At 40.6% G+C, this 144,179-nt stretch overlaps 2 long non-coding RNA genes across 2 annotated transcripts; one reads left to right on the top strand and one right to left on the bottom strand.

Moving 5' to 3' along the window:
• Positions 1-53,840: 53,840 nt before the first annotated feature.
• LOC125103054 (uncharacterized) lies at positions 53,841-142,394 on the bottom strand. Its single transcript, XR_007128274.1, has 3 exons — positions 142,228-142,394; positions 81,553-81,629; positions 53,841-53,891 (listed from the first exon to the last, which is right to left on the bottom strand). It is a non-coding gene; the product is annotated as an uncharacterized LOC125103054 (long non-coding RNA).
• LOC125103053 (uncharacterized) lies at positions 57,294-60,711 on the top strand. The gene is made up of 3 exons (XR_007128273.1): positions 57,294-58,875; positions 59,988-60,120; positions 60,472-60,711. It is a non-coding gene; the product is annotated as an uncharacterized LOC125103053 (long non-coding RNA).
• Positions 142,395-144,179: the final 1,785 nt, after the last annotated feature.

Raw genomic sequence — 144,179 nt, 5'->3', positions numbered from 1 at the left:
ACTTCTCACCCCAGAGCCCAAGTACATGCTCTTTTCTTTCACTTGGAAAATGTTCCCTGCCTTGACCATGGTCCATATTACTCATTCTTCAAGTGCCATAATTAACACTGTTTTCTCAGGGAAGCCATCCCTAACTCCCCATTAAATCACCTCAAAGCTCTGAGATTTTTCCTTTACAGCACATAGCATAGTCAATAACCATGTATTAGTAGAAATATTTGATCTATGTCTATCATCCACTTGTCAACATCAAATGTTCTTGGTTGCTTACCATGTGCCATGCACTGTGTTGGCAACTTAAGTGTGTTGGGACTCTGTGTTAGGAAACAAGACAGAGTCTCTATCCTAATGGAATATTCATCAAATAAAAATAATAAATACTATGAAAGAAATAAATAAGGTTTTATAATTGATAAAAGCCTATTTGATATAATGGAGTCATGGACACTGAGGCACCAGAGATGAGATGGTGCTAACAGAAAATTCAGGTGCAGGGAAAAGCCAGTGAGAAAGGCCTTAAAGCCAGAAGATCTTCCTCCAGTGAAAACCATCAGACAAGGCAGGCAGGGCTGGGACTTAGTGAGCAGCGGGGAGAGGACCATGAGATCAGGACACAGTAGTCAATTAGGTAATAAATCCCAGAGTCAAAGAAGGGTTTTTTTTGGTTTTTTTTTTTTTTTTTAATTCTGAACCAATTGAAAGAATGAAATTTTAGTACAATTGGGTAAGTAGTGGCACAAAAAGACAGCAAGTCATTCTGCTGAAGGAGAAGGATCATGAAGTACAAAGAGCATGGAAGGCATAATGCACAGGTCTTAAAGGGACTTGCCAAGAGGAAAAGGAGAGATCATTAAGTCTACACATGGTGCCTTGTTATTCAGCTCTAAGACAACTGCTCTTTAGACAACCTTCAGGAATAAAGAGGACATGGCATTTACCCTTGAAACACTGCTTACTGTCTCAGTCTAACCATCTGAAAATAAAGAACTTCCTTTATTAACTGGTATTAAAAAAAAAAAAAAAAGACTACCTTTGGGGCAGAACCACAATCTTCCAGTTATTCCCCAGAATGACCAACTGAAAGGAAAAGAGGAAAGGTACCTGCTATGTATATGTTCTCTAGCCTTTTAGAAAACATGGGGCCATTCCCTTGGTCACATACATGTGAATCTACAAAAAAAAGGTGATATTGGGGAGATCAAGGGAATGGGCACTGTTCACAAAGGAATGTCCCCACAAATATTACCACGGCAAAATTGGAAGTCTACAATGCTACCCAGCATACCGTTGGCATTGTTGCCAACAAACAAGTGAAGGACAAGATTTTTTTTTTTTTAAGTCACAGGATTTTTAATATTAAACCAGAAAACATCAGGCTTTTGGCACTTGTGAGAAGCTCACAGATAACCCTTTTCCTTTTGAACTGCTTTTTTTTTTTTAATTTTATTTTTTATAAACATATATTTTTATCCCCAGGGGTACAGGTCTGCGAATCACCAGGTTTACACACTTCACAGCACTCACCATAGCACATACCCTCCCCAATATCCATAACCCCACCCCCCTTCTCCCAACCCCCCTCCCCCCATCAACCCTCAGTTTGTTTTGTGAGATTAAGAGTCACTTATGGTTTGTCTCCCTCCCAATCCCATCTTGTTTCATTTATTCTTCTCCTACCCCCTTAACCCCCCATGTTGCATCTCCTCTCCCTCATATCAGGGAGATCATATGATAGTTGTCTTTCTCTGATTGACTTATTTCGCTAAGCATGATACCCTCTAGTTCCATCCACGTCGTTGCAAATGGCAAGATTTCATTTCTTTTGATGGCTGCATAGTATTCCATTGTGTATATGAAGGACAAGATTTTTGCCAAGAGAATTTGTGTATGTATTGAGTATAGTAAACACTCAAAGAGCTGAGAGAGCTTCCTGAAATGTGTGAAGGAAAATGACCAGAAAAAGAAGGAAGCCAAACAGAAGGGTACTTAGGTTCAACTGAAACATCAACCTACACCACCCAGAGAAGCACACTTTGTGAGAGTCAATGGAAAGGAGCCTGAGCTTCTGGAACCCATTCCTTATGAATTCATGGCATGATAAATGTAAAAAAATAAATAGATAAATAAAAGACCACAAGACTGTAAAAATAATAAGTCTACACACATTGTCTTTGCAACTGGACATTTCATCAAAAAAACATAGTGAGGGGCTAAGGTCCTCTTACAAACACACGTATCTTCTTCATGTCCCAGTAAAACAACTCTACTGAAATCAAAGACTGCAGGGAGCAGAAATAATGACAGCCCAACTCAAAGGTATATTCAATGGTCTATATCTGGAATGACCAGCCATGTGCTCAAGATCTTGGACTATTGCATGCAATGGCCATAGAACCAAGGATAGAACCACAAGGCCTCTGTATATATTGGTACTAGGGTGTGTGGGTGGGGGTGTGTGTATAATACAACTATTACCCAATGTTACAGATCTATGGCACTAGAAAGAGCTTTCTCCATGGAAAGCCCAGGCAGTATAGTTTTCAGCTGTCAGGATCCTACAGCACTAGATGGTTGATCCACAACTGAAGAAAAATGCTCAGACAGCATCTTTCTACTACCATCTTTGATTTAGTGACTGTAAAAAAACTGAAGCTAGCGGGGGCACCTGGGTGGCTCAGTGGGTTAAAGCCTCTGCCTTCAGCTCGGGTCATGATCCCAGGGCCCTGGGATCGAGCCCCACATTGGGCTCTCTGCTCAGCAGGGAGCCTGCTTCCCTTCCTCTCTCTCTCTCTCTCTGCCTGCCTCTCTGCCTACTTGTGATCTCTGTCTCTGTCTGTCAAATAAATAAATAAAATCTTAAAAAAAAAAAAACTGAAGCTAACATAAACATTTTCTGTATCATGATGTTCTAGCCTAATATATCCCAAAAGACATAGAAGGGAAGGTGGGGAGAGTCAAGAAATTTCCCTAGAAGAACAGGTCTGGGGGCACCTCGGTGGCTCAGTCGGTTAAGCATCCAACTCTTGGTTTCAGTTCAGGTCATGACCTCATGGGTCAAGAGTTCGAGCCCCACTCTGGGCTGCACTCAGCAGTGAGTCTGCCTGAAGATTTTCTCTCTTCCTCTCCTTCTGCCCCTCCCCCTACTTGTGCATGCACATGCTCTGGCTATCTCTCTAATAAATAAATGAATCTTTTTTAAAACAAGAGAGAGGAGAACAGATATGGATGTGGGATGCTAATTTTTTTCCCCTGGGGCTGCCATAACAAATGACCCCAAACTTGGTAATCATCCTCTCACATTTCAGGAGTCCAGAAGTCCAAAATCAAGGGCTTGGCTCCTTCTGGAGGCTCTGAGGAAGAAAGTCCTTCACTTCTTACTCTGCTGCCTGCCAAAGGTCACCAGCAATCCCTGACTTTCCTGGGTCTGTCACAGCATCACTGCACTCTCTGCCTCCTTCTCCACACCGCCTTCTCTGTGCCTCCTGCGTCCTCTCTTCCTACAGAGACACCGGTGTTCGCATAAGGACTTTCTAGATACAGAACGGTTTCTTCTCGAGGTCCTTAACGGATTACATCTGCCAACGACCCCATTTCCAAATACACTCCTATTCTGAGTTTCTGTGCAGCCGTGAACCTTGGTAGAAAACTATTTATGCCCACGACTTCCAAGCACAGAGCTATTCTAGGCTCCAAACGGCAACAGAGGCGGTCCCTTGAGGTCCAGAAAGGTAACTGAACACTTCCTACCGTAAGGCCAACAGCAACTATGCAAACATCTCTCTCGCTGTCTCCTGCATAATGGCTTTTGAAACGCTTCTTTGAAAGAGAACCTCCTGTGCTAATATAGTGCTTCATATAGTTTATCTTCATCAAAAAAACCTCAGGAGAAGTAAAGCACAAAGAAATTGCCCCCAAAGCACTATCAAATTGAATGAAATCCACAAAAGTTCCAAAGCAGAGATAAGGCCTGGGGTCTGTGCCCTCGCCATTCCTGAGGCTTTTCAGCCTTTCAAAAAAAAAAAAGGGGGGGGGGTGCCAGCACAAATGCACTGGGGGCCTAGATGTGGACGCACTTGAACGTAAATAGCTATTGGCTGAGAATAGTGGAAATTACAAATGCTTATCGCTGCTTCTGTTCAGGTGGGCTTTTTTTTTTTTTTTTTAATGTGGCTTAGTTTTTTCTATCATTAGTGATGAGAGAAATACCTTTTGTTTAGCTGAGCCCAGGAAGAAGGGCCCCAGCCTCCCATCAGAATAGAGAGGGAACAGATGCAACCCCAGGTAGCACAGACCTGAAAGTCCTTTCCGAATATAAAACTTAGGGCATTCGTGGGACAAAATATCAGAGAAGGCCAAGTGTTGGCTTCAAAAAAGGAAGGTCAACTTCCGCAGCTCTTTCTCAGGCAACAATCCCTGAGGTTCCATTATTCTCTTTGTTCCTTACAGTGGATGGCGGGCTTCACTTAGAAACCATTACAGGAGAATGAAGTAAATGATACCAAAAGTGCCTGCATTACGCTTCAAAATCTGATGGGCCTCTGGAAACCTTCTTCCTGTCTCATTGTATAGCTTTCAGCACAAGGAAACCCGGGGAAGATGTCACTAAAATAGAGATTAAGGAAGCAAATGTTACCTTTGTTTAGTTACACCTCTCTTTGTGTGTGTGTGTGTGTGTGTGTGTGTGTTTCATTCAGTTGGATTAAAGCGTATGATCCCTATCACAGAGTCAGGGCTCTCAAGTCCTGTTGATCCCTCTCTCTACATTACCAATATCCTTGAACACATCTTGCCCAGGAGTAGTCACCATGTTTATTTCAGAAGTGCAAAAAATGAGAGTTCTTCACTTTGCTGTCCGTGCACAGTGTTCTGCACAACTAGGCAAGCTATAAAAATTGATTGAAATAAAATGACACAGAGACAGAAAGCACCCTTCAGAAATACACCATGCAGATATTAGAATAGAATGGACCAAAAGAAGGACCATGATGCATTCGGGATGGCAGGAGTTCGTGCTCTTGATGCATGCAAGAATGTATTGCTCTCCTGGGGCTCTGATTACTACACTGTTGTATCCTTTGAAGTGAGAAAGGGAGAATTGTTCAAACTCTGGAATTATATAAATTACAGCCCATAAAAAAAAAAAAGCAGCAGCAGCCATCACTGGTCTATTTCACTTCAAAGCTGCACACTTTCAAGGTACCTCACATGTGTCAAATTTCTCAATGTTATGATATGTCATTCTTTGGCCTCACAGGAAATTTGAACCACCACATTGAGCAATCAATAAAAATCCTCTTCCTTTTCACAACACCCGAGCAATATTTTCTAACTTTGTTTTGAGTCACTCAAAGCAAGCTTTTTACAGTTCCTTTGATATGTACTTCCATAAAGGAACACCCTTGTGTTTCTGTTTCAAAAATCTAATGTTCTTTTGAAATATATTTCTAAAATTATGTCTTTGCGATCCTGGATTATAAGAAAAAGCATGCTGAGGTAACAGGCAGGCTTCAGAAGAGATGGCATTGGAAAGATCACTAGAGCTGCTCTCCAGTTAAGATAACAGGACACTGGTTTGGGGGAACCAACAGAGGAGTGTTGAACATGGAAATCTCATCACCGTCTCTAGACTGGTAATAACTGCACTCCCAGCTTTGAAAGACCCAGATGCTAACATGCACTGAAACTGTGATGGATAGTGGAGCAGTGGAAAATGATATTTTATAAAAAATAATAATAATAAAGGCTCAGCATTATCAGCTGTGTAACTGAGCTGATAATGTGAATGTGTCCCCTTTGTAATTTTTTTGAAAGGATTTTCCAGAATACTGCCAAAGCTGATACAAGAAATGGATGTGTACCAATCACTCAGAGTTAATATGAGCATTCAAACTCCTATCATATTTAATTCAGACCTTCTTTTTTCAAAGATCACAAATCCTCCAGATAAAACTGATGCCTTCTCTGACCCCTCCCCCATCCTACCCCTCTCCCTCTATCCCTGGCATCAGTCACTACCCTATATTTGTCGAGTATGCAATCCATATTTGTATGTATTTGTAACGAACGCTATTTGAAAAAATGTGTAAGTCATACATTAGGTGTAGCATTTTTAAATTTGCATAAATGTTATCACACTCTACGGAACATTTATAATTTGCTTTTGTTTTTACTCAACCTTAGGTATTCTAAAACCCATCCATAGTTATGCATTCATATCATTTATTCACTTTGTTGTATAATATCCTGAGTAAACAATTTGTTTATCCCCTTCCCTACTTACGAGAATCTGAGGGGTTTTTTTTTCCTTTTATAAATGATGCTATCATTTACACAGCTATGTATCCTAGAATTTTCTAGAACATATATCCAGAAATGGAATAGTTAGTTGAGTCACGGTATCTGTGCATTTTCAACTACAACAGATGTTGCCATGGGACTGTACAATGTGCTTGTTCCAAGTTACCCAATCGCCAGATTTGTATAAAACGTTCCACATTTTCCCTAGCACTTGACTTTCTGTACCTTTTAATGTGTTGTTCTGATTGAGTTTAAAATAAAATCTCATTGTTTCATTTTGCTTTCATACATTATTAACGAAGTCAACCATCTTTTCATGTTTGTTCTCTCTTTCCATTTTCTCTTCAATGGTTACCTGTTCATATATTCTGTTCATCTCTCTACTGAGTTGTCTATCTTTTCCTGTCATATTTGTAGCACACATTCACACTTTTTGTAATTTATGATTATCGATCTGTTGGGTATAAAGCGCGTATCTTCTGTCGCTCATCTCTTAATGGTGTACTTTTTGAACAAAAGTTTTTAATCTTTATAAAATGTATCAAAATTTGTCTTTCTTCATAACTTCTTAAGGTATCTGGTTTAAAGAACTCCTTCCTACCATTTGGTTGTAAATGGAGTTGCCATGTTTTATTCTAACATTTTAATATTTAGGACTTTAATATATATATTTAGGACTTTCATAAATCTTATGAAGTATCAATTTATGTAAATTAAATTTAAAACATAAATATTTTAATAATTAAATAGTATATATTAATATATTTTATATTCTAATATTAATATATTTTCAGTGTTTGGGATTTTTATGTGTATTAAATAATTTAATGTATATTTACTACACAAAGTTTTTAGATTTTCTTCTTTCTTTTTAACTTCTTGAAGGTATCTGGTTAAATAAACTCTTTCCTAGCCTGTGATCATATTTTACTACACTTTATTCTAACATTTTAAAAATGTCTTCATTTGAATAGGGTTGATGCACAATGTTACATTAGTTTCAGGTGTAAACATAGTGATTCAACTTCTCTAAGCTCCCATCTCTCACCACACACTATTATAATACCATTGACTATATTCCCGATGCTGCACTTTTAGTCCCATGATATACTCATTCCATCACAGGAATCCTGTATCTTTCTCTTCCCTTCACCCATTTTGCCCATCCCCTAACCACCTCTCCCATTTGGAAACCATGAGCTTGTTCTCTATTTATGTATGTGTTTTTGCTTTTTATTTCCTTATTCGTTTTGTTTTGTTTTAGATTCCATATATGAGTGAAATCATATGGTATTTGCCTTCCTCAATCTGATATATTTCATTTAGCATAATACCCTCTAGGTTCATCCATAATTAAAAAATTAAAAATAGAAATACCGTATGATCTAATAATTCCATGACTGGGTATTTACCCAAAGAAAATAAAAAACACTAATTCAAAAAGATGGAAGCACCTTATGTGTATTGCAGCATTATTCTAACATTTTAAAGTGATTTTATTTCTATTTTTATCATGGAGAATCTAGTAGCTCAAATCCATTTACTGAAATGACTCTGATCCCATGTAGGCTTTAGTCTCTCAGAAGACACTCCATCTGCTCTGTTATTCTTGAACGATCATGTTAATGTAGATTTACTCACACTCTTGTCCTACCACAATATTATGGCACAAACACTTAACTGTGCTCCTGAATTTAACAGGAATGCTTCTAAAGTTTTCTCGTTAAACACAGAGCCATGGTTTTCTGAACATCCCCTCCTAATCCTAATTTACACGAAATATTAATGTAAACATGCTGACTGCTGTTTATTCTGTAGCTTTAGAAAACTGCTATATGGCACTTTCTTTTAACCTATAAATTGGGTGGATTAGATTAATAAATATTTTTGGAAGTTAATTAGCCTTCAATTCCTAGTATAAATCCTATTTTACTTTTTGCTCATTTCTTTTAAACCTATATATTTTCTTGCTGATATTTTATTTAGGATTTCTGTATCTATTCATAAATAATACACTATAATAATTTTATTTCATGTATTGTCCTTAGTCAACTTTGTTATTAAATTCATAATAATCTAAAAAATACATAAGTAGGTGTCTCTTCACTTCTTTTCCCTTTTCCAACACAGGAAATATCTATTTCTTAAAATTTCTTGGGTTTGTTTTGGTAAGTATATATTTCATTTATAAATGCCTATTTATGGGGTACCTGGGTGGCTCAGTGGGTTAAGCCTCTCCCTTTGGCTCGGGTCATGATCCCAGGGTCCTGGGATCAAGCCCCACATTGGGCTCTCTGCTCAGTGGGGAGCCTGCTTCCTCCTCTCTCTCTCTGCCTGCCTCTCTGCCTACTTGTGATCTCTGTCAAATAAATAAATAAAATCTTTTTTAAAAATGCCTATTTATCCAAATTTTCAAATTTGGATTTTTTCAAATTATATATATTATATTATATAATTTATATATAATATAATATATATTATATTATATAATTATATATTATATTATATAATTTTCAAATTATATACTAATAGTACCCTCTTACAATTTGTATATTCTCTTTTCCAGTCTAATTGACCTCTTTTCAACCAGGCAAGACAGATTCAGGCTAGATTTCTTTTGAAGTTAGCATTTCCATCCAGTCAACCACTATTTCATCAAATATGCATGGATTAGGAAGGGTCCCAAAAAACAGCTAATCCAACTACTTAAGCCCAGAAATCAAAATCAGAGTTAAAGTAGAGTTTAATTTTTTAAATTTTCATAATGAAAAATACTCGATAGTTGTTGGTCTTTAATGACATCATAATCTATGTATTATCTATTTGCATATTTACAACACTATAAGCTTTTATAGGCAAACATATTTCAATAAGATATTCTTATTTATAGGAAAAACAATCACAGGGTAGAAATATGTAATATTTAATTTTCTCTCCCAATATTAACATCAGTCATGAAGAAATAACCAAACCACCACCTCCATCTGGAGGAAGTTTATGATAATTCCGGAACATAAGAAGCAACAGCTTTGGAACAGCAATATGTAAAACCTAAGCCTATACCACAATGCATATAAAATCAACAGTAATTTTTTTTTCAAATGTAAAGAAAACAAGCTAGTTTTTCTACAAAATTAAACAGAGCACCCCAAACTGGAATTATTCAGCTGACTTTTGTTTTACAGCAACACTCCCTTTTGAGATGACTCACAGACAATCAGTGGTAAAAAAATCTTTTAGGGGTACAGCTGATAGATTGCTTAGGTCAAAAAGTATTTTTTAAAAACTGCATATAATGTTCTACTCTTGGAAAATTAAAATGTGAATAAACATAAAAATATGTTTGAATAATTTTGCAATAAAGATATCTGTTCAATTTTGTTAATCCAGTTTTTCGAAAGTATTTCATCACAGACCCCTTTCTTCCCACATGGCATCTATTTTGAGTCATGGAATATGCTTTTGAAAACACTATTGTGGTAGCATTTACAGAGTGTAACTTTAGAAGGGAAGATAGAAAACACACATACAAACCAATGTGACCTATAGAAAGGTTCATAATTTGTATATAGAATACAACTAAAGCCCAAAGCACTAGCCCTTAAGTAGCATAAGTTAAGCTAATTTAACTACCTAAGTTAGCAGGACTCTCTTTCAAAAAACACAGAGTTAAAATTCTTACCTGTCTGCATTTCCAAAATGCTTTTCCCCCAAAATACAGTGTGGCTAGTGCCCTATTCATGTACGAGAAGATACAAATACAAACTTTTTTCTCTCTCTTTACACACACACATACACACATACACATACACACATACCCACCTACACACTTTGGGGAAGGGTATGAGGAGTATAGCATTACTTTTCTTTTAGAACATGAAAAGGCAATAGTATTAAGCCATCCCTAACACTGGCCACATATAGGTACCCATTAATATAACCAAATCCTGTATTAGGACCTGTCAATGTGACTCTCCTTCTTTATTGAATTTACTCAGAAAACTAAATAGACTTTTATTTATTTAAGTACTGCTGGAAATATGAGAAAAAAAGGAAAAACCACACTCTTGCCAGGATCTAGGGAATGCTGACCTGTTTGAATGTCTCTTTCCTTTCTCTTGATCATCTATCTTTACACTCCAGAGGACCAAAAGTAACTGAATAAACATTATCTTGTCCTTGGCCTTCACCAAGCAAAATTGTTTATATCTGAGACCATTTCCCTTTAGAGTCTGAGATCATTATTTTAAAGTAAATTGTCAAATGCTCCACAGTTGATCTCAGTTCAGTTCTGCCATTTGCTGCTCTATGAACCAAGTCCAGGGCATGACATTAAGCCTGTGACTACATAACATGAGAAAAATGTTTTAAGGCAGAATAAAATATCACATACAGTTCCTGGCAGTGAATCTCAACAATTGAAATATCCCTGTCTAAGCAAACACTTCAAAACACTGTTTGGAAACATGACAATCATGCCTACCACACTCATAGAGGTAAGAACTTAATGAGATATGGATGCGAAAGAGCACAATGCTGTAACATGTACAGTGGATTTTCAATAAACAGTATTTGAATCAGAATTTATTGAAATGTATTATTACCCCTGATTGAAGAAGGTAAAATTTAACCAAATTAAGAAGCATTCATTTTAGGAAATATTTTGGCCCTATAATTATGGGAGCAGAATATGTGACCTCTCAGGCATGTGAATTACTTTAAGCTGAAGGCAGTTAAGACCCAGCAGACAAAACAAACAAACAAACAACAACAACAAAAAAAAAAACCCACAAAAAACACATACATACACATACACACAAAAAACATACAAAACAACAACAACATCAAACACCTTTCTTTTAACTACCTAAAATAATTTAGATTGGAGAGCGAGCGGATGGCTCAGAGAAAGAGCTTTTACCAGAGATAACTTTTATCTAAATGACCTATAGTTATGGCAGGGCAAACCTCTAATTACCAAACATCTGCTCTTCTTATCTTCCTGTGATTTTCCCTCATCCTCTTTCAAGCCCCAGGCCCCTAGTCCATTCCCTAGCTCAGGATGACATATAAGCCTCAAGTGCCCAACTTGTCCACAGATCCTACAGCCATACATACGTAATTAACTTTTTCTTCTCCTGTCAATCTGTTTTATATTAATCTATCAGCCACAGCATCTAGAATGGTAGAGAGAACTTTTTCTTCCCCAACAGCTATCAGGATGCTTGTTTCCTCTTTTATTTTTTTTAAAGATAGATAGATAGATTTATTTATTTTTTTTTTAATTTATTTGAGAGAGAGAGTACATACAGAGGGAGAAAGCACAAAGAGGGAGAGGGTAAAAACAGACTCCCCACTGAGTAGGGAGCCCAATGCAGGGCTCAATTCCAGGACCCTGGGATCATGACCTGAGCCACAGGCTGATGTTTAATCAACTGAGCAACCCAGGCACCCCTTGTTTCCTCCTTTAACCACCAAACAGACCCTCAAAATATCAAAATGGTGGCATGAAAAAGGTTGACCTCGCACACGGTCTGCATTTAGTCTTTGGTTCAGAACTGTTCTCCCCTGCTATTTCTCTCACCTGATGACACCCTGTTTCTGACACTTCAGCTGCTAATAGGCTCCTCACTTCTTCATTTTTATTCTCTTGAAAATCTCAGCATTTCTGAATCTTTACTCAAAATACATGCCCTTATTTACTCTTATTTCCCCTAGGGTCCAGAATACATTTGGCCTCCCTGCCCTAAACCTCACCTTCCTTAGAAGACAGAGTTTTCACTAGGCTTTCAGACACTGAGGAGGGAATAAGTAGGTGGTAGACTGACAGTCTTGCCCCAAATTACAGGTATTTTTTGCAGCAAGGTTGGGATTGAGAACTGAAACCAACACAGTTTCCTGTGCTAACCAATTCTGAGACAAAGCATAATTTTCCATCCCTGTGTGAAATAATCCTGGGACCAAATAGTCTTTCCAATTTCCTAAGTGTCCTAATTTCTTAAACAAAGTCCTATTTCCAGTTCTCTAAACAGTAACAGGGCTCAGGCAAAAATAACAGCTATTTGGTCTAGGATATACTTATTCCTGGGTGGTAAGACTTTAAACCAACTAAAATAGTTAACTTGTCAAAACTAACAGCTCACACATTAATTCTCACTTCAAGACCCTTACTTTACTGTGCCTACCAAAAACGTCATTAATTCTGTCCAATCTCAACTATTAAAAGTACCCAGCTCAGGTCCCTAAAGCCCTTTAAATATCCCTCACTGACTCACTCCTATTACAATATGGCTAAGACACAATGTTACATAGGGTCCTCCTTATTGCAGTAAGTCTAATAAACTTAGCTTTGGTTGATCAACAGGTTTTTCTGGTGGCTTTTCCATAGCCAACAAAGTGACCCCAAATTCAGTGTTTGTCTTCTCTGCTACCCTAATTCCTCATCATATGGTCTTCTGTATTCAAAGATAAAAGTTTCCCTTTAAAATGTGAACCTAATGTATTGCTGTTAACATTTAACCTAAGCCTGTTTATATATAGTATATATTTCACTGAATGACACGTGATACAGATTTTATTAATAATAGCGCTAACAACAAAAGCCACTATCTTTTATGCATCTTCCAAGTTCCAGACACTTTATACACATTATCTCATTTATTCCTAACACCCTGTCAGCAAGGCAAGTTATTTTCCCCAATTTACGTGATAGAATTGAGTTTCAAAGAGGTGAATAACTATCCTAAGCCACACAGGAAGTTAAGTACTGGAACTTGGATTCAAATCCACACTACTGGCCCCCAGAGCACAGGTTCGTAAATGTGTTATACTGTTTCAGATTTTAAAATAGTTCTGATTTGAAAAACCATTCCTTTTCTACTACATGAAAATATATTCAAGGGGTGAAAATATCAGAAAACACATAGAACTTCTGGAACAAAGACCTGGGTAAAATTTGCTGTGTAAGGATCAGGTGGGGGCTTGCAAGGGAGGGAAAAACAAAGGCAGAATTCTATCCTGGCAGCTGAGGAGTAATATAAATTTGGCAACTGAGGTGGAGAAAGAGCTATTTTCATACTTTGCTGGTGGTATTATAAATTGGTAAAAAAAAAAAAAAAACTTAATGGCACGTGCTTTGGCAATGTCTAACAAAATCACACACATAAATACACATGTTCTTATATACACAGAAAACAGAGCTGAAAGATACATAAGAAAGGACAAGGAAGCCTGGGAAAAAGGAATTATGAGGAAATCTCTTTGCTGTCTAATTGTTACATGTTTTGAATTTTAAACCATGTGAGTGTTTTCCTATCATTATATAAATACAGTTTTAACAAACAAGCAAAACTACTGTCTGTTTCAAAAGAGCTCTACTCTGACCAGTTTAGATTCAAAAGTAACGAGTGGTATTCTACCTACACTTCCAACCTGCTCAGTCCTGTTCCCTGTACTGCCTGGTACATATGTGATCGCTAGATTTCTTATAAATATAAAAATAATATAATTTCCTTAATCTGAAAATGTCAGCAAACCCCATTGGAACTTTAATCCATATATATATTATACCTACACAGCCTTTCCATTTTTATTTTAGTATCAGTATTTTTTTTAACTTTAAAATTTTTTTTTATTTTTTATAAACATATATTTTTATCCCCAGGGGTACAGGTCTGCGAATCGCCAGGTTTACACACTTCACAGCACTCACCATAGCACATACCCTCCCCAATATCCATAACCCCCCTCCCCCCATAAACCCTCAGTTTGGTTTGTGAGATTAAGAGTCACTTATGGTTTGTCTCCCTCCCAATCCCATCTTGTTTCATTTATTCTTCTCCTACCCCCTTAAACCCCCATGTTGCATGTCCTCTCCCTCATATCAGGGAGATCATATGATAGTTGTCTTTCTCTGATTGACTTATTTCGCTAAGCATGATACCCTCTAGTTCCATCCACGTCGTCGCAAATAGCAAGATTTCATTTCTTTTGATGGCTGCATAGTATTCCATTGTGTATATATACCACATCTTCTTTATCCATTCGTCTGTAGATGGACATCTAGGTTCTTTCCATAGTTTGGCTATTGTAGACATTGCTGCTTTAAACATTCGGGTGCACGTGCCCCTTCGGATCACTACGTTTATATCTTTAGGGTAAATACCCAGCAGTGCAATTGCTGGGTCATAAGGTAGTTCTATTTTCAACATTTTGAGGAACCTCCATGCTGTTTTCCAGAGTGGTTGCACCAGCTTGCATTCCCACCAACAGTGTAGGAGGGTTCCCCTTTCTCCGCATCCTCGCCAGCATCTGTCATTTCCTGACTTGTTCATTTTAGCCATTCTGACTGGTGTGAGGTGATATCTCATGGTGGTTTTGATTTATATTTCCCTGATGCCGAGTGATATGAAGCACTTTTTCATGTGTCTGTTGGCCATCTGGATGTCTCCTTTGCAGAAATGTCTGTTCATGTCCTCTGCCCATTTCTTGATTGGATTATTTGTTCTTTGGGTGTTGAGTTTGCTAAGTTCTTTATAGATTTTGGACACTAGCCCTTTATCTGATATGTCATTTGCAAATATCTTCTCCCATTCTGTCAGTTGTCTTTTGGTTTTGTTCACTGTTTCCTTTGCTGTGCAAAAGCTTTTGATCTTGATAAAATCCCAATAGTTCATTTTTGCCCTTGCTTCCCTTGCCTTTGGCGATGTTCCTAGGAAGATGTTGCTGCAGCTGAGGTCGAAGAGGTTGCTGCCTGTGTTCTCCTCAAGGATTTTGATGGATTCCTTTCTCACATTGAGATCCTTCATCCATTTTGAGTTTATTTTCGTGTGTGGTATAAGGAAATGATCCAATTTCATTTTTCTGCATGTGGCTGTCCAATTTTCCCAACACCATTTATTGAAGAGGCTGTCTTTTTTCCATTGGACATTCTTTCCTGCTTTGTCGAAGATGAGTTGACCATAGAGTCAAGGGTCTATTTCTGGGCTCTCTTTTCTGTTCCATTGATCTATGTGTCTGTTTTTGTGCCAGTACCATGCTGTCTTGATGATAACAGCTTTGTAATAGAGCTTGAAGTCCGGAATTGTGATGCCACCAACTTTGGCTTTCTTTTTCAATATTCCTTTGGCTATTCGAGGTCTTTTCTGGTTCCATATGAATTTTAGGATTATTTGTTCCATTTCTTTGAAAAAAAATGGATGGTACTTTGATAGGAATTGCATTAAATGTGTAGATTGCTTTAGGTAGCATAGACATTTTCACAATATTTATTCTTCCAATCCAGGAGCATGGAACATTTTTCCATTTCTTTGTGTCTTACTTAATTTCTTTCATGAGTACTTTATAGTTTTCTGTGTATAGATTCTTAGTCTCTTTGGTTAGGTTTATTCCTAGGTATCTTATAGTTTTGGGTGCAATTGTAAATGGGATGGACTCCTTAATTTCTCTTTCTTCTGTCTTGTTGTTGGTGTAGAGAAATGCAACTGATTTCTGTGCATTGATTTTATATCCTGACACTTTACTGAATTCCTGTACAAGTTCTAGCAGTTTTGGAGTGGAGTCTTTTGGGTTTTCCACATATAGTATCATATCATCTGCAAAGAGTGATAGTTTGACTTCTTCTTTGCCGATTTGGATGCCTTTAATTTCCTTTTGTTGTCTGATTGCTGAGGCTAGGACTTCTAGTACTATGTTGAATAGCAGTGGTGATAACGGACATCCCTGCCGTGTTCCTGACCTTAGCGGAAAAGCTTTCAGTTTTTCTCCATTGAGAATGATATTTGCGGTGGGTTTTTCATAGATGGCTTTGATAATATTGAGGTATGTGCCCTCTATCCCTACACTTTGAAGAGTTTTGATCAGGAAGGGATGCTGTACTTTGTCAAATGCTTTTTCAGCACCTATGGAGAGTATCATATGATTCTTGTTCTTTCTTTTATTAATGTGTTGTATCACATTGATTGATTTGTGGATGTTGAACCAACCTTGCAGCCCTGGAATAAATCCCACTTGGTCGTGGTGAATAATCCTTTTAATGTACTGTTGAATCCTATTGGCTAGTATTTTGGCGATAATTTTTGCATCTGTGTTCATCAAGGATATTGGTCTGTAGTTCTCTTTTTTGATGGGATCCTTGTCTGGTTTTGGGATCAAGGTGATGCTGGCTTCATAAAATGAGTTTGGAAGTTTTCCTTCTATTTCTATTTTTTGGAACAGTTTCAGGAGAATAGGAATTAGTTCTTCTTTAAATGTTTGGTAGAATTCCACCGGGAAGCCATCTGGCCCTGGGCTTTTGTTTGTTTGGAGATTTTTGATGACTGTTTCAATCTCCTTACTGGTTATGGGTCTGTTCAGGCTTTCCATTTCTTCCTGGTTCAGTTGTGGTAGTTTATATGTCTCTAGGAATGCATCCATTTCTTCCAGATTGTCAAATTTGTTGGCGTAGAGTTGCCTCATAGTATGTTCTTATAATTGTCTGTATTTCTTTGGTGTTCGCTGTGATCTCTCCTCTTTCATTCATGATTTTATTTATTTGGGTCCTTTCTCTTTTCTTTTTGATAAGTCTGGCCAGGGGTTTATCAATCTTATTAATTCTTTCAAAGAACCAGCTCCTAGTTTCGTTGATTTGTTCTATTGTTTTTTTGGTTTCTATTTCATTGATTTCTGCTCTGATCTTTATGATTTCTCTTCTCCTGCTGGGTTTAGGGTTTCTTTCTTGTTCTTTCTCCAGCTCCTTTAGGTGTAGGGTTAGGTTGTGTACCTGAGACCTTTCTTGTTTCTTGAGAAAGGCTTGTACCGCTATATATTTTCCTCTCAGGACTGCCTTTGTTGTGTCCCACAGATTCTGAACCGTTGTGTTTTCATTATCATTTGTTTCCATAAATTTTTTCAATTCTTCTTTAATTTCCTGGTTGACCCATTCATTCTTTAGAAGGATGCTGTTTAGTCTCCATGTATTTGGGTTCTTTCCAAATTTCCTCTTGTTATTGAGTTCTAGCTTTAGAGCATTGTGGTCTGAAAATATGCAGGGAATGATCCCAATCTTTTGATACCGGTTGAGACTTGATTTAGGACCAAGAATGTGATCTATTCTGGAGAATGTTCCATGTGCACTAGAGAAGAATGTGTATTCTGTTGCTTTGGGATGAAATGTTCTGAATATATCTGTGATGTCCATCTGGTCCAGTGTGTCATTTAAGGCCTTGATTTCCTTGTTGATCTTTTGCTTGGATGATCTGTCCATTTCAGTGAGGGGAGTGTTAAAGTCCCCTACTATTATTGTATTCTTGTCGACGTGTTTCTTTGATTTTGTTATTAATTGGTTTATATAGTTGGCTGCTCCCACGTTAGGGGCATAGATATTTAAAATTGTTAGATCTTCCTGTTGGACAGTTCCTTTGAGTATGATATAGCGTCCTTCCTCATCTCTTATTATAGTCTTTGGCTTAAAATCTAATTGATCTGATATAAGGATTGCCAGTCCTGCTTTCTTCTGATGTCCATTAGCATGGTAAATTCTTTTCCACCCCCTCACTTTAACTTGGAGGTGTCTTCGGGTTTAAGATGAGTTTCTTGTAGGCAACATATAGATGGGTTTTGTTTTTTTATCCATTCTGATACCCTGTGTCTTTTGATTGGGGCATTTAGCCCATTAACATTCAGGGTAAGTATTGAGAGATATGAATTTAGTGCCATTGTATTGCCTGTAAGGTGACTGTTATTGTATATTGTCTCTGTTTCTTTCTGATCTCCTACTTTTAGGGTCTCTCTTTGCTTAGAGGACCCCTTTCAATATTTCCTGTAGAGCTGGTTTGGTATTTGCAAATTCTTTCAGTTTTTGTTTGTCCTGGAAGCTTTTAATCTCTCCGTCTATTTTCAATGATAGCCTAGCTGGATATAGTATTCTTGGCTGCATGTTTTTCTCATTTAGTACTCTGAATATATCATGCCAGCTCTTTCTGGCCTGCCAGGTCTCTGTGGATAAGTCTGCTGCCAATCTAATATTTTTACCATTGTACGTTACAGACTTCTTTTCCCAGGCTGCTTTCAGGATCTTTTCTTTGTCTCTAAGACTTGTAAATTTTACTATTAGGTGACGGGGTGTGGACCTATTCTTATTGATTTTGAGGGGGGTTCTCTGAACCTCCTGGATTTTGATACTTGTTCCCTTTGCCATATTGGGGAAATTCTCTCCAATAATTCTCTCCAACATACCTTCTGCTCCCCTCTCTGTTTCCTCTTCTTCTGGAATCCCAATTATTCTAATGTTGTTTCGTCTTATGGTGTCACTTATCTCTCGAATTCTCCCCTCGTGGTCCAGTAGCTGTTTGTCCCTCTTTTGCTCAGCTTCTTTATTCTCTGTCATTTGGTCTTCTATATCGCTAATTCTTTCTTCTGCCCCTTTATCCTTGCAGTGAGAGCCTCCATTTTTTATTGCACCTCATTAATAGCTTTTTTGATTTCAACTTGGTTAGATTTTAGTTCTTTTATTTCTCCAGAAAGGGCTTTTATATCTCCCGAGAGGGTTGCTTTAATATCTTCCATGCCTTTTTCAAGCCCGGCTAGAACCTTGAGAATCATCATTCTGAACTCTATATCTGACATATTACCAATGTCTGTATTGATTAGGTCCCTAGCCTTTGGTACTGCTTCTTGTTTTTTTTTGTTGTTGTTGTGAATTTTTCTGCCTTGTCATTTTGTCCAGATAAGAGTATATGAAGGAGCAAGTAAAATACTAAAAGGGTGGCAACAACCCCAGGAAAATATGCTTTAGCCAAATCAGAAGAGATCCCAAATCGTGAGAGGGGAGAAAGGGGATAAAAAGGGTTCAGAAAGAGAAAAAAAAAGAAACTATTAAAAATAGAAAGCCGATAAAAAATATAAAAAGGAAAAAAATATATATATATATATTAGATAAACTATTTAAAAAACGTTAATAAAGAAAGTGGTAAAAGTTAAAAAAATTTAGCAGAAGAAGAGAAAAAAATTGAAAAAGGAAAAAAAAATTAAATTAACCTCAAGGCTAAAGAATCATAGGGAGAAAGCCATGAGTTCCGTGCTTTGCTTTCTTCTCCTATGGAATTCCGCCGCTCTCCTTGGTATTGAAACTGCCCTCCTTGGTAGGTGAACTTGGTCCTGGCTGGGTTTCCCGTTGATCTTCTGGGGGAGGGGCCTGTTGTAGTGATTCTCAAGTGTCTTTACCCCAGGCGGAGTTGCACCGCCCTTACCCGGGGCCGGGCTGAGTAATCCGCTCGGGTTAGCTGGGTTTTCTGGGTTTGCTTTCGGGAGCTTTTGTTCCCTGAGTGCTTTCCGTAGAGTTCTGGAAGACGGGAATGAAGATGGCGGCCTCCCGGTCTCCAGCCCAGAGGAGCCGAGAGCCCGGGGCCCCACTCCTCAGTGCGCCCTCAGAGAACAGCGCCCAATGACTCCTGTCACCCTGGCCTCCGGCCGCGCTCCGAGCTGACCAAGCCTGCAACCGGTTCAAGGTAACCCCGAGTTTAGAGCTCACTCCTCGGCTTGTCTCTGCAGCCGGCTTCCCTGTTCTTTTTTTTTTTTTTTTCTTTAATTTTATTTATTTATTTGTCAGAGAGAGAGAGGGAGAGAGAGCAAGCACAGGCAGACAGAATGGCAGGCAGAGGCAGAGGGAGAAGCAGGCTCCCTGATGAGCAAAGAGCCCGATGTGGGACTCGATCCCAGGACGCTGGGATCATGACCTGAGCCGAAGGCAGCTGCTTAACCAACTGAGCCACCCAGGCGTCCCCGGCTTCCCTGTTCTAATACCGGTAAGCTCTGCGACACTCAGACACCCCCGATCCTTCTGTGACCCTGTGGGACCTGAGGCCGCGCTGACCCCGCCTGGGCTTCACCCCAGTTAAGCCTCTGGAGCGATGTCCCTCAGCGGAACAGACTTTTAAAAGTCCTGATTTTGTGCTCCGTTGCTCCGCCGCTCGCCGGGAGCCGGCCCCTCCCCCGGTGGTCTATCTTCCCGTCGCTTTGGATTCACTTCTCCGCCAGTCCTACCTTTCAGATAGTGGTTGATTTTCTGTTTCTAGAATTGCTGTTCTTCTTCTCTTCAATCTCCTGTTGGATTTGTAGGTGTTTGCAATCTTTAGATAAGCTATTTAGCTGATCTCCCGCTACCTGAAGTAGTCTCAGCCTGCTACTTCTCCGCCATCTTGACTCCTCCCCAGTATCAGTATTTTTAAGAAATAGTTTAAACTATTTCCTTACCAGATGCCCTCAACATTTGCAAAGATCACGAGGTGGTGAAGGCATATCTATTGTCAGCCGTTGAGCGCTGTCTTATTTAAGAAGTGGACTTTTAATAGATCTGAAATTCAAAATGTTTTTTTGATATGAAGGGAAATAATTTGCGAAGCCTGTGGAGACTCTGAATGTGTAAGAGTGAATGAAAGTATGATGACTCAACTTCATCGATAGATGAGGTAGGATCTCCTTCAGAGCTGGACTCTGTGTGTGGGAGGCAGCCACCCACGGAACAGCCTCCTATGACTACCTGTTCCTCAATGTGGGAGATGCTGTGCAGAAGTTAGACAAATGTGAGAACACTTTTGTATTTCTTCTCAGCCACGTGTATGTGCCCTCTCAACAGGTGAACAAGAACTTCAGTTAGAAAGAGGCAGGAGAGTGCCAACAGGCAACCCCAGAATGCCCACCACAGTTTTGCCATTCAGAGGCCACAGGCCCACCATGTGTCACGGGAGAGGAAGAACATGTGGGACTCTAGTACCGAGAGGCATGTGACACACAGGAGCTGAGATTCTTTGTGGGAGAGCACATTTCATATTAACTCAGAGTCCACAGCCCCAGAAAAATAGACCATCATCGAGAGCCTAATATTACCCACCTAATGGCATTATTATTATCTTCACTGTCATCGTTCTTTATCATTGACTGTGTGCTTCTATGTGCCAACCACAACAGTAGGAATTGTGCATACATTTTCTCTGACCATCACAGTGACCCTAGATGGCAAATACAATCTCTTCTTTTTAATGAGGAGAAACTGGGGCTCAGAAAGTTGGAGTGAGCCACCAAGATTACCTGGTAGAGCCAAATGGAAAGTCAGGCCATCCTGACTCCTCATACTACAAGATCTCCTTGTAACTAGTTAGATGTAATCACATACAAAAAGATTAGCAAACCAAAGTAGCATGAAACATACTTGAGGTCTACAAATGGTGTCGGTGGGTCTTACAATCTCTCAGTCTCCCACAGTGTATATCATCCTAGTTCACTCAGAATCACCTGGAAAATGACAAGCATTCTGTGTCTCATCCACCACCCTCCTCCCTGTGGCTACAAAAATTCACCACTCCCCATTCTCAGAGGAGGATGAAGAGCTCTCTTCTAGCCAACCGCCTTTCTGTGTCATTCATACCCCCTCAGCTCCTCTGAAGCACAACCTCTTTTAAAGCAGGATTCCTTTCTGATGGAGGCATAATACTCCATAGTATATAGTTGCAACTTTTATAGCAACATGGATGGGACTGGAAGAGATTATGCTGAGTGAAATAAGTCAAGCAGAGAGAGTCAATTATCAAATGGTTTCACTTATTTGTGGAGCATAACAAATAGCATGGAGGACATGGGGAGTTAGGAGAAGGGAGCTGGGGGAAATTGGAAGAAGAGGTGAACAATGAGAGACTATGGACTCTGAAAAACAATCTGAAGGGTTTGAAGAGGTGGGGGGTGGGAGGTTGGGGGAACCAGGTGGTGGGTATTAGAGAGGGCACGGATTGCATGGAGCACTGGGTGTGGAACAAAAACAATGAATGCTGTTATGCTGAAAATAAATTTAAAAAAATGATTAAAAAAAAAAAATAAAGCAGGATTCCTCCCTAGCGGGAATCATCTTGAGGATCTTTATTATAGGGAAGCAGGAAGGGAAAAGAGTCTACTACCCAGAACATTTATTTTCTCCTGAGGTGGTCTTTTTCTTGGTGACAAGTCCATCTCAAGTAGAACTGCTCTACACAGCATTTCAAGTTTGTAGGTCTTGGGTATCTGCCTCTCTTTCTTTTCACAACACATGGTCCAAAGATCAGGCTTTTTCTAAGGAAGATGAAATGTCTCACAACTCATTAGGAATTCCCCTTCTTCATCACTATGGATTATAATGGCTTAGCAATAACAGATAGGAAGAACATGCATGTGACAATAAAGGAACTGGAGTCCTCCCTCTTGTTCAGCCATGAACAACAACAGGGCAGCCACCTGAACCATGGTACGGAGCAGTTCAGCTCCCTCATGATCCAGAAAGACACATGGCTTCTGCTCTCTATGGCCAAAAGAAGAATTACCATTATACACACACACACACACACACACACACACACACACACACACACACACACCAACTCTTACCCATTCTATACACTTTAGGAGCCAGATTTTACTTTTTTTTTTTTTTTTTTTTGAGAAACTTTCTCTGACTTACTTCTCCCTAAGCTGAATTTTCTATCCTCTAAACAAATGACAGTATTTATTATCTATTCTTGTTGGCACTTGACATGTACAATATTATTTTCACACAAATAATTATTCGCTTCTTAAACTACACTCTAAGTTCCTTGGCGATAGGAATTAAATTTTGTCCATGACACCCAGAATGATGGTTTGCCCAGAGCAGACATTCATGAAGAAAATGTTTAAACATAAAATAATATTTTTAAACTAAAGTTTTAAAATGTAACTATTATGGATATTGTATCCCTTCAAGGTTATACTTTAGTGTTATACACTTATTCAGATATTTTTATTATATATGCATGATAACCCTTTTGTTTCATTAGCCTCATATTATTTTAAATTTGTTCCAAAAGTGTCATAAATTACCATGAGCTAAGAACTTGAAAGATACTAAAGATGAAAAGTAGAACAAAGCGCCAGACAATGAGAAATGTATATATTATATGAAGAATGAAGTCATACCTGAAAATGCACTATAAGAGATATGTGGGGAAACTGAGGTGTGAACCACAGTCTGCAACCCAGAGAAGGTCTAGAGAGTTCTTGCCAGGAGGTTGTTGGACAAGTACGACTTTATATGGAGAGATAAAGGGAGAGGTGTTTCAGAAAAGACAAGAGCCTATCCAAAGTCACAAACATTGGGAGCAGGCACCACACACAGTGTACCTGAGAAAAGCAAGAGGCTGGAGATAATCTTCATCCCTTGAGGACAGATGTGATTCTGTTTTAGAACCTGTCAACACCCTTTCAAAGCCATGTGTGATGGACAAAACAGTAGATAAACTCTTGGTAAGATCATTTGGGCTAATGGGTCATGAACTTGCTCTAGGGGAGGTGTGTGAGATAGAACTAACATATTTGAACAACAACACAAATAATTACTGAAGGGTATAAAGCTCTCCTTAATGCATACATTTTGGTAAGTCTGTTTGAAGATTAATCTTAACTTCTTTCAATCCAAACTTCCTATTTATCACTCAGCTGAACAATTAGTGATTTACAAAGAATAGAAGTTAATAATATCCTGACTTCAAATTATGTGTGATGTTTTGGGGCCGATTATTATAAGGAGATAATTCTTGGTGTTGGGTTAAAGAATTAGAAACTATTAGAACACTTTTTTTTCCTTTTGGTCTCAAACTATATATTACTTATAGTTTACAGGCAAAGAAATAAAATGTTTTCAACTTTTTCTAGGATCATTTATAAGGCTTTATCCCATGCTATATTTTTAGTGATTTTATTAGATCTTGCAAAAGAATAAGCACATTATTGTCAAAAGGTTGACCAAAAGCCAAATTAACCTTTTAGTCTTTTGATCATCAGTAACTAAATGTTTATAGTGGAAGGTATGGAAAATACTGGAAAGCCCAAAGGAAAGGGATAAAAATTACCTATGACTCTTACTACATTCATTATTTTGATAAATCTCTCTCCTGGTTATTTTTCTACTCTTTTTTTTTCTATTCTACTCCATTTTATTCAAAATTATAATTATTACATAGATGTTTTATATCATAACTATTTTGCTTAATAATATATTATGAAGATTGACTAATAGAAATTTAAATTTAGTTTTTTCTAAATCAGAAAGCAACAGAAAAAAGTGATCAGTCTGGCACAGAGTATTGTTTTTTTTCAATATCACAGAATAAACAACATGGCTTCCCTAAGCATGATGCCCTGCTTGGCAAGCATGTTCTGTGGGGGCAGTTTATTTGGCAAGACCCACCACAGACTAAAGATAACTAACTCCAAATGGATTTTGTTTTATTCCATAAAAATAAAAGTTTCTTACTTTTAATGGCACGCAGATTTAATTTCTTTCATCCTGCCTTTCACTGGAATGCCAGCCAATGGTCACCAAGACCACCAGCACACATTTGGCCCTCCTTTAGGCAAGGCCTACTTTGTTGCTGAAAGGTAATTTTCCCTATAAATTCTGTTTTATATCATTAAGGGGAAATGCAAACAGATACAGAAGCATTTAATGGGTAAAAAAAAATGATTTCCATGGAATTAGCCAACACTTGAAGAATTTCAAGGAAGAAAGAAAATCAGGAATAGAGTTTGAACTCACTGAAGGAAATAAGAAAACTAATTGACACACTGAATGAAGTACACTGATGTTAAATCGTGGTTTATGTTAGAAGATATGGAGGATACTGGAAGGCCCAAATAAAAAGAATGAAACTCAACCCTGACTCTTGCAGCTATGACTCTGGTAAATGGTGCTCCTGATCTGAGATGCCTCCCATCTATCCAAACTATCACATAGGGTAGCATCCATCTTCCATGACAGGTTTAGGGCCATGATTTTCATAGCACAGATCACACCCCTTGGGTAGATGGCAAAATCAATTTAGTAGATCACAGTTAGTATTTTAAAACTTGAAACAGAATAAAATAGAGGAGTACCCGAAGGTGCCTCAGTCGGTTGAGCATCTGACTCTTGATTTCAGCTCAGGTCTTGATGTTGGGTAATGAGGTTGAGCGCCAAGTCGGGTTCTGCACTCAGTGGGACATCTGTGTGTCCCTCTCCCTCTGCTTTCCACTCCCCTTGCCCCCCACTCATGCACACTCTCTTTCTCAAATAAAAAATAAATATTTTTAAATGTTTAGAATAAAATAGAAAATATTAGAGTGAATTGCACAATGTAAGAGTAAATCTAATTTCTAAAACATTTGTTTCAGGCTTGTATGCCAGTGGCATAGGTAGGTCCTGAGTAGGTCTGATTTTAAATGTTTAAAATTCCCTGCTCAGAACAGAGATTTCCAAGGGCCAACCTACTGATGGGCTCACAATGGATTACATTTAAAGGGGAGATAGTGATTTTGCCAGCTCTCAGAGTAGCTGACCAGGGCCAGAGTTTGCAGGAACCCCAGAACAGTTCCATGAAGGGGTGTAGCGTTATCTGGGATTCTCAGAAGACACTGCGAGTACAGAAAGGACTGTTGGTCATGCAGCAGTCCTTGCTGGCAGCACGCACAGGAGGACCGTCCAGAACATGCTGCTCACCCACAATGTTCTGGCTCTGGCCAAGACGTCCATCTGGACATCTAGTTCTGCAACCAGCTGAGATCACACTGTTGCCATTGAACATGGGAAGCACTAAAGGAGTTAATTTTCTAGGTTCCCAAGAATCAGAAAATGTGGATCAGAATAAGGTAGGTGTGCAATTAGGGCAGGATACCCCTGCAGTTCCAGAAAAGATCCCCAAATCTCTGTGTTCATATATCTTAAGCTTATCTATCCTCTTGCAATAGATGTGACCTTTAGTGACATCCAAACCAGCTGCAAAGTGACTGCTTTAACAATCACATGGGTCATCTGAAAATTAAGTTTGATCTTTATTTTGGAAAACTTATTATAAAAATTCTATGATAAAATTCAAAGTTCATTCACATTAGCATAAGATAGTTCATCCTTACATTTCATAATGAAACAGGAAGAATGTTGGAGTCTACATAAAATGTCAAATGATACACATTTTTGAATAGTTGTAAAAATGGCTTTAAATTTTATATCACCAACTTGTGTAAAATAATTCTCATAAGAATGCAGAAAGGATTCTTAAGAACTCAGGAAGATTATTGTTAAAGACTTAATCAAAAGCTTCATTAGCCATTGCAAACTGATATGAAATGGTAATATTCACAGAAGCGAGCTCAAATTTATCATTAAAATTTTGAGCAGAAATTATGTGGAAATTTTATATAAATTCACTAATTAGCATTTTTGCTTTTGTTTTTACAGAATAATAACATACAATAGAAAGGAAATGCAATGAACTTTTCAAACCAAACCGCATCAACCATCAAACCAAAATTTTAAATATTATAAAATTATATATATAAGGTGATTTCTTTTTGGAGAATGATATCATCTAACTAAAGAAAAACTGGAACAAGTCTCTGCGCCCAGTTTCTCCTCTTCTTCCTATCATGTTTAAGATCAGTGCTGGTTAACTTGAAAAAGGCTCAGAACATGTCACCCAACCATACAGGCACTGCAGAGGGGGAAAAGATAAAACTGAAAGGGACTGGTTTTTCACAAAGCACTGTAAATGGGCATCATCACCACCCATCCATGCAATGGTCTTAATGATTTCTGTAGTTTATTCAGAATCAACTTTTACGGCAAAGTTTTTGTGATGGTTAATTTTACATGTCAACTTGCCTGGGCCAATGGATGCCCAGAAAGCAAAATATGGCAAAATATCATTTCTGGGTGTGTCTGTGGGTGAGTCAAGAAGAGATGAACATTTGAATCCATAGACCAGGCACAGAAGACCACCCTCACCATGTGGGTGAGACATCACCTCACTTGTTAATGGCCTAAAACAGAATTAAGAAGATGGAGGAGGTCTAATTCACTGGCTCTGCTTGAGCTGGGATATCCACCTTGTCCTGCCCCCATGGGGATCCTGATTCTTGGGTTTTCAGACTCAGACTAGGGCTTACACCATTGGCTCCCCTGGTTCTTAACCTTCAGATATTGGCTAGAAACGTATCACCGGGTTTTCTGAACCTCCAGCTTGCAGATGGCAGACTGCGGGACTTCTCAGCCTCAGTAACTCATGAGCTAGTCCCTCGTAATAAATATATCTCTATATGTCTATATACGTTGTATTGGCTCTGTTTTTCTAGTATGGATAAACAAATTAATGGGACAATAGACTTCATCCATTCTAGTAAAGAGTAACTCCCTAACTGGCATCCCAGCTGGAAATGAATTCCCCACCACCACCAATATTTGGCAGAAACGTGAAAACTTTGACAAATTCTTGTGTAATACCCAAGGAATGTGAAGCTGCCTTAAGGTGTTGCAGGTGTTTCTAACTCGTCCATGCACACATTATGTGGTAGGCATCCCGGCAAGCATTCTTTTCATGGGCAGCAAATGACAGATACAGAGGAGACAGGTTCTGCCCTTCAGTTCACCTTGACTGCAGACCCTGAACTCCCAACACGCCTTCTCTTCTCCACCGACCATAGTTCTGGGTAAACTACAATACAGCGCATAAGGAAAACATGCAGTATAATTTGGAGACTATGGGCCTCAGTCTTTCCTGACTAAGAGAATGGCAACCTAAGTTCTCTGGAGACTGCCATTGTTTTAATGGCTTCTATTTTTTTCATTTCTCCCCCTGTCCCATTAGTATTTAATACAATATAAAGAAAAGACACTCCCAATACACGACAGAGTCATGCTATCCACCTAAAACAAAAAGTGCGGGAACCCAATATTGGTTGAATCAGCAGGGAATTCCAGGAGGCTGTCCTTGCAGCTCTGATGAGTGGAGAAAGGTAGCCCCATGCTCTCAGGAGGACTCCGGACTGGACATGCTTCAAAACGAGCTCCCAAAACTCAGTCTCACATGGTAATGTCTTTTAAAGGAGATAAAAGTCACCCCCCCTTCTCTCTCTCTCTGCTCTTTATACCTTTTGACAGTATTTTGGAAACAGCGCAGGAAGTGACTCGCAGCTGAAAAGCCATTTGCAGCATCACTGAGCCACTAATGGCAGCCCACTCCCAGCAGGCTTATTTGTAAAAATACGACTTCACGTTTAACCCGGTGAGCTGCGTGCGTCTAATAACATCCGGCAGTCCACAGCCGATTTTGAATATACCCCAGGTTCCGAGTGGATCATGGAACTAAATCATCTCTTATTCCAGCCTGCTCATTTTGAACCGACTCATTTTACAGTGTGGTTAGCATAGCCTTTCCCGTTAAGGATGATTGCTCAAAGCACTTAGGGCAATGTTGTCTTAGCACAGCATCCAGAGTGAGGCAGTTGACACAAATTGCATCATATGCTGCTTGAGATTTAATGTTGTTACTGCCAGGAGAATATTTTTGCAAAGGTTACTGATGTATAACAAAATAAAACATGCACCAAAACCGAACCCTCAATCCGCTTTCCTCTTTACTCCAAGATTCCAATTACATCACTTTTCTTAAATGTAGGCTATTAGCCAGAAGACAATCAACACAATCTGTATTTCTTAATGAGTATCCAAAGCCTCTGGTATAATAACCATATGAAAGAAAATGCTGTCCATTGTACAACTCCTTTGTTGCCAAAATAAAGGCAATCGACACTAAGATTTCGTACCAAGAGTGCTCTTTGTTTGCTTTATCCTTCTTACTCTGTACTAAACCTGTAATTGTACAGCTCAAAAAACAAATGCAATGGTTCATTTATTCCCTCTGTACTCTGTACTGAAGGAAGAAAAGTATAACACGAAGAATAAAGTCACCATACATATACGGAGGATACACTAGGTCTACTATGAAATGATCTCGGAATAACAGAACATTCTGCTTTCATTTCCCGGAAGCATATTGTGCCAGAGGTCATAAACTTTAAAACTGCCCAATTAGATTTTATACCAAGCAATACAATTTAGCCTTCTGTGGGTCCATGAACTCTGGCTCCCCATGAATTAAATGGACCCACAAGTCACTACACACATGATAACTTGCACAGGGTGTATATATATTCCTATTAATTACTGATCTGACATTAATATAATTAAGAATTGGCCCTAATATGTTGGGTCCTTATTTTAATTGCAGTTCTACATCTTCTAATAATCTCAAAGAAAGCCCCTTTTGAGCTTATCTGGCTTCATGATCCAAATTTTCCTTTCTATTTCTACAATTTCCATTTTAATTGGCCTGTTCTTTACAAACCTGATTTTAGATGTAGCTGTAGTTAGGCATGGCTTTGGTGAGAGACACTTTTTCTCTTCTAGATATTCCACCCATTCACTGTTTGTCTCAGTGGTTATGTGGGAAGGATTCAAACAAATACAAAGGCAACTAAGAATAAATAGATTGCATTTGCTGTCATAAACTGTTACCATTAGTATGTTGGTTACCTATTACCTATGTCATTTAATTGCACTCCGTGATATGACTTAATAGTCTTTCAAAATTGGTTAAGTGACCAGGAGGGTCACATACTGAACAGGCTGGTCTTTCTTCCAGGTCTGGGGTCTCAAGATCTTCATGTCTTCCCATACTGTGGCCATCCTTCAGGTGAGGGGTGAACATCAGAGAATCCACAAAAAGAAAACTATGCCACTAAGAAGGGAAATTTTCTCACCTCCACACCATGATTGTGGTCTATCTCTTTTTCTTTACTTTCTTCGAAAAGACAGCCTCCCAGACTTTCCAATGAGTAGGCTTGAATGTGTCAGTGAGTCTGTTCTGTTGAGATAACCTCTCCAACACTGGAAAACTATTCAATTTAACCCAAACTATTGAAGCTTCTCAAAGTAACCTAAGCACAGAAACACTCCTCTGGGAAAGTAAGTGTTTCTAGTTCCAATTTCAGTCTTAAAAAGGATATATAGAAATGTAAAAGAAAAAAAAAAATCACTGACAATGGGGGAATAAATCCACAAAATTTTTTTAAGATTATTAGTTTGGTATTAAATGAATAAAACTAATTCTGGGACCAGTCTTATATTTTCTTTGACTCTTGTCTTCAAATCTTTTGAGATAACATTTTGAAACATTTTTTTTAAAGAGCTAAAAAAGTTCATCCCAAAAACTTAGAGAGGGGTAAAATAGAAAGGATTATATATGTGAGATTGTAGGAAACCAGAAACTTAACATGAATATTCAAGATGATCTGCAAAGATTAAATGAAAGGTATAAAGTCATGCCACAAAATAGGCGAGCTTAAAAACACTGCACCATGTGAACGAAGTCAGCCACAAAAGACAACATTTTAAATGACTCCATTTAAAGAAAATGCCCAGAATAGACAAAGGCATAGAAATAGAAAGTGATTAAGAGTCTCTTATTTTTTGTCTCCCTCCCAATCCCATCTTGTAATCTCGCAAAACAAACTAAGGGTTGCTGGAGGGAGGGGGTTAGGGAGAGGGTGGTGAGGTTATGGACATTGGGGAGGGTATGTGCCATGGTGAATGCTGTGAAGTGTGTAAACCTGGCGATTCACAGACCTGTACCCCTGGGACTAATAATACATTATATGTTAATTTAAAAAAAAAAAAAGAAATAGAAAGTGAATTAGTATTGCATGGGCTGGGGTGGGTGGTGGGATGACAAAGGGGAAAAACAGCTAATGAACACAGGATTTCTTCTCAGGACAATGAAAAGGTTCTAAAATTGGGGCGCCTGGGTGGCTCAGTGGGTTAAGCCGCTGCCTTCGGCTCGGGTCATGATCCCAGGTCCTGGGTTCGAGCCCCACATCGGGCTTTCTGCTCAGCGGGGAGCCTGCTTCCTCCTCTCTCTCTGCCCGCCTCTCTGCTTACTTGTGATTTCTCTCTGTCAAATAAATAGATAAAATCTTTTAAAAAAAAAAAAGGTTCTAAAATTGATTTGGTGATGGAGACACAAGTGGACAAATATATTAAAAGCCATTGAATGGTACACCTAAAATGGGTGGATCGCATAATAGGCAAAATATATATCAGTAATCCATGATGTTAAAAAAAACCCACAAAATTCAACATGCTAATGTCTACATAAATAAGGATAAAAATTACCCTGTATCAGGATTGTGTTGACAATCACAGACCATGAATAATCTTTTAAAACATTCCTAAATTGGTCACACAGACCAGAATTACCAACACTTAGAATCTGTCTTTCAAAAATGAAGTATACATCTTGTGCACTATCTCAGAAGGGGGAAAGTTGAACAGTGGAAACAATCACCTGTATCATGAGGCCATCTTCTTCCCTACTCTACTAAAAGGAGCTATGGATCTGCTGCCGCAAAGGGAGAAGGGCTCTTCAGCCTCCCCGTTAGATAATTCCCTTGATCGGTCTGGCCATTCAGACCGACCAAACCACTAAGCTACTGCCTGCCTCATTGCTTAGCTCCTCGACCCTCAATAGCAACTTGTCCATACATCCTCAGACACGGTGCACACACACATCCTAGCAAGTGTTGTGTGGACACCCCCCTACCCATCTCACTTTATTTATAAAAACAGAGATTCACAATTCAACACCCAACCGAAATAAACCTAATGTACTCTAATGGACCAGTTTTTCACTTATGGCATAGAGAACTGTCTCCAAAAACACAAAATACAATTAAATTAAGCACTCATGAACAGAGCCAGAGGCTGGTTTTACCAATCGGCCCCCAACCCTACATGGGCCACAAGTGACAGAAGTCAGTTTCATTCCTTTTGACAACTTCTGCAGGCATCATCCTGTTCATTTACAAGCTAGGGAAGCAAGGTCACAGAGGGCCTGAGCAATGAATTCACAGTTTGATGAAACTAGAAATTAAGGCTTCTATCTCAACTTTATTTAACAAGAAAACAATTTGTAAAGGCACTCAGATCATGCCTACATGTTTACCATACTTTAATTTGGGGGGGGGGGGTGAATTTCTATTAATCCAATAGTGGCTTTAAAAATAGATGACGAAACAGAGGAGATCAATACATAGATGACGATGATGATAGATAGATGGATATAGACAAATAAATAAATCAAGACTTGAGAAAAGCAAATTAAGAGTGAAATTCAAGATCACTTGAAAGTCAACCAAAGCCAGGGCTGTTCATCTCTCTGACTCTTGGGGAAAAGAGATATGTGTCAAAGATATTACATGTCAAATGTACTAATGCCCATCAAACGTTTCTTAGCAATAAGAGAATATTCACCATTGACTTAAACTAAGTCACTTGTCTGGTGATCCTGGCAGCAAATGTCAGAAAATGTTGCCCTTCACTTTATCTGTCACTGACACTTGACCAGAGTGTTTTTCTTTCTTCACCAGAGAAAAGAGAAAGTCAACTTAGTGGAGGAGGTGGGGCTGTCGGAAGGATGATGGGAAAACACACACATTTGAAAATGATGGATTGCTCCCACTGAGTCCATACACTCCCTGCTCAGAACACTTGGGACAGGTTATTATTATCCTAGCATGATTCAGAGAGCTCACTCCTTCTGCTAGCTTGGAAACAAGCTGAAAGTCTATGACATCCCATCCAGGGACATATCTAACTCTGCCCACCCAGGGGTCTCACTGATGTCTGGAAGAGCATCCCTTCTTTGGTCTTAAAGATGCAACCAGCAAGCTTTTTGGAGAGGAAAGAGAATGGGAGTTTGGGTTGTCATTGAGTGGGGCTTAATTGTGCAGCTGTCCCCATGGTACAGAGTGGGGACAGAATGAAGTAGAGATTCCGCTCCAATGCAGTCTTTGGGAACTTAGGAAGATGAGGAAAATATGCATGATTTTCCATGGAGAAGGACAGGGATGATGCCCACATACCATAAATTGCATTCCCCCAATAAACATTTGCGTCAAACAACGAGCAAAGAGGGCATTTGCCCCTGGAGCTCAAAGAGAGCTCTACCTGTGGGGAGTAAGAGCAGCAAGTGTCACATAGGCTTGAAGACTGTGATTCTGTTAGATAAACATGTACCTCGGGTTGAGTGCACAAGCTGAGTGAAATGTGCATTTGGAAAAGAATAAGTCTATCCGTCCGCACCCACCAGAGAGGCTGTGCTCTCCACTGTACTTTATCCTTTTAACTGGAAGGGAGACAGGCAGAGGAAAATAGGGGACAGGCAAGGTGTTCGTGTTGAGGACTAACAAGAGTGTGCTCACTCAGACAGAACCAGCAGTAATGGCCTCACATCCCTGCAGCGCACTCAGGCCATGAGCATCATTTCTATAAGAGGTCCCTTCGTGTCGTATATTACTGAGAGGTCCCCCACCCAACCCCATGATCACAGACTCTGCTTGCCCCGTCTCCAGGCATTCTGAAAAGGACACCAAAGACCTAGCTGAGGAAAGCTACGATTATTCTCGACATTTTGGAATGCACCTCTGCTGTGTTCAGAATGTTCTGTCATAGACTTAAAATGTGAACTATATATAGGAGAAAGTCTGGACTGAAGTCTTCTTCTGAAATGAAAGCTCACCTGTATCAACTTGAAACAGATTTTGGCAACTAATTGGAGGGTCTTGATCTTACCCAAGGGAAAAATATCAGTCACTCCTTTTAGCTTTACACTGGTTGATTGTTAATTAAGAAGTGAAATTGAGAAGTATGGATTTTTTTTCTTTTTTTGGTTAAGAGGCTAGAAGAAAATGTGTCACAGGGGAGCTCTGGGTACAAGCTTATTAATGATTTATTTTTTTCTTTATACTTGTCTGCATTCTCCAATTTTTCTTTAACAGACATATGTTACTTTTATATTCAGGAAAAAATATCAAAAAAGAAAGAAAAATATGACCATTAATCCTTAACTTGGCAAAGGAATGGAAACAGAACAGAAAGTCAAAATTCCCAAGTGTTAACAGAGATTGTCTTCAACAGCAAAGCGAGCATTGCCTTTTTCTTTTTTTCTTTCAACTGTTCTATATTTTTTCAAATTTTCTACAAAGAATAAGTATTTTTAATTAATAAGTAGTTTGAGGAACAAAGAAATATTAGAAAGAAAATGTTGTCTAATTTAATGTTAACAACCTGTTAATTAAAACAAAAGACTGTAATTATTTAATTAGAAGAAAGCTAAGTGGGCAGGTCCCATAGAACTTACTGGGGACAGAAGCAAGGATTCAAGAGCAAGGATTCAAGCAGGTTCCATAGAGCTTACTGGGGACAGAAGCAAGGATTCAACACCATGGCCAGCCTTGGTGTTGGGCAGTTCCCAAGGTCACCTCCAAAAGCCTGTTCACCAAAATATGTTATTTCCTAAGGGAGCGCCCACACTAGCCTGCTACTGTCTCTCAGGTTCTTGCTATTAAAGTCATTTCTTCAGCTTCTAGAAATGTGTTCTCTGGAATCAGTCCCCACCCCAACCCGAAAATACCAGTGTCCTTGGGAGGGGACAAGCAGCCAGCCAGAAATCAGAGAAGTTTGCCACAAAGAAAACACAGATCTAGCCTCCAAGGTTAGTGAGTAATAATGGAATCTTGCACACAATCTTTAACTTCTTTTTAAATTGATTCCATTTTCTAGAAAATGAAAGGACTTAGAATCCCTTATGAGTCTTCCTAGACCTAAATTCTGTTCAAGGTGGACATGGGGGTAAAACGAAAGATTCAGGAGCCTGGGAAATTGTCAAGGAGCACAAGAGAACTAGCTATGGTCTCATGTCCCCAGAGGAGATCATCCCCTCAGAGAAAAATTCTATCCATTCAACATTTTTTTTCTCTGAGTTGGTTTTAATCCTGAGTCAAGAGCCTCAGTTTAATTTTCAATGTCAAGAGACGATGCATGTAGTTTTTTTTTTTTTTTTTAAGTGACTTATTTTCCAGAGAAACTATTTGGAGTGCCCCTTTTTTCAGGATTCCTACAAAATGGAGATATTAAAATATGTGGTCATTCTCCCAAATGCTTACGTGAGTGAGCTCCCAGTTCCTTTTCAGCAGATGGACAGAACAGGGTAATGTGGGTTTCTTTCTAATCGCAAATTCATCAGAAGTGAGACTGAGTGGAAAACACACACATAAATTGTGGACTTTTCTGTAAGGAAAAAGGAAGGGTTTATTTATTCTCCTCTGTAGGAAACAAAGAGATTTATTAATGAGGAAAGAGAAAAGCAGTACCATTTTAAAAGGAATGAATCAAGGACAGGAGGAAAAGAATAAGCGGTTCGCTAGCAAATGACCTTATTATTTTAGAAGAAAAAATATGTTCATGTTTTGAAAGCATTTTATGCTGCCACACAATTATCTTTCTAGAGAACCAATTCGGATCACATTAAATGCATCCACATGGCATAAAATAAATCCTATAGCTTCTAGCAATGGGCCACTCTCTCTCTTGGAGTTCCACCTGCCTCTCACTGCATGAATGGCTGCACATTGAGCCCCACAATGAAAGCTGACCTTGCTCCTAAAATTTAAAAATTTGCTTTTACCAATTCTCCTTTTCAGTATCAAGTTTCTGACCCTGATTTGTCATAGCCCCACTGGCTAGACTGCTCCCCAATTCGATGAACTGAATTGGAAAAATCGCTCAGTGGAAACTGAAAGCCTAAAATAAATTGACATGATTCATTCTGGAGCCCCTTGCTATTTTGGGACTTTTGGACAGACTCGCTGACATTCAGAAGTAATAAATGAGCCTCACTTGACACCTTGATTTGTTAACTCAGAGAGGTCCACGGCCAGTCCCAGACTAGATCCATGTGGAGTTCAATGATGCAAAGGTGATTAAGAGGGAAAAGTTTGTCACATCACTTTTTAAAGTTTTAGAAGCTAATTTATCATGTGTTTTTTAACATAGCTAGCCCAGCAATATTCTTGAAGGATTCCCAAAGCAGATTCCTAAGAATAATAGACTCAGTAACTCATATGGCTGGAAATTTTTAATTTTTTTGCCACCCATTCCTCTGGAACACTTGACCAGACAATTGAGCTATAAAGTTATGGACAATCGTTAAAAGGTTAACAACTGACCAACCACTTAACAAGACATACTTTGAGTAGTTTTTCTAGCAGTGTTGGTAAACTTAGACTGTTTTGTCTTCACTGTCTTTAGTGTTTCCACATAACCAAGCTAAATATTTGTAAGATAGTCAAAGAAGACTCCGGGCAAGGTGTTGGTTTCCAGGAACTAAGTGACATAAGCAGTGATCCAGAAACACGGCCTGACAGACCACAGGGGGATGGTAAGCCCTCAGCGAATCCCCAGGATGTCACCAAACCTGCAAGCTCAGATCTCGAAGTTCACAGCACTCGTTCATGATACACTATGGCAATGGAACTACCGTCAGAATGGAAGAGCACTGGAAGAAGAAATTTTCAAATTTTCCCTTTCCAAGTGATCCCTGTTTTTTGACGTATACCTAAAATATACCATGCGCCAAAATCTGGGTTGACTTTTCTCAATGCTAATAACAGCACCGAGAGCTAACACCTATAGATCTGCATGCATCACTCTTCTTAGTGTTTTGTGTATTAGCTCATTGAACTCAAGTCAACGACATCTGTCTTATCTCAACCAGGTTCCAGTGCTAGGTTGATCATCAAGAGGAGAGAAAAGGATTCCTACTCTGGGCTTTGGCCTTTAAAGAGCCCCAGACTGTCCCTCTCCCAGCCATGTCCCTCCCCATATAGACTATTGGGTCCTAAGAACAAAGAAAATATGCCCACTTGGAGCCCACACTCCCTCTCTAGACCACGCTTCTGATGCCAAGACTAAAATTATGTGCTTAGGCAGCACGGAGCCTGCTTCCCAAACCAGAAATTCTTCTTCCCTGCGAGCAGATAGCTGTCGATTAGAGGGTTGAAGTGGAGGTAAAGAAATTAATTATTTAATTGATCGATTAGTATGCAAATCCTAGTACACAGGTTGTTTCTAATCTCTTCTGGTGATCAGAATTGATTTTTACCTCCTGATTCCACATCTGTCTCCTGGAAAGGTGAAGCTGTTAGTTAAATTCCAGTTAAGGTGTGTGATAAATCACACTACAGAAAAAGAAACTCAATGGACACAGGTTTGTGACAGCAACATTTTCTTTGCAGGTAGGGAGAAAAAAGGAGTCTAAATTCTTAACCACTTTTTAGGAATGTTTAAAAGGTCTCTTTTCTCAAAGGCTTTCTCTTCCAGTAACAGTTAACTTTGTTTTTCAAAAAAAAATGGACCCTGTCTTCTCAGTTAGTAGACAGAATAATTAACCAAATATCCAAATACCTTCCCATCCTTTGGCCTCCTGTGGTAGATGCAATGGTCTTAGTTGTTTCAGCCAAGGTCCTTCCCGATTGTTCTATGACTTAATGACAATGATTACATCATGTTTTCAGACTATGGCAGCCCAGCATGGTGCAAGCTTTTCTATCATGCCCTGAGTATAAGAAGAATCAATGGAATGTTTGCTGGATACAAAACCAGCTAATAAGGCTGTGATTGTGAGGCCGTAAGCTTTTCCAAGAAGCCCTATAAAATCATGGCTGGAGGAGACTGTATCTCACACAGCCAGACTGGGTGTCTGCTCTTCAATCTGGAGACTTCAAATAGACCCAACAGCTCCCTTGGTCCTCATCTAAGAAAAGCTCAGAGGCCAGCACCCCTTGTTCGTTCCCATCACTGTGAGAGGCAGCAGCAATCTAGGTGGAGAAAATGCCAGAAGACTCATGTGTAACTAGCTGTACTCAAAAATAAAAATGGGATTTTTTTCTTTCTTTCTTTCTGGGATTGGCTTCAAACCTCACTGTTTGGAAGCTAGTTTATATGAGCCGCAGCCTCGGCCCAGATTCAAGCACAGCCCGGTCTCACGTAGCTGGGTTGACTGTGCAAGCACATTTTTGAATGGTGCTTCCCAATAGAGAATGAGTTTAGAGCCCAGGGGACATTTGGCCACATTGAGAGACATTTTTGCTTGTCACAGCTCAGGAAATGAGGAAAGGATGACACTGCCATCTAGTAAAGTCTGTGGTGTCCACAGAGCTCCTCACAACAATGAGCCATCCATCCCCACACGCCAACAGTCCCAAAGCTGAGAAACACTGTTTTAGAGGAACAAAGATACAAGAAAAAGAGCCACCGAATGCTGCTCACGTTGAAATTTCAGTAGTTTCCCCTCTCGGGTGTCAGTCACTACCTGCACACAACAAGAAATGCTTAAATTGCTTACGGAGTCAGGCTAGGACCACAGAAATTAAACTTGTGAGTGGTACAGAACAAAATATAATTCTGTGTTGCTGTATAACACCTTCCCCCATGGAGACCACAATGCTTTTCAGAAACCATTACTCCCCTGGGAGAGGGAACTGGGAGTCAGAGGGTTCCTTATTTCACAGATGAGAAAACAGGAGGCTAAAAGTGGTTGTCATTTGCTCAAGGTTGTTGAGTGAATCAGTTTAAGAGCTCAGGAAACCAGGAAAGGCCAGACATTAGAGAAAGAATCCTGAATGAACGTAACAGGACAGAACCGGGCTCTCAGCTGGATACTCGGCTGGATATGTAAGCGACATACATTGTTTCCACATCCCGAAACCCGGTGTCAAGAAAGGCAGGGTTTTCTGTGATGGGCAGCTTGCAGTCTCCCAAGAATCAGCAGCCCCAGAAGAGTCCCTTGCTCCCTCCCCATCAGCCCAAGAGCCCTCACCTGACAAACCCAATTCCCAGGGCTCTTCTCCAGATGTTTATACTGTCAAATGATTTAATGCACTGCAGAAATGAGTTGATCTGTTCGTTAAAATAGTCATCATAATGAAAAAGATGGACGGCATCTGCCTTTATCCTCTGTCAGTCTGTCATATCTATGTACCTCCTTCCTATCAATCACCATACTATGCATTATGTAAATACCAAAGATGAAATGTCAGCCTATGTATCTAATTGTTCCTGTGTGCCATATGGGAATATGGGCCCTGCTGTTCCCCTTTATAACCAGCATTAATTGGCATCTTTTTTTATCTAGCCATGAAGATTTCTGTTTGGAATGGTATTAAGGCCCCAGTAACCCTTTCAATGGGAAACATAATTCAGGCTGATTCTTACTCAAAGGGAAAAAAAATGCAGAGAAATCTCCGAAACTTTATCATCCTACTAATATCTGATCAAAAACTTTCAGGAACACTGTCATTTACTATATTTGTTAAGACAGGAATCCAAAAAGCCTAGAGATGAACATTTCTGTATTCTCCCCACCCACGACATAAAACAGGAGCTCTGTAGAAAGAGGTGAAGTATATTACAGATAACTGGAGAAAATAAAATGGAGGGGTCATTTTCTCCCTCTAATCCCTGGGCTACTTTGGGGGAACATACATTTGTCCATGTTCAGAAACAAGATCAGGAATATCAACATAAGAACGGACTTTAGAAGTCCTATAAATTTAGAATTCTACTGGGCACAAATCTACATAAGATATCTCCAACAACAAGATACATGTCTCTGCTTTAGTACTTTCAGTGAAGAGGCATTCACTGTTTTACAGAGTTCCACTCAGATGAAAGTAATTTAAAAGCATCAAAGAAGCAACCTCTGAAATGTCCCAGTGCACTCACCATGGTATAGACAGTATTATCAGAAATTCCCTAAACACAAACTGCCCTGTCCAACTTTCTTAAAATGAAAATGATATTAAAGCTACCTTCAAACCCCTATAGAAGTAATCAGTCTTGTCTTATTTGCAAATATGCACAGTATATAAATTAACTTATTTTCATCTCAGAGGAATTTTTAACATATTCCATGTTGGGAGAAAAGAGCTCCCAAAATATTCTCTGTCCTGTCCTACCAAAAAAAAAAAAAAGCTATAACTGTAATGGTGAGTGGTAAGCTAATTGCCAACGCAGAGCCCAGTCCTGAAAACTCCAAAGTTCTAATTGGCTCCATATTCAAAATGGTCCTTATAAGGTCACTGGGAAAAAAAATCTATATAATCCCATAATACAATATATATTAATATAATACAATACAATATATATCAATATAATCCCATAAAGCCACTGTTGGAAGTAAAATCCCACAACTCATGAAACGAGACAAATAGCAAATGAGACCACCCATGACATTTGCAAAGTTTAACTTCTCACTCAAGATAAATCATAATCATCATGTGTACAGCTGGGAGGTTCTCTCCTGCTCCACTGAAACACAACTGCAGACAGGAAGAGTCCTCTCTCTCTGTTCTGTATCTGCTCTAATGATTGGTAAGAAGCTACCATGTTGCCCCTAGGTTTTCCCTCCTTGTTCATCTGAGAAAGTGCAAGAGGACAGCACTGGGCTGCCACTGCCAGCACCACCACCACCACGGAGCCAGCCCCTGGGAGGCCCGAGGGTCTGTGAAGGATGGAGTTCAGCGGGCAAGAGGTCAAAGTCACTTTCACTCCTGGAGGATCCTGGCCACCGTCAGCCCACAGACTGCTGGAGTGCAAACAGAAAGTGATGCCTGCAGTCCACAGCCCTCTTGTAGAAACAGGAAGCCATGCGTGCGCGCTCCGCAGCCTCCTGTAGAAACAGGAAGTGATGTGTGAGCGCTCCACAGTCCTCTTGCAGAAACAGGAAGTGATGTGTGAGCGCTCCACAGTCCTCTTGCAGAAACAGGAAGTGATGTGTGCGTGCTCCGCAGCCTCCTGTAGAAACAGGAAGTGATGTGTGAGCGCTCCACAGTCCTCTTGCAGAAACAGGAAGTGATGTGTGCGTGCTCCGCAGCCTCCTGTAGAAACAGGAAGTGATGTGTGAGCGCTCCACAGTCCTCTTGCAGAAACAGGAAGTGATGTGTGCGTGCTCCGCAGCCTCCTGTAGAAACAGGAAGTGATGTGTGAGCGCTCCACAGTCCTCTTGCAGAAACAGGAAGTGATGTGTGAGTGCTCCACAGTCCTCTTGCAGAAACAGGAAGTGATGTGTGCGTGCTCCGCAGCCTCCTGTAGAAACAGGAAGTGATGTGTGAGCGCTCCACAGTCCTCTTGCAGAAACAGGAAGTGATGTATGAGCGCTCCACAGTCCTCTTGCAGAAACAGGAAGTGATGTGTGCGTGCTCCGCAGCCTCCTGTAGAAACAGGAAGTGATGTGTGTGCGCTCCACAGTCCTCTTGCAGAAACAGGAAGTGATACGTGCGCGCTCCGCAGCCTCTTGTAGAAACAGGAAGTGATGTGTTCGCTCCACAGCCCTCTTGCAGGAGTCAAAGGGGGAGCCATCCTGAAGGTCTCACCAAGGTCAGGTAATGCTCCAGAATGGGAGGCAGGCCAATTTTGGAGCAAGACTAGATCCAGCTTCCTTCAACATCACTGCCAGTTCTTTGATAATGAAAGAGTTCAACTATGTGCAACTTATATGGACACATCCTACCTTATGGGGGAAAGACAGCAATTCCTGGCGAGAGTGGCCATTGTAGAGAAATTGTCTATCCTCCGTTCCAGAAAATCCCACAGCCTGTGCCAGACATCTGCATCATCAGCATAGTTGTGGGCCAACTCAAGGTTGGTGAAGACCCCGTTATGGGGTTCCACTGCATGTTCCTATTAAAGCACATCAATGATAGCTCGGTTTGTAGCAATGTCATGTTCAGGCTTGCCCTGGACCACTTTAGCTGACCTCCCCGCTGGGCACTCTTCCCGTTTCCTCCCTCTCCTCTCGCCAACACTAGTCACACTTCTGCAGATGCTCCGAATACCACCAACAACTGAGTGTTGCAGTGGGAGCGGGTGCAGGGCCCACCACCCGGGTGTCACCATGATGGCTGGTATCACCATGATGGCTACATGCTGGACTAGTTGCCACTGACAGAAGTTTGTATTGTCCCAGCACATGCTTTGGGAAGACTTCAGTAATGCAAAAGGTTTTCTTCTTCTTTTTTAATCTACTGACAAATTGGTCTAGTAACCCCCAAAAAAGGGAAAGAGAAAGCACCGCCTCACCCCCCAGATATTGATCTGTTCAGATGTTTCAATGCCTCTTAATACCATAAAACCATGAAAATTTTCTCAAGAGGAAGAAGAAGGAGCAAGAGGAGGAAGCAAGGAAGGAAAATAGGAAGGAAGGAAGGAAGGATGGAAAAACTGCAAACAATCCGTTAAGGTTTAAGAGATAACATTAAAGAATGCAGTTGTACCACTGTGGGTAGATTACTCCAGCCTGTGCTTAATCTAGGGCCTTGTTTAAGAGCTTTTGATTTTAATTAAAATAAAATGGGCCCTGGAAGAAAATGCATCTACTCCAGCCAGGATTGTATTCAGTTTGTTCTCTGTAATTTTGCCCATCACACTGCTGGCTGTTGCTTTCTCCACAGCTCTTAAATGGTGTCTAAATTGACCAGCTCCGTTGCCAAGGAAACAGACAGGACAATGCTAATAGAAGCTACTTAGGACACCCTGTGAAAAGCTTAGAAATAAAATTGTTTGACATGAAAGGTAGCGTGTCAGCAGCCAGGCAACTCTGTTAAAGGCTGCTCTAAGCAGAAGATGGTTGCATGTCTCCCCCTACTCTTTCCCTGCAAAACCTCTCCTAGAAAATGGATTCTGTCCTAGGAGCTCGGATGGCTTTTTCCTATCAGAATCACTTTGGAGGAAAATCTTTATGTTGTGGTTTTGAAGCACCCAGAATAGACTTCAATTTATACTCATGGAAATAAGCTGCTTTTTTTTTTCTTCTTTCTAGCAACAAAGTCCTTTCCTCTCATGAATAAATTGCAAATATTCTTCTGAATTTTCTAAGATTGTTAATTAAAACCCACTTGATTTAAGCTGCTTCTCCCATTTTGCACTCACAAACCATAAATTATGGAGGAGGTCAAAGAATGAATGGCAATTTGACATGAAGAGGTTGATTTATTGCTTCAGAAGGAGTTTTATACCAGATGTGGCAGGAGTCATAAATTAAATGCTAAATGTTATGTATTATTATGCTTTCAGGAATATAAATGTGTCTAAAATGCTATGCAGGTGGAATGATAAAAATATGAATCTACTCTCCTGGCAATTTTAAAAGACCCTTTAAAGCTGTCAGAAAGAAAGTAAGCTGAAAAACAATCTAGATGAGGCTCTCAGATGCCTTTCACAGCATGCCCCTGGTTTATGAAAGTAACCCTTTCCTATAATGTGCTGGACATTGGCTTCTGCTGGCTTGGGTGGGGAGAAGAGAAAAAGAATTCTTTCATCTAAAAAAAAAGAGAGCGAGAAAGAAAAGAAAAAGAGAGATTCAGGAAGCTCTGTGCTGCTGAGACATCAGGACATGCCTCCAAATCATTATTCCTCATCCACTCCTCTACAGATGACCATAATTTAATTTATCAAACCTCATTTGAAAGCAAATCTGGACAGGATGGAACCTGCCTCACTTTACCTAGCAGCTGCAGTGGATGTAATTGTTGGCCTTAAAATATAAAAACAGGACACGAGTCAAGTTCATGAAAGCTTGGAGGATAAGTAACAGCAGGAGGAAAATTCACCAGGGGGCAGGAGTTGTAAATGGAAGAACTGTGCTCTGAGTGGAAGTCAGTCCGTTCTGACCTGCAGCCAGGTGCTGGAAGCAAAGGCAACGGCTGAACAAGAGTTCAGGCCTGGGGTGAAAGTCCATCATCCAAAAATGCAGAAAAGGTAGTCTGTCTGACTCCTGCTTCCCTTATCCCAGCACCACACACGTTGCTCTCCTAATTCCCCACCCTTCCAAGGTCTGAACACACAATGCTTCTGATTTCCACAGAGATGTGCCACTCAAGCATGCTTTTTCCAGGTCTGAAAATCAACTCCCTGTCTGGTGGGTACAGCAGCCCCCTGGGGTGTATACACACAGTTGCATCCTTGATGTGGGAGTCTGATCCACCATTGTTTATACTAGATGCCCGTGAGAAACATGAGCCAGCTGCATCGTGCAGAAGGCATGAGGGCACACACAAACAGGAGTACAAGTGCTGAAGAACATTCTGAAGAAAAGAAACAGTTTCACAAGTATTTAGTGCTCTGAGGAAGGTTGCCAGATTTTTATTTGGCAAATAAAAATATAGGATGCCTAATTGAATCTGAATTTAAGGGGAGGGGGGAATGACTAATTTTTAGTGTAAGTATATCCCAAGGATTACCTGGGATATGCTTCAAAAAAATATATTCATTGTTTAGCAAATATATGTTTGGGTGGGTGTCCTATATTTTATCTGGCAACTCTAGTTGAGAGGCTATACCAATTTACTTAAGGTGATTGCTAAATTATAACAACAAAAGTTAGCAGCATCTTGATAAAGAAAGTCTCCCTTCCATGGCCATTGTGCAACCATCACACTAGTATAAGTCTTCTTTTCCAAAGAGAACAGTGATTCTAGTAATTCCTACCACTAAATCAACTAGATGATGGCTTGGGAATAGTGTGGGAAAACTGAATCAGAAATTTAAGAAAATGTTCATAGACTCCAGGAAGAAAAAGAAAAGGTACATTGATCATAAGATTTCCAGATGGCCATTACATCCTTCTGCCACTGAACAACACAGAAGTAAATTACCAGACACAAAAGTCACAATGCCAAGTGGGGCCAAGAAACATAGAAGCAGCCCCTCTCAACCCATGTTGTCAAATCTTTTCTCACCATCTCAAACAGAGGTCATTATGACAGACCTTATTCAGCTGAGACCTTTTAATTGATCCCAAAAATAAAAGAAGGGAAACAATCTTATTCCATGAAATAATGCCACTTCACCAAGACCCAATAACAGGCACTTATGCCAAGAGAAACCTCTGGAAGCTAAGGAATGTCTACAAAAAACTGTACCAAATCTCATCCTTTTAGTGTCCCATTAAGAAAAAGATAAACTTCACTCTTCAGTTCCTCAATATTTAACAAATAATTCCCATATGACCTGGCAAGTCTAGTCCCAGGTAAAGCACACACACACACACACACACTGAAAACAAGAACTCAAAGAACTATGTGTACCCTAGTGTTCACTGCAGCATTAACAAAGCCAAAAGGTAGAAGCAACACAGGTGTCCATCAAGAGATGAATGAATAATCCTTGAAAACATTATGTTAACTGAGAAAAGCCAGCCACAAAAGGAGAGATGTTGTGTGATATCACTTCTAGGAAGTATCCAGAATAGACAAATTCATAGAAACAGAAAGTAGAGTTTACCAGGGATTGGGGGAAAGACAGCATGGGAGGACTATTGCTTATTGGGTACAGAGTGTCTGTTTGAGATGATAAAAAGTTTCTGGAAATAAGAGTAGTAATGGTGGCAAAATTTTTTTTAATAAATTATTATTGTTTTAAAAAAGAGTGCCTCTGTCTTTGGCTTCCTCATTAAAACCCTATAAAACCCTATAGTAAAATAAATTAAATTTTTTTCAAAAGAATCAATGATAAATTCACTTATATGGAGCCAACAAATACTGAAAGGACTTTTTCTTATTCCTCTTTCTAGATGTGCATTTTTCTCGAGTATTTTCAGCTTTTGGATCAAAGGATCCAAAATGTTTCTCCCACCTTTCCCTAGCAATCTTAACCACAAAGCTGTGTTTTCTAGCCAACCAAAGTTGATAGGCAATTTCATTGAGCATTTCCATATGCGACAGAGTTGACAATATTAGTGCATTTATTTGCTGTTTATATTCATTCCCTCACTGTCTTACTCTTAACCGTTTCAGAGTAACCAGGTAAGATGAGCTGGACAAATTTATTGATTGGTTCGGGTGTGAACAAGTGCAAAATGTAATGTGCTCTCTTTCCCATGGGGTATTCATGTTTTAAATTTTCATTCCAAAGAATGAATCATTAGTAGGGACTTATGTAATAAATTGTAGGCACTCCATAAATGATTTAATTGTAACAGCATATATATAAGATATTCTATCATAAAGAGTCAGGAGCATAGGAAAAAAAGTAATGGACAGTTCGACAAGCAGGCATAGGTAACTACTGCTAAGTTCAGCTGCGTACCTAAAACTGCCTCTTAATTTTAGTAAGAATACCTAAGACACGCTTTCTGATTCATTCCTGGTTCCCATCTTTGTACCTCATGGGCATTTTCAAATGCACAGCCACTATCATAGCTCTTCCATTCAACCCATTTACTGGCCTTTAATACATATTTCAAACAGTGAGAAGCAAACACACCCAACCCCCACAACAATTTTATGTTATGGTTGCTACCGCCATCATAACTTTTGTAAGATCTGACAGTTTTTGGACTGCTTAGAACTTGGGAGAAGGACCTCTTTAGAAGCAAAATTACACAAGCTTTAAAGCTCAAGCATACATAGAACAGGCTGTGTTCTTTTTTTTTTATTTAATTTTTTTATTTTTTCAGCATAACAGTATTCATTATTTTTGCACCACACCCAGTGCTCCATGCAATCCGTGCCCTCTACAATACCCACCACCTGGTGCCCCCAACCTCCCACCCCCCACCCCTTCAAAATTCTCAGATCGTTTTTCAGAGTCCATAGTCTCTCATGGTTCACCTCCCCTTCCAATTTCCCTCAACTCCCTTCTCCTCTCCATCTCCCCTTGTCCTCCATGTTATTTGTTATGCTCCACAAATAAGTGAAACCATATGATAATTGACTCTCTCTGCTTGACTTATTTCACTCAGCATAATCTCTTCCAGTCCCGTCCATGTTGCTACAAAACTTGGGTATTCATCCTTTCTTTTTTCTTTTTTTTTTTTTTTTACAGCTTTATAAACATATATTTTTATCCCCAGGGGTACAGGTCTGCGAATCGCCAGGTTTACACACTTCACAGCACTCACCATAGCACATACCCTCCACAATATCCATAACCCCACCCCCCCTCTCCCAACCCCCTCCCCCCATCAACCCTCAGTTTGTTTTGTGAGATTAAGAGTCACTTATGGTTTGTCTCCCTCCCAATCCCATCTTGTTTCATTTACTCTTCTCAGGCTGTGTTCTTTTAATGCAGGAAATATGTTATAAGAATTCTGATTAAAGAGAGTGAACACACCCATTTAACTCTTCTTCCTGACAGATCATGCTAAAAACACAGTAAAGAGATTAAACATAATAAGTTCAAATACAAGCGGAAAGAAGAAAACAAATGAAATTTTGGACAATGTAATGTAGGAAAAGGAGTTGGGACTCCTTACTAGATCTAAGAAAATCTGAGTTGGGCCAACTTGCATGTGCCCCTTGCATGCTCCATGATCCTAGGGCACTAATTGCATACGGTGCCCTTCACAACAGACCACACACGTGGGTACAATGCACAGCCGTTATAACCATATGCAAGGCTCTAAAGTTCAATCCTACACCGTCAGTGGGGAAAGCTGAGAATTAACCTGATTTCAACACAGAATACTAAAAGGATAGGAATCAGTGGTGCCAGGCAACCCTGGAAGTCGGGACAAAGCTGGGGCTGAAAATAGTAGGATAGTTGAAAATCAATTTAACAATTCATCCCCTTCACTATTAGAAAGCCAAAGGTGTATTGTACAGGAAAGGTAGAACAGAGGGTCAGTGGGCGGGATGGCACCAAACACAGCTAAGAATAGGGATACGATGCTTAGAGGGATTGCATGAACATGTGGACTGGATACTGAAATTCCCTGTCTTCTTTTCCAGTTCAGATTCCAGAATTCATGCAGCTAGCTCCATAACCCCTAGCAAGAAACTGGAAGAACATTCCCTGGGAAGTTTGACCATTCCAATAGGAAAAATTTTTAAATAATTTAAATACAGTAGCATAAGGAATCCAAAAGGTTACGCAGGCAGATAACACTACTGTGACAGCCCACGAGCTCCACCCATGGGCAGAAAGCTCCTATCAACTTTTTGTTTCTCTGCTCTTAAATATAAGCAAATAGTAATAATCCCCAGATGTCTGAAGAAAACACCTAAGGTGAGATACTGAGGGAAAAACCAGCAAATAAAAAATCAGTTTGAAGAAAACAGAGACCCTAACCTGGGAAGTAACCTCTAAGTCTTTGGAATGTCCTGCCTGATAAAAGTGTCTTTGTTTACTTGGAGGTCCTGGGCCATACCAGTGATGCAAAGATGATTTATAGTAGGGGCATGGTTAACGCACTGTCAGCTGACCTTTGGAGGGGCTGGAGACTGAAGTCAGGCATGTGGGCAGTTGACTTGTTTGTGTGACTGAGCTCCAAGAGAAACTCTGGACACTAAGGCTGGGTGAACTTCACTGGCTGGCAATACTTTCTATGATCTGTCACACACTGTTGCCAAGAGCAGTTAACACTGTCCATGAACCTGGAAGAAGACAACTGGAAACTCTAAGCTTGGAACTTTCCTGGACTTTCCATGTATCTCTTCCCTTGGCTGACTTTAGTCTGTATCCATCCACTATAATAAACCATAACTATGAGGATATTCGCTTTCAGTGAGTTCTATGAGTCCTTTTCACAAAGTATCTACCCTAAAGCTGGTCTTGCGAACACTGAGTTTGAAGCTGGTATCAGAAGTGCATAAGGTCTGGGTGGTTGACAGAGACTTAACCAACTGGTTAAGTGAAAGTAAGAGGAACTCTTAGTTTCACCTCAGGTCCTCATCTCAGAGTCATGAAATCGAGCCCCGTGTCTGGCTCTTTGCTCAGCACATTGTTTGCTTAAGGCTCTCTCTTCCCCTGCCCCTCCCCCACCCTCTAAAATAAATCTTTAAAAAAAAAGAAAGGAAAGGAAAAAAAAGTGTAGAAGGTGTTGCCTAAGTCCCTAAACTTACATGGGAAGGATACATTTTTGAAAGACCCTTTTATTAATACTTCAGAGTTAAAAAGTTGTTATTATACCCATGAAAGGGAGGAAAGATACTATGAAAGGAAGTATTCAGAGAACATAATATATGCTTTTTCAGTAGATATTAAAAATAGTAGGTGAAAAATTAAAATTAAAGTTAATGATATCAAAATTGAAAATCTCAGCAGAAGAAAATCCCAAGAAGAGATTAAATTGTGGATATTTCCCAGAAAGTAAAGTAAAAACACAAAGCTGAAAAAACATAAGAGAAGAAAAGAAAAGTAAAGGATCCAACATCTAAGAATACTAGAAGAAGAGACGGGCAGTGGCGGGAGGGTGACAATCATCAAAGTTGTGATTAAATAAAATCTCCCAGAATTGGAAGACATACATTTTCAGACTGAAAGGGCCACCTAAGTAAACAAACAAGTCCTGGAAAACTTTTTTTTTTTTTTATAGATACTTTGGTATCTATACCAAAAGGGGAAAAAGAATGAAACAGGGCCATCACCATGAAATGTTGGAACATCAGAGATGAAGAAAAGATCCCACAAACATTCACAGGGAGAAAGTAGGTTTCATTTAAAGGATTCAAAAATCAACAGATCAACACCTTTAAATTTCTGAGGGGAAGAGGCTTCCACCAGCCAACAAGCAACTTAACCAACAAACACATCATGACAGCAATTGATTAAAACTCATTATAAAAAAAGTCATTAGTTCATAATGACACTTAAAGAAAGAATAGGGAAAAAAGTGTAAACAAAATTCATGTGGCAATAGAAGAGATTTTCAAGGTACCACTCATTACTCAGAAAGTAATTAAATGGAAAAGATGATCTAAGTTCTCTACTACAAACTGTACAGCCATTCCAAATAAGGAAGAATCATTCCATCAGAAGATTTCCAACAATATATGAATAGGAAGGATAGAAATATCACTATCATATAACCTCCATAATAAGATCACAGACTTAGATAATCATCATTAACTGATACTAAAACAACAGGTGAGGGGAAATAGGGACATGATGGTAAAAGGGTACAGACTTCCAGTGATGAGATGAATAAAGCCTAAGGATCTAACAGGTAACATGGTGACTCTAGCTGGTCACACTGTATTGTCTAATGGAAATTTGCCGAAAGGGTAGAACTTCAAAGTTCTCAGCAAAACAAAAACAAAACTATAGGCGAAAAATTGGTGGAGAACATTAAAGAAGAGAGACCAGGCTATTACTGCTTGAACCACTGTTCCAGCTTAGGATAACAAAGAGTGAGAGACTCTTACACTTACAGAGCATCCTTGGGAAAACAAGAGAACAAGAATCCAATCAAGGCTTTAGGCCTACCTTTGGTCCACAAAAATATGGAAATAGAGAAACAAGTGAGCCTACAATGAGGACGCAATCCATCAAATCCAGAACATGGGGAATTCTCATTACTTCAAAAAGCCAAGGGCGCTGGGGAGGGGAACGAGAGGGATATGGCAGAAGAGGAGCTCTAGGAACTTAAAATATTCAGAAATATAACCATCAAACACAATGAGCAGAAATTATTTTGATCTTGAACCAAAGTATCTATAAAAGATATTTACAGGGCATCTGAGTGGCTCAGTTGGTTGAGCTTCCAGTTCTTGGTTCCAGCTTGGGTGGTGATCTCTAGGTTATGAGATCGAGCCCCACGTTGGGCTCCATGCTCAGCATGGAGTCTACTTAGGATTCTCTCTCTCCCTCTTCCTCTGCCCCTCTCCCCCACTCACATGCTCATTCTAAATAATAAAATTTTTCTAAAAAAATATGTTTTTTTAGAAAATATAAATTCTAAAAAAAATAAATTTCCTAAAAAAATATAGACAAGCAGAGAAAACTGAATATGGACTTGTTTTTTTGATAATATAAAGGAATTATTGTTAATTTTGTTAAGTATAATAATGGCATTTTGCTTATGTAAGAAAACATTCTTTATTTTATTGTGAACATTCATTCTGAATCAGCTAGAGGTGAAGTGAGATGATGTCCGAAATTTGTTTGAAAACACTCCAGCAAAACAAACAAGTAGGTAGATGGAGGGACTGGTGAAATAAAGAGGCAAAATGCTGATAGGTGCTGAGGCTGGTAGTTCTGGGATGAGTACATGGAATTTCTCTGAACTCTGCTTTTTCACATGTTCAGAAATTTTGATAATAAAATGTTTTCTGAAAAACAATCTGAGGGTTTTGAAGGGGCGGGGAGTGGGAGGGTGGGGGATCCTGGTGGTGGATATTATGGAGGGCACGTATTGCATGGAGCACTGGGTGTGGTGGATAAACAATGAATTCTGTTACACTGAAAAGAAATTAAATTTTAAAAAATAAATAAATAAACATATATGAAAAAAAAGTTTTCTAAAATTCTGAAAGAAAATCCTTTCCAAATGAGAATTCTAACCTGGACAAATGTTAATTAAGTGCAACAATAAAATAAAATAATTTTCAAACTTGCAAGATAGCAGATAACTCATCTTTCATATAGTATTTTTACTTTTCTCAGAAAGCTCCTCAGGGGGGTGCCTGGGTGGCTCAGTTGGTTGGGCTACTGCCTTCGGCTCAGGTCATGATCCTGGAGTCCCGGGATCGAGTCCCGCATCAGGCTCCCTGCGTGGCGGAGAGTCTGCTTATCCCTCTGACCCTCCCCCTTCTCGTGCTCTCTCTCTCATCCTCCCTCTCTCTCAAATAAATACATAAAATCTTAAAAAAAAAAAAAAGCAAGCAAGCAAGCTCCTCAGGAGGGCATACTCAATCATAATGAAACAATAAATCAGTAAAAGGGAGACCTCTGAGGTGAACGAGAAGGCAAAAGAGAAGAGCTATAGAACAGAAAGAAATCAATCCAGACAGGAGCCTGCCAGTAGGCTCTCAATATTTCTTTCACAAGACGGTTGAAGAATACCAAGTAGAAAGAACATCTATATCACAAATTTACATACTGGTGTGGGAGGAACTTGGGAGTGGAATTGGTGCCAAATCCCAAGGAAATTAAGCAAATGTATTTTTAAATGGTGATCTAAAATCATTTTTAAAAAATGTTCTACAGGAAAACAGAAATAACCATAGCATATTACATGGCTTGGCCATGAACAGCTCTAATATAGTCATGATAATGTAGATACATAATAGTGATCAATCCAAAATTAGGATAAAAGCCCTACTGGAAGGAGAGGAAATAGGAAGCATGCAAGTACAGGACAGAACTACTGGCATATGAAGAAAAGAAAACTAAATTTTCATCTTCCAGCATGCAAAACCAATAGCTAACCTTTAACACTAAAAAGGCAAGAAGTAGCAATCATATCATGCTGACTAGAATTATGTATATCAACACAAAAAAGTGGTTTCCTCTAAGGAGGTGGGAAGGGGGGAGGGTGACATGGATATGTTGGTTTTATTAGCAAGTGATGTAGAAGTATTTGACTCTTGAATATATGTGTGTATGTAATTTTGGTTTAAAAAATTAAAACTTAGAGAACTTGTTTAAAAAGAGTAATAAAAGCCTATTACTTAGACATATGGAGGTAAGTACCAAAATAATCAACCAAAAGAGTTGAAAATGATTATCTCAGGGGAATAAGAAATGTGCAAGCCCAGCTTTGATTAAAAAAAAATAGTAAAAACAAAGTAATAAAAATATCTATGAGTCCTTATGGAGACACCCTGGTCTGATCGAGTAAAACTGAATCTGATCAGGAGAGAAAAGTTTTTATCCCATTTCAGTGTTATAGCACAAGCTAATTATTCCTACAACCAAAGTAATGTTTTCCCCTTCAGGGAGAGCCTTGTTATTTCAATTAGACATATATGCACTAACAGGCCCATAAATATTTCTAATTAGCTTGTTTGCTTCCATTTTATGAGACTGCTTTCAAATTAGCATCCACATTCTATAGAAATGGAAGGAGAATATTGGAAGCTTGTAATTTCCCTCTCAAGGAAGGAAGGACAACAGATCATATGACCAAAAAGACTACTCATTAGATTCAAACCATTTATAGTGCATGTTATTTGGAGAAACCTACTTATCAGACTTGGATAAAAGGCTAAAAGTAAATCGTAGTTTCAACCAATTATTTTCAGGTCTTCAAGCAAACATGATGGAAGGGTGTAGGAAGAGCATTAACAGAGAAAAGCATGGTGTTCACAGTCTTGGTTCCTCAAGCTGTGATTTCATCTGGCCTTCCCTATTGAAGAGAAACCACAGGGAGCTCTGCCATGACCCAGAAATGGTCCTGGAAATCAAGGATTCAGAAGTGCATCAGAGCCTCAGAAGTCTGATGAAGTTAGCACCCAGCACCATAAACCACAGAGGTAACAGGCTTCCTCTAAAAATACCTATAACCTAGAAACTGCTCAGGACGTTACTCTCATCATTATCAATGCCATCATCCCAATTCTGAAATGTGGCTGCATGGATGTGGCTTATGAATGGGGGTCAACAACGTGATGCATGTGTCAAAGCAAAGATGAGTAACGGTTTTGATATGGCATGTGATTATTTGAAAAATAATGACTGCATTTCACGCAGTAGTAACCATGTGCCAGGCACAGTGTTTGACACCAATCTTAAGCAATTACAACCATTCTGAAGCGGGGGGGTTATCATTAGCCTGGATCAGGGTCTGAGGCTCCAAAAGAGGCAATTGCTTCTTCAAGGTCCCATGAACGGTGTGTGGAGATTGGGTTTGCCCTCTGCTGGGGTCCAAAATTCTACCCATCTTGTAATTCTGCCTCTTCTCCACCTGGGTAACATATGGCAAGTAATTTCCCCTGTGAACTTTTACAAAAATCTTTGTATTATGTCTGCATAGCCCTTTAACACAGAAAGGACCTACTACTCCCAATTTTTAATTAAGGAAATCTTGACTTGGAAATGCTAAGCAATTAGCTCAAGACCAGGTAATAAAGAGCCAGGACTCCCTCCGGCTGCTGGCATTCTTACCCATTAGTCTTCTCAGCCATCACACCATCTACAAAAGATCAGGGTCTCTCCTTACGTGGAAGTTCTAAAATGAACCCCTTTTTAGGGTTAGAATAAGGTGGTCCTATATAACTTATCCAAGCAGGAAAATTTTTGAGGGTGAAAGGAGATATATTAGGTGTAATGGGGAATGAGTGATACAAAGCAGCCTATGCCAGGCCAACTGAGAACCTATGGTCACTTAACCTAGAGAAAGGGCCCTAACCATTACTCCCATGGAATCCTTCTTCCTTGACAGACTAGGGAAAATATATTTACTTCGGTTTAATTGTATTTGACATCAAGTGGGGAGAGCTTTTTTGAAGAAGCAATGCATATCTGACGCTTTATTTGCCTTTAAAGTTTGGTGGTTCACCCTTTCCAGAGTAGGGTCAGCAAACACCAGCACATGAGTCGAATTCTGCTCACATGTCACCTGTTTTTATAAATAAAGTTTTATTGGAACAGAGTGATGCCCATTTGTTTATGCATTGTCTCTGGTTGCTTTTCTGCTAGAGCAGTGCAGTGGAGTAGGCAGCAAAGACCAGATGGCCCAAAAGCCAAAAATATTTACTATCTGGCACTTTGTAGAAAGCATTGGTCTACCTTATTTTGGAAAAAAAGATCCAAAGTCCTCAGCAAACACGTGAGGCCCTCCATGACCCCGGGAGCTGCTTCTGCTTTGGCCTCCCCTCTCCACACTCGACTTGGAGCACTGTTCGTACTCCCAGCAGCTGCCCACTTCTCTAACAGCTCCTGGGCACGCCCTTCTCCCTGTGCTGGGGGTGCCCACATTCCCACTCTTCATCCCTAGGAGCTCTTCTTGGAGTTGCTATGAGCACCTTATTCTTACGTTTTGCAATATAATCTTGAACAAGTCCAAATCCAGCTTCTCCCATGTTCCATTTTGCCATCCATTAGAAGAAAAAAAGTCTGCAGCTGGGTTATAAAGAAAGATTGGCATGCATGCGTTAGCAAACTGGAGAGTGCCAAACACAGAGAGGTTTTTAATGTTCAAAGACTTAACTGTTCTTGGGGCGCCTGGGTGGCTCAGTGGGTTAAGCCGCTGCCTTCGGCTCAGGTCATGATCCCAGGGTCCTGGGATCGAGCCCCGCATCGGGTTCTCTGCTCGGCACGGAGCCTGCTTCCTCCTCTCTCTCCGCCTGCCTCTCTGCCTGCTTGTGATCTCTCTCTGTCAAATAAATAAATAAAATCTTAAAAAAAAAAAAAAAAAAAGACTTAACTGTTCGGGATCCTCCCACAATGTTTATTCACACAACCCAAACCCTGACTACCCAAATACGAGACGGTAAGTCCAGAAGCTCAAACCAGAGTCTGAACGGCTATCTGGGATTATTTCAGGCACTGGTTCTGACAGTCTTGAAGGGGCTCTATTGCTGAACAAAAGATGGTACCCTGCAAGCCAGAGTAAGTCCCTCCACAGACCACTGTAGCCCCTCCATTACTTACTCAGTCCCTGAATTTATGAATGGCTTTTTTTTACCACCTTCTTTTATACGAACTCCAACTTTTCTTTCTCTATCTGTACCACTGGATGGAATATTAGTCATCACGTTTACTGATAGCAGGGGGAGAAAAACACATGTTAAAAACACATACCACGCACACCAAATGGATCTTTAATTTTAGGCTGCCAGTCCTCTCATTGAGCTCTTCTCAGAGTTTCCTGCAGTGTGAATAATAACAGAGTGTCTGGCCTGCTTTCTTCTTAGAGATGCAGGAACTGGCACGGGAAGCCTTTATCGGAAGGGAAAGGTCCTCTCACAGGGCTCACTGACAACAGGGCTATGAAAATCGGCACCGGAAGTCCTATCCCACAAATGGTGACCCCACACTGGTATTCAGCACAAACACTAGTACTTAACGTTATAGTTTACGATGCCAAGACCTAACATTGGAGTTGATAGGGAAAGGAGCACCCCTTCCATCCCAGAATTCCTGAAACAGGGGCCAGAAGAATTCCCCCTGCCAGTCCACATCTGCAGGGACACTTGCTATAGCTTGGAGCCAAGAGCATGAATTGTTGCAACAATTCCCTTTACCCTGTATTTGTGTGAGTTTCCACATGCACCACCGTCCTGGTATAATGTTCCCAAGTTCAGAATTTAAAGAGGGTAAATGATCAGATTCCTGTAAAGCCTGTGGGGTCTCCCCACAGAAGGCAAAGGTGAAGGTGCCATGTAAGGATACTTCCAGAGAATTTGGACTCTTACTATAATTACATATAAAATTGTCATGGCTCTAAGATTAAGCTGTCAGAAATAAGAGGACGGAAGCATAAGAAGAGACAAAGATTTTTCTGGCTACAACACAAAATCCAGAAGCATAAAATAAATTCGATTTTCTAAATATACACCTTTTTTTCCTAAAGCATAAGTGTCATAATTAAAGTCAAAAGACAAATGAAAACTTGGGTCAGGGGAAACAAAATGTATATATTGCTAAAGTATACAACACAGAAGACCCATTTCCTTCCATGTAAAGATCCCTAAAAACTCCACAAGGAAGTACACAAGGATATGAACAAATATTCATGGGAAAATAAATACAGATGCTCTGATCATACGGGAAGAGGCTAAGTATCGGTCACATTAACAGGAGAGCAAATCAAAATCATGATATGCCCTTTTCACCTATATTATACTGTCAGCAATGGACACGTTTAATCACATCTGATGCAAGTATGATTTAATACACTTCTGAAGACGAATTTGGCAACAGGCATCAGAAATTTGAGCACAAATGTATATTGGCTTGTTTTTATAATTTTATTTGCTAATATTTACTGAGTGCTTACTTGCGTAAATTACCATATGTATTATTTTTATTCTCGTTTTTGAAATGAAGGAAGTGAAATTTTCCCCTAGACATGAACAACGATGCGGTGTACTTCAGGAATGGAGAAAGCCCCCAGCCTTCCCCAAAGAAGCAGAACAAGAACACTTTTCAAGATATAAGATGCAGAAAGGCAATGCTGCAGACACTCCATACTATGTGAAATCTGAAGTAGTCAGACCTGGGGTGCCTTCTTGTCTCCATCAGTCAAGTGTCTGACTCTTGATTTCAGGTCATGATCTCAGGGTCGTGAGATGGAGCCCCAAGTCGGAGTCATGCAGAACGTGGAGTCTGCTTACGGCCCCTCTCCCTCGGCCCCTTCCCACACTTGAAAAACAAAAAATAAATTAATTAAATAAAAAAGCCAAACTCCCAGAAGTAGAAAATAAAATGGTGGTCACCAGAGGCTGAAGGGAGGGGGAAATGAGGAGTTTTTGTTAAACAGGCAAGATGGAAAGCGTTTTGGAGATCTCGTGTAAAATCTCATGTAAAACAATGTGACAATAACTATACCACATTGTATAATTAAATTTGCTAAGGGAGTAGATTTTTAAGTGTTCTCACCACCAAAAGGAGAAAGAATGGGAGAACGAACGAAAGAAAGAAAAAAAGAAGAAAAGGAAAGGAAAGAAAAAGAAAGAAAAGGTAACTATGAAATGGATATATTAATTAGCTTGATTTGGTGTTTCTTCCAGAAGGCACACATATACCACATCAAGTTTTATACCTTAATATGTATAATTTTCAATTGTCAGCTACATCTCAATAAATCTGGGGAGGGGGGAAGAAGAGAAGAAGCTTCTGTGATGGACAGAAATGGGGTTACTAATGCCAAACAAGATGGTCTGAAGAGGCAGAGCCATGATAACCGTAGTGGGGACCACTACCTGCTGGAGGCTGATTTGGTTCCAATTCCTGCATCAAAATGTGTGCATGCACCTGCCTTCTCTGGTTTTGAAGTTGGGTCGACCAGACATTCCTATCTGTTAAATGCATTAATTGGATTAGCCCCATGAACAGCTTATTGGGGCTGATTTCCCAAAGCAGCTGAGCTATTTGAGGGGTCATCCATTTACGGACCACTTCCACCCATAGCAATTTTCGTCTCATGGTCACTACATGGGGTGATACTTTTCTTTGACAGATAACAAAACAGAAATCCAGGGAAATTGGGTAATTTGTTCAAAAATACCAAGTCAGCCAGTAAGTAAGCTCGGGTCTACTGTTAGATAGATAGATACACACATATGTACTCTGGGATGTCAGCAGGGTCCCCCTCCCCAAGAGATAGAAGACCTCCTTGAGAACTCCAGCAGCCAAACTTTATCTTACTTTACTTCCAAAATAAAACATAAATGTGTCATTTCTTGCATTAAAAGTTGTGGGCTATTTTTTTTTTTACTCTGATATGGTTAACTGATTAACATAAAGCTAAACTGAAACCAAAGAGATTAAATAATGTCTCAACGTCACACAATCAAATCAGGTTTTCTGACTCCAGCCCAGGGTTCGTCTACTCAGACCACACACTCTGGGTTAGAGATTTCCTGTTGTTCTTGACTTTCAAAGAGGTAGGGACATGCTCTCAGTTGTTTAATTGTCCTGGTTTCACCTGGTGTTTTGTTTTCCACCTAAGCATTTCATAAATAAATATCTCTCAAGAATTAGAATCATGGAAGTTGTATAAATCTCACCAGGAAAAGCAAAGCAGGGCCATCTTGCTGACCAGTACTTACAATCTTCCCTTTTGTTTTTTTGTTTTTGTTTTTGTTTTTGTTTTAATAATGTGGCTTCTGATCTTTCACAAAAGCCCCAGTTTGAATCACATTTATAAAAATATCACTGAACTACACCCTCTCGGCAGGAAAATTGGTTTAGTAACTCATGATCTCAGTCTCTCTTTCTTTTCAGTGCCTGTTAATTCTATAATTTCATCATTTTTTTTTCTTTTTTTCCCCTGCATCTGGGGGAGATAAGGAAAGGAAAAAGGGGAGAGTAAGAACACAGACCACGCCATGATTTTCTGAGTCGACTGAACAAAAGTAATGTCACAAAACTGGGTTATATCCCATTAGAGAGACCATCCAGAAAAACAAGACAGCTGAGAACTCCTTCAGAGTGGTCAAAGGGGAAAACAGGTATTGAACCTGATGGGATTTTCTTTCTCAAGTGCATGCACAGCTACAAGTACCCAAAGAGGGTCAGAATAGTCGAAGAGTCAAATCCTGCAACACCTACAACATAAAACCACCCTTCATTTTCTGAATGGTATTTTCTGTGCAATCTCTGTCTCTCTCTCCTTCCACCATGAACACACACACACACACACACACACTCAAATGCAACATTTTTTCACCAACATCCAAAATTAATTTGGTCATTATTTTGGCATTTTTTTTCCCCACAATATTTAGAAATCCATAAAAATCCATTTGGAATATTGTTTTTACCATTTATTTATGAGTAACTGAAAAAGAAATCTGGAAGGTAAAAACTAAGCCCTCTATACTTTTTGTGTCCTAGATTTCCCTCACCCCCTAAATCAATTTGGCTTAGTCAAGAATCAAAGTGGTAATTTGGACTTACCATCTTACCATAAAGTAGTAAACAACCCAGTGAATTTTTACTGAACATCAGCAGGCTATATCGCACTTCCCAACCATGACGACTGGTCCTCTCCACAATTCACTCACGTGTGTTCTGACATTCATGTCACAGCTCCAAATTCTATCAGCTACGGATAATACCCCTTCACAGCAGAAACTACTCTGGAAGGTCTCAGACACACACAGTTAACCAGAAAAAATTCCATACAGCCCAACATTGGAAAATCAAGTATCTTCCTACTTTGGAAACTGAACTTTGCCTTTTCAGGAATAGTCTTCCCTATATATTCTAATAAAATATTTCTAAAATTTTTCTAATAATTCTAGTAGAATTTAGATAAAAGATATTTATATAGACTAAATTTGGGGGAAAAATTCTCAAACACAGAGTTAACTATTTCCTTCTTCTTGGTAGAGTGTGATTTGTTCTGTTTCAAATATAAACCCCAAGTTTTATGGTTATAGGTACCCGGTAAGCATTTAAAAAGTATTCTCTACTCTCTTTGAATAAGATTATCATTAATCATAATTCTGGGTATCCTGAAAAAACTAAAAAACTTTCATTTATTTATAACTTTCTTCCCGAGTATTCCCTGGAAAGAACTGAGTATGTGACTTTTCCATCTTTTTTGTTTGTTTTTCAGATTATTTCAGAGCTTGAACAATGGGGCATTCTTTTAACTATGCCCAGAAAGAACCAATGTTAAGGAAAACAGGAGACGTCTGTCCTTGGCATCCTTCATCAGTGCCTTTATGGAATCAAATGCCCCATCTGAGGTAAGGCACGGGACTAAAGGTTGCCTTTGGTACCTATCCCATTCCCTCTTTTGTGATTATCTGTTACCTCTAAATTACATTGGTTGATGAGGTGTATCAGCTCTCTGGAATGATTATATCTTAGTTGGAGTTGGAAGAATGCTGCCTCACCCAAATATAGACCACTTAATGTTATGTTCCAAAATAGAAACCCTAAAAAAGCTCTTAAGCAAAATCTCCATGAAGAGCTATGAGTCCAATGTTCCACCCAGTCTACCACTAGTAGTTCTTCCTTCTTCCTTTCTCTCTGTTTCTCTCTCTCTCTCTCTCTCTCTCTCTCTCTTTTTCAGTGCACACTTATTACTCTTTCAGCATCGACACCATGCTGGGCATTGAGGATACAAACTTGAAGATGTCAGTACAAAGACTTGCAGAACCATCCACCGGATGATTTTTGCTTACGTGAGAAAGCTCCTCTCCTCAAACTTCTGGTCACTCTGATATCTTTAAGAATAAACCATTAAACATTATCAACCAGCTACTGCTAAACGATGAACTGATATCCACTTGTTAGGAAAAAATGTTTACTTAGTTCTGAAAATAAACTTACTTGATACATTTTTGGCTTTCCCCTGAAAAACAGTTTGTGTTACAGGTGACAAATCTATGATCCTCACAATTTATCAACCCTACCAGCAGGCATTTTATTTTCTTCATCTTTCTTACCCTAAAAAGCCAAGCCTGGGTCGGAGCATTCTTGGGGAGTGAGTGACATGGCAAACACGGCCTTTCAAATTTGATACCAGCCACTTTCCAGCCTCGTGTCTCATCACATCTCCCCCCAGGCCTCCCACACCTCGCCACCTCATTTTAAACCATCTGTGTTAAAGTCACATAAGAGTACCTGTGCAAACAGCTCCAGCATTTAATATCCTTGTGATCTGGAGCAAGTAAAATTTCTGCTTGCTGTCCCTTTCCTGTTTACTTTGAAAAAAGACAGCTTACCCTTTAAGTTTGAAGTCAAATGCCGACCTTGTCTATGTCATCTTCTCTGACACCCTTCCACACCCTAACAGAGTCTATCTCACAGGCAGAAAGCATCAGTGGACACTACCTCAAATGGCCAAACAAAGGTATCTGGGCTTTTCTGACCTGGTGGGTGAGATTTGCCCATGGATTTTTAAGCCAGTGGACTTCTTTAATTGTTGTTGTCTGCTTGGCTGTGTTTTGCTTTATATTTTGGTGCAATGTTTTGTCTGAAGCTTATAAGGGAGCAAGTCTGCACACATCCCTGAAAGGAGGTACAACAAATCCCTGAAAACAAATACAACTTAGCATCTGTTTTTTCAACAGAGTCCAAGAAAATGATATCAGAGCCTTCAAGAGAGAAACTGTGGGTAACATCTAAGGCAACAATATTGAGGGACATAGGGGTTAAGAGTGCTCATTCTAGAAGCCAACGTAATCGCGGCGAACTAAATACGAATCCTACTATGCATACCCCCAAAAAACCAGACAGATTGACAAACACAAATCCATACACGGATCGTAGTTTCAACATATATCGATTTAAAAATCACTACAATTCCAAATTTTCTGTATTTAGAAAAATAAATATCAATTTGCAGCGAAGATTTCTCTAAAACTCCCATCATGGATAGTCCAAAACTGGGGGGGGGGGGGACGAGGAGGGGCAGGTGTGGAGAGAAGAGTGGAAGGGGAGAAGAAGAAGTATCCAACAAAAGGTATACAGAATGGGGCGCCTGGGTGGCTCAGTGGGTTGAGGCCTCTGCCTTCGGCTCGGGTCGTGATCCCAGGGTCCTGGGATCGAGCCCCGCATCAGGCTCTCTGCTCTGCGGGGAGCCTGCTTCCTCCTCTCTCTCTGCCTGCCTCTCTGCCTACTTGTGATCTCTGTCAAATTAAAAAAAAAAAAGGTATACAGAAGATGGGGGGGTTATTAAGCTAAAATCACCCTAAGTGATGAAATACCAATAAAGAGTATGGGGAGAGAGGGAAGGGACTGAAAATTGGACACATTGCTGAGGGAGACAGCCTTGAAAAGAAACATTCTGGAGGAAGACAGGATAAAAGGGAAGGAAGGAGGTGCTCCTGGAGAGTGGCGAAAGGAAAACATGAAGTCACTTTAGGATCCATCCAGATGATATTTTGAAGGGGAAAAGAATGACAGACACCCACTCTGGCTGCTTCTTGCCATGCCCCTAAATCACCTATTAAAGAAACTGAAATCTTGTACTCTAACAGAAGGTGGCAGACTTGGACAAGAAATCTGGGAAACCACCGCACTCAGCCAAACCAAACCAACCTCCTACACAAAGCTACTGTTAAAAAAAGAGAGAGAGAGGGAAGAGAAAAAAAGAAAGGAAGGAAGGAAGAAAGCAAAATTAACATTAAAACTCTGGGCTGATAAAATTCTCCCAAATAAATACTTATGAATTTATTAAAAAAAAAAAAAAACTAACACAAGGAAAACTGAATCATTTAACTTCAAATGTGCTATGGTAGATACAAAAAGATGTAAAATTTGAAATTCTAAATCTAAGAATGAAAATGGAGAATAAAATGAAGAAATGAAATAAAAGTTGGTTGGTTTCAGGAAAGAAAGAGAAGAAGGTAAAATCATAGCATATAGCTCCGTTATATGATGCCTCTGTAACTTTTACAATGGAGCTGAATGAAGGTTTAACGAGGAGCATTGAAGAAAAGCAGGAAAACAACAGAGAATAAATGTTTGGGTTTTTTATGGTTTTTTTAAGGAATAAAAGAAATCAGAGAGAAATTGGTTGAAATGGAAATTGGTCAATGAAAAGTCAACATAGGTATAAGTGGAGACTCCAAAGAAGAAGAACAATGAGTGAAACAGAACTACTATTTTGAGCTCTACTTCAGGAACACTTGCCAAAACTAAAAGAAGACCTGAATCAACCTATTATAAGAGCTGATGAAGTACTTAGAAAATTGATCTAGAAAGGTCAATTCTAAAACTTCTCTTAGTAGAATTATTCCAATTTAGAAATTTAAAAAAAAATCCTCAGGGCTTCCAGAAAAAAGTAATTTATGGGGGCAAGATAATTTGGCATCATAGAGCTCAAAATCGATATGTAAAGCAAGGCAGGTATGAAGTAGTCTTTGTAAGAAGATCAAGAGGTAAACCAGTCATTTTATATTCAACTTGTAAATATCAAGGTTACAGAATTAGAGCTTCAACTTGGAAGAACTCAGTGAATGCTAGATCCCTGAGCCCTTCCAATAAATGTGTCATCCAACCAAGAAATGACTGAAGAAACTTCACCCAAAGGCTCATATTTCTAAAGAGTAAGAGTAAGGAATACTGTACATATCATACTCCAACTACACTTGAAGCAATGATCAGATGGAAGTCCATAGCCTAAAATACCTCTACAAATGAAACAGTAGATATAAATTAATTACATTGGTAAAAGGACCATATATATTTAATTGTAGAACTAATAATAAAGATAGGAACAAAAGTGGCAGAGTAATATAAGGTACAATTTAGCAATTATCATTTTTATAAAGTAAAACTAGAAGGAAATAGAGAAAAGTGGAAATAGGTCGTTGTTCCCATCAGTAAGTGGGAGTCACTGGATACTATTAAAAACTGGCAAGCTGCATATCAAAGGTTAATCGTAGAGAATAAAACAGAATATACACGCCAAATTATATGACATAGTCAATACAATTGAATGGTCTGAACTCATCTATTCAAACAAAAAGTATTTTACACTTGGCTCCCAAAGAAAACCCCAAATGTACCCTGATTATAAAAGACACACCCAAAGCAAATTCAATAAAGCTAAATGTACAGGGATGGACAAAGGTACACCAGGCAAATGGAAACAGGCAGAAAGCAAGGACTATAATATCAGATAAAGCAGAATTTCATCAAAAAACACTAACATGCTCAATCACACTACTGGGTATTTACCCAAAGAATACAAAGACACTAATTCAAAAGGATTCATGCACCTGGATGCTTATTGTAACATTATCTACAACAGCCAAATAATAGAAGAAATCCAAGTGTCCATCAACTAACCAATGGGTAGAGACGATGTGGTGTGTATGAGTATGAGTGTGTGTCTACATGCATATATGAATATTACTCAGACATCAAAAAGGATGAAATCTTGCCATTTGCAATGACCTCGATGGAGCTAGAGAGTATTATGCTAAGTGAAATAAGTCAGAGAAAGACAAATACCTAATGATTTTACTCATATGTGGAATTTAAGAAACAAAACAAACAAGCACAGGGGGAAAAAAGAGTGAGAGAGGGACAAGCCAAGAAAAAACTCTTAACTCTAGAGAACAAACTGATGGTTACCAGAGGGGAGGTTGGTGGAGGGATGCGTGAAACACATGAAGGGGATTAAGAACACACTTTTCATAATGAGCACTGAGTAATGTATAGAATTGTTTACACCTGAAACCAATATAACACTGTAAGTTAACTACACAAGAATCAAAATTAAAAACTTAATAAAATTAAAAGGAAGAAAAAAGCACTAACATGACCAAGAAGGCCACTTTTTAATATTAAAAGACACAATTCATCTTGAAGAAAGACTATTCACAGATATACACCAATGACTTTGATAAAACAGAAGATACCAGAGATGATCATTAGACATGTGAAGAAATCTACGAAAAATATAAGAATTTATCACATTATTCTCAGATGAATAAAGACAAAAATAAGTTCAGACATAGAAAAACTGAACAACACAACCAATAACATAGATCTTGTGGAACTGTATTGAATGTTATGCTCTGACAAAAGAAATTACAACTTTATCTCAAGAGCACCTAGAACATTAATAAAAATTGCCATATATTACATTAAAAAGAAATCACCAGTAAATTCATAAAGTGTATATTAAAAGGCTGCAAACTACAATGGCATTAATAATTAAAAATTTTTAATGATCTACTGCCTGGATTTTTTTTTCTATTAAATTACTCTTGGCTAAAAGAGGAACAAAAACTAAAATGACAGAATTTCTAAGGAATACTTTTATAACGAGCAAGAGAATAAAAACCAATGAATTAAATGCCCAACTCAAAAAACTAAAAACTAATGAAAACAAGACCTCATTAATTGATCATTTTCTCTGTTTCTACTCTCCAAATTGGAATGGTTTATACTAAATTCCAATTCAGGGAGCAGAAGCAGAGAAAATCATCAAGGAAATCTATCCCACAACACAGCATCATATAGAGTGCTCCTTAGGGAACTCCATCAAATTTTCTAAGACTCAATGCTATATATATATTTTTTTAAGGAATACAGCTGTAAAGCAGCTTCTAAACTCAACTTGTGAAACAAGTACAATATTGATATCTAAACCTCATAAAGATGGGCCAAAAGAGAAATTATAAGTATCATTTATGAATATTGGTGAAAAATAAAATATTAGCAAACAGATGTCTGTCCCACCTTCCTCCCAGGTTCATTGAGCTATACCTGACTTATAATATTATGTAAGTGTAAGATGTACATGCATTGAGTTCATATATTATGAAATGATCACCACGAGAACATTGGCAATATCTGCGTCATGTCACCTAATTACCATTTCTCTCTTCTGTTGAAAACATTTAAGACTTCCTCTCCCAGCAACTTTCAAGTGCTCATTACAATATTACTAACTATAATCACTATGTTGTACTTTGATCCCCAGAACTTACTCATCTTGTAAGTAGAAGTTCACACTCTCTGACAAACGTCCTTCCTTTCCTCTGTCCCTGAGCCCCTGGTAACCTCCATCCTAGTCACTTTCTATGAATTTGGCTTTTTCAAGATTCCACATATTAGTGATATAATATAGCAATTATCTTTCTCTGACAGACTTATTTCACTTCGTATAATGTTCTCAAATTCCATCCATGCTGCAAACAACAAGATGAACTTCTTACGACTGAAAAATATTACTCTGTGAGTGTGTAAGTGTGTGTTACAATTTCTCTAACCATTCATCCACTGATGGACACTGAGTTGTTCCAACATTTTGGCTACTGTGAATAATGCTGCAGTGATCGTAGGAGTGCAGGTATCTCTTCAAGATCCTGTTTTCATGGCCTCTTTGGATATCTATCCAGAAGTGGGATCGCTGCATCATAGGGCAGTTCTCTTTTTAGTTTGTTTTTTTTTTTTAGGAACCTCCACTCTTTTTCCCACAATGGCTGCATCAATTTACATTCCTACCAGCAGGTCACAAGGATTCCCTTTTCTCCACAGCCTTGCCAACACTTGTTATTTCATCTTTTTTCTTTTTTTAAGATTTTATTTATGTATTTGAAAAAGAGAACGAGCAGGGGGAGGGTCCAAGGTACAGAGAGGCAGACTCCCCATGGAGTGAGGAGCCGGACCTGGGCTCAATCCCAGGATGCTAAGATCATGACCTGAGCTGAAGGCAGGTGCTCAAGTGACTGAGCCCCCCAGAGGTCCCGGTGATTTCATCTTTTTGAAGGTAACCATTCTAGCAGGTGTGAGCTCCGATCACACTGTGGTTTTCATTTGCATTTCCCTGAAGATTAGTGGTGTTAAGCACCTTTTCATGTACCTGTTGGCCGTCTGTCTGTCTTCTTTGGAAAAATATCTAGTCAGTTCTTCTGCCCATTTTTTAATTAGATTGTTTTTTACAATTTAGCTGTGTAAGTTCCTTGTAAATTTTGGATGTTAACCATTTACCAGATTTGCAAATATTTCTTCCATTCCACAGTTATGTTTTTTCATCTTGTTGGTTTCCTTTGCTGTGCAGCTGGTTTCATCCGATGCACTCCACTTGCTAATTTTTGCTTTTCTTGCCTTTGCTTTTGTTGTCGAATCCAAAATCTCATTGCCAAGACCCACATCAAGGAGCTTAGCCCCTGTGTTTTCTTCTAGGACTTACATAGTTGCCGGTCTTATAGTCAAGCTTTTAATCCATTTTGAGTTGATTTTTGTGTATGATGAAAAACAGGGATCCAGTGTCATTCATTTGCATGTGGCTGTCCAGTTTTCTCAACACCATTTACAGAAGAGACTGTCCTTTCTTTTTATATATTCTTGGCTCCAGTATCATAAATGAATTGACCACATATGCATAGGGTTATTTCTGGGCTCCTGCTCTATGAACCTGTATGTCTGTTTTTATGCCAATGCCACATTGTTTTGATTTCTCCTTCTGCTAATTCATTATTAATATACAGAAATGTTCCTGAATTTGTACATAGATTTTGTAGCTTGTAACTTCATTCGATTTGTTTACCACTTCTAACATTTCTGGTAGAGCCTTTAAGGTTCCCACATATAATATCATGTCATTGGCAAATAGAGTTTTACTTTCTGATTTGGATGCCTTTTACTTCTTTTATTTGTCTTATTGTCCTGGCTAGGACTTCAAGTACTACTACATTGAATAAAAGTGGCAAGAGTGGGCTTCCTCGTCTTATTCCTGATACTAGGAAAGAGACCTTTCAGCATTTCACCACTGAATATGATGTGAGCTCTGGGCTTCTCTTATATGCCCTTTATTGTTTTGAGGTATAACCCCTCTCTTCTCATGTCAAGGATTTTAATCATAAATGGATGCTGAATTTTTTCAAATATTTTCTATGCATCTGTTGAGATAATCATATGAATTTGTAACTCATTTCATTAATGTGGTGTATCACATGTGTTGATTTGCATATGTTGAAACCACCCTTACATCCTGGAAATACTCCCACTTCTTTATGGTGTCTGATCATTTTAATGTATTGTTGAATTAAGTTTGCTAGTATTTTGTTGAGCATTTTGCATTTCTGTTCATCAGAGATACTGGCCTACTATTTTCTTTTCCTGTAGTGTCTTTGCCTGATTTGGGTATGAGGTTAATGCTGGCCTCATTTAGTGTATTCTTGAAGTATTCCCTCCTCTTCTATTTTTTGAAAGAGTTTGAAAAGAACTGGTTTTAATTTTTAAGTAACTGGCAGAATTCTCCAGTGAATACATCTGGTTCTTCTATTGTTGGGAGGTTTTTGATTACTTAATCTCCTTGCAGATTTTCTCCTTTGTAATTCAGGCTTGGTATATTATATGTTTCTAGGAATTTATCTGTTTCTTCTAGGTTATTCAATTTGTTGGCGTCTAATTGCTCATAGTGGTCACTAGTGTTTTGTTTTTTTTTTTTACTTCTACGATATCAGTTGCAATATCTCTTCTTTCATTTATAACTTTATTTATTGGTCCCCTGTTTCTTTCTTATTTAGTCTAGATAAGCCTTGTCTATCTTTTATATTTTCAAAAAATATTTTTAATTATTTGTTGTCTTTTTAGTCTCTATTTTACTCATTTTCACTCTGATCTTCATAATTTTTTCCTTTAGTTAGCTTGGGCTTAGTATGTTCTTCTTTTTCTAGTTCCTTTAGGTATAAATTTAGTTTGTTTATTTGAGAGCTGGACTTTTTATTAATGTAGGTGTTTATTGCTATAAAATTTCCTCTTACAACTGCTTTTGCTATATCTCATAAGTTCTGGTATGTCACTTTTCTACTTTCATTTGTCTCAAGATATTTTGTTTTCTCATTTTATTTCTTCTTTGACCCACTGATTGTTCAGAAGCATATTGTCTAAACCCCATATTTGAGAATTTTCCAGTTTCCTTCTCACAATTGATTTCCAGTTTCATACCACTATAGTCAGAAATGATGCTTGATATGATTTCAATCTTCTTAAATTTACTAAGACTTGCTTTGTGGCCTAACATGTGATCTACCCCGGATTATGTTCCATGTGCTCTTGAAAAGTATGTGTGTTTTTCCACTGTTGGATGGAACATTGTGTGACTGTCTGTTAAGAGGATTTGTGTAGGGGCATCTAGATGGCTCAGTCGGTTAAGCGTCTGCCTTTGGATCAGGTCATGATCGGTGGGTCCCTGGGATCAAGTCCCACATCGAGCAGCCTGCTCAGTGGGGAGTCTGCTTCTCTCTCTCTCTCTCTCCCTCTGCCCCTTCCCCCTGTGCTCACTCTCTCTGTCTCTCTGTAATAAATAAATTTTTAAAAATCTTAAAAAGAAAAAATAACATTTGGATAATGTATAGTTTGAGCCCAGTGTTTCTGTATTAATTTTCTATCTGGATAATCTATCTATTGTTTACAGTGGGGTTTTGAAGCCTCCTATTATTACTATGTTGCTAATTTTCCCTTTAGGTCTATTACTATTTGTTTTATACATTTATGTGCTTCTATATTGGGTACATAAATATTTACAAATGTTATTTTCTTGATGAACTGATCCCTTTGTGATTATATAAGGTGCTCCTTTAGTCTTTTACAGTCTTTGATTAAAGTCTATTTTGTCTGACAGAAGTACAGGTATGATTGCTTCCTTTTACCTTCCATTTGTACAACCTATCTTTCTCTGTCCCATCATTTTCAGTCCATTTCTTTAAAGCTGAAGTAAGTCTCTTGTATGCTACACACAATTGGGTCTTATTTTTTTCATCCTTTCAACCAATCTCTATCTTTTGACTAGAAAATTTAATACATCTACTTTATAGTAATTATCAATTTGTATGGACTTACTATTGCCATTTTATTATTTTCTGGCAGAAATGTAATTCATTTGTTCCTTTCTTCCTCTTCTGTTTTCTTACTTTGTGATTTGGTGATTTTCTGTATTGGTATATGTAGATTTCTCTATCTTTTGTGTATCTACCATAGGTTTTTGTTTTATAACTATCATGGGTCTTACGTAAAATAACTTATATTTATAACAGTCTGTTTTAAGCTGATAACAACTTTTAATGTATATAAAATCTTTACATTTATATACTTCCCCACCCACATTTTGTTTTTGATGTAGCAATTTATATCTTTTTACACTATTAATAAATTATTATATAGTTTTTAAATATTCTATATACTTACTTTTAACACTTTCGTTTTAACATCCATACTAGAGTTATAAGCCTATTACCATTAAACTTTTATAAATTTATAGATGTACCTTCACTTGTAACATTTGCACCTTCATATGTCTTCCTGTTACTAATTACCTCTTTTGCTTCACTTTGAAAACATCCATTTAACCCTTCCTTTGAGGGCAGTCCAGTGGTGATGAACTCCTTCACTGTTTACTTGTTTGGAAAACTATACTTCAATTTTGAAGAACAATATTGCTGGGTAAACTATTCTTGTTTGGCAGAGTTCCTTTCTTCCACCTTCCCACCCTCCCTTTCTCCCTCCCTCTTCCTCCCTCCTTTCCTCCCATCCTTCCTCTCTCCCTTCCTCCTTCCTTCTTCCGCCCTCCCTTCCTTCCTCCCTCCCTTCCTTCCTTCCTTTCTCTCTCTTTCCTTCAGAACATTGAATATACTATGTCATTCTCTTCTGGCCTGCAACGTTTCCACTGAAAAAATCTGCTGGCAATCTTAGCGGGGGTTTCCTTGTATGCAATAAGTCACTCTTCTCTTGCTGCTTTTAAGATTTTCTTCTTGTCTTTAACTTCTGACAATGTAACAAAAATGTGTTGTGGTGTGGGTCTCTTTGAATTCATCTTTTCTTGGAACTCTAAGATTCCTAGATCTGAATATCTGATTCTTTCCACAAAATAAAAAAAGTTTTCAGCCATTTTTTCTTCAAATAAATTTTCATCCCCTTTCTCTCTCTCTTCTGCTTCTGAGAACCTTATAATGTACATACTGATCCAACTGATGTTGTCCTATAATTCCCCTAGACTACCTTCACTCTTTTTTATTCTTTTTCTTTTTGTTTATCTGATTGAATGAATTTCACTACCCTTATCTTGAATCTGATGACCCTTTCTTCCACGATCTATCTGTTTTGGAGTACCTCTATCAAATATTTCAGTTCAATTACTGTATTTTCAGCTCTGTGATTTTTATTCGGAACTTTTAGAAACTTCTCTGTCTTAGTTGAAATGCTCATTTTATTTATGTATTTTTCTACTGACCTTGGTGAGCACATTTATGACCATGATTCTGAACTCTCTATTGGGTAAATCTCTTACCTCCATTTCATTAAGGTGAGTTTCTGGAGCTTTATCTTGTACTTGCCTAGAACTAATTCCTGTTTCTTATTTTTCTTGACACTCTGTGTTGGTTTCTGCACATTTTAGGTAAAACAGCCACCTCCTAAACCCTGTGAATCAGCTTGGCCTGAGCCCTTGGTTTTATCTCAAGCCTCTGTGATTTTCAAACCACCCTCTTTGATCTTGGTGCCTCCTAGTCGTTAAGGGTATGCTAAGACAAGTCAGTTTCTCAAAGGAGAGGACTGCAGTCAGCACCTAGATGCAGGCTGATTGCAAACCAGTCCCTCAGACAACAGCTGGGGAAGTATGCAGTTGGGTCCCTTCCAGAGAGAAACTGGAAGATAGGTGTTTTTGCCTGCTCCCTGTCTCTGCTCTTGGGCTGGGTTAATAGCTCTGGAGTGGTACCCTGTACCTTAAAGTGGTACCTTAAAGGGTACCCTGTACCCTTTAAGAACTGCTCCTTGGTTTGCTACAGTCCTGTGGAACTTGTGAATGCAAATGTCACCAGTTATTGAAGCCAAGCAACGTAGGGGTCCAGTCCCTGAGTGGCAGCCTCAAAAGCTGAGATGCCAGATATATGTACAAGATACTGGTAAAGATACAAATATAGTGATCTGAAGGGACTCGTGCACACAAATGTTTATAGCAGCAATGTCCATAATAGCCAAACTATGGAAAGAACCTAGATGTCCATCAACAGACGAATGGATAAAGAAGATGTGGTATATATACACAATGGAATACTATGCAGCCATCAAAAGAAATGAACTCTTGCCATTTGCAATGACATGGATGGAACTAGAGGGTATTACGCTGAGTGAAACAAGTCAGTCAGAGAAACACAACTATCATATGATCTCCCTGATTTGAGGAGTTTGGGAGGCAGGGTGGGGGGCTTGGGAGATAAGGAGGGAAAAAATGAAAAAAGATGGGATCAGAAGGTAGACAAACCATAAGAGACTCTTAATCTCACAAAACAAAGTGAAGGTTGCTGGAGGTAGGGGGAGGGATATAGGGTGGCTGGATTATGGACATCAGGGAGAGTATGTGCTATGGCGAATGTTGTGAAATGTATAAGACTGATGATTCACAGACCTGTACCCTTGGGGAAAATAATACATTCTATGTTAATGAAAATAATTTTTAAAAAAGTTAGAGCACTAGGGGAGGAGTCAAGATGGCGGAGAAGTAGCAGGCTGAGACTACTTCGGGTAGCGGGAGATCAGCTAAATAGCTTATCTAAAGATTGCAAAAACCTACAAATCCAACGGGAGATTGAAGAGAAGAAGAACAGCAATTCCAGAAACAGAAAATCAACCACTTTCTGCAAGGTAGGACTGGCGGAGAAGTGAATCCAAAGCGACGGGAAGATAGACCGCGGGGGGAGGGGCCGGCTCCCGGCGAGCGGCGGAGCAACGGAGCAAAATCAGGACTTTTAAAAGTCTGTTCCGCTGAGGGACATCGCTCCAGAGGCTTAACTGGGGTGAAGCCCAGGCGGGGTAAGCGCGGCCTCAGGTCCCGCAGGGTCGCAGAAGGATCGGGGGTGTCTCAGTGTCGCAGAGCTTACCGGTATTAGAACGGGGAAGCCGGCTGCAGAGACAGAGCTGAGGAGTGACTCTCAGCTCGGGGTTGCCTTGAACCGGTCGCAGGCTCGGTCAGCTCGGAACGCGGCCGGAGGCCAGGGTGACGGGAGTCATTTGGCGCTGTTCTCTGAGGGCGCGCTGAGGAGTGGGGCCCCGGGCTCTCGGCTCCTCCGGGCCGGAGACCGGGAGGCTGCCATCTTTATTCCCGCCCTCCGGACTCTACGGAAAGCGCTCAGGGAACAAAAGCTCCCGAAAGCGAACCCGAGCGGATGACTCAGCACGGCCCCGGGTAAGGGCGGTGCAACTCCGCCTGGGGCAAAGACGCTTGAGAATCACAACAACAGGCCCCTCCCCCAGAAGATCAACGGGAAACCCAGCCAGGACCAAGTTCACCTACCAAGGAGAGCGGCGGAATTCCAGAGGAGAAGAAAGCAAAGCACGGAACTCATGGCTTTCTCCCCATGATTTTTTAGCCTTGCAGTTAATTTAATTTTTTTTTCTTTTTCAATTTTTTTTTCTTTTTCTCTTCTTCTGCTGAATTTTTTTTAACATTTACCGTTTTCATTTTTTAACGTTTTTTAAATAGTTTATCTAATATATATATTTTTTTTCCTCTTTTTATATTTTTTCTTTATCGGCTTTCTTTTTTTTAATAGTTTTTTTTTTCTTTCTTTCTTTCTGAACCCCTTTTTATCCCCTTTCTCCCCCCTCACAATTCAGGATCTCTTCTGATTTGGCTAAAGCATATTTTCCTGGGGTTGTTGCCACCCTTTTAGTATTTTACTTGCTCCTTCATAAACTCTTATCTGGACAAAATGACAAGGCGGAAAAATTCACAACAAAAAAAAGAACAAGAGGCAATACCAAAGGCTAGAGACCTAATCAATACAGACATTGGTAATATGTCAGATATAGAGTTCAGAATGATGATTCTCAAGGTTCTAGCCGGGCTTGAAAAAGGCATGGAAGATATTAAAGCAACCCTCTCGGGAGATATAAAAGCCCTTTCTGGAGAAATAAAAGAACTAAAATCTAACCAAGTTGAAATCAAAAAAGCTATTAATGAGGTGCAATCAAAAATGGAGGCTCTCACTGCTAGGATAAATGAGGCAGAAGAAAGAATTAGCGATATAGAAGACCAAATGACAGAGAATAAAGAAGCTGAGCAAAAGAGGGACAAACAGCTACTGGACCACGAGGGGAGAATTCGAGAGATAAGTGACACCATAAGACGAAACAACATTAGAATAATTGGGATTCCAGAAGAAGAGGAAACAGAGAGGGGAGCAGAAGGTATGTTGGAGAGAATTATTGGAGAGAATTTCCCCAATATGGCAAAGGGAACAAGCATCAAAATCCAGGAGGTTCAGAGAACCCCCCTCAAAATCAATAAGAATAGGTCTACACCCCGTCACCTAATAGTAAAATTGACAAGTCTTAGTGACAAAGAAAAGATCCTGAAAGCAGCCCGGGAAAAGAAGTCTGTAACGTACAATGGTAAAAATATTAGATTGGCAGCAGACTTATCCACAGAGACCTGGCAGGCCAGAAAGAGCTGGCATGATATATTCAGAGTACTAAATGAGAAAAACATGCAGCCAAGAATACTATATCCAGCTAGGCTATCATTGAAAATAGACGGAGAGATTAAAAGCTTCCAGGACAAACAAAAACTGAAAGAATTTGCAAATACCAAACCAGCTCTACAGGAAATATTGAAAGGGGTCCTCTAAGCAAAGAGAGACCCTCAAAGTAGTAGATCAGAAAGAAACAGAGACAATATACAATAACAGTCACCTTACAGGCAATACAATGGCACTAAATTCATATCTCTCAATACTTACCCTGAATGTTAATGGGCTAAATGCCCCAATCAAAAGACACAGGGTATCAGAATGGATAAAAAAACAAAAACCATCTATATGTTGCCTACAAGAAACTCATCTTACACCCGAAGACACCTCCAGGTTTAAAGTGAGGGGGTGGAAAAGAATTTACCATGCTAATGGACATCAGAAGAAAGCAGGAGTGGCAATCCTTATATCAGATCAATTAGATTTTAAGCCAAAGATTATAATAAGAGATGAGGAAGGACACTATATCATACTCAAAGGAACTGTCCAACAAGAAGATGTAACAATTTTAAATATCTATGCCCCTAACGTGGGAGCAGCCAACTATATAAACCAATTAATAACAAAATCAAAGAAACACATCAACAAGAATACAATCATAGTAGGGGATTTTAACACTCCCCTCACTGAAATGGACAGATCATCCAAGCAAAAGATCAACAAGGAAATCAAGGCCTTAAATGACACACTGGACCAGATGGACATCACAGATATATTCAGAACATTTCATCCCAAAGCAACAGAATACACATTCTTCTCTAGTGCACATGGAACGTTCTCCAGAATAGATCACATTCTTGGTCCTAAATCAAGTCTCAACCGGTATCAAAAGATTGGGATCATTCCCTGCATATTTTCAGACCACAATGCTCTAAAGCTAGAACTCAATAACAAGAGGAAATTTGGAAAGAACCCAAATACCTGGAGACTAAACAGCATCCTTCTAAAGAATGAATGGGTCAACCAGGAAATCAAAGAAGAATTGAAAAAATTTATGGAAACAAATGATAATGAAAACACAACGGTTCAGAATCTGTGGGACACAACAAAGGCAGTCCTGAGAGGAAAATATATAGCGGTACAAGCCTTTCTCAAGAAACAAGAAAGGTCTCAGGTACACAACCTAACCCTACACCTAAAGGAGCTGGAGAAAGAACAAGAAAGAAACCCTAAACCCAGCAGGAGAATAGAAATCATAAAGATCAGAGCAGAAATCAATGAAATAGAAACCAAAAAAACAATAGAACAAATCAACGAAACTAGGAGCTGGTTCTTTGAAAGAATTAATAAGATTGATAAACCCCTGGCCAGACTTATCAAAAAGAAAAGAGAGAGGACCCAAATAAATAAAATCATGAATGAAAGAGGAGAGATCACAACGAACACCAAAGAAATACAGACAATTATAAGAACATACTATGAGCAACTCTACGCCAACAAATTTGACAATCTGGAAGAAATGGATGCATTCCTAGAGACATATAAACTACCACAACTGAACCAGGAAGAAATAGAAAGCCTGAACAGACCCATAACCAGTAAGGAGATTGAAACAGTCATCAAAAATCTCCAAACAAACAAAAGCCCAGGGCCAGACGGCTTCCCGGGGGAATTCTACCAAACATTAAAGAAGAACTAATTCCTATTCTCCTGAAACTGTTCCAAAAAATAGAAATAGAAGGAAAACTTCCAAACTCATTTTATGAGGCCAGCATCACCTTGATCCCAAAACCAGACAAGGATCCCATCAAAAAAGAGAACTACAGACCAATATCCTTGATGAACACAGATGCAAAAATTCTCGCCAAAATACTAGCCAATAGGATTCAACAGTACGTTAAAAGGATTATTCACCACGACCAAGTGGGATTTATTCCAGGGCTGCAAGGCTGGTTCAACATCCGCAAATCAATCAATGTGATACAACACATTAATAAAAGAAAGAACAAGAACCATATGATACTCTCCATAGATGCTGAAAAAGCATTTGACAAAGTACAGCATCCCTTCCTGATCAAAACTCTTCAAAGTGTAGGGATAGACGGCACATACCTCAATATTATCAAAGCCATCCATGAAAAACCCACCACAAATATCATTCTCAATGGAGAAAAACTGAAAGCTTTTCCACTAAGGTCAGGAACATGGCAGGGATGTCCGTTATCACCACTGCTATTCAACATAGTACTAGAAGTCCTAGCCTCAGCAATCAGACAACAAAAGGAAATTAAAGGCATCCAAATCGGCAAAGAAGAAGTCAAACTATCACTCTTCGCAGATGATATGATACTCTATGTGGAAAACCCAAAAGACTCCACTCCAAAACTGCTAGAACTTGGACAGGAATTCAGTAAAGTGTCAGGATATAAAATCAATGCACAGAAATCAGTTGCATTTCTCTACACCAACAAAAAGACAGAAGAAAGAGAAATTAAGGAGTCCATCCCATTTACAATTGCACCCAAAACTATAAGATACCTAGGAATAAACCTCACCAAAGAGACTAAGAATCTATACTCAGAAAACTATAAAGTACTCATAAAAGAAATTGAGGAAGACACAAAGAAATGGAAAAATGTTCCATGCTCCTGGATTGGAAGAATAAATATTGTGAAAACGTCTATGCTACCTAAAGCAATCTACACATTTAATGCAATTCCTATTAAAGTACCATCCATTTTTTTCAAAGAAATGGAACAAAGAATCCTAAAATTTATATGGAACCAGAAAAGACCTCGAATAGCCAAAGGAATATTGAAAAAGAAAGCCAAAGTTGGTGGCATCACAATTCCGGACTTCAAGCTCTATTACAAAGCTGTCATCATCAAGACAGCATGGTACTGGCACAAAAACAGACACATAGATCAATGGAACAGAATAGAGAGCCCAGAAATGGACCCTCAACTCTATGGTCAACTCATCTTCGACAAAGCAGGAAAGAATGTCCAATGGAACAAAGACAGCCTCTTCAATAAATGGTGTTGGGAAAATTGGACAGCCACATGCAGAAAAATGAAATTGGATCATTTCCTTACACCACACACGAAAATAGACTCAAAATGGATGAAGGATCTCAATGTGAGAAAGGAATCCATCAAAATCCTCGAGGAGAACACAGGCAGCAACCTCTTCGACGTCAGCCGCAGCAACATCTTCCTAGGAACATCACCAAAGGCAAGGGAAGCAAGGGCAAAAATGAACTTTTGGGATTTTATCAAGATCAAAAGCTTTTGCACAGCAAAGGAAACAGTGAACAAAACCAAAAGACAACTGACAGAATGGGAGAAGATATTTGAAAATGACATATCAGATAAAGGGCTAGTGTCCAAAATCTATAAAGAACTTAGCAAACTCAACACCCAAAGAACAAAGAATCCAATCAAGAAATGGGCAGAGGACATGAACAGACATTTCTGCAAAGAAGACATCCAGATGGCCAACAGACACATGAAAAAGTGCTCCATATCACTCGGCATCAGGGAAATACAAATCAAAACCACCATGAGATATCACCTCACACCAGTCAGAATGGCTAAAATTAACAAGTCAGGAAATGACAGATGCTGGCGAGGATGCGGAGAAAGGGGAACCCTCCTACACTGTTGGTGGGAATGCAAGCTGGTGCAACCACTCTGGAAAACAGCATGGAGGTTCCTCAAAATGTTGAAAATAGAACTACCCTATGACCCTGCAATTGCACTGCTGGGTATTTACCCTAAAGATACAAACATAGTGATCCGAAGGGGCACGTGCACCCGAATGTTTATAGCAGCAATGTCTACAATAGCCAAACTATGGAAAGAACCTAGATGTCCATCTACAGACGAATGGATAAAGAAGATGTGGTATATATACACAATGGAATACTATGCAGCCATCAAAAGAAATGAAATCTTGCCATTTGCGACGACGTGGATGGAACTAGAGGGTATCATGCTTAGCGAAATAAGTCAATCGGAGAAAGACAACTATCATATGATCTCCCTGATATGAGGGAGAGGAGATGCAACATGGGGGGTCGAGGGGGTAGGAGAAGAGTAAATGAAACAAGATGGGATTGGGAGGAAGACAAACCATAAGTGACTCTTAATCTCACAAAACAAACTGAGGGTTGATGGGGGGAGGGGGTTGGGAGAGGGGGTGGGGTTATGGATATCGGGGAGGGTATGTGCTATGGTGAGTGTTGTGAAGTGTGTAAACCTGGCGATTCGCAGACCTGTACCCCTCGGGATAAAAATATATGTTTATAAAGCAAAAAAAAAAAAAAAAAAAAAAAAAAAAGAAAGAAAGGATGAATCCCCAAGTTTTGTAGCAACATAGACGGGACTGGAAGAGATTATGCTGAGTGAAATAAGTCAAGCAGAGAGAGTCAATTATATGGTTTCACTTATTTGTGGAGCATAACAAATAGCATGGAGGACAAGGGGAGATGGAGAGGAGAAGGGAGTTGAGGGAAATTGGAAGGGGAGGTGAACCATGAGAGACTATGGACTCTGAAAAACGATCTGAGAATTTTGAAGGGGTGGGGAGTGGGAGGTTGGGGGCACCAGGTGGTGGGTATTGTAGAGGGCACGGATTGCATGGAGCACTGGGTGTGGTGCAAAAATAATGAATACTGTTATGCTGAAAAAAGTAAAAAAATTTAAAAAAAAAAAGTTAGAGCACTAAATATGGGGTCTAAACCCTTCACTTCTCAGGAAGAAGCTGGGAGTTGGGAGTTATCCTCACAATTATAAGGTACTATACCAGGGATGAGGTTTATGACAAATACATGCCTCAGTTTTTTCTACCCTTTTCTCTGAGTATGTTCCTCGTTCACCTTGATGAGGGAGCAGAAGGGAAGCCGAGGACAAAGCACAAGCTGACACCCTATAACCACCCCCACCACCCCCACCAGGTGGGATACATGTGAAATTCCTCAGGCACTCCTGGCTGCCCTAGAGCAAAGGAAAGGGAGTAACAAATGGTTAACCAGTAGAGATCACAGTCATGCAGGACATGAATCTCCATCAGTTTGCAAATATCTTAATGATTTAAAAGGAAAATGCAATCTCCAGAAACCTATAGACTCAATTTCCTGGAACCCTAACATTACCCTCCCTCCGTAGAATAGAAAATCTTATATAAACAGTCACCTCTCACAACCCTGGGGCAGCAGCTCTTTCTGCCCACGGGTCCTCTCCCCGTGCTTCAATAAAACCACCCTTTTGCACCAATGACACCTAGCTCAAGAATTCTTTCTTGGCCATTGTCTCTGAACTCTAATGCTCCAAACTATATCAACTTGATGTATAATAGTTTCTCTGCTAGTTTCTGGAATTCTTTCAGAGGGAACCGCTCCCTGTGTAGCCATACATTCATTGTGTCCATGGGAAGAAGGGAGTTCAGACGATGTTGCCAACTAAAGAGAGTGGTAGCAAAATTCTAACAAAGTGTCTCAACCAGTGACTAAATCTTGCCTTGTCTATTAGTATCATAACCCAAACAAAAACTGTAGAGATATGAAAAGGATCAGAACCCCTACCTGTAGAATTATTTGAACATTGGCTAATGGATTTCATTCACTTACCCAAAGCACAAGCCTCTATATATGCCTTAATAATAGCTTAAAATAGTCTGATGAGATTGGCTAACATCCTGCTATTTTACATACACACACACATACACATACATATAATGTTTTTGTCACCTGGGGAAACCTTCAACACTCACTAGTAACAGAGAAATCCATCTTAAAAATGAAATACTGGGGACACCTGGGTGGCTCTGTCAGTTGAGCATCAGCCTTTGGCTCAGGTCATGGTCCCGGTGTCCTGGGATTGAGTCCTGCATCGGGCTCTCTGCTCAGCCGGGAGCACGCTTCTGCCTGCTTCTCCCTCTGTCTGCCACTCCCCCTGCTTGTGCTTACTACCCTCTCTCTGCCAAATAACAAAAATAAAAAATCTTTTTAAAAAAAAGTACTAAAAATATAGTTTTAAAAAAAGTGAAATACTGATGCAGATAGTTAAGCACCTGCCTTCAGCTCAGGTCATGATCTCCAGGTCCTAGGATCAAGCCCCACGTCGGGCTCCCAGCTCATCAGGGAGTCTGCTTCTCCCTCTGCCCCTCTCCCTCTCCCCCTGCTCATGCTCTCTGTCTCTTTGTCTCTCTCTCTGTCTCTCTCTCTCTCTCAAATGAATAAATAAAGTCTTTTTTAAAACGTAAAGTACTTAAGCAGTTATGAACAAAATACTAAAACACAATAACATTCCCAAACTCTGGGAGAAAAGAATAGACTAATAGTATCTTAAATCAGCACAATCCAAATTTTCAGACAAGTTTAATTTGACCTAAATTTTATCTATAGTCCTAATGCTATACAATATACACTAGACAAATTCCTATAGACTCTTGTGAGTTCTCATAAATGTGTTGCAAGAAAACTTATGAACCTTATACTACACTACACTTCTCCACTGACACTGCATTGTCATGTTGTGATTATATCACTTACTGTTAAAATAAATGTCAGATAGACAGACATATGCTTGGCAAGAACAAGTTACATTTCCGAAAAGACACCAATAGACATACATCTACATAATATACATCCAGGAGACTGAACATACAGGAAGACACCAATGAAAAACAAACTTAGCATTACTTAGAAAAGAACCATATTGAGTTTTTATAAACACAAATACTGTTCTTGAATTCCAAGGTATCTACCCACGGAACCATGTTTTCCTGTGTAAGTGTGCCAACGATCCCGTAATTGGAAATATGTGTTCAACTTGAGATCGAACCCTGCAGTTTACTACAAAGTCAATAGAAGCAAACATCTAACCCCAAAATTTAGAGATCATAAAGACCTCATGTACGCATTACTTCCTTCTAAGACTTTTGGGCCAAGATCCATAATCAGATGATGGACTTACACCCAGATTACATTTTATTGTTTCTTTTTCTGTCACTGATTGCCATAATCTTTCCATGGGTTTTGTTGGAGGTAGATGGTGCTTCTCCTTCATTAAAATGGCTAATGCTTTTTTGTCCTTCTCTCAATAGCTCTCCATTTTGTAAACTTTTAAATTCCTTTATTTGCAATTACCAAACAACTGCAATGGCCAACCATCCTTCCAATGGCTGAGTTTGCCATTTGCCCCTAGATCCCACTATCAGAATGGACTTCAGTACATCGACCTGCCTTAACTGGACCTACATCTCAACAGTTAGCTGCTTCTATCTATTTGTCACAGAGCCACAGAGAAATTCAGAGCCTGTCAGGGATATAAAAGAACACAGGACTAATAATATAAACTATCATCCAATTATTTTCTCATAAATCTATATAAACAGAAACCATTACATTATTTGTTTAATTACACCCAGGGTGAAACCAATTAAATTTTAATAACAATTCCTAAATCCTCTGTGTCCATTCAGTGCACACCCTTGCAATATTCTCCTTGTATGATCACAGAGCCCTTCCCATGTTAACCCACATCAAAAGGTGGTGGGTATTGGAGAGGGCACGGATTGCATGGAGCACTGGGTGTGGTGCAAAAACAATGAATATTGTTACACTGAAAATAAATTTTTAAAAATTAAAAAAAAATGTGCCCTAGATTTTAACACAGTTGTCTGGCCTTTCCAAGTGCTCAAAATGAATTGTTAAATGTTTCATGTAGGGGCACCTGGTGGCTCAGTCGGTTAAGTGTCTGCTCAGGTCATGATCCTGGGGTCCTGCGATCGAGCCTCAAGCACTCAGGCTCCCTGATCAGCAGGGAGTGTGCTCTCCCTCTCCCTTGGCTCCCCCCACTTGTGCTCTCTCGCTCTCTCTCTCTCAAATAAATAAAATCTTTAAAAAAAATAAATATTAAAAAAATAGAAGTCTGATGTAGTTACCATGATGGATCCAAGATACCAAATTTCATCAGTTCCCATAAGGATTTCTACTCTACATTAAAATACATAATCTGCACTTAATCTCTGACTTCCCTGCAAATAACAAATAAAACAGTTCAAAGTTTAGAGGCAAAAAAAAAAAATCGACGTAAGTTTATGATCTAGAATATTCTTAGACGAGAAAACTGCCTTCAACTACATCATCATCAAGCAAAATGGGAGTTTGGAAAAAACTCGTACCTACAGAAGCACTTCAGGAAAAGTGGGATAATCAATTACTTAATTGAGTAGCCTCTTTGATTGACCAAACTGAACTAGGAGGCTTATTCTCATGGTGAGGTATACGTGAACTCAAGATCTGAATCCAGAATGGATTTCCAAGGTTGCTTATGATGATTGGAATTACCCTCCCTCTTCTGGCCTTCTTTCCTATCATATATCTCAGGGCTTCTATATTATTATATTGCCAATAGCCTAAGCCAAGCCAGGAGTGAAATTTCTGGATCATAGAGGACATAATTATATTCAACATGTACAATACCAAAGACTGACCCCCGGTGATTTTACCCATTTATTTTCCCACTTGCAGTGATGAGCCTTCCAGATACTGATGTTCTTGGAAATATTTAGAAATGACAGTCTTTACTTGTAGCCATTCTGGTGGATACATAATGATATTGTGCTACGGTTTTAATTCACATTTGTCTGATGAAAAATTGTGGTTGAGAACAAATGTTTGCTTGCCCTTCGGACAGCCTCTTTGTAAAGTGTCAGTTCAAGTCTTCAAACATTTTCTTACAAATTTGGAGGAGTTCTTTATGTATTCTGATATAAGCCCTTTGCATTTGTTGCATCATAAATATCTCCTCCCAGTCTGTAACTTGCCTTTTCACTCCCTTAATGGGGTCATTTGGAGAACAGAAGTTCTTGATTTTAATATATCTTTCTCTTCAGTGACAGTCTGTCCTACTTAAGAAATCTTTGTATATCCCAAACTGATAAACATAACCTCTTATTTTTTCTAAGTGCTTTCTTATTTTATATTTTACATTAGGATGTGCCTTCCACAGGGTATTAAATTTTGCTATGGTATCAGTGAGGATCAAGTTTCATTTTTTTTCCATGTGAATTTCAATTTAGCCCAGCACTATCCATGGAGAGGTCATTCTCTGAAGTGCCACTTTCATTAATACATCAAGTGTCCACTGCATATGGTCTTTCTTTCTACCAATACAAAATCATAATTATTGTAGCCTTGTAATAAGTTTTGCTGTCTGATAGAGGTATCTTCCAAAATTGTCTTAGCTATTCATGAATGGCCTTTCCATTTCCATAGATATTTCAGAACTAGCTTGTGAATTTCCACAAAGATGCACTTACTGGGGTTTAGACTGAACATATCCTCCAGATCACTACATCTCGTCTTCTGCTGTTTCTGGTCTGTTGTTACACCCATCAGACAAATTCCTAATTACAAATGCCATGTTTTTATTTTCCAGTTCTAGAATATTCATTTGTTCCTTTTTATGGATTCCAATCCTCTGTTGAAAATCTCCATATTTTGAGGGGCACCTGGGTGGTTCAGTTGGTTAAACACCCGACTCTTGATTTGGGCTCAGGTCATGATGTCAGGGTCCTGAGATCAAGCTCTGTGCACAGCAGGGAGTCTGTGTGGGATTCTCTCCCTCCTTCTTCCCCTCCCCCTCCCCCTACTCATGCACATATGCTCTCTCTCTCTCTTCTAAAATAAATAAAGCTTTCTTAAAAAAAGAAAATCTCCATATTTTTATCTATTTTGTCCATCTTTTTCTCCATATTTTTAAAGATATTACTCAGTTTTAACCATATCTGATACTTTGATACCTCCAATAACTTCATCACCATCTACCTGGTTTTTTGCTATCTGTGCTCTACTTCTTGATTCCACCCCCCCCCCCCCCGCCGCCTCCTTAGCATCCCTCCTCAATGTGTATCACCGGCTTGATATTGTGGATAAAATCCTGTTCAGGACCTGGATGATACATTCCTCCAAAAAGGTTCAGATTTCGTGTTTGTGTGTTGGGTTTTTGTTTATTCCGTTTGTTGTTCTGTTTCGGTCACTGCTGTCCCGTTTTGATTTGCAGGCAGCAAGCATATCAGCGGATCACTTGATCCTGTCCGAGCCTTTGCTATAGGCTGTAGGAGAGCACGGTTACTTCAGTTTCCCTTTCCTATGGGCGTGCAAAACTCCTAAAACACATGCTTCGCTCTGGGACTGTGGCCATTACTTCCAGAGCCTCTGGGGTCCCAAAATTAAACCCAGAAGATTTACCAAGGTGGTTATCTTGGGGAACATAAACTTGAATCTCTTTCTTCCCAGTAACTAATTATTGCTGAAATCTCTACTCAGCTCTTTGGACTCCCAGCTGTTACTTGTCTGTTGTTTTTTTGAGATTCACCCCATTCAAGGGCAGCTAAGAAGCTGGCTGACTCCTTAGAAGAAGTTGTACGTGGATTTTTAGGCTCCTTCTCTGCAGTTCCCTCCTCACTGAGAATTTCACTTCTCTAGGATACTGTCCAGAGGTTTCACAGCCCTAAACTCCAACCTGTATGCCAGCAGAGTAAAACTGCCACATTCTGATTCATTTCCAAATAGAGGGTGTGCAGATGTCATACGTTACCAACCCCTACTCATGCACATACGCTCTGCCCCTCTGCCAGAGAACCAGCGTACTCATAAGTAACACTAACAACCCACAGCATTTTTGCTTTTCCAGCCATTTTATTAACTGGAACAGTGACTTGGAATCACACAGTTCTAAAACTAGGAAAGACCACACTGAATTTTCATTCCAACACTTTTATCAAAATATAAAAATAAGCTATACCCAGAGATTAAAAAAAAATAAAAAAATAAGCTTCATACACAATCTATTTCCAAAGCTTTATATGGACTCTCTTTTATAGTGCTCCATCTTTCCATTTTCTTCTTTCTCACCCATTCTCATAAGGCTTTTTAAATTGCTCATGAATTTTTGTAGTTTTTACCACAAAATGACAATTCTACATTTTCACTGTTCAATATGGTTATTCCTGAAAAACTTATCTCCATAGGTATGATGGTTACTTCACAAAATTTTGATAATGTTATTCTCACTGCTCTCCTTATCACTGAAACAACAGTAATAAAGATTTCTTCTCCAGCTGAATCCAAGAAAATGTTTGCCTCATTAGCTCAGGAAACACTATCACAAGCTAATTCATTCAGTATTAGAGGCAAGAGTAGGTAGCATATGGCTTCGCTCTGCCAATGTAGTCTCAAGACATTTAAAAAAACAAACAAAGCAACACATTCATCTGTGTTTCTGCCACTGTGGAATCAATGCCCAGCAAACAAAACCCATACACAGTAACCGTCACACAGAAGTAGCTTTCCTTTCTTTCTGAAATAAACAATGTAGCCCACAAATGCATTCACCTCCTCACGAGAACTTGGTTCTCCTTAGACTTGGAACTGGAGTCTTATGGGAGAATTGATACAGACAGAGGAAGCCAGCCAGGGCAAAGTTTCTCTTACTTCCAAGCATTCAAGGAGAATATTTTTTTTTCCTCCCTGATACCCACAGATAATCTATCTAATAATGATATTATAAACAGAAGTTACAGTAAAAACGGCTACATGTAGATGAAAACTCAATTTCTTTTCCGTGTGGACAAACCACTACCAATCAGTGTTATGGACAACGGAGAGTGGTCAGTTCCAAGCCTGGCCCATGAAGACCTCTCACCCATGACCTCATACTCTCTCCCCATCTGTCAGCCACATGCAGAAAAAGACAGGCCGTATGAGGTGGCAAAACCATACAATGGAAGATCCCTGGAGCCCAGGGTAATCTGTGGATAAGAGTTCCCCAAACCGTCACTGCCAGTCCACACTGGACTATGTAATTTTTTTAAAATTTCCTATAAAATAGTACAATATAGAAACATCATTGGTTTTTGCTTTTCTTGTATCAGAAAACTTGCCAAAATCATCAAATCAAGTAATTTATCTGTATTGTGCTTAGTATTTTCTACTCACAATCATATCATTCATAATTAATGGAAGTTTTCTTTCTTACTTTCTAATCCTTACAACTTTTGTTCCTTTTTCTTGTTTTAAACACTGGTTATGTTCTCCAGTAAAATGCTGAATAGAGGTGGTATAACTGGTATATTTCTTATGCTTAATATTCAAAGAAACTTGGATTCTGTTTTTTGCTGTCAGCCTTTTCAGGCATACATGAGATTAAGAGATTTCCCTTTATTTGTGTATTGTTAAGAGATTTATTGTGAATAGGTTCTGGACTTTATCATATACTTTTCTGCAACTGTTTAATTGACTTCATGTTTTTTCTTCATTAATGTGGTTACAATGATTGAGTTAATTATATTAAATGAATGTCACACTCCTGGAATGGAACAAGCTTAGCCTAATATATTAGCATTTTTATATTTTTTCAAGTATTATAATTTTTATTATTTATATCTAATTGGTGTTCTCTGTGTTTTTCAGGATACCTCCCCCATATCCTTCAAGATTTGCCAGTAATTTCCCTTTCTTATAATATCCCTATGTGGTTTTAGTATTAAATTTGTGTTAGTTTCATTAACTGTGTTGGAAAATGCTTCTCTTTTTTTTCTTGAAGATTTCCTGTTAGTATTTGACTGAATTCACCTTTAAACACATGGGTAACTGTAATATTTCTTATAGAAACATTTTTACTTACAGACTTAGTATCTTTAATAGATAAAAGACTATTCAAATTTTTGATATCTTCTTGTATCAGTTTCATCCATCTCATCTAAATTTTTTACTTTATTGGCACAAATAATATGTTGTTATTATACCCTTACATTACCATTTCTGCAAGATTTGTAGTAAGTCCCCTTTGTTATTTCTGCTTTGTGACTTCTCTCCTTTTTTTTTAAACTTAGTCTCACAAGAAGGTTATCAATTCTATTAGTCCAATCAAAGAACTAGTTTATAGCTTTGTTGATCTCTATTGTATGTTCCTTATTTTATTAAATTATACTGTTAACAATTTTATTTCCTTCCCTCAACTTTCATTGGGTTGATTTTTCTATATTTTCTAAGTTTGTGAAAGAGACGCTTAGCTCACTAATTTTAAGTCCTTTATCTTCTTTAATATGTGTGTTTATGCTAAATATATCTAAGAAACCCTGTAATCCCATCTCCCACATTTGATATGTAGTTTTCTTAAATTTGAATCTGACACTACAGATATTTACAACACTTCTGGTTCTGTTTCTACAGTCCATTGTTTCTGTTGGATTAACTTATATTATCTCATGTAGCTATTTATTTTTACAGAGTGCTAGTCATTGTAAACTTAAATTTATCTGTGGAAATAAGTTTCTTTGAATAATTAGGCTAAAATAAAGTTCCTCCCCTCCAAAGAAGTTTTTTGTTTTTTGTTTTTTTTTTTTTAATTTCCTCTTACTGGATTCTTAGGAGTATTAGCAAGCTATGATCACCTTTATCCAATTTTAGAGATTGTGGTCTTTCTTGAACCACCTAGATGACTCTAAGCTGGACTGCAGTATATGTTAAAGCTATGTGACCTCTGACTTTCTCTGAATCCTAGGGGCGCATCCACCAGGCTCCCATTCCAAAACGTAGTGAGTTTACCAGGGTGCTCTTTGTAAACCCTTAATACAACTGAAGTTCTCTTAGCCACATGAAACTATAAAATCTGTTTCGCAGACCTTCATTTGAGTTCTGTTCAGCTCTAGATTAATAAATATCCCAAGACTAATAAAAGCCCCAAATGTTAGACTTGCTTCTCTGAATTTCTGTCTACTCTAAAATATTGTCTTGATATCTCCTTCTCTCTCTACCCTCTAGCACCTTTCTAGAAGATTTTTTTTTTTTTTTATGTCTTATTCAGCTTCCTAATTGTTGTCAGTGGACACACTGTTCCAGTTTGGCTGGTTTGCTCCAGCCAATATTATTTACTTTTGATAGTTTAAAAAAAAATAAAGTAAAAATTAAGTTATATAAATGTATATATATTTTAGACTCTTAAACAAAGTTCTATCTCTTCCCCAGATAAACAATATATTAAGTTGAATGGTACCTTCAAAATCAATATAAAGAAAGGTTAAGGCTTTGGGATAGCCCATGTTTCTCAGGCTAGATCATTAAAATCGCCTAACTAGGAAAACAATGCTCAGTGGTTCTGCATTCCAATGTTCCATTTATTGTTTTGCTAGACAAGCATTTTATGTTTGTTGTCTTTAGTTGTATTATGGAGAATTTAGGATTTTGTGTATCTTACTCTATTGGTATAACAGAACATACGTTCTCTTATGAGCTCCCCGTAAGTCAATCAGACCATTCCTAGAAGTAAACACAAAGGGTTGCTCAGCTGGTGACTTCAGTCTACCCTTGTAATATCTATCAACTCTCTGCTTTCCACTCTCAGTCATCCTATGTAAAGAAGATCTTCAATCTTCATACAAAAATGATACATTTCTTACGCAAATAGAACTTTGAAACAAGTCCTCTTTACGTCAACTCCAACCCTATGATTGTTCCAAACTCTTTTTTAAAATGAAATTCTAGACCGTGACTACTATCAGTTCTATGAGAGAACATTTCTATTGTCCATATGTAGCATATGGATTAAGAGCAGATGCCTGCTGCCATGAAATTTATGTCTGACTCAAATAGAGCTTCTGCATGAGAAAAACAAAACTTTTGCAAGTCTTCTGGAATGCCTAAACTTAGTTTGGATATAATAAAGGGAATGGGTAAAAAAAAATGTCTTGATAATACTCTGACATTCTATCGCCAACTTCTAAACCCTATGTCAAGGGATAATTTCAAATAAATTTCTAAAAAGGGGGGGGGGGATACCAGAGTGATAAACACATCAGTCACTACAACCCTAGAGACAAAAATTCACAGACAATGTCATCTTTGTTCAACTAGATTGTGTCCTAGAAGAAATAAGGAATAAATATTTCATAGGAATAGTCGATGCCAGCACTGTGCTAAACATCTTACATATACTATCTCTAGCCTGGAATTAATGTTGCAAAGTAGCTATTATCATCCTCAGATAAGGAAACTGGGGTTCAAAATTTCAAAGCCATGTCAAAGCAGGCAGATTTAAAACAATTCTCCAAGTCACCTCTCTGTGATAGAACCACTTACCTAACGTCTGTGAGATCAGAAAGTGCCCCTTCCAGGATACAACCTCGTATTTCTTCTGAGCTCTTTGCTCATTAATTTTAAAAAATAGTTATTTATCATCTACTATGAGTCTGAAATATTCTGAGTACAGGAAAAGTAGAAAATGAGAAAACAATATTCTTATGCTCATAAAGCTTACATTATAGTGTAGAAGAAAGATAATAATCAAGTAAACCAATAATTATTTTGGTAGAGATAAATGTTTTGAAGAAGATGAAAGGAGAAATGAGAACTAACTGAGATAAAGGACTTAGGCAAGACATTTCTAAGGGTGGCAACTTTTAAGCTGGGTCCAAAAATGATGAAGTAATACCCAACTAAGCAAAGATTTAAGGTAACAGTGAGAACAACAGGTAGTGCAAAGGCCCTGAGACAATGCATCCTCTACCTGAGATGCCGACTTTCTTCACATTTTCTTCCTCTTCTAAAAACCTTAGGCTTATAACTTACTAAAAAGGGGTGCCTTGGTGGCTCAGTCAGTTGAGTGTCTGATTCTTGATCTCAGCTCAGGTCTCGATCTCAGAGTTATGAGTTCAAGACCTGCACTGGGCTCCACACTGGGCATGGAGCCTACATTTAAAAAAAAAAAAAAAAAAAGAGGAACTAAAAAGACCTGAAAATGTTGCGCCTTTCAGAGGTCCTTATGGTTTACTAGGATAAAATGATTAAATCTAAAGGGAAAAACCCCAAAAGTGAAATTCCTCCCAGGGAAGCACTCGAGAGCCAGTTAGCATCTCTGCACCTACAAAAAAAATTCTGACATAGGTTATTGCCTGCTCAGCTCTACCTGTGCCTCATCAAGATTCTCACTGAAAGATATACGCTGGTGCCAATTTTTCGTGTCTGAAATAGGAAATGAGAACTTGATATGCACAGTATCTTTTCCCAGCACAGGAAGTTCCCAATGCACCAATTTGCCACATTTCAGTGCTTTGTGAGTTGGACTTTTGGAACAGAGACTACATTTCCCTGGAGCAACAATGATATTAATTGCAAATTAGACCCTTAAGGAAGTCTACAAAAGCCCACCCAAGTTAAAATGCTGCTGACAGTCTACAAATTTGCAATGGGTAACAGAATTCTGTCACATAACTAGGGAATAAATAGGGGAAAAATACTGAGTGAGAGGTAGTTTATCTTGAATGGCATTGTATAAAGAAAGCCAGGTTTAAGAAAAATTAAGGAGAAGGTGTTTAAGGAGATTTTTTAGCAACTTTTCTTTTTAGGAACCAAAATTCTGGCAGATGATGGAATAGGTTACTTAGTTGTGTCTAATTTTGTTCCATAAACTGGCTTTCCTTATTCCCAGTATAGCTGCAATACTGTTCTGTTTTCTGGCTTGGGTTTTTGTTTTGTTTTGTCTTTTTCTGATGCATAACCACCCATGATTACAAATGGCAGACTCAGTGCTCTTTACAGGCTTGTGATGGTGTTAGGATTCATGCAAGTTACAGAGAGAATGGGGGTAAGAGAAGAGAGAGAGGGAAATCAGAAGTTCTCAGAGGCCAGCATGAATCAGAATTCTTCGGAGGACTTATTGAAACACAGAGTTCTGAGCTTCATGCCAGAACTTCTGATCAACCGTGTGGGGTGAGGCAGAGAATTTGCACTTCTAACTAGTTCTCAGGTAATCTTGGTGGTACTAATCCAGGGACAATGCTTTGAAAACTTCTATCCAAAACACAAAAGTTTGAAGCCAGAAAGAAGACTGAAATTTGCCGCAGGCACTGCTGTTGACCCTGGCAGCTTGAACCTTATCACGGGGTTTAGAGATAGGTCACTGACTGGTCACTCATGATACGTGTGAACGGCTTCAGAAGGACCAATATGTCAGGCAGCAGCCTTTTCCAATGTTTTGAGGTGTCTGAAAGCAGGTAATAGAATTAATAGTTCCTCCCAGATTTTTTAAGATTCTCCTTCTTCCTGTGTAAAGAACAATTTCTGGTACTATGTGAGGTCATTCTGGAAGCTGATTTAACCCTTTTAAACCCAAAACACACTACTTGAAGAGTGTCATTTTATAGCTTCCTAGCAAACATGTATAAAGCACCTACTAGTTTCAAGACATTGTAGTAAATAGGAAATGGGGGGAGGAGATTATTTCATCTAAAGGCAGAGCAGTCCTGTACAGGAAAAACTAAAGCCACATCCTCAGAGTGACACAGGTAGAGTCAATGAATTTAAATGTGGGAAGGATGCTTCTACCTGGAGAAACAAGGTAAGCATGGGGTGTAAGCCTGATCATGACATAAAGTTTTGAATTCGGGTATTTGGGAGCAGAGGAGGGAAATGACAGAAGGAAAATATGTGTCTAGGAAGAGAGAACAATGTGGGAAAGAGTTACACAGGTGAGGGTGGAAAGAAATAAGAAGTTCTGGTTGGCTGAAGTGTAGGTCACAGGAGAACAGACAGGAAGGATGGGAGAGGTAAAGGAGCATTATTATCGTGAAGCCCTCAGACATCAGGAAACCAGTTTGAAAGTGACTAGGTATCAGGGGAGCGCTGAAACTTGTTAAGCATAAGAATGACAATCTGGTTTTAGGATAACTCATTGGGCAGCAGAAAATGTGGAGCAGTGAGAAATCTATTATAGTAGCCAGACTTCCTGGTATGGGGAAATGAGGGGAGAGGGCAGAGCAGTGATGGATAATGTGTAGGTAGAATCATCATTACCCAGCAACAGATTTGAAGTCAAGGATGAGAGAGAGAGAGAAGAAGAAGAGGAGGAGGAGAAGGAGGAGGGGGAGGGGTAGGAGGGGGGAGGGGAAGAAAGGAAGACAAAAAAGACCATGTTGTTTGGAACCTCAGTAACCAGCTAGACGTAGCATCTCTAACAGGAACGTGGAACAGTCTAAAAAACATTCTAATCCTAAGAGAACTGCTGAACTCCAGGTAGCACAAATTCTCACCCCATAAGGGAGGTGAAAATTTCTTTATAAAAGCCTAACTTTCTTGGTTCCATTCTCCAGCCCCACTAGCCTTGGACTACAACCCTGAAGTCAGTGGCTATCCATTTTTTTTTTCCTACCTCAATCTGCATGTGAGAGTATAAATATATAACAAGCAAAATGTCAAGAAGGAGTACTTACCTTCCCATGTACGATGCACTCTGAGACTTTCTCCTCTGTTCCATTTCACCTTTTAAATATACTCATAGCTGGGGCACCTGGGTAGCTCAGTGGTTTAAAGCCTCTGCCTTCAGCTCAGGTCATGATCTCAGGGTCCTGGGATCGAATCCCCATCGGGCTCTCTGCTCAGCAGGGAGCCTGCTTCCTCCTCTCTCTCTCTCTCTCTCTCTCTGCCTGCCTCTCTGCCTACTTGTGATCTCTGTCTGTCAAATAAATAAATAAAATCTTTTAAAAATAAATAAATAAATACATACATACATACATACATTCATAGCCACCACCAAACTGTTTTCCTGGCTCACAAATGGGTTGTATCCCACAGTCTGGAAAACACTGTCCTGAACCCATAAGATTCAGCCATTAAGTAGGTATAGAAAGGGGAAGAGCAACCACTCTCAGATGTAAGGGGGAAACATCTGCAGAAGCAATGCATCCTTCTTACTCTCCAGAATGTTTCCAATTACCTCTCCAAAATGTAAGACACCTATAAATATCAAACAATAATGGACAACTCCTCCAGAAGGAGAATACATTCTGTGTCTATTTTAACAAGATGCTCAAGATGTTGGACATAGTTTATCAGTGCACCTCATGAAAACTCAGTATTGTACATGAAGACCCATATTTATAACCTAATAAACTGAGATGAAAGAAGTTAAGCATTCCCATTTCAAAAGCAACCCTTACTTTATGAAAGGATCTTTCACTAATTTTAAATAAAAATAATCCTCCTAATACATTTAAGTCAGTAACAAAATTAACCAACCACTTGACAGAACCACTGAAAAGGAAACTAGATTTAAATATCATTGTCAGGGCACCTGGGTGGCTCGGTAGGTTAGGTGTCTGACTCATGACTGGTTGGGCTCAGGTTGGGCTCTCGGTTCATGAGATCAAGCCCTGTGTCATGGGCCCTGCGCCAGGAGTCTGCTTGAAATTCTCTCCATCTTCTTCCTCTGCCCTTTTCCCCCGAAATAAATAAATAAATCTTTTTGAAAAATATCATTGTTAATTTCCTCTCGATCAGAGATGAGACAGAACATTGTAACAGGAAAGATATTCCAAGGCAAGATGTCTCCATTTATAAAACTCTTGTTTACACCCAACTTTTCATTCATTCATTAATTTTTAAAGATTTTATTTATTTATCTGAGAGAGAAAGAGTGTGTTCACACAGAGGGAGAAGCAAATTCCCTGCTGAACAGGGAGCCTAATGCAGAACTTGATCCCATGACCCTGGAATCACAACCTGAGCTGAAGACAGATGCTTAACCGACTGAGCCAGCCAGGTTCCCGTTCACCCAACTTTTTTAAAGTACCAGGACAAGGTGGGGCTACTGCAGCCAAGAGTGAGACAGCACGCCTTGCTCCTCAGTCAGTCCTGACCAGAAGAACAAGAATTGCCCATAGAGAAGCTGGGGGTACAGTCTGTTTGCTCACCAGCCTTTATTAGCCATAATATATCACCTTAATGAAATAGACCCCACATGTGTACTTCTCTGAAGGAAGACTGAGAAACAGACAAGCGGACTGGCTTGCCATAACCAGCTCATATACGACTTCATAAGAAGCAGAATAAAAAACTGACCCAAAGCACCCATTAGTATGCATGGTATTGTGCTAAGGACTTTCACACCAGTGATCCCCTAAGAACCTGATGAGAGGTTCAGTCCAAGAAGCGAAATAACTCAGCCAAAGCCACGTAGCTGGGAAGTACAGAGCTGAGATGTAAAGCTAAGATCCCTACTTTCTCAAACTCCTGCATAAGAAATAAAAGGACAGTTGCAAAAGACACAGGTCAGTTGGTCCCCCGTGTGTCCTCGGTAGAGCTCTATTCAAAAAGGTAACCGGCTCCAGAGTGGGTGTTTGCATATAGTCTACACAGCAGGACAGGCAATCAAGACCTCCAGTAATAAATCTTCCCAGATGCTTGGCTGTTGAGACTGTTTTCTGTACTTCCTCCACCCCCTAATCTGTCTACCTCCCTCCACCTCTTGGTTTTCATTTCTTTCCATCAGTAGCCATGGTAACATCCAAAGATAAAACAGGGGCAGGAGAGTCTCGCAAGTATCTGAAAACATGGCCCCTTGCCAGCATTTTTCATCAGAATAATGCCGAGGACCACACAAACACGGAGGCACCCTCCTCCCCGAGCCCTTCATCTCCTACCCACTTAAGTGGCAGCCAAGGCCATTTGTGCATCTTACGAGATGACTGACTGATACATTTGTATTCATAAACTTGCAGATCAGTCTTTCAATGTTTCAAAAAAAAAAAATGCTGGAGCTGGAAACTGGTGGGTTCGTCTCACTACGTCCCATTAACTCTTTCCTAAGAACGAGGCATTCTGTTCATTGTTTCTCTTAACTGGAGGTGACTTCCCATATATGCTGAATATTCAGGGAAATTTTACCGCACACAGGCTCTTCTGAATTTCTTGGGGAGGTTGTGAATACTGAAAGATAGGAGAATGGAGTCTGAAAGCAGGCTTGGTTCAATGTGTTTTACATAAAAATAGCCGTGATTAGATTTGTGAATATTGGGTTCACCCAGCCAGAATGCCTAATGACTGACGGCATGGTTACAAATCAGAGGAGATTCCCAAACAATGACGGTCAGTGTAGGCACGGACACCGTGTGGATGGATGGGAGCACTGTATGTATGTCTGAGGATTTTGTGAGCACAACAGTCTCTTTTTAGCTTTATTATCCTCCAACTGCCTAACTGAGCACTGACGGTTGTTTTTTAGAATTATTAATTTTTTTAATCTATTGGCTTTCTTTCCAAAAATACTAATAATGACTTTCTCAAGGACAGCAAGACTTAAACACACAGCCTACCTCTTTAGGAGGTGAGACACACTGACCCCATGATTCCCTGACTTCCTCCATTCTAGAAACAGCTACCTGTGGGTACTATTAAGGGACAGGCCCTGATGCTGGACATACAAGTCCTCATTCGTTCCTCCCACAGTCTTATGTGGTATTGTTCTGTGCTGGTCTCAGCCTACCAAGGAGCAGTGCTACTGATGTAGGAAATGTGCAAGTCTGGAGCCCAACGGCCAAGAAAGAACTCCTGAGATGTCTTTGGCACAAATGGTGGTTTTATTAAAGCACAGGGATAGGACCCATGGGGAGAAAGAGCTGTGCTGGGGTCACAGAGAGTGGCTGATTATATACTTTCAAGTTGGAAAGGGGATTAGGGAGAGTGTAAGTCTCTAAGCAAGGTTTCCAGGACCTTGAGGGAGCCAGTTATTGTTAGGAAATGTCATTTATTACTGTCCAGTAAAGTCCCAGTCATGAGACCCTTCAGAGGTGTATCAGTGGGTCGTATGCTTAGAAGATGATGGCCATCATATATCTGGGGAGGGGAGAGGGTGGTTATAGATAAAGGAAGTTTCCAAAGGAATTTTTATATGTTAAAGGAGACTCACAGGATCCCGGGGAGATTGGGCTAAGACTGCCTTTTGCCCTTAGCAAAGTGTCAGCACGGAGGCAGCTGAGCTCCCTGAGGAAGTTCACTCTACCTGATTCAAGGATTTGTCAATGGGTTGTAGGAAGAAAGGAAATTTAATTTTTTTTCTTTTGCCTTTGTTTCCCACATCACTTCTTCTTATGATTGCACAATGCCCTTCAGCAATGACCATCAGGAAACTTTGAAAAAATAAGGTTTATTTCTTAAAACACTGGAAATTACACAGCACACCTCAGGCCACACAGTGAGGTCACAGGAAGACAAACTGCTCACCGTTCTGGGATTCTGCTTTTATTGTGGTCCACAGTGGGGGCTCGAGATTGGTGGGCTCACTCTTCACTAGTGTATTTAAAATACAAGAGAGGGAATTTAAAGTGAGGGAGGAGAAAATACAAGTGGCCCAAATGGTCTGTTACCAAAATCAAGAAACGTTCTCAAAACAAAGGAGCCTTAGCTGAGGGAGATGGTCTTGCTCCTTCCTAGCTGTGTGGCTGGCACTGTGTGTATACACAGCCTTCTTTGAAGTCAGGACCTCTTTGAAATGGATGCCTCAGCTGTCAAAGCTTCAATCAGGCATTTGCATTAGAAAACCAAAAATAAAACTGTCAAAAATAAAACTGACACTGATGGGTGCATTTTTATGACAGGGGAAATGGAGGCTCAGAGAGATTAAACAGTCTGCTTGAGGTCACACAGCAAAGCGGTAGCAAAGTTGAGAGGGGGGCTCAGGTCTGCACTGCCCCACAGTCTCACCTTCCACCCTCCTGTCAATTACCCAGAGCTCCGTCACCCACCATCAGCTGCACAAGCATCTGAAGATAGCCCACCAACTGTGAGTTCTCCCAGCTGCCGTATTTCTTGTGTGCTGACCCTCATCTCCTCCTTTTGCATAGCCCACCAGTACTGTTAGTGCAAAATCCTTCCTCGCTGGTCCACTTCCGCCTTTTGCTCAGCTGCTCCCTTGAGTCCTACAAATCTGCTTCCAGTTCTTCAACTGTACCCATCTTGGCACTCATCGACTCTTGGCACACCCTAACCCTGGAGGCCACCAGCCACAATCTTCTCCTAGTGATGGAGCAAGCAGTGATGGGGCAAGTGACGAAAACAGGTGAACCTTCTGCACACAAAGCCATGTTAACCAACCTCAATTTCATTATTACTATGCCTGGGTGAGCCCTTCGTGCTTCCCAGTTTGATTCCCACATTCCCCGGACCCTTACTGCAAAGGTTCTGTCCTCAGACTCATGGCCACAGTCCCTTCTATCCTTCCCTCAATGAGAAGCTCACAGTCCATTTCACTGAAGTGATGGAAGCCCTTTGACGAGACACACATAGCTTTCCCCTCATCTTCTCAATCATGCGTTTCTCTTGCTTCCATCTGAGGGGGAGAAAAATACTTCGTCTCGGAATCTATACTGTCATGCATCACCCTTCAACAAATTAAAGGACACAAAAAGGAAATAATCAGTCAAATCCAGAATGTGAGGCATTCTACAATATAAATGGCTCAGTTTTTCAACTAATAAATGGCATGCGATGAAAGGACTGTCCGGGAAAGGCAGTTGCAGATTGAAAGAGACGTAAAAGAAGTAATGACCAAGTGCAGACCCCACGTAGACGCCGATCCGAACAAGCTCTGTGTAAAAAGGCTTTTGGAGAGAAATGGGGACAATTTCAATATAAGCAAGGTATTAGGTGACAATGAGAAGTTGATGGCAATTTTTTAAGTCTAATAATAGCATTATGGTTATGAAAACAAAGGTACTTATCAGCATAGAGACACATATTAAATTATTATTAGTGAAATGATACACGGTATCTGGAATGTATTTCAGAATACTTTGGCAACTTTTTCTTCCCCCTGTGGCAAGTGAATGAAACAAATTTTGGAAAGATTGGTAAGGATCCAAAGCTGGATGACAGGTAATTATAGGCTGTCTCTATTCTTGTGCATGTTTGAAAATATACATGCTAAGAAAATTTAAAAATAATAAAGCAACTGAAATCTTTCAAAAATCATTATTTTAAAATTTTTCTCTCTCTCTAACTTGGTAAATCTACCTCCGTTTGATCATTCCTCCTTCTGTCTTCAAAACAAGCCTCCTCTGTCTTGATCTTCTCTGAATAGCACTGTTTCCAGACATTGTAATTATTTCCCTAGCTCTCCTGAAACCCTGACGTTTTAAGAAAGGAGTCCAGATCACTTCTGTCCTGCCCAAATGACATTCACCCTATCCCTCCCTCTCTAGCTCCTCTCGCCCCTGGCAATCTGACTGTTCTCACAACCACTTTTCCAGCTCTAAAAATCTAGGTGCTGACCACTACCTAACACACAACAAATAGGTCTATCTCTCGAGCTCACTCTTTCTGCAACCACCTTGTCTCCTCTCTTCTAGACCATTCTAAAGACATGATTTACATCTATCAGCTCATCCTATGGGGTGGGTACTAGTATTATCCCCATTTTATGAAAGGGGGAAATTGAGGTTGAGGACAGTTAACTAACCTACCCATGCTCATATGGCTAGTAACTGGTGGGGCTGGAATCCTGGACAGGCTGACCTTTGGTCCGTGACCTTAACTGCCTCACCAATCATCTCTTATTGGAGGCTACCACAGGGCTCCTTCTGCCCCATGAGCTTTGTACATGCTATAAAATGATAGGAGATAAGAAAAACATTTGGGACTTGGAGGTTCTGTCACAGTGTCCTTCCTGTCCCAAAAGAGGGAACCATCTAATATTCAGCATGGTAAATAACATCATGACAAAGTTCACTTGATTTTTAATAGATTAGTCAGCAAAAATGATCCAAACATGACAAGCTAAAAGCTAAAAAGACAAAATAGCTGGTGAAAGGACAAGTAGTTTATTCTCTGATATCTCCTAAAGCCTGTGGCGATGATCCCACTCCAGGACAATGGGAAGGTGAAGGTAGTTTAGGTAATGATAATGTGGCCTCTAGACATTCTATTTTTGTAAATCTTGTCATTTCAAATGGAGATAGATGAATCATCACTTTCCTCTGATGAATCTGTTTTTCTTTTATTTTCAGCAGCTCCCCAGGAGAATGAAGGCCAGGTTACCTTCTGGTGGCCCCCTGCCCAGGCAACCAGTGTCACTGCTACCTACCACCCCTTGCTGATGTCTTCCACACAATCTATCTGCATTTCCTGAGGGGCTGTGGAGTTTCAGCCCCAACACCATGAGTACCTTTGTTTCCAGTGCATACTTATGAGCCACGCTGAACTACAACCTCCCGCATCCGTCCCTCTTCTTCACCCTTTGGACTCTCAGAGCTCTTTCCAATGCCCATATTTATATGTCTCTCACTCTGTTGTGACTATTTGTATCCATATTTTGAGGAGCTCTGCTGAGCTAGGAGAGACCTAGCTGAGCTGTCAGGTGTAGGACACCCCATGAAAATGAGGCAAAAATGAAGGCACCGAGCCCTTAATCACGTACTGCGATAAGTCAGAGTCTAAAACCAGAGGAAGCACCCACTCCTCGTGGTCCATGTTCCCCCAGGGAATGGTAGACAGGTTGACCCGTGCAGAAGAAGAAGGTCCTTCTCTTGCCTGAGTTTTGTTTTATGGACTCTGAAGTGGGATGTAGAGGGCACACAAGGTGGGCTAGAAGTGAACTGAGTCATAGTGAGGGCAAAGGGTCTTCAAGGTTCTCCCCTCATTTCCTGCAAGGAGAGCTCAGCAGGGGTGGGCACCTGCAGAGGACGCTGTCCAGACCCCAGTGAAGAGACCGGGAATGAAGGTACTGCACTGAGGCATGAAAAGATGTGAAAGATCAAGACGGCAAGTCCCTTCAGACTTCAGGACACCGGTTGTGCCCCAAGACTGCCACAGCCAGGATGACTTCTCCCTGAGGCCAGTCAGGTAAAGCTATAACTGACTTTAGTCGGGCCTGAAAAATCACACCTGTGCTTTAATCTGCAGCTGGACTCCTCACACATCAGTCTGTCTGCCCTACTGAATTTTACCTGCTTGAGAGCGTCAGTCATGACTCATCTTTGTTTCTCCATGCAAAGTGTATGTTCAACCACATCCAAGACCTTGTCAACTGGGTGAATACTTCGTCCACCTGGTATTTTTCCACTTGGGAAAATTCCACATTCCACAAAAATTCCACATCTTTTCCACTTGGATCCAACTAAAAAACCACTGGAATAGAATACTCTCGCTCTGGTTGTCTTAGACATCGAATCTTAAAAGGCACAAATTTAATAAAGTTTAACAGTGTTATACCAAGATCCACCTGATTCAAATCTGTCCCAAAAAACAACTATAGTATTTTTTGCCACCTTGAAAAAAGAAACTAATTCTCTGGTTTAGTAAGTCCAGAAATCAACACAAAGAACTGCTACTTATACTATCAAGTTCATCTTGTGCTGTTTCTGGTGCTTAGGACAAAGGTTTCGAAAGTACATGAATCTGATTAAGATTCAGAATTTAAGGTTTACAGTGATTATTGTTGTTTTTTGTTAACCTTCCCTTCATTCATTATTAATGTGAGGCATCTCAGGAATATCTGATTTTGTTTAGCATAGTTGTTTTCAGTCTGATTATCTTTGATATTGCAGATTCTAAATGCTCTTTGCGTACCATGCCTTCAGGATTACTTCCCCAGGCAACCTGCAGGTCAACACACCTAGGGGAAGAGCTGTGCCTTCTTCCTCTCTCTTCCCCCAGTATACACTATGGATCCTGGGATATACAAGGATTCAATATACATTTGTCAAGTTGAATTGACCTACACTTTACCTTAAATATTTGATATTTAAACAATGGTCTCTCTTACTTTGTGGTTTATTTGGAGAAAGAGCTTTTTACTTTATGAAACATGATTGTGTAGAGATAGAAAAATGTTCCCTTCATCCCTTTTAGGTTCTTTGGCTCGTCTAACAATCAGATTAACACAAAAGAGATTAACAGGAGAAAAACAAATGTAATTGCATGTATACGGGGTCCCCACAAGGACAGGAGACCCAAAGCCCGTTGGGCAATTGAGGCTTATGTGCCCTCCTGAGTTGAGAAGGGGGTAGCGGTCTAGAGTCAAAGGGAAGGAAGATAATTCACAGGAAAAGCAAATGTATGGTAAACGAATGCATGCCACACCATGAAACTGAGCCTTTCTGATATAAAAATTACCTTTGGGAATAGATCTCTTCCTTATACAGGTCCTTATCTAAATTCTCTTAGGCAGGTAAGGCGGGGGTAAGAAATTCTTCCGGAGTCTGTTGGGCCTTGATTGCCTTCAACCCAAAATAACCCACAGGCCAAAGTGGCCTATTTTGGGGTAATGTATTCTGTGACCCCTTAGTCTCTGGGTTATGGCTTCCTGATTTCTCTATTGTATTTCTTCACATATATTATTACGTTAATGGAGTCCCAGCAAACCACAATAACATTTCAGATTTTATCACCCAGCATTACCAGTCTTGTTTCTGATGAAATTAGATATTAACTTTTGATCACACATATTTACAGACTAGGAAGTTTCAGTTGAAGATACTATCGTTAGGTTTTATGAATCATTTCCAAGCTGGTGTCCTGAGTCTCCTAAAGAGATTGCTACTACTTCTTCCTTTGCTTATTAACTTTAAATCATAGATTTTCTTCACCCACATCTGTTCTCTTTCTCATTTGTATTCTGCCAGGTATTAATTATCTTTTGTAGAGATTGGAAAAGAGGGTGTTTGAGAAATGCTTGAAAAATATGATATATGTACAAACACATGGCACAAGTAATAAAAAGTACTGAATGAAAGTCCTCAACCAAACCATAAGCACATAAACACAATTAATGCCAAGTGAACTATAAAGAAGAGCCAACACACAGCTTTTAAACTTTAATTATTGCCTGTGTCACATAGAAGGGGAAAAAAAAAAACCTGTTTCTAGCACTTTGTGTATCTGCTGACAATTCTAAATGGAATCAGACGTACAGGTATTTCTCTGGTAGTTAAAGAGGTTAGTACCCAAGTACTGTGTAAAGACATTAATTAAATCCCAATTTCAATCTGCACTAAGATACTGCTCTCTTGAAGCTGTAAATAAATGAGAACTATTCCAAATAAAGTCAGTGCACCGCACGTCAAGGAAAAACGGGAGTGTGGGCATGTCAACAGATGCATTATGAATTAGCTCTTTCAGGAAGAAGAAAAAGGAAAAGGTAGAGGAACAGAAGTGAGGTCTTATTACATGTGGCTGAGTCAGAGATCACAGTACTAATGGGGCTGGACCGCTCACATATAAATATGTATGAAGCCCCTAGTGTTAGTGTAGCATAGAAACATATAGCGCCCAAAGGCCCTCAGAATCCAGTTGATGAAAAAACACATAAATTCAGAAAAAGACACTGTCACAATTGTCCACATACAAGATCAACACACAAAAATCAATCACATTTTTATACATTTATAATGGCTGTGAAGAAACTGAAATTTTAAAACACAGTATTATTTAAAAATTTCTTCAAAGAAGATGAAATGTTTAGGTATAAATCTAACAAAATAAGTACAGGATCTGTGTGGGAAAGAAACTACAAAACACTGATAAAAGAAATCAAAGAAAGCCCACCTGGAGAGAAATACTGTTCATGGGCTGGCAAACTCAACACAGCAACGATGTCAGTTCTCCCTAAATTGATCTATAGATGTAATTTAATTTCCATCTAAATCTCACTAAGGTATTTTGTAGACATAGATAAGTTGATTCTAAAACTGATATGGAAAGGGGTGCCTGGGTGGCTCAGTCAGTTAAGTGTCTGCCTTCAGCTCAGGTCATGATCCCAGAATCCTGGGATCGAGCCCCACATTGGGCTCCTTGCTCAGTGGGGGGTCTGCTTCTCCCTTTCCCTCTCCCCCTGCTTCTGTTCCCTCTCTCTCTCTTTCTCTCTCTTGCTCTTTCTTGGTCTCTCTCTCAAATAAATAAAATTTTTAAATAAAATAAAATAAAATTTATATGGAAAGACCTAAAAGAGCTGAGAAAATCTTGAAAAAGAAGAATAAAGTAGGAAGAATCACTTAATTTGATGTTAAAACGGACTATACAGCTGCAGTAATCAAGACAGCATGGTATTGGCAAAGGGATAAATACACAGGTCAATGGAAGAGAGAATCCAGAAATAAACCCGCAGCTTTATGCTCAGCTGATTTTTGGCAAAGGTGCAAATGCAGTTCAATAGAAAAAGGATAGCCTTTTTAGCAAACGGTGTTGGAGTAACTGGATATTCATGAGTCAAAAATGAATCTCAACCCAAATCTCAGGCCTCATGCTAACATTTTTTTTTAAGATTTTGTTTATTTATTTATTTATTCTCCCAAGAGAGAGAGGAGAAGAAGAGAGCAGAAGCAGGGGGAGAGACAGAAACAGACTCCCTGCTGAGCAGAGAGCCAGACACAGGGCTCAATCCCAGGACCCTGAAATCATGACCAGAGCTGAGAGCAGACATTTAATTGACTGAGCCCCCAGGTGCCCCACCTTATTTCAATATTGACTCAAAATCACCTTGGACTTAAATGTGAAACAGAAAATATAGAATTTTTAGGGAAAAAAAAAAAAGGAGAAAATCTTCAGGACCTAGGGTTAAGCAGAGAGTTCTTAAACTTGACACCATCAACAAAATTCATAAAAGAACACAATGAATTAACTGGACTTCGTTACAATGTTAAAATACTTGTTTTGTGAAAGATCCTGTTAGATAAAAAGATAAGCAACCAGCAGACATGAAAGTATGTGCAAACCACATGTCTGGCAAAGGACTAGTATTTAGAATATATAAAGAACTCTCAAAACTCAACAACAAAAAAAGCAAACAATCCAATTAAAAAAGGGACAAGAGATATAAAGGAACATGTTATTATAGAGAATAGTCAGATGGTAAATTAGCACATGAAAAAACGTTCAACTTCACTAGCCATTAAAGAAATGCAAATTAAGACCACATGGGATATTATTACATACCACCAACACAGCTAAAATAAAAAATTGTGGGGGCACCTGGGTTGTTCAGTCAGTTAAGTGTCTGCCCTCAGCTCAAGTTACAATCTCAGCATCCTGGGATTGAGCCCATGTTGGGCTCCCTCCTCAGCAGGGAGTCTGCTTCTCCCTCTCCCTTTGCCCCTCTCCCCTACTCATGCTCTCTCTCTCTATCTCTAATAAATAAATAAAATCTTTTTTTTTAATTGTGATAACACCAAATGCCAGCATGGAAACAGAGAAAATCAATCTTCCATACATTGCCAATGCAAATGCAAAATTATACTTCTGGAACACAATTGGTAATTTCTTATAATAACTAAATATGCAAGTACCATATGACCCAGCAACAACATTCTTGGGCATCTACCCCAGAGAAGTGAAGACTTATGTTTACACAAAAACCTATACATGAATGTTGATAGCAGCTTAATTTATCATAGTCAAAGCTGGAGACAACCCAAATACCCTTCAACAGTGAATGGTTTAAAAAATGGTGAAAAAAGACAAAAGGTGAATATGTGAGTTGATGGGTTGTGAACTGTTTGTGGGAACTTTGACAACGTATATGTATATCAAATCACCACATTGTACGTTTTAAATACATTATAATTTTATTTGTCAATTATATTTTAATAAAGCTAAAAAAAATCCTGTGGTATATCCTTACCTTGGAATAGTAACCAGCAATAATTAAGAACAAAATATTCATACTCACAAAAACTTTCATCATATTCCAACCTCAACAGAAGTAAAAGAAAATGGATTCTTCCACTATGATACACGTTTATTGAGATTTTGAATATGATGGGACCTTACCAAGTCCAACTTCCTCTTCCAACAGATGGGAAACAGATGGGAAACATGAATTTTGACAGGGAAGGGACTTACCTGAGGCCACACAGCTAGAGAGAGGAACTGAGATCAGGTCAGATATGACAAACCAACTGGTTTTTTATTTATTTTTTTTTAAGATTTTATTTATTTATTTGACAGAGAGAGATCACAAGTAGACGGAGAGGCAGGCAGAGAGAGAGAGAGAGAGGGAAGCAGGCACCCTGCTGAGCAGAGAGCCTGATGCGGGACTCGATCCCAGGACCCTGAGATCATGACCTGAGCCGAAGGCAGCGACTTAATCCACTGAGCCACCCAGGCGCCCCAGCAACTGGTTTTTTAAAATGGAAGTGATTATAACTTTGGGAGAAACCAAACATGTGTTAAGACTCCTTGATATCCAAATAGGGGAATTCTGACCCACATTAGAGGTAGACTTGAGATTTTTAAAAGTTAGCAAAAAAAAAAAAAAAAATTCAGATAGGCTATCTAAAAACAAAGCAAGTAGAGGCCCATATTAGGGAAGAAATACTTACATAGATATCTGGAAAGATACTTTTTAAAGACTACATGCAACAGATAGAATGAAAAAGACTTCATCATCATTAAATGACAAATGAGTTACACAGACCTATAATCCTATAATTTGAATAATGTCAGAACGAAACCCCAGAACCCACTATAAAAATTAATTAAATTAAATGAGATAAAATAAATCAGCAATAACAATAGTAAAAAATAACTAAGAATAGTTGGCAAAATTAAATGGCTTTTTAAATTGTTCTCTGAGAAAAGAAGAATAAGAGTTTTATCCATTCTGAAAGCAGATGGTTTTGTTAATTTGACCAAATATATTTGCAAAATATATGTTATTAAATATATTATATTTATTAAATACATTATAAAAGCAAAATCAACTCAGATTTCATTCTGCATTCTCTGTTGAAGAAATGCATCTTAGTCATAAAAGTGTACAACAAACCTGTTGCAGGGAACAGGGTGTAATATTCATCCATTCCTTCACTCATTCTCTCCCCCTAAAAAAATATTTAGGCTCATACAATATGCTAGGTATTTCTCAAGGGGTACAAAGTGGCGTAAACATGGCACAGAAGATAAAAAAGTGACACGGATCTAAAAGTGGGCAAAACCGGGAGACATATGTTTCCTCAAAAAGTTCACTGATTTACTATAGGAGACATACTAATGCAATTGTCACCCAAATAAGTGTAAGATCACATTTCCAAAGTGCTACAAAGGAGAAGTATATGGTGGTATGATTTGGGAAGATCTGATTTAGAGGAAAAGAGGAGCGTGTCAGGACATGATTGGGACAGGCTTCCTTAGGGAAGGATCACTGAGCTGAAACCTGAAGATGAGTGTGAGCTAAAGTCTGATAAAAACAAGACAGAGAAGAGCCCGGCTGGCAGGAGGTAGTTACCAGTGCAAGATCAGGGAAGCAAGGTGCGCACACTCAGGTACAGAAAGGAGACAAAGGTGGCCAAGGATGAAGGATGATGTAGGTGGAGTGCAATGTAGCTGCAAAGGTAGGCAGGGCAAGCCTGGGCTGTGCTTTCTAAGCCACGGTCAAGATTTTAACTTTTATTCCAGAATAAAGGGAATTCAGTATAGAATGATATGATCAGATTCATACCTCAGAAGAGCAGCATGCACCTCAGGAGTTGCCCCAAGTGCCCAGTTAGGAAGCTATTTCCTCAGCTGAGGTGAGAAATCATGTACTTTGAACTGGTATAGGAGAGGGGCGTTAATAAGAAGGGGGAAATGTGAAAACTATTTTGAGAAGGTATAATCCATTGAATTCTTTTGATGGATTGGATACAGAGTAAGATGTTCATGACTGTTTTCTAGTCATGGTTTGCTGAATTGCCCAGATGGCGATGCCCTTCACCAAGCTAAAATATGGCAAAGACGACCACAGTTGGGTGTGGATATCAGTTCAAGGTAATTTGAATCATGTTTGAGACATCCCAGTGAAGATGTCAAATTGGCAGTTGGATACATAATTCTGGCACCTAGAGGCAAGGTTTCAATCATGGAGAAGATTCTATGAAAGCCATTTGCTGATTCCAAGATGTTAAAGTCTCCTACATATAGATAGAGATCAATATAGAGGTACAGATAGATAAAGATATCTAGTATTTACTCAGGTATCAAGAAAAACTGTAGATAGAATCTTGGACCTCTGGTTCCTCATCTTTTAGGAATCATGCATTGAAGGATTAAGTACCACAAGAATGGGAATGGGAACGGACAAATATTTTGAAGGCAGAAAGGCTGATTCCACAAACATAAACGGGTTGAGTTCAAATTCAAGCACCGAAGAACTCTAGAGTAGATAAGTAATAGTATGATTTGTGAGCTCTTTAAAAAGGAAACCCTAATTACCAAGTACCAGAACAGATCAAAGATTAGTCAGATTCGACGCCTGGGTGGCTCAGTTGGTTGGACGACTGCCTTCGGCTCAGGTCATGATCCTGGAGTCCCAGGATTGAGTCCCACGTCGGGCTCCCGGCTCCGCGGGGAGTCCGCTTCTCTCTGGGGCGCCTGGGTGGCTCAGTGGGTTAAGCCGCTGCCTTTGGCTCAGGTCATGATCCCAGGTCCTGGGTTCAAGCCCCGCATCGGGCTTTCTGCTCAGCGGGGAGCCTGCTTCCTCCTCTCTCTCTGCCTGCCTCTCTGCCTGCTTGTGATTTCTCTCTGTCAAATAAATAAATAAAATCTTAAAAAAAAAAAAAAAAAAGATTAGTCAGATTCATTCCATCTCCTTAATCTAAAGAATTAGCATGAAAATGTGTTGGAACTAGGACCTGGATTTCAGCAAGTCACTTGAAAAACAGGCTCCAAATAACCCCAAGGAGTAAGATAACCCAGACGGTGATAATGTTAGAGGGATTGACAGCTGACTCCAAAAAGTAGATTTATGGTCCGTCAAGAAGAAGGTAATGATTTGCCGTGCTTTGAAGACAGTCCTGTCCTTTTTCTAACATTATTACTTTTTAAATTTTAATTAGCAGATAATAAAGTCAGAATAAAAAAAGAATACCTTGAATCCTAATGTTTCCGTACAAGTCCATATCTTCTCAACTGGGGGTGATTTTGCAACTCCTCCCAAAGACATTCTAGTAATGTCTGAAGGTATATTTTTGTTTTCACAACCAGGGGAAGGAGGGAGAGAGATGGGGGGAGGTGGTACTACGAATATCTAGGGGGTAAGGCCAGAGATGCTGATAAACATCCCACAATGCTGAGGACAACCCCATCCCTGCTTCCATCAACCAAGAAAGAATTTTCCAATCTTAAAGTCACTAGTGTCACTGATGAGAAAACCTGATATAAGTGAACAGATTAGAACAAAGAGTCAAATATAGCAAAATTTGATACAGATCATTATTACATTTTTATATTTACTTCCTCCCAGAATAAAGGGAATCAAGTGAAAATCACAGGCAAGGAATTAAGTGTCACTTCCTTCCATTGTAGTAGTGTCTGGAGGGGGTCTTCTTGTTCCTGCTACTCATTTTAAGAATAGAAACCCATTCCCACAGACTGACTTAAGTCTCAGGGTTTGTTTCTTTCTTTGTATAAAAAGGAGGTTGAACATGATGGTATTTGTTGTAGGCTGGAAAACACCCCCCCAAAAGACATACCCATTCGAATACCCGGAGCCATATTTGAATAAAGGACTCTTTGCGGATGTGACTAAATTGAGGGTAGTGGTGCAGAGATTACCCCAGATTCTCTAGGTGGGTCCTAAGTGCCATCGCAAGGGTCTTAATAAGAAAGAGGCAGAGGGAAATGACACCAAGAAGAGAAGGTGCCCATAAAGGAGAGACTGGACGGATGAGGTCGTGACCCACGGAATGCTGGCAGCCAACAGAAGCCAGAAGAGGCAAGGAATGGGTTCTCTCCTAGAGCCTCTGGAGGGAGCACAGTCATGCTAATGCCTTGATTTGGGTCCAGGCTTACTAATTTCAAACTTGGGGTTTCCAGAGCCATGAGAGGATACACTGCTTGAAGCCATCAAGTCTACGGCGATTTACTACAGCGACCATGAGAAACAAACGAGTTTGTTCAGGACGGATCTCGGGAAGAGGAACTTACCCTGTATGACCCAGGTGGTCTCTGAATGCGACGATATTCACCCTTATAAGAAAGATGCAGAGGGAGTTTGGGGGCAGACCCACCAAGGTGAAGGCGATATATAGAGCAACTTGAGATGCAGTCACAAGCCAAGGAATGCCAGTGGCATCGGAAGCTGAAAAAGCCCAGGAAGAGATTGTTGATTGTCCCTAGAGCCCTGGAGGCAGTACAGCTGTAGACCTCTGGCCTCCAGAGCTGTGAGAGAATAAGTTTCTGTTCTTTGGATCTATCAAGTTTGTGCTAATTTATTGCAGCAACTTTGAGAAACTAACATAATATTCTACAATTCTTTTTTTTAAATGATTTTATTTATTTATTTGAGGGAGAGAGAGCACCCACACATATAGTCAGGGGAGGGGCAGAGGAGGAGGGAGAGGGACAAGCAGACTCCCCGCTGAGCACTGATTCCCAGGACCCCGAGATCATGAACTGACCCAAAATTAAAAGTTTCCCCTCAACTAACTGAGCCACCCAAGTGTCCAAATATGCTACAGTTCTAAAAATAAAATGGAGAGCTATAATGTCCTAACAGCAAATAACTTTTGCAACTTAAATAACCAAGGTTTCCATGTGCCTGTGCTCTCAAAAGTTATGTTGCTGTCATAAATGCAACATAGCCTAGACTTTCTGAACAGAAGATACAGTAAAAAGAAGGTGATGCTCTGTTAACCCCACAGTATGATCGGTTCTCTGTGCTGCAATTATCTTAAAGATTTTTTTTATTTTTAAGTAATCTCTATACCCAACAGGGACTTGAACTCATAATCCTGAGATCAAGGGTTGTATGCTCTACAGGCTGAGCCAGCCAGAAGTCCCGTCTGGGCTATAATTTTAAAAAAACAATTGACATACTGAAATTTGCACAAAGAAAAAAGACTGAGAGGAAAGAGAAGCCAAGCATATGCCAAAGTTGAAAAAAACTTAGTAGTATTAGCGCATATCTTGAAAAAATGATACAAGGAATATGGCCCTTGTCCTCAAACTACACAGAAGTCTGCCTTGTGGGGGAGGGAAGAGCTGATATCCTCTTTGGCTCTAAAGATCAGGACGTGGATCGAAGGAGAGGCTACACGGATGTAGATTCGGACTCCATAAATTAAAATCCTCAAATTTTTATGGAAATGCCCAAGTGGCGCTGCGTTGTCTGGCACCTGAGGTGGTGAATGAATGGTTACATACTGGGAAATGTTGTCTGGGGAATTCCTACAGAAAGTAACATATTAGATGAGAAGCCCCAAGGACCCATTCAAATATGACTGTGTAACGGCACTGCCATTAAGAAAGCGGAATAAGTCAATTCCTGTCCTACAACATCTGAAGATTTGTTCATTTACGGCTTAGCCTCTCTTTCTACAGACCGATAAATGGTGGCTTCTTTGATCCTTACTGAGACTATTATCATCCAACATTAAAGCACTCTTCACCTTCTCTGAACACTCCAAATTCTTCTTGACTTCCCCAGTTGCAGAGTCTAGTACAAATCCCAGCCCTGAACCTGGGTGTGATCAATTAGAAGCAGAACCTGAAAACAGTAGCTTATATTCTGTTTTCCTGTTAAATCACGTCCCTGTACAAACTCATTTGCTTTTCTAAAATGGTGAACCATTCAACCTTTGCCTCTATCCTGAGTATTTCTGAACTTCATTTTGTAAAGCTTCCTGAACCCTTCCATATGAATAAGATACACTTGGAAGGAACTGAACTTAGTTCTGTTTGTTTCTAACCTCTAATTAAATGCTAATCCTATCCTCCAGAGGGCCGCTGTCCTTGGCCAACTTACATTGTACTTTCTCTTCCTTTCCTCATGTTCTCCAACCAACTAGACAAACAATATAGAACCCAGGGGAGAACTCTGAACCCTCCTTTTTGGCTTTGCCTATAAAAGTGAAAAGCAACCTGGAAATCAAAGAACCAGTTATTTGAAAAAGAGAAAACCAAACCACTGGTTTGTCTAATATTTTAACTGCTTCTGGACCAGCAGAGTAGTTGTGATCTCCTTCCAAGCTGAAAGTGTTTTATGAATGGCCACTTTGTGGGCATGACCTAGTATGTCCATGGCTCCAGCCTACGATGTAATTATGTAGGAGAAATCAAATCTCTGCCAGTGGTTTCCAAGTATTCCACAGGAGTCTACAATTCTAATATAGGTTCCCCTTTTTAGGAAGAAATTCTTGAGAGGTACCATTATTATGCACTATCATTTACAATATGCCCACCATGGTGTTGGATTTATGGTAAGAAATATATATTTGGTCTTCATTCACCTTCTTAGCACACAACTCTTAAATCTTTTGGAATTTGCTAAGTGAGGAGAGCAATAACGGTGTCTTCTGTTATGCTGATGATATAACATTTGGAAAGCCCTTAGGTAGCCTAAGGATGAGGGCTGGTTGCCAGGAGGCTTACTTATGTGATTAGAGAGTGGGAAATTTCAGTCTCAACATTGTACCTCAACCTCCAAGGAGGGGAGAGGAGTTGCAGGTTGAGTGAATCACCAATGTCCAGTGATTTTTTTTTAAGATTTTATTTATTTATTTGAGAGAGAGGGCACAAGCAGGGCTGGAAGAAGTAGAGGGAGAGAGAGAAGCAGACTCTCCTCTGAGCAGGGAGCCCAATGTGCGGTTTCAACCCCTGACTCTGGGATCATGACCTGAGCAAAAAGGCAGACACTTAACTGACTGAGCCCCCCAGGCATCCACCAATGGCCAATGACTCAATCAATCATGACAATATAAGGAAGCTTCCACAAAACCCCAAAAGGACGGGGTTTGGAGGGCTTCCAGGCTAGGGAACACATGGAGATCTGGGGGAGAGTGGTGCACTCAGAGAGGTCATGGAAGCTCCATGCCCTCTCCCCACACCTTGCCCAATGCATGTCTTCTATCTGGCTGTTCCTAGCTTATTTCCTTTTATAATAAACTAGTAATCTGATAAGTAAAATGTTTCTCCAAGTTCTATGAGCCACTCTGAACAAATTAATGGAATACAAGGAGATGGTTGTTGGAACCTCAAATCTATAAGCAGTGGGTCAAAAGCATGGGTAAGAACCTGGTTTTATGACTGGTGTCTGCAGTGCGGGGAGGGATCTAATAAGACTGAGCCCTTAACCTGTGGGATCTGAAGCTATCCACAGGTAGACAGCGTCAAAATTGAGCTGAATTATAGGATACCCAGCTGTCATGGGAGAAATCCTTGGTGTGGGGGAAGGGGCTACACACTGGAATTGGGTACAGAATCATACCCATCAAAAACACACTAAAGTGGAGACTAAAGTGCCCACTACCACAAAAATTAAAATGACAGATTCTGAGACTTGCTTCCATTGAATGCTTCCTCCTACCTAAGCATTTAGGCACATAATTTTGACTTCAGTTTTCCTGGAACAAAACTGACAACCCATTTTAACTAACATGCCAAATTTATTTCTGAAACACACAAACTAGCAAAGGTTTATTTGAATCCATTGATTGTAGTCTGCAAGTGAATTATGAAGTCAAGATATTCAACTTAAGTCTAACCTTGCATCTAAAAATTGGAAATGGTGGGGTGCCTGGGTGGCTCAGGTCATGATCCCAGGGTCCTGGGATCGAGCCCCACACTGGGCTCCCTGCTCAGCGGGAAGCCTGCTTCTCCCTCTCCCACTCCCCCTGTTTGTGTTCCCTCTCTCACGGTCTGTCAAATAAATAAATAAAATCTTAAAAACATAAAAATTATAAAATTAAAGAAATAAATAGAAATTGGAAATGAAATGTTATACCCTAAGGTTGTTTTGTTTTCTTTTACATAAAATAATTCACTCATCAACCAACACAAATGCACGGAAATCCCAAAAGGCACATGATCATCACTAATAAAAATGACTGGAATGCATTTTATTCATATAAAAATATGATGTAAATGCTGAATAATTATAAGTCATTATTTCAATCTGATTTGAGAGGCAAAGCATCTCTATTTGGCAAGACTTGTCCTCTGCTCCTAGTCACTGAGCAACCTTGAAATTCACGATCAACAATGACTGGCATCTTATTCACAAAAGCTTTCATATTTTCAAGTTATAACATTTTATGCCAGTATGGAAGAGTTCTTATTTCGTCCACCTCATGGAAGAGTCACAAAAGTTGAAACAGTGAAGGGCAGAAATATTTCCTAGGAAGGAGAAAACCAACATCGTTTCCATGAGCAGGATAAAGAGCATTCCTCCAAAGCAGGACCAGCTGGTGTATGACAGTGAGTTCAGTAAGCCAATCCTCCACAAATACAGACTATCCGTTAGCACAGAATATATTAAACTCCATTCTCCCTAAAAGCTAAAGGACTACATCTTTCCCTCATAAAGCAATCCTATGTTCTCTCAAGTATTACAGTGATTTTCAAACTGTGTTCTGAAGGTCCTCAGGAGTGTGGCTCTGAGTCAGAATCCTGCATGGGATCTTCCTGATGCAAATACAGGCCATGCGTGGGAGACCTCACCGTGAGAAAGCCACCCTCTCAACGTGAGACTTGGCGCAAAGCCGGTCCACTGCAGTCGCCGGAAGGGGTGGCTGTCAAGGGCTGTGCCTCCCTCACCCTCCCACCCACCAACCACGCTCATACACGTATTTGCATTTCCGGTCTAGGCACCTCCATTCAGAAGCCTCGTTGTGTGTGTTGGGGATGGAAGGGCTGCTCTCCATTCCCCTCGACCCCAGGCCATCAAATGGCAGGAGGCTTTTATCTGGGGGCTTCTGGAGCAGTGAGACCATCCCCTGCCCCCATATGTGCTGATCCATCTAAATGGTTATGCCATTTTGGAAAGCCAAGAGCCCAGCATAACCAGTCAGGTCATCAATCATTACAGACCACTCTCAGACCAGGGAGGGCTCAGCCATCACAGTACAGGGGATGCTAAGACTGTATCAAAGCTGTAAAGAGCATGATGGGCATTAACACATATCTTTAACAGAATGTTCCATTCAAGGAGAGAGAAGAGGTGGAAGCATATCTTATATGGACTTGGTGATTAACAGACATGAGGGTTCTTCCTAACACCATAATTGGCACCGCACCCCAGTGCCTACCATTGACTGAATACCCACATTGCAAACCCACCCCAGACAGGGAATTCTCATACGTTGTCAGAATTAATCCTTTAACAAAACCTTGAAGTATAATCCCATTTACTGATGAAGAAACCGAAACTTGAAGGGATTGAATAATATTTCCAAGGCCACCCAGTAGATGAATTCCAACTGTATCTTGACCAGTTTTATTACAGTCTATGCTTTCAACTCCTACTCAATCGTTCCCTCCCCACTAACATTCCAACCTGCACCACCCAGAAATAATATGTGTTCTATTACTTGTCCCTTGGCACCCGAGTAACAGAGGACCAACAAAAGAGTATTTCCAGATAGTCAAAGCAAACTAGTTCTGACATGCTCAGACGTACTCAAGGAAACAAAGCCAATAAACAAAAACAAAACCTAAGGACCCAACCAAATTTTCAACCAGTCACGGGCCCAACCCATATGTGAGGTCTTTTTCATCTTTCTACCTAACCGTCTCTTCTCCGAGAATGAAGAGTGAATAGGAGGTCCCATCAGCAAACTGCAGGAACATCTGGTTTGATTTTTTCCCTAAACCAGTGATCATTTTCAGTTACTCCCCCCACACGCTCTTGCTTGCCGTGTGATCAAAAACTAGGTCTTCTGATTGTGACAATAAACTAGAAAAATGTTAAGCAGTGGTCTGTGGGTTTTGAACACGCTTTCGTGAAGTTTCTACTGACCTGTATTTTAATGAATTCACTGTTAAGATCCAAATCCCAGAAAACATGACACACGATTTCTCCCTTCTGCCCCCAGGCTCACCCAACTACCTTGACAACACTTTCTCACTCCCAGCCCACTCCAAGATGCATATATTCCAGAAGAGAATGTAAACTTGAGGCAGCATAATACTTTTAAAATTAGCCCACTGCCCAGCTCTTTCTCACTTGAGTTAATTTGCATCTGTGAGCAATTAAGCCAAGAAGGTATATTTCTGTGTCCCCGTGTGTGCCTCGGTTGTCATTTGTCAGTATGACTTCATTGTTAGCCACCGCCCAGAAAGTAAATCTCTCCCACTTCTCCACGGCTTTAGGGTCAGTTAATAGAGCCCCATCTAGTTGCTAATCCACTCAGCTGAAATTCAATGAACTGTCACTGTACGTGGCTTAAATGGCAAGTTTGCAACCTACTAGGACAGGTGTCATACAGTCTCCAAGCTCAACCAAAGTACAGATGCTCGGCGCAAGTCAGACTTACGGCGCAGCCGACTTACCTGGCGATGGCTGCGGACGACTCGCCGCGAGAGCCAGAGACACCGCCAGTGTGAACGACCCCGTCTCGTAACGTTTTCTCAATCTGCCAGCTCGATTTTACGATTGGCGGTTGCAATGCCCATTTCTTCTGCCTGAAAACAATAAAAATATCCAAATCAATTCTAGCCAGACTGGCCTGTATCTTTCCTTATGGGACTCCCAAGACCATACGAGGAAACGAGCACAAGAAAGTGGAAGCAGAACCACTAACGAGCCTGGAGTGAGGTGACACTGCTCAGCTCCTTGCTGACACAGGATGCTGGGAGAACCCTCAACTTCCTCTAGGCTCTGTCCCCTAGGATGGCGGGGAGCAGAGGTCAGTGAGGCAAGGGACGCGACTCCAGACAAGGAACATTTGTGGGTTTTTTTTTTAAATTTCTATTAAATGACCAATTTTTTTTCCATTTTTATTATTATTATTTTTATTAACATAATATATTATGTGCCCCAGGGGTACAGGTCTGTGAATCATCAGGCTTACACACTTCACAGCACTCACCAGAGTCCATACCCTCCCCAATGCCCATCACCCAGCCACCCCATCCCTCCCCCAACCCCCAGCAACCCTCAGTTTGTTTCCTGAGATTAAGAGTTTCTTATGGTTTGTCAGAACATTTGTACTTTAAAAAGAATTTCCTACGATGATGCTGACTCCAACTCTCTAGTATGCTGGTACCTCAGGAATCTTGTTATCTCTGCAAACTCTTCCACAAAGTAACAACAATAATAATAATGATGATGATGATGATAATTTTTAAAATTACATTATTATAATATAATGCTATAATATAATAATATTATAATAAATATGGTTGTTGTTATTATTATTATTAATGGAGCCCTTACTCTGTGCTAGGCAGTATACTTACTGTTTCATTCACATTATCTCATCTTATCTTGCAACCCCAGCAAGTAGGCGAGAATCCTACCTGTGAGGCAGCAGATCAAAGCAGTAAGGGGATGGAATCTAGAGCCAAAGGGCTAATGGGCTCTGCCCCCTAGTAGCTCTATCACCCTGGACCTCAAGGTGATTTTTGCAATTTAAGGTGTGGACCTGTAGAAAGCCCTCAGTCAGCATGCGGGCTGGCTGTGATCACTGCCACACCATCAGGGGTTAACTGGGAGCCGCAGAGCAGGGACCAGGGCAGTGGATGTGATCCAGTGGCTCCCCCGAGACCCAGCTCTGAAGAAGCACTGCTAGTCAGAAAGCTGCGATATGGGAGCAGCCCTCATCAGAGATGGTAGCACAGATATTCATCCTTCCTCTGCTGTGAATGTAGCCCTCTACAGACCAGCAAAAGACAAGAGGGAGCCATTTCTCTAATAATGCCAAAACCAGACCCTTGTTCCTAGGAAAAGAATGCACCTATAATCCCTGTCCTTGTGCTCAAATTCTGACCCAGTGGCAAATGTCTATTCAAGATGAATTTCCCTCAGTAAGACAGACATAGTTCTTGTCTTATCTGGGGTCCCCTAGAAGCAGAGCCTGAGACAAGGGTTTGGCAAACAAGATTTTTTGAGGGGGTGGTTGCTCCTGAAAAATCCTGAAGGGGAGAGAGAGAGAATCAGGCTAGGGAAAGGAAAAAACTGAACAGGGATGTAGTCTCAGATCAATGGCAGCCTCAACCTGGTCCACAGAGGATTCTAGAATATAAATCACATCACAAAGTTGTCCTCACCTTGAAGCGAGGGGCCCGGTCGTTTGCACCCTCCTATCAGTGAGTCATTAGCCGTGAAGAGCTTCCAGGGTGAATGACAGCCAAGGGTAGTTCTACAGGAGGGGCAGAGGAGGTGGGTGATAAGCCCTGGGCAGCCAATCCCCATGGCAGCTGGGTGACTGGACAGGGCAGCAAAAGCACCTACTACATTCCTGTCAGGCACAGAGCTATAGAAACTAAGTAATTGCCCCTCACACCCTTTACACAAGTAGACTCCATAAAGGAAGAGTTTAACACAGAGGATTAAATGGCTAATTTGCCTTCTTATATTTTAAAACCACCACCATAAAATCTCTGCATCTCAAAGATCAACCCAAGCTTAGCAGACTCAGCAGGGTTCTTTGTTTTAGGGGCGGGGCATGATAAATTGGAGCTCATGGCCACAAGAAGTTCCAGCTAACAGTGCTCTTGCCTATCCCCTGAATAAACCTGTTGTTCTGGCTTAGCTCTGCTGAAATGGACACAGGCTAAAGGAAATCGCTTCTGACGCTTATGGCAGAGAAATTCAGGGTAAGGAAGAATGTTCTCAACCTTCCTTCTCTAAGGAAATTATAAGAGTGAGACAGTTCAGTTACAGGAGTGTAATTAATGTTATTAAATCACTGTTGGGGAATGATTATGCCTTGAATTTAGAGGTCACCTCCCCACAGGGATTCACAAAGGAAAAATCCTTCCCTTACACGGTCTTACTCATCTTGACAGCACCTCCTGTGAGACAGGCTGACAATCTGTTGTAGAGTGTGTGGCCTTCCTGGGCAAGCACACACATTTAATTTAGCATCCCCTGATGCTTCTCCTAGAGGACTGGCTTCCTGCACGCCTTTCTACATCGTGCGCAGCTCCAGCTTTGAGGACGTGTGACCTGCACAGTTGCACAGGGCTCCGCATTTAGAACTTCAGATGCTACCTTCCTGGAACTCCTAATAATTTTTAAATAAGGGGCCACACGTTTCCATTTTACATTGGACCCCACAAATCTTACAGCCACCCCTGGGTGCCTGTCTTCATCTGAACCTGGGAGGTATGTAAGGAACAGTCTCAGCAAGTTGACTATGGCATGTAACCTCCCCGGGGATTGTGTATCCCAGGGATGTGGTAGGCATTAGCACTGCCGATCACAAATTTTGGGTTCTTCTTGCAGAACAAGGTAGAGATTGGCCTGGAAGTTGCTGTTGATAAAATGTGAGCAGGCTGTGATGATGCCACATCTGGGCAAAAGGTGTAGAGGCCAGAACTCCATTTGCCACATCCCCTTTCTCCTGCCTGGATCACTAAGATGGAGCTTCTCTTGGCGAGTCCCTGAGAGAGACAGAGCCTGCAAACAATCTGCAATGAGCATGTTCTACGAGCTAGATAAACTGTGGTTTGAAGCCACTGAGATTTTTTTTTTCCCCATAATGTAGCCTATCCTGATAGACACAGAGGATGATAAGCAGATTCTCAAAACTATCTTTGCATTACTTAGAGACAGAGCTGGGGAGAAGGAGCAGGGTGCGAGGCAACAATGTTTCCGATAATGAAGAAAGCTCCTACACAAAGGGAGGGATGGGTGGGAGCCCTACAGGCTACTGTTTAATTTATTTAGTCCTACTATTCACCACTGAACACAGAAAATACAGCATTAGCAGGGTTCATTTGTAATGGTCTCAACAACAAATCAGTTGTGTCACAGGAAAAAAAAAAATGTGACACAATTTGTATCTCCTTCCATCCCTGCCAAATGTTAGTGTTAGTCAAACACTCGGCAAATGCAAATTGCTCCTTTCTGAGGGATGAGGAAAAGAGAGAAAGATAAAATGATCCTAAAAGACCCCAAAAACTTTCCTGGGGCTGACTAGTGAGGCTCAGCAAATACAGAGTATTTGAATGAAATGTCTGATTTGATATTTGTCTCTCTCCTAAGCAAAGAAGTCAAGGCCACTGTGAAGGTACAGTAGCCTCTGGAACAGCTCTGTAAAGAAGGGTCTTGTCCTGCCTGCAAGCTGGAGCAGCTGCTGAGTTCTTTTATTCATGACCAAATGATTCCAGAATGATTAAACTAGCATTGTAAATGTGCAGTCTATATCAGCTGAGTGACAAGGATTAAGCGAGGTTCAGATTAAAATGCTAAGTGAGTTTGTCCCAAGATCAAGCCAGATATATGGTTAACACTAAGAAAATACATGCTGAAGAAGAAGTGTAAAAACAACCACCTAGAGAAAACCTCAGAATAACAAATTGTACCAGAGAAAGTGTCTTGAATGGCAAGTAAGCCAGCGTGGGCTGAAATTACCTTTTTGAAAGTACAACTGCTCGATGATATTTAGGAAAAATATATAGCAGACCAACAACTTAATCAACATGCATGTTCACAGTAGATTTGGTTCTGAGGGGAATGTGTCACTTTGGCATGTGGATTATTTTGAGCTGAAGACAATGGAGGCCCATAAACTCAGGAAGAGATTTTAACTTTGCTCTCAACTACCTGTAAGAATTTAGATAGAGGGCTATCACCAGAGACAACTACAGAGTCTGGGCGAGGTGTGGTCAGCTGCGGGGAGCTGGACAGGGCCTGCTTGTTCAAAGCCCTCTCCGTGTTCTGCTCTCTCCCACTGGCATGGCAAACATCTGTTTATCAAACTTTCGCTCTTCTCATCTTCCTGTGAATTGTCTTCCTTTCCTTTGAAGCTCCAGACCCCTATCTTGTTCCTTAGCCCAGGATGGCATATAAGCTACTTGGCCTTGAGTCTCACATTCTGGGGCTCCCATATGTAAGAAATTAATTTTTTTTCTCCTGTTGATCTGTCTTGGATGTCAATTCAGGTAACAGACCAACCAAAAGAACTTAGAATAGTAGAAGAAAAAATTTTCCTCCCCTACAGTTTAAAAAAAGGGGGGGTATAATACTAAAAATCTATTTCATTGACATAATAAATACTGATAAACAAATTTCAGAACAAAATATAAGTTGGAAACCAAAAATTACTATTAGAACTGCTAGATTTCCTACTACAAAAGAATAAGAATGCTTTGCATCATGTAGAGTTTTTCTCCCAGGAAATCCACAATCAAAAGTCAAAATGAATGTAAATTTATTATTTACCAAATAGTAGCATAACAGAAAAAGAAAACACCATGAGGAAAAAAAGTCTGCACCCACTGCATGAGTAATGCCTTGAAATGTTTCTGTATAATGAATAGAAATAAAATCACATACACTTTTGCCTTTAACAACATTTAAAGTGATGAGACATTGATGAAAAAATAGGGTATTTGAATTGATACCCTCAAACCTTTGTATCTGTGGCTTTCTCATCTTCTCTAAATCATTACACATTCCATGGAACTTAATCCCATTAGTCTGCAGGTCTTTGCTACAACCTGCATTTTTGCCTGGGAAATTTCCGCAGTTGATTTCATGGGAACAGTCCTTCTCAGACTCATCAGACAATCTTTTTTTTTTTTTTTTTCCCTCATCAGACACTCTGATATGTGCTCCTGGGGGCTGAGTATATACACCCTTCACTCATTAAGCACTGAAAAGAAACGTGGAATGGTGGTTCTCTTTGCACACTTGGTGACAAATGAGGAACACAGATGTGGCCAGGATTAGATAACCTGGAGACCCTACAGGGTACAGTGCTTAAGAACAAGGGCTCTGAGTCCATCCAAAGTAAGTGCGAACTTCCTGTTGCTCTAGTTTCCACATCTGTGGCATGGGGATGGTAATAACACAAAACACCTCATAAGCCAAATAATCTTTGTACAGAACTTATGGACTATCTTTCACATAGGACATCAGCAATATTGGGATTTTGATTACAGTGAATTCTCTCTCTGCGAAAAATCGAGAGAGACACAAAGGCTCTTGGCTCCTCCCACCCTCCTTGAAGAATCACAGATTTCTCCTTATGTGCTAAGGATACTGATATAAAATAGGTGAACAGATGTGGTTGTCCCAAAATTGGACAGAAAGATAAAATATAGAGTGTTGAAGAAAGGTCAGAAAGAGGCAGCTGCACAGGAAGATTAAGTAGAAAACAATATTTAAGGTCCGACCCCTGATGAGGTGTTAAATGGCCAGTGGGAGCGATCCCAGCTGTAATCCAGTTAACATTTAGCACCTAATTATCACTTCTCAGCAGCATCCAGACTAGATAATTGTGAACTGCAACCTCCGAGCTACACAGGAAATGTCTGATGCTACTAAGCTGCAGATTCAATCATTTAACAGGCACTGGCTATCCAGGAGCAAGTAACAAGAGCTGTAGAGTATTATTACTCTACTTAACCAGTAAGGCATCATCTCTCCTTGGGCTCTAGCCCACAGTTCAGCTGATTTTCACCAAACAAGAACTGGATGATTTTTTTTTTAAGATTTTATTTATTTATTTGAGGGAGAGAGAGACACAGCATGAGCAGTGGGCGGGGAGCAGAGGAAGAAGCAGACTCCTCTCTGAGCAGGGAGCCTGATGTGGGACTTGGTTCTAGGACCCTGGGATCATGACCTGAGCTGAAGGCAGATGCTGAACTGACTGAGCCACCCAGACCCCCAGATGTGGATGATTTATACCAAGATTTCCTTCTAAATTGTCTTCATGATCAATTTCCTAATCTTTCCAATCTTCTGAAAATAATTTTTTTTTCTCAGTATCTCAACAAGACACCTGCTGATGGGGACATAATAATGACAAAACACAAGTCCTATTCACAAGAATCTCTAATATGAAATTTTAATAATGAACACTAAGGGAAAAGGTGAAGATTTTCCATATAATAATAAGAGCAACCAAAAAAAAAAAAGTGTAAGAACACAGAAGGTAGAGCAATTAAGTCTGCAATGCTATTTATGTCACATCTCAAGAATAAGTAGGAGAAAGAAAAGAAAAGACTTTCTGGGCAGAAGGAAAGGCAAATAGAACAAGACTTGGAATGTGTGACGTGGGAAGTAGGAAGTAGGAAGTTTGTTGCATGTGACGCAGATCTGGGGGTGTGACGCTGAAGAGATGAGCAGGGGATGTGGAGGGAAACAGGATTTGAGGAATGTGATTAAAGAAACCTAGACATTTGGATTTAAGGCTGTAGGTATTGGGAACCAATGGTGGGTTGTCTTTCAACTGTTTTCTTTTTTTTTTTTTTTTAAGATTTTCATTATTTATCTGACAGAGAGAAAGAGAAAGAGAGCACAAGCAGGGGGAGCAGAAGAGGGAGAAGCAGGCTCACCCTGAGCAGGGAGCCCGATGCAGGGTTTGATCCCAGGACCCTGAGATCATGACCTAAGCCAAAGGCAGACACTTCACCAACTGAGCCACCCAGGTGTACGTGTTTTTGTTTTCAAGATGAGAAAGTGACACAAAGGGCTGTTCATTTTGAAACATGACAGTAGGTTCAGAAGATATAGTAGAAAGGAAGGGAATGGGGATGATAAAACCAAGTAGGACATGGTTGTGACGGTCCAGGGAGGAAAGGTTGGGCTTGTGGGCAGTGGAGAGGGGAAGACAGGACAATTTCAAAAGACATTTATGAGATGCAACCCCAAGAAACTAGTGATATTGGATGTCTGGGATGAAGGGAGTAAGTTAAGAATATATTTGCAGTGAGTCATGGGACGAAAGCCATACTGCGGCGCAGGGAGGAATGGAAAGAGAAGCCTCGCAAGCAGCTTCGAGGGAATGGGAGTTTTTCCCTCATCTCCTTTATGGAGAAGGTCCATATCCTCAGGAAGACAGCGTGGGAGTCATGGAACGAGATGGAGGCTCGTGATGGGATAAAATGAAGCTAAAGGAGTCACCTTGGGTCTGCAGTTCACTAGCATGGCCTCACCTGAACCACCTCCATCAACCAGCCACAGGCCAAAAATTTTCAAATGAGATACATTTACCAGGTGCACGCTTTCGTCAAGCAAAGCCAGAAAGGAATTGCTTCCAATAGCTCTGCCTTTACCTCAGTCCCCCAGAAAGCAGAGCCCAAGACAGACGTGTGTACAAGAAATGTGTCAAGTGGGATCCCAGGAGTGGGAAGGTTAAGCAGGGAAGAGGGCAAGTCAACAGAGATGTGTCAGCCACTGCCACTGGCAGCCCGGTGGTTCAAACCTCCAAGCATCCGCCGAAGATGCCACACGGACAAACGGCTTCCTTGCCTCTCATTTACCCTCACCATTACTCCTTCTGGTATTCAATCCCTGAGTAATCACAGGTGTGCAAAACACACCTGTAGCATGCAAAGGACTGCAGAAGTATTGTTGTTATGTGTACCCAGATCAACACATGCTGAAGGTTTTATTCTCCAGGTTCAAGAGAGCTGGTCTAGCTGTGGGTAGCCATCCCTTCCTCGATGTACACCTCTTATGCATCTACACTGTACAGGATTGAATAGTGTCTCCCAAAATTCATGTCTACTCAGGATCTCAGGGTGCAACCTTCTGTGGAAATAGGAACTTTGCAGGTGCGCCTGGGTGGCTCAGTGGGTTAAGCATCTGGCTTTGGCTCAGGTCATGATTCCAGAGTTCTGGGATCAAGAATTCACTCAGCAGCAAGTATGCTCCTCCCTCTGCCCCCTTTCCCCCCTGCTTGTGCTCAAGCTCTCTTTCTCTCCAATAAATACATAAGATCTTAAAAAAAAAAAAAAAAAGAAAAGAAAAAGAAAAAAGAAAAAGAAAAGAAAAGAAAGGAAATATTATTTTTGCAGACACAATGGGATACGATGAGGTCATACAAGATTAGAATGGCCCCAAAACCCAATGACTGGTCTTCATAAGAGACAAAAAGACATCCAGGACACACGGGAGAAAAGAAGAATGTGAAAATGGACAAAGAAATTTTGGTGACACATCTACAAGCCAAGAAGCACCAAGGACTGCTTGCGACCACCAGAACCCGAGACAGAGCCACGGGATGGTGTCTCCCCACCAAGCCCCCAGAGGCACCGATGTTGCCGATAACTTGCTTTCAGATTTCAGGTCTCCAGAACGTGAGAAATTGTTTGAAGCCTCCCAGTTTGTTATGACAGCCCTGAGAAACGGACATTGATTTCAGTGACAGTCCTCCAATCAGGGTATCAGAGTGTCTGGGATCCGTCCTGGAACTGCCAAACCAGACCCCCAACTCTATAAAATACATCCAACCAGCTGGCTGCTGTAAATTTCCAAAATGTTCCACCAACCTGTGACTAAACACTACATCTGCATCCTCCAAAAAACACACAGAGTTTTATCCTGTAAAGCTGAGTTGAATATTTTTGCTACGAAATTATACTAACCTTCAGAAAAGTTGAAGAAGGGCTCACAGACCATCTCTCTCTCTCTCTCTCACACACACACACACACACACACTTTTTTTTTTTTTTAATCTGTAGGTGTTTTAGGGAAAAAGAGGTGGGGCATCCAACTCCAGTGTTTTTAAAATAAGGGAAAGGAACTGAACTTCACATTATAAAAATGTTCGGGTCGTATTAGGGTCCCTGAAGGGAGAGGAGAAATAAGGGTAAGTGTATGAGAAGGTACAAGGAAAAAGAAAGAAAAAGAACAGAATAAAGAAACACCCTACTTCATCACTGCTAAGACATACAATTCTTTCACAGACTATGCTCTGAAATCAAGATGCATCACACCATTGGTAAGGTTTTATGATCATGAGGTAAATGTTACGCCATAGTTCGGTGAAGATCTATCTTCCTCTGACAATTTCTGGGAAGATTAAAAAAAAAAAGCAAGAGTATCAAAGCACACTGGAGTTGACGAAATGTAAGTAATAAGAGGAAAGAAGACAAGAACTTCTGTAGAAGAAGACTTGCTCGTTCACACTGGACAGTTCCCTGGGGTCTGGGTCATACCCATGCCCTGGTCACCCTGCTCAATGGGGGATGCAGAATTTGGCTGTTAGACCCTAGAAAATGCATTCCGTTGTCAACCATGGCAAGATCTTTTTCTTTTTAAGGAAGAACCTTTGAGGGGGTGAGGGGATTTTACAGTTTTCACAGAACATGAAGGAATGACGAGGAATATTAAATTGGGGGAGGACACGAGTCTTTAGTATATAATCTTGATTTTACAAACTCATAAAATTGAAAGACAGAGAAATTAGGTGATGTGTACTAGGTTGCACTGAGAGCTGAGTTTTTGAGACAGCACATGCAGCTCCTAGGTTTTAGTGAGCTGTTCAGAAAGACCAATGTAAATTTACTACCTATGCCAAAACTCATTACACCATCTTTAATCTTTAAGGAGTCATGGACTCTACATTGCTAATACCTAAGAGTTACACTGAACCCTTCAAGCCAAATCCAGACTTCTGGTCTAATTGGATCTTGGTTCATACAATATATATTGTGTTGTCATTGTGAAAAAATGCTGATTTTTAGAACTCTGACCTCAGAGGCATGGCATACCATACCTGTTCAACACAGCATAAACTCAATTAAGAATTAAATAGAACTTTTCAGGCATTACTGTCCAACTTCTTGTTGTAATGTCCAGTAACATCCAACAAGTAATGTGCAATTACTTGTCAACTGCTCTTTGGAAGCATTAAGCAGCTCCTCTGTAATTACTATGGCTGACAGTAATCCAGGGCTCAGCCACAGAAGTAGAACTCCGTCTGCTCCTTCAGGGCCTCAACACCTGAGGCACGAGCTGTCCTCCACTCTCGTTGCCGGTCCTCTTTCTTGGACTTCCTTCATTAAGCTTCGGAATCGATACCAGCTGAACACAGACATTCCTACTTCTATTCCCACTTTAAGCTCTTCAATTCCCTTTGCTATTAGAGATGCTGAGACTCTCTGTGGAAGACACTCCAAAAACCATGCCTTGTTTTAGACTGAAGCACTGGAGATGCACTAGCATGCGTTATGACACATGCAATGTGGAAAGGACACCTCTGATTTCTGCCACGATCAGCCATGACCACTGTGACTTTACCACATTGAGCCACCAGTCACCAATCGGGCCACCAAGGGAGAGACACGAGAGAGATAAACGGTGATAACACACTCACTCCATGGGTCCTCTCAGAGAAAACAAGCGTGGCTAAGCAGCCTGAGGGACCAGGGTCAGAAAACAGCAGAGGCAAAAGGAAAACATTAATAAAAGGCTACAGAGAGAGTTTTCTCTTACTTAGCAATGTGGATTGAGACCTGACATCTGCAGTAACAAACCCTCATCCTCTTTCTCTCTCTCTCTCTCACTCATTCTCTCCCATACACACACACACACACACACACACACACACACACACACATGCACACACACACACCATCATTCCTACCATTTTAGCTCTGCATTCAGGGAAGAGATAATATTCTACTTCGTGACACCCATTATTGCTATAGTTGTGTGGTTAATGCGTTAATATACACAAAGCATTTAGAAGTACGGCAGACATAGGGTGGGTGTCTGTGATTATCATGTATCAATTATTACCACCACATCCATCCATTTTTTACACACACACAAGTTATCGAAACGCTCTTAAATGCCTAGCACAGAAGTAGGTGCTACAGAAATGAAGAGACACCAAATGCCTGATTTTGAAGGTTCTGGTGTGATGAAAACGGATGGTGTTAAATCCTTCTGCTAACCTGATGAGTTAAGCGCCGTTACATACCCATGAACAAGTCAAGATCTGGAGAAGTGACTTGGGAATCCGCAGCTGCTAAATCTTGAAGTTAGGACTTGAGACCAGGTCTGTCCAAAGCCAGATCAGAGCTATGGTTCAGAGAGCATGACGTGTGGTTGTTGGAGTTTTGAGGAGACTCGCGGGTCAATGGTTTGGAAAAGGAAACAAAAGAGCGAGAAGGAACTAATGCTACCTGGGAAAATCAGGGAAATCTTCAGAGAGTAGGTGACACTTGACAGGAGAGGAATTAAAAAAAAGAGAGAGAGAAGGCAGGGAAGTAGAGGACCTTTCAGTTTAAGGAGCAATCCCCTATATCAGGGTTTGGGTGATGGGATCCAGGGACATCTGAGAGCTACTTAAGTCCTCTGCTCCCCTTTCCTTGTTTGGGACAGTTGATCTGCTCCCTTCAGGGACAATTTATTGAGCAACTACTATGGGACAGACATCACATTAGGCGCCATATTAGGCATCGTCGTGGATATGAAGAAGATTCCAAACCACACTCCATCCCCAGGGATCTTCCTCCAGTAAGACACTGAGCAGGTTAGCTCCTCCTTCACCCTCTTCTTCAGGGTCCAAAATCCACGTGTTTCTCCCCCTGCCCTGGCATGGAAAGCAGGTATAAAACATTTCTGGCTAGAGCACACTTCCTGTTGCTCCAAGACTTACTACTTTCTGGAATACCAGAATACAGGTTACCAAAAATCCTTTTATTTTCAGAAGAGGCACACATGTTAGAAGTGCCCTAAATTACAAATGGAAAAAATAATAAGGAACCTAGTTTAATCTAGACTACGACTGTGAAACATGATCCAAGATGGAGAGCACTCAGGATGAGAAACCCAGAGCTGGAAATAGGAGGTGAGCTCGGGACACCTGCAGAGTAGCAGGGTCGGAACCTGAACCGAGGTATAGATCGAAGGTTAAGAAGCCTTGTCCTTGGAGCCTGGTAAACATGATGAAAGGCATCTCCTTGGTTCTGGGGATGGGTGGAAGGTAACTGGGAAATCTAAGTGGTTTTTAATGAATTTGAAAATCTATTACATTTGCTCTGATTCTATGACACAACGTAATTCCATCACGGGCAGCACATTCTACTCGCCCCACAGAAATGTCCCTGGGTAAGCGAGATGTGTCCCGTTCCTGTGGGTCCTCTAGTCAAGGCTGATACGCTAACAGTCTGGTTCCACCACCAGCAAGACTAAGGACAGCAAGAGTAGCTGACAGAATTATTATCCTCATTAGCAGGTATTATTATCCTCATTTTACAGGTAAGTTGACCAAAACTCGGAGAAGTTTAGAAACTTTCCCAAAGTGACACCCTCCTCAAAGTCCCTGACTGCTCGGCGTAAGAGCGGAGGTGGCAACCTCAGACCCTGCCGTGGCCGCTGGGCAAGGAGACAGAGGGAGAGACCAGGATTCAAATCCCGCTCGTGCCGCCTGCTAACTCGGCGAGACTGAGCATGGCACTAGACAAGGGCCCTTACGCACACAAAGCGAACTCTGTGAGGTGACATGCTGTGCGTGTGCCAAAACAACACCCAGCGCTCAGGCTTCTCCTGGGAAGCTGGTTGGACTGAACAACCAAGAAAACCGTAAGTGAGACGACAAAATGAGAATTGACCAAACTTATGTTTTCACTCCCACCCCCAAAGGAAAGGATCCCTCTAGGATACTGTTAACAGAAGAATATTCCTAATGCAGATAAACCATGATGTGATTTGCAAACATTAACGTTACCCGACTTCCCGGGCACATTTACTGCAGGAAACCAGGGGTCCTGGAAGTGTAGTCACGGAGAGACGCCCTTCCCCAGATATGAAAAACTGCCTACAAGACAAGTCATCAGAAACTTCCCAAAATGTAACCCCCCTAGTACTTATTCACATCAATGGGGACTTACACAGGGTGAGGGAGACTAGAAGATACTAACTGCCCAGTACGTGCCGGGTTGGTTCCGGAAGCATCAGCAGGCAGCCGCACTCGCAGGGCTCACAAACCTTACACTCTTGACACTTCCCGGCTGTCCGTCATCCAGACTCCCGGAGGGACAGTCCGTCCACCTGCACAGAATTCTCTCATCCCCGCAGAATGGCCTGGGCTTTCCAGCGGATTTCAAATATTCTCTCTTGTCATCAGACCGCGTCTCCCAACGTCAAGTTTAGAATATTTGCTCGTGTTACTTTAACTTACAGCCAGTTTAAAACATGGATTTCTCTGACAGAAGGAAGGAGGAAAGAGAGGAAGACAGAACAGAAGGGAAGGGAAGCGAAAGGAAAGGGGAAAGGGAAAGGGGAGGGAAGAAAAGACAAAAGAAAAGAAAGGAGAAAAGAAAAGAAAAAAATGAAACAAAAAGAGAAGCAACGAGCAAACCTTTCCTTTTGCCCACACAAGGACCTCAGGAGGCACACAGCACAATGCCTGATCCAGACTGAGGTGGGAGGCACGGGGACTCGTTCACAAGGGGAAACTGCCATCCTCAAAGAAACAGGAAGTATGAATGTGTCCAGCCTGGCAGTAAAGCCTCATTTGTAGGTCTTCCCTACTACTTCCCCCCCACACACACATTTTTATGTTATTCATGGTCATTTGAAGAACTAATCAACTGCTAGATGAGGTGTGAATTTGGAGTTTTTGCCTGTATTTGGCAAGCCTGCCTCCCCTCTCCTGACAAATTAATTATCTGCGAATACCTTCCAGCAGCCCAGGACCTTCTCAGATGAAAGAACAGGGAGAGCAGGCGCTCAGCACTTCAAAAGGCAAGCATAATGCATGAAGTGATGAAAACACAGGGCTCTGACCTGGAGCCAGGACGGAAAGCCTGCTGTGGGTTCTTGGCGACATTGTTTTCATCAGCATCAGTACCACAGAGCCCAGGCCCCAGGATGGCCAACAGAATTCTGGACGAAATCGTTAGTGCCATGCGGGAGGAGGGAAAAGTCATGGGGCAAAGGAGCTATAAAAGAGAGAGGCCACCTGTAACTGGGAGGCTCAGCCTGGGAAGTTCTCCAGGGGAGGGAGAGTTTTTCAAAGGGAGAAGAGGAGGAGGAGAGGAGGGTGAAGCCGCAGGGCCCGTTGCCACAGAGAAGCACCGTACCTTTGCTGGGGATGGAACAGTGGCTTGTTGCCCCTGTGCAGGGACAGAGCTGGTCCTCGCTACAGCAGCCCCCTTATCAGCAGGAGCTTACTTCCATGGTACCTTGCAATTTCTCCTTAATTGTTCCACCTAGATCAGAGCCTGGTTTTAAATGCCTCAAGGGCAGGAACCAAGATGGTTGTTTCATGTATAGCTTCCTACTGAGCCACACAGCATTTGTATAAAGTTTTAGGGCTTACAAATGCCTTTTTATGTACCAGCTCACTTGTTCTTGGCCATAACCTTGGCGGGGGGGAGGGCGCTGCTGTTCTTATTCTCCACAGCATTCAGTGTACACATGAATGCTGCTTTACCTGTGGACGGTTCGTCCATTTTGTTAAAAGGCTAATGTGTTTTTCTTAATATACTGGGTACCCCTCACCCAGATACAGGAGAAGAAAACATGCACCACTTTGTGAACTTATAAACTATATTACAGGTTAAAGGCTTGGAGAATTTTGAACATAGGTTTTAGGTTAGAAAACTTCCAAGGAGTATAAAAGAATGTGACAAGAAATGAGGTTACATGAGATTGGCCTTGGTCTTCAAGTAAATCCAGCTGAGAAGGGGAGCTCCCTATCAGCCAGAATAAGTGGTTCTCCGGTCCTCGTGGACATCGAGCATTATCTGTAGCTGAAGTAACATGTCTCATCTGCATATAGCTATTTTGTGAAAGATCAAACCACATTTAAGAATTAAGAGGGGGACCTGGGTGTCTCAGTCAGTTGAGCATCCAACTCTTGATTTCAGCTCAGGTCATGATTGCAGGGTCATGGGATCGAGCCCCGCATTGGGCTCCTTGCCCAGCACGGAGTGTGCTTGAGATTCCTTCTCTCTCTCTCTCTCTCTTTTCCTTTGCCCTCCCTCCCACTCATATGGGTGCTCTGTCTCTCTCTCTCTCTCTCTCTCAAATAAGCAAATAAACCTTTAAAAAAAGTATTACTCCACTCACAGTAGCAGTTTGTTCATTGTATACATTCTTGAACAACAGTCACTAGATGAACCACTGCTTTCCCCCGAGAGCCATCACTTTTCAAAGGGCCCCCGTGGGGGTAGTTGGTCTCACTTATAGGGTCAGATCTTGGAATGGCCCCTGGGTTCCTGAGTCCCAGACAATCCTCAAGAAATGTGTGAGCATGTCAGGTGTTGGATCGGAGTGCATAAGGATCACCCACAGATGACACGGATGACGAGAGATATCCGGAATCAACGGTCTCCTTGGATCTCATCCGCACTGTATTCTAAGGAGACTTTATCCAGGGAAAAGTCTCCTCCAAGGAGAGAAAGAATAAACAGAGGAGATGGCTCATGGGAATCGCTGTTATCTTTGTTCGTCCCAATCACCCTGTTTGGAGCTCCAGAAAATGCTCTGGTGGAAATTGGAGAGCAATCTTCAACATCCTCATTGTTGGCCACCTGTTACTACTTCTCCCCAACGGAATCCATGCGTTCGGTATGATTCCAACTAGAGCCCAGCTGAGCATCTTCACGTAACATTCAAACTGATCCTAGAATTTGTTTGGAAGAGCAAATGGGCTGGAATAGCCAAGATAATTCTCTAAGAGAGCAGAATTGGGTCCAGCCCTCCCAGTGTCAGGACATATTAAAAATTACAGTAATTACATGGTAGCAGTGTAGGAATACATAGATTATTTCAAGAAAGTGGAAAACTAAAACAGATTCATGTACTGGTAGGAATTTAATATTTCACAAAAGTGACGCTTTAAGAAGAAAGAGTAGATCAGTGAGCAAGTGATACTGGGAATACCAGACTTCCTTTTGAAACAAAATAAAATTTGTTCATATAGAGATTCCACATGGATTAAAGACAGAAATATAAAATATGTATCTGTAAAAGTGATAAAAAATAGTAGACAATATCTCTTTGTTGCTTTGAGGGCAACAGAAGTTCTCCTTAAGATGCCAAAAAAACAAGAATGACAAATTTTGTTACACCAAAATTTAACACTTATGTTTACCAAAAGACACCACAAACAGACTCGAAATATAAACAGACATTGGGATAAAATATTTGCAACATACAGAACAATGGATTTGTATTCCCTATCCATTAAAAAAAAAAAAAAAAAAGGTCAAACAAGGCAGTAGAAAAATGGGCAACATGTATAACCAGGCAAGTACCAGAAAAGGAAATATAAATGGCCAATAAACACATGAAAGGGTCCTCAACCCATTGGTAATTAGCTCATTAAAGCATCTGATATACTTTTTCTTTTCTCACACCCAAGATTATAAAAAAAATTTAAGGTGATGACAAGTTTGACAAGAAACTAGGGGAAAGGTCTCTCTCATGTGTTGTGGTTATTATTTAAGCTGGCATAGCCACCTTGCTGCTCAGTGTACGGATCTGGCTGAAGCTAAAAGATCTATGTGCTTTACGATCCTACATATCTCATTCCTGAGAGCTCCCCTACTTGCACGAGTGAGCTAGGAAGGTGTTTGTTCCAACACTGCTTGTGCAAGAGAAAAACCAGAATTAACCCAAATATCCATCAATAGGGAAATGGTTTTTATTAATATGAGACACACATAATACGGGACTCTGCCATAGTTAAAATTAATGAGGTCATTCAAACCTATTAACCTGGATAAATCTTGAAAACATACTGGGCGGGGGGAGCTGCAGAATAATACCAGATATATTTTCTAAAGAAAAAGAAAGAAAAATATATATACATATATTTATAACACATATATTATATATATATATATATATGTGCACACACACACACACACACACACACACACACATATCTCAATGCCCAGCAAAATACCAAGGAAGACACAAATGCACACACACACATGCAAGCAACAGGAGTAATTACCTCCCAATAGTGGCATAGGAGGCTAAGAATGAAATTGGAGAGAATGAATAGCTTGAAGGGCACTTTGGCCTTTCTGTAATATTGCAATATTTTTGCAGGGATAATATATTTTTATGTAATTAAAATTTAATCTAAAATGAACACTTTTCAATAAACCGTGTTTGTTGAAAACATATGGGTCAGACACTTTGCAAGGTGATTTATGGGCATTATTTCATCTGAAGCTCAAAACAACCCTCCATGTATTATTATTTCCATTTTACAGATGATAAAACTGAGTCTAACAGAGAGGAAGTCATGGGTCTGCCTGTCCTATCTACAGTTTGCTGCCTTCTCTTAGAGTTAGAAAGGTGCTTGGAAATGATATGTCTTAGGGCACTTGGGTGGCTCAGTGAGTTAAGCTTCCAAATCTTGGTTTCGGCTCAGGTCATGATCTCAGGGTCCTGAGATCAAGCCCCACCAAGACATGCTCCGTGATCAGCAGGGAGTCTGCTTCTCCCTCTCCTTCTGCCCCTCCCCTCACTCACACTCTTTGTCTCTCTCTCCCTCTCAAAATGAATAATAAAATAAATGTTAAAAAAAGAAAAGAAAAGAAAAGGCATGTCTCCTTGCCATACATAAGCATATAAGTTTTTCTCTAGAATAGGTATCAGGAATTTGAATTTCTGGGCCATGAAATAAGCACAGATTGAACTTCAACAAATTTGATCCACCTGAGCCCCCAGGGTTGGCACACCCGTTGACACTAGGCTAAGCCTGTCACTTTTCAGAGGAGGATGCTCTGGTCCAGGGACCACAAGACTAACCTCAACATCTCAGGTCAGCGTTCCCCAGCACGATTGTGACATCCTGTCGCAGAACCTCATTCCAGTCCCAGACCAACGTTTCACAAATGCTGGAGTCCACAGGGCAGTGGTTAACCTCCATTAGGTGAGAGTCAAAGGCCAAACAATGTTAATCTTCCACTGAAGGGATCCTGCAGCCACTGGCAGTGGGCTTTAATTGGGTTTTCTATTAAAGCGATTTTCTTCTCAGTGATTTATCATAAAGAAATGAAACAATTAAGTTTCATTTGGAAACACTAGTGAATTATTTAGCATGAGTCCAGCAAAAAGAAAACATGAGCTCTGTTCATCTCATTTGAGGTAGAAGAAGAACAACTAGAAGAAACAGCCTAAGACGGCAGGAAGGCGAGGGGTGTGGAGAGTTGCAGCTGTCCACACAAGCTCCTTCATTCCTGGGGACCTCTCACCCCAAGCTGTCCCGGACTGATTCACAAGAAAAAAACACTTGGTAAATTCCATTTTGGCCAGTATTGTCCCTGTTTTCCACTGGCCCAGGTAATGAGGATAAAGTCCTTCAGCCTGGCCTCCAATTGAGTTCATTCTATGGATCTCTCCCTTTCTGGCCTTTACCTCTATTTTCCCACAGAAACTGGGTGTGGCTAAGTCTCTGTGCTTCAGAGATGTCCTTTGAAGAGCCTATCCCCGTGAACATTGTGCACCCCGCGACCTCTGCACAGAAGACTTCACTGGGAGAAACCAGACCCAGGCTGTCCTCACACCAATAGCCCCAACATGTCCAGATCTAAACTCCCAGCATGTTCTCTACAGATCTTAACGAAGCCCGGCAGCAGACTCAACCACAAACATGGTTTACGTCAGCCCGTGTGATGGAGAGAAAAATATCATAACTTAAAACAGCCATTTCAGCGTGGGAAGAGAATAAAAGGACACTTCTCCATGAGGAAAGCTTTCTGAGATGGTGGTCTGCCACTATCTCTCCTGAAAAACCCAAAAGCACACAGACAACACCAGCAACTGATTTGTGACATTTGCCAATTTCTGTGGTGTAAAGACTCCTAGTGTAGCCAGTAAGCCCCAAATTCCTGAACACTTCATGAACAGCTCTTTCCAGTCAGCCCTGGAAGGCTCCGGCATGCAGAGAACTCTCATTGGATTCTCCAATAACAGAGGTTAAGCCCCCAAAGACAGAAAAACAAAGAGCAACTGAATTAGCTAGCAGCTGGCTCAAGCAAGGAACACAGTTAAGTAGAGGAGTCTAGGAGGAGAGGCCAATGAGAAATTCCTGAACCGCCTTGCCTAAGGACTTTTAAAATCCAGTAGGATATGTTCCTTTGATGTGAGTGATTTGCAACGTTGTAATGGAAATTCCCTTAATAACTCTGAAGCTTCCATTAAAGTCGGGCTCCTTCTCCACCCTGTGGGGACGGCATTCTTGGGAGCAAGAACATACCAGGAGGCATCCAACAGGGAATTACATGAGAAGGAGAAAGAGGAGCCACACAGGGTGCCAAGACAATGCCAGGAAACTGGGTGGTTAGGAGGAACGGGTATGCAGAGCTGAAGAAGGAAAACAGCTCATTCCACAGCTTCCATCCAGAAGTCCCCCAGAGAGCCTGGAAGCCGGAGGAATAAGGGTTCAAGTGCATTCCAGCTGACCTTCAGGAGGCAGAGTGACTCTGGGGAGCATCTGTATTACTAACTCTAATGGCTTTCCTTCTTATTTTGTCTTTATGTAGCATGTGTGTCTGTCTGTCTGTCTGTCTCTCTCTCTCTCTCTCTCTCACACACACACACACACACACACACACACACACACAAGGACAGACTGGAAGAGTCAACGTTCCAGGGTCAGTTAGACATAAACCCAGCAGAAAATGAAATTCAGCAGCTGTGGGTACATCAGATCCCAACCAAAGTCTCAGAGGCAAGCAAAAGTGAGGAAGAGAAGTGTTTTCCAAAGAGACAAGTGAAGTTCTGTGGCCAGAAGGTGAATATAGTCAAGTAGGACCAAAACTCAGTGAGTCAGCATTAGAAGAGCTGCAGAAGGGCAAGGCCAGCCTCCTGGTAAGGGACCTGCCAGAGGGTCAGGTCTCCATAGAGGGCACCTCAGCAATGGGTCGTGGTCAGAAAGCCAGCCGCGATGCTCATGGCCAGGCGTGGGGGTTCCCTCCTCCATACGGCTGTGACCATGGCTGCTGGAAGGAGGCAGAGGTCATGGCCAGGGGTTCCAGCTGACAATGTAGTCTGGCGATTTTAAGGGTCTCTCGGTTCTGCTCTTGGTGCCAAAAACGCAGCCTACCAACTCCCTTGATTAAACTACAGGTGGCAAAGTCACCATCTTCTGTCTTTCTTCCTTCCCTGGGAAACCAGTTCTCCCAGAACCTCCTGCCGGCCGCCAGTCCGTTCCAGCTGTCCCCGTGCAATGAGCCTGTGGACGTGCACTGGGCACCTGGCTCCCACCCTCGGAAACCATCAAGGAGAGCACGACACAACAGCCTTGGTGAGAGGAGAGGAACACTTCAGACAATGTGATAATTGGCAAAGCAAAAGCAGGAAACATCGTGATCGCCAGCCACCTTCGGAGCCTAGGATCAGCAGCTGTAGGGCACACCAGGAGTGTCCCCGCTGGCTCTCTGGAGTGGGCTCTGTCCCCTCCACATTGAGCAAGATGATCTAGGATGCAACAGACTAACGAGAAAACGGATTGTTTCGAAACACTGGCACATTTTTCTCGCAGAGATAAACTCTTTCGGTCTTCAGCGGCTTGGAAAAGCACGGGCGTGGCAATTAGCATGCTGCCCGCACACTCAGAAAACCACACACAGTCAGACGCACCCTGGAATTCATCTTGCTGATTTCAAGTCTCGCTCAGTTCTAAATTACTGATTCTGAGCTTAGCAATGGCTCCACGGGGGGCTGGAAGAGGTCATTTGGATTCCCAACGTTTCCACGTCCTCCTGCATCGTCTGGCCAACACATTACTTGCTGGGGAAATCAGGCAAGAACCTCAAGTACTGAATCATTTCCCCAAGCCATCGCCTCCTCCCAGCCCCCTGCAGCCCTCTCAGCCCAGCCTCTGCAGGGGGTCTACCCGCATCCAGCCTCATGCATTCCCAACTTCCACAGAGCAACCCAAAGAGACTTTGCTCGAAAACAAGTCTGATTATCTTCTTGCTCTGTTTAAAACCACACAATAGGTTTCTATTGCTCCTAAGATGACTTAGAAGGGCCCGCGTGCCTTGGCCTCCCCCTTCAGCCATAGCGCCATCCCCACCACGATCCCCCAACCCCCATGTCCCCGCCATCATAAATGTCAGGACCTGGAGCAACCCCTCTCTCCCATCTGTAAATTTTCATGCCCGTTGCTCCTCTGGCTCAAACAGTGATCCTCTTGTCCCTTTGCCTAAATAGGTCTCGTGCACTCCCTGCAGGGTAGACGAGGTTTATTCTGGGAAGCCTGTCCTGACCCCAAACTCTGAGTGAGGAACTCACCAGCTGTGGCCAGCATCCGCCCCCACCCCCCATCACCCGCTCCCTGGACACTGTGATGGCTTGCCTGCTGGCCATGGCCGCACTAGCTGACTTCTTTTGGCAAAGCCAGGCACAGGGTTTGTCTGGTTCACAGACACCTCTGCAGCACTGGGCATAAAGCCTGACCACAGAAGTTACATAATCGGTATCTGCGGATAGATACAGGAAAACAAGAAGTATTGACTATGTATAATATACTCCATGTGCATTACCCCAAGTAAATTAAAGACAGACAGTGATGCATAAAACCTTAACATCTTTCTTCAGTGTGTGACTTTTTTTTTCTTTCAAATCTCTGAGCCCCTCACAACTGTCAGGGTAGGGGTTTGACAGGTAAATCTTGGTTCACAACCTCAGGGATTCCCCAGATGAAATCTGAAACCGGCCCCTCGTACCTGGAGGGCAGGGAGACCAAAGAAAGAGGCAGGCTCTGTAGGTGCATGGGGGGTGTGATTCTAATGCACAAAGGAACCTACACATGAGGCTTATTCCCTGTGGCTGCCCAGTCAGTAGACCTCCCCATCTGCCCACAAGAACCTTAAACATTTATACACATACAGTCCGTATGGTCCCATACAACACCTTACTCTCAAGGCTGTGTCCTTGAAAATGGTCCCCACTGTGGGAATGGTGGTACATTCAGGGGCAGGGGAGGGGCTCATGAGCCTGGGGCTAGCTCTCTGGTCAACCTGTGGTCACGTCTTCTTCTTGATGATCTCCTCCAACAGCAAGCCATGAAAGCACCTTGTCCCAAGTCCTCGTGCAAGGTCTTGCCAAAGCAAGCACTAGAGTCCTGACAGATTCTCTCTGTTCTACCAGGCCCCCCACTATTCTCATGGGAGAAAAAAGTCTGATTTCTAACAAAGAAAAGAGTTTCACAGGATTCCCTGATACAACCTTCAGACAGTGAAGGAAGTGGTCATGCAATTTGTGATTATCTTCAGAAAATCTCCAGGTTATCAGTAGATTTCTATCTGTCTTCAAATTCTTGGGAGAAAAAAATTCATATTGTGGACAATCTCATTTATTTATTTCATTTTTTGTAAGAATATATTCAGGTCAAAGGACAAGAAACCCTAAAAATCCAAAAAAACAGCCATTTTCATGACACAACGCAACATCAGAGTTAAAATGCAGGGAGGAGGCCAACTGCGATAGAAAGGGGAAGCTGACAGTAAGAGATCCCAGCTCACCTGCTTCTCTGCCCTCTGAACTTGCTGTTCCTGAACAGCCCTGACACATCAAAGTGCCACGCACACCCAGCAGGTACCAAGAAGCCCTAATTACCTCATTGTCAGAGAGAGAGAGAGAGAATGAGGAAAGGGGAGATAGAAACCAGAGCCAGTCTCTCCTAAGATATCTGAGGACTGCCTCCAAGGGAGTTGGAACCAACTCAAGGGAACCAACACAAGTTGCAAGCATTTGGAAAGCATTTGGTGAAGACAGCCCTTCTCACCTGTCCTCCTTACAGAACAGTCTGCAAGCGTTTCTTAGCAGCAAGAAATCAACCAATGAGAAATCAAGTAGCCACTCTGTCCCCTGCTCCTGTGTTTGGTGTAGTCCAGAATTTGAGAAGGTCCATTAGGGAGAATCTCTGCCCTCATGGAATTTCAAATCTCGCAGGAGAACCCACATACATGGAAAGAGGGAGAGGTACACAGATACGGACAGGGAGCTCACCACTGAAAATTAAGACATTACTTCCAACTTGCCAAACTGCAGTGAGACACCATGTCACACCCACTAGAAGGGCTAAAGTCAAAAAGGCTCAAAACACCACCTGGGACGCTCTCATATTGCTTGTGGGATTCCAAAATCGGTGCAACTACTTTGGAAAACCTGTTTGGAAGTTTTTCATGTAGCTAAACATACACTTGGCTCAAACTGCCACTCTGGTGCGCAAAAGAAATGAAAACATATGTCCACCAAAAGACTTGTATGAGAATGTTCATAGCATCCTTACTCACAGTAGCCCAAACTGGAAACAACCCAAATGTCCATCATCAGGAGAGGGGATAAATAAATTGGGCATCTCCCTGTAATGGAGTGCTACTCCGTGACTGCAAGGACCAATCTACTGACATATGAAATAGCATGAATGATTCTCAAAGTATGTTGAGTGAAAAGAGCCAGGCACAAATCCATAGATATGACATGATTCCACTTATATGAAATCCCAAATACAGGGAAAACGAACACATTGTGATAGAAATCAGAAAGTTGTCAAGACCACAAAGCATACAGAGAACTCACTGAGGGGGATGGGAGTTTTACATATCTTATTTTGGGTGGGAACCACATAAATGTATGTAGTCATCAAAATTCATCAAAAACCCATAAGTTTTCTTTTGCATTAATCAGTTCTCAATTAAAAAACATAAAAGACCTAATTTGGCAGGTTAGCCACACAAGCCCTGTTCAGGGTTCCCAGAACTCCCTGGTCTCTATGACTTAACTGCCAAAAGGTCTGGCCTTCTTTACACGCCACAGATCTCCTGGAAGAGGGACTTCTAAACATCTTCAGTCTGTGGGGGTAGATAAGGTACTCAAAGAAGGCAGCTATCCCATCTTAAAACAGGAAGCAGAAGTTCAGAGAGCTCAAGCAACTCTCTCAAAGTCACCCAGCTGGCAAGCAAGAGAATCAATACTCAGTATCACATTACCTGTGTCTAAAGTTTATGCTTTTTCCAATATTCCTGTGACATCATTCCATAGGGTAGAAATCAGTGCCAGGATCCTGTATCTGGCATGCCAAAAGAAGAAGGGAATTTTATGACCCTAAGAGCTCCTCAGGGAAGGGGAGATTAATATCCATCGACATGAGTGTAAGGAAATTTACTCAACACCACAGAAAGGCATTCCCTTGTCATAAATTCAATAAACAAATCTTAGCATCCAAAAGATATAAAGACCTCCTACAATTTAGTGAAGAAAAATACCAACAATCCACAGAAAAATAGCTAAAAGACATAGCAGCAATTTCCAGAATATCAAAGCCAAAAAACAGTCTTAGTAACAAAGGAACACAAAGTGAATAATGAAATATAAATTCTGTCCATAAGTTTGTCAAATGTTTTTACAGATTGATAATATCCTGTGTTGGCAGGAATATGGACTCACACATACAGTGCAAGAGAGTATAAATTGGTACAACATTTTTGGAAGACAATTTGACAGTATCTAACAAAATATAAAACATAAATTCCCTCCAACTCACTATCTCACTTTCATCTTACAGAAACATGGACACAAATCCACGGTGTCGTGTACGAAGATTTTCATTAAAGCACTGTTTGCCACGGGGACACTTAGAAGCAATACCCATGCCAGTGAATAGGGACCAAGTAAACACACGATTTTGAATTACATAATGAAATACTATGTAACTGTTAGAAAGAATAAAGTGGTCTTAAAATGGCAGAGGAAGGGCTATGCTTGGAAAGGTGTCCTTGGTACATAATGAATATATAGAAAATGTTGCCATTTTTGCAAACTGGGTCCTGGGCAATGATTCCTCATTCGGTGCACTTTCAGACTGAGTAAGATTGCGCCTTTGGGCACAGTAGAAACTCAAATACGGTTTGGGTTTGAATTTCAGGAGTGCTAACGTAGGCCACCAGAAAAGACCCGAGGTGCTGATCCTTGGCCGGCATCCTGGGAGCTGAGACAAGGTCGCATCTTGGTAACCCATCAGGATGTAAATGACAGCCATGGTTTTTATTTCTTTAGCACTTCAGAACTGTTGAAGTACTTTCTTATATATTCCCTCATCTAATACTCTCATCCCTTTCTTGGGGTTGGCGTTGTCCCCCTCAGACCATGAGGAGGGAGTCTTCAGATCGGCTCCTTGAGTAACGCACGTCCACTCCAGTCTGTACAATTCCCCCACAGTGCTCCCAGGCTTTGGTCACCGTGCACCACACACAGGAAGAAAAGGGGTATTTCGTGAGTCTGCGAGCGAGTGGTTGGGTGAGTGAGTGAAAATGAGCAAATCTGCTGTCACTTGTGACGGAAGCTCATTCTGCTCATCCCCACCCCTCCAGGTAGGCAGGCAGGGAGTGACCGGCAGGAGACAAGACGATGTCAAGAATACAACCCAGAACAGACAGCAGCCTCATCTCCTCCTCCCGCAGCTCTGGAATTTTATGTCTCTAGGGCAGGAGCAATGGCAGCTCGTCTAGATGAGCATCTCTTGGGGCAGACTAACCAGCAGGGCCGCCCAGGAGGCTCCTTGTGAGGTCTAGCCCTTCACACCCTCTCATGTGTCTTCCATCAGAACCTGGTGGAGTGGTAAGAGACCTGACTTCAGATCTCCACTCGGAGCCTTGCTAGCTTCGTGCACTGAGGCCAATCACGTACTTTCTCTGAGCTTGTTTCCTTGTCTGTAAGGGAGGGACATTCAAAGCTGCTGCCTGGCGAGGATATAAAGGGTTAATGGGATAACGCTGATAAAGTATGGCATCTGATACGTGGTTAACGAACATGCAATAGTCTGTCATTAGCTTCTGATTACCACCCGGCAGGACCAGCATCGGAAGTAGGACCACAGGCTATCTGCTGACAGCACTTTAGGCAAAGGTGTTTGCGCGCAAGCGTGTGTGCACTGTTGAGCCTCAGTGCTGAGCAGAGGTGGTTTTGTGGTTTGGTCAAAGAAGCTGTGTGATGAGTGGGGTTCTCAAACTGTGTTACTGCCCTCCTGGAAAACCATTAAGACAATGCCCAAGCCCAGCCCAAAAGCTGGAGTCACCGCAGGTATCTCTCCCCTGCCCAAGCAGCCTTTGTGACATCCCTCCCCTCACGCGGGCACAATCGGGAAACCCGTGAGAATGCTTTCTGACCGGAAGCTGTTGTTTCAGTATTCGACCCCCCAAGAAGTGACGCTTTGCTACCTGACTAGCATGAGGAGTAAGAGAGACCCCAGAGTTCTCTGTGCTTTTGTGTCCCAATTACGTTTACTAATCAAGAGGCTCCATCTATTCCCAAACGTTTCCAGAGTGTTATTCCTCCAAACTGGAGAGGGCTTTGCCATTTTGCTCGGAATCCGCAACTACTGGGGAAATGAACTTTTCCGCCACCATCCTCATCTCTCACCTGAAACTGTTTCTCTTCCCGCTGCTAAGAGGGAAGAGAAATCCCAAGAACTCAGCTGCGCTCCTCCCACTGGCCGTGTTACCATGATGCTCCACGCAGGCAGCACCCGAGAGTGCAGTCTGGGTTGGGCTGTCTTTCCCACCAAAACCATCTAACACAGGAGCTTAAGAAATGTCTTCACTGGGGAGGGTATGGGCTATGGTGAGTGCTGTGAAGTGTGTACACCTGATGATTCACAGACCTGTACCCCTGGGGCAAATAATACATTATATGTTAACAAAAATAATTTAAAAAAACAAAAACAAAACAAGAGTCGGGACGTTCAGCCAACTGCTCCACCCAGATGCCCTGCACTTTTAAGTTTCTTACTGAAGAATGTTCATACAATCAAGTACACACACACACACACACACACACACACACACACACACGTCCTGAGTGGCACAGGAAACAAAGAGGAAGGAAAGACTTTCCAGAACAATCTGGTATCTCCACAACACTACACAAGGCCCTGCTCAAAAACTGAGCATTTCCCCAGCAGAACTGCCCAGGCTGTTTCCTTCCGTTTCCTCCCCCGCACCAGGCTGCCAAAACTCTCATTGGCTCCCCAGGCTGCCAGGACTCTCATGTGCTCCCCTGGGGAGAGCTTGCACTGATTTCTGGAGGTTGCTCACCCCTTCCCAGGGATGGCCCTGCTTGAATATGGCGTCAGGTGGCCATTTGCTTGTTTTAAGGATGATGTAGACCCTGGGGGTCAGAACACACAGCGGAAACAGAGAGCCACAGAGTGCAAGAGGCAGCGAGGAGGGAGGGAAGGCTGGCTCTTAAGTGAAAGGAACCCTGGATGACCCCTTCCAGTGGTTTCTAGATGAGCTGTCTGCTAACTAGGAGTCTCCTAGGAGTATTCCAGAAAGGCCAACACAGAAGTTTCTGATTAGTTCCACAAACATGTAGATCATCCTAATGCTGAGTCTTTAAAAATGAGCACAGCACAGGCCTGGCCCCGAGGAGCCCATGAGCTAACGCTGGAAGGTCCACCTGCAACCTTGCATTCCTGCTGGTCACCTGGTTCAAGCAGGGCTCCAAGGGTCAGTCCGCAGGCAGCATCCAGTGACAAAGCAGCTGCTGGCCTAGACCAGAGCACACAGAGGAGTTGCCCAGGGTGGCTAGTGCCTAAGCAAGGAATTATCTTCAGGCCTAGGGGCTCTGAGGCTGCAGTGGGAATGGACAGGGGGTGACCTACTCCTTGCTTACTGTTTGGATAGCTTTAACTCTCTTTTCTATTCCAAAGACTGTAAAACTCCCATACAGATGTCAGAGACTTGGGGCCTGACTGGTTTGCAAAATGAGCCTTCACTCATCCCGACAGAGGGTACCCCGGCTCCCGGCCCAGTCCTCAAGCCACACCTCAGAGTGGAAGTGAGATTATTCAGCCAAGGAGAATTGTATCCAGTAATGGACATGCTAGCTGTAAAAAATAAAAATATGCACATTTCTCCAAATCTTTACCAAAATTGAGTATAATCATTTAAATTTTTTCACTTCGATGGGTATTTTAATTATGCTACATCTATAAAATGAGATAATATATGGCTGTTGACAATTTGATTTTTTAAAAACAATGACACGATACAGCTTCAGTTGTATGCCTGAAAAAGATGTGCTGAAGTCCTTACCCCCGGTGCCTCTGAGTGTGATCTTATCTGGAAATAAGGTCAATTAAGGTGGGCCGGTCAATATTTTCTACCATATTTACTGGTCCCATACTTTCTTATGAGAATCATCTGCTCAAACCCTTCCAGGAAAGGTAATTTTTGAGGTTGAGAGTTAGCAATCCAGCCCAGGACTCTCCAGTAGCTGCAGGGCTGGCCCCTTGGCTGCCCCTCCTTGAGTCTCCTTCACTCTATTCTTTTATGCTCTGAAGATTAAAATCTGATCCCCTCAGTTGCCCTTTAGTTCCCTTCCAAGGGTCGGTTTGGCCACTGACCTGAGCTTCCTCTTTGGCAGAGAACAGATTCGATACAAAATTATTTA

Source organism: Lutra lutra, chromosome 6, assembly GCF_902655055.1.
Source record: "Lutra lutra chromosome 6, mLutLut1.2, whole genome shotgun sequence".
Taxonomy (NCBI): Eukaryota; Metazoa; Chordata; class Mammalia; order Carnivora; family Mustelidae; genus Lutra; species Lutra lutra.
Note: the sequence above shows the minus strand (reverse complement) of the source record. Positions and strands in the feature narration are given on the sequence as shown.